Below are 144,179 nucleotides of genomic sequence, written 5' to 3'. Positions count from 1 at the left end.
TCGACATCCTACTGGTTTCTTTCCTGGTGAAGGATCAATGAATTCCCAAGTTTTATTTTTTTGTAAGGATTTCATCTCCTTTTTCATAGCTGCTTTCCACCTAGGGTCAACTAAGGCTTCTTGCACATTATTAGAAATAGATACAGTAGATAATTGATTTATAAATGACAAATTTGATTTTGACAAACGATGGTTCGACACATAATGACTTATGGGATACTTAACTTTACTAGAAAGTTTGGGTTCATATGTGGGTTTAGGAATACCTCTAGTGTGACACTGTGGTAATTGTTTTCTGAGTGGCTCAGGCACTGAATCAGGAACATCCTTAGTAGGCGATTGGTTGGATATATCAGTTGTGAGAGACTCAAACTCGGACAACGGTGGAGTTGGTGCCATACTTTCCATTTCTGGGCGTTCGTCACCATTTTGATCCCAACTTATACCACTTGAATCCAATTCACCCGACTCTTGATTGGCTGGTCCAACTTGTGAGTCATCACCACTAGAATCGTCGTCCTCAAAAATGTGATAATCATAATCTAGAGTCTGAATTTCTTTTTGGTACTCCCCATAAAGTTCAGACGCAGAGAAAAAATACAGCGAGTCTTCATGAAAGACAACATCCATGGTGATAAACATTCGTCGAGTTGGAGGGTGATAACAGCGATACCCCTTTTGATGAGTAGCATATCCGAGAAAAACACATCGTAATGCTCGAAGAGTTAGCTTGTTGCGTTGGTGCTTATAGAGGTGTACAAATGCTACACGAGTAAAAACATGTAGAGGTAGATTTAGGACGGTTGGGGCAACAATTGCGTCAGTGAGAGCCTGCAATGGTGTCTGGAAGTCAATAGAGCCGGAAGGTACTCGATTGATTAGATATGCTGTAGAGGCAAGTGTTTTTCCCCATTACGATAACGACATATGAGCATCTATCAAGCAAACACGAACAACTTCTAACAAATGGCGATTTTTTCGCTCTGCAACCTGGTTTTGCTAGGGGTGTATTGGAACAAGTGGTTTGATGAACAGGTCCATATGCTTCCAAATATTGTTGAAGGTCAAAACTCTGATATTCTCCACCATTGTCACGACGGAGAACCTGAACATGTGCATTGTAGTGAGTTGCAACCATTTTATGAAACTTTTAAAACAATAAGTTCACTCACTTTTTGATTTCATAAAGCACAACCAGGTCATCCTGGTACAGTCATCAATAAAAGTAACAAACCAACGTGATCCACCTAAAGTAGTGACTTTGGACGGACCCAAACATTAGAATGTATAACCATAAAAGGAAATGGACTTTTATTCAAACATAATGGAAACGAAGTACGGTAGCTCTTTGCTAGTTCACAAACATCACAGCATAAACTAAAACCATCAAAATTTTCAAATAAATTAGGAAATAATTTTTTCAGACAACCAAAGGAAACATGCCCCAAACGTCGATGCCACAGCCAGATTTCAGATTTCTTTTTCTCCCCTTCAGAACCATCCACTGTCAATGCTTGTCGTAGCTTGTCGGAACTTTTTGACAACAAGTCCAAGTAATATAGCTTCCCTTGCCTCATACCACAACCAATCGTCTGCTTTGTTTAGATATCCTTAAACACACAAAAATCAGGCCAAAAAATTACAACACAAGATAAAGCTGTGTTATTGGGGAAACTGACAAAAGATTATAAGATAAAGATGTAACAACTAAAACAGAATTTAAATGCAGATTATCAGTGAGTGTCAAAGATCTTTCCCCAATAACTTGGGTTGAAGTACCATTAGCAATAGAAACAGATTAATGTGAGGAGGAATTAAGAGGGGAGACTTGTCTAGAATCAAATGTCATATGATCTGTAGCACCAGAATCAATTATCCTTGCACTATTAATAACAGGTGTAGAAATATTTAAAACCTTACCACCATTATCTCCAGTTACTACCAACCCCAAGGCCTTGTCAGCACCATCATCATCTGTCTTAACAACTGCTGTAGTGGAGGTCTTTGTTGAATTTTTCTTCCAACGATTATGATCCCACCATTTCGGATATCCCATAAGTTTCGAAACAATGACTTTTGGTATGACCAGTCTGATTGCAATGGGTGCATTTGTGGGTAGACTTGTCTGCACCGTTGGTGGCTTTAGATTGATTGGGTTTAGAATGGTCCTGCCAGTTTTGCTTAGACTTGTTTCAAGCCATCATAACTGAAGCTTCAGAGTTTTCAGAGTCCCCTTTTAGAGTTGCACGGCGTACAGCTTCTCGTCGAACCAAAGAGTAGCAGCCTTCCAAGTCTGGAACTAGATCATTGCGTAGAATTTCTCCACAAACTTGTTCAAAATCACCATCCAATCCGATAAGAAAGATGTGAACCCTTAGTCGCTCGATAGACTTCCGATATGCTTCAATGTCATCTGGATCTTTCATGACCACTTTATCTCAATGGTCCATTTCTCGGAAAACTTCAGTTAGCTCTCCATAATATTCAGATAGAGATTTTCCCTTTTGTTTAGCAGTGAAGGCCTTTTGGTTCAAGGTGAAAACTTGTAACTCATCATTCCCATCGTAAAAAGCCTTTGATAGAGCACTCCAGCCACCGCTTCACTTTCTAATTTTCTGCATACCACTTGTCAAAACCATCTTTTGATTCAGCAGGTGGCTTAGTCTTGCCACGAATATAAGAGAGTTTCTCCTTTTTAGCAATATGCATCTCCATCAGTTGGGACCAAACATCATAATTGGATTCAGTAAGACTAATCCCTGTATTAAAAACACTTTATATTGAATAAAAATAGAAACTGATTTCATTCAAGAGTATTTAATATGTTTGTCACTCATTATTGTTTTTTTTTTTAATATATATATATATATATATATATGAATACAATATCAAGCTGCGTCTTTGTTAAGAGAGACCAATATAAAATAAAAAAAACTAAATACAAGGCAGCGGTAGATACGATTATGGACCTCGTGATGAACAAAAAGTATATTGAAGATTACTTAAATCTGGAGCCTCAATTTTTATTGTTAGAGTTGAATAGACGCATGTCTCCTTAGTTTGAAAAGCTTAATAAATCTTTGATTGATTGGTGGATCAGTATAGTATAGTGAGCTTTGTGCCTCTTAACTTGAGGAAAGAGAGCAGTATACGGTATGTGTTGTCACAAATTGACAACTGTATTCAATACGGAGAAGACGACGGCCGTGGTGGATCTGATCTAAGAAGAGCCCACTGCCGACAATAGATCCGGCAGGGACAAACTAGTGTAGCGACTGGTTTAGCCTCGATAGGGACATGGTCGATTGATTAACGGCCGGTGAACAGCGCGATGCGGATGACCGGCAGTTCAAGGATGGCCTTGAGAGTAGATCCGGCAGGTGAGGTGACCGGCAGTTCTAGGATGGCCGCGAGAGTAGATCCGGTAGGCGAGGTGCAGCGGTTCGTTGCGGCAGCGTCGTCATCATTTGGAGAGTCGCCGGCAGGTAGCGGTTCACGACAGATTCAGATCCGGCGATGGCAGATCACAGGCAGTAGGGCAGCAGTTTGGCTGTGGCTTGTGATGGATCCGACGTGTGTATGTGTATGTGTATGTGTATGTGTATGGTTCAAGGAATTTAAAATAAAATTGAAAATAAATTCGAAGAGAGTTCAGAGAAAGAATATGAGAATTAAACACTATTCAATTCAATATTATTGACAATGGTGATTCATTCAATATTACCATTCAATTTATAGAGTAATATCTAGTTAAAAACAGGTAACTAAATATACAATAATTGGAAAACTAATTATCTACCAATTAACCCTAAATTAAGGAGAAAATAATTCAATCATACAACAGTACAATAGGTAAAATCTCAACAAGTACATAATACACAAACTTGTACCAACCATACTTGGAAAAAAAAGGAGTTAAACCATCATCTCTTCACCCACAGTATGCCATGTTCTTTTGAAGAAAAATGAGTTAAAACCATCAGGTCTAGGAGATTTTATGCTGATGGTTCCTTCAGCAACTAGGATAGTGCATTAACATGCATGTTGATGTTCTCCCTCCTATAAAATGTTGGAACCGGAACACAAAATGATAATATATTCGATGTTTAAGAGAAAATAATCACATAAATATAATATGTGATAAATAATAATATTATGATATAATATAATTAAGAAATTAAGCAAAATTTCAAATCAAAGGCTTAGAGACGCGTAATTGTTTCTTGAAGATAGTTGAAGTCTATCCTAAGTGCAATCGGAATTTCAATTGGCAGCACTATCTCCGGGATTCAACTAAGCCATATTTAATAATCTATATGTCCATAGAGTGGTACCCTCTATTAAACTATGTATCCATCTCCGTCCAATCATTCGTCCAAAATAAAATATAATTTAAGAAATTATATTTAAACGCATATATCAAGATATATATAGATATTGAATGTACCCACGTGGAATGTTTAGAATTTCATAATTTGTTACTGGAAAGTTGGCAAGAATTTCAATTCCGATCGCCAGAATAGTCGACTGAATCCTAAATGAAAGGTTAGAACCTTCACTGGAGTCTCACCGGAATCTTGGTTAGTAGATGGAAACTTTATCGAAACCTCACCAGAATATGCCATCATCGGCTGGAAACTTCATCGAACCTTTGTCAAAATCCAGGCTTGTCTCTAGAATCTTCACTGGTATTTCACTGGATTTCTCTCTATGACTTAGACTTGTTCTCCAGTCTGGTGCTATAAATGTTGCATTAATCCAAAAGCTCACTAACTTTATATGTTCAGTTGGGTATTAGTAGATTGAAAAGGTGTGAGCCTAAGTTAATGTTTTGTGTACTTTGCTTCATACATAGTGGATCGTTTATATTCGGGATAACGCAAAAAATGTTAAGGTTTTCCAATTTGTTTCCTCGCTAAAATCCAGTGTCACTTTAACTTTACTTGTTTATTATTTTGCTGTGTGATTGTTAATTAACCGGTAAATCAACTTGAGTAAATTTGGGTAAAAAAGAACGTGGTTAAATCCTTCTAAAATCAATTTTTTAACCAACTTTCCATATCTTATTCCACTGCACCACGCACAGGGAACTCATCAGTATTAAAATAGCCAACTGATAGTTCAATATTTTAGGGCTAAACAACTTAATTTCTATAAAGATTTAAAATGCAGGCTATGAAAAATACAAAAAGGAAAAGATATATATATATATATATATATATATATATATAATATTTAAATTAGAAAGGAAAAGATTTAGTAGTGCCATAATAGTAGACATACATTTTAAATCAAGTAGTTTTTTCACAAAAAAAAAAAAAAAAAAAAAAAACCTGAGTGAGTATTGAAGATATTTCAAAATATCCTTGTGTTCATTGACCTAAAACACTTTCGACTTAAACCTTGTGAGATAAATATTTTAGAATTGGTTAATTTTGTTGTCAAAACAAATCCGATCGAGTTGTAATTTTTCAATTCAAAATTTCAAGATTGAAGATCGGATGCGGTTTTAAAGATGTTCAAGTGATTCATGGTTTACTACATTCTGGGATGATGTGAACAATGCTTTAGGAAGGTATGTGAGTACGTGAGTGAGAACACTTAGGAAGTTTTAGAAGATTGAAGGAACAACAGATTGACTTCTGTTTATTGGGAACCGGTAGGGTCTTCATGGTACCCGTAGCCAAATGCTGTGAAAAAGGAATTCATCACTGGAGTCTTGGAACCGGTAGTAGGTTGAACCGGTAACCAAAGTGCGTCGAAATTCAGACTGCCTTTCTTGAACCGTTAGCCAGATCTTGTTCTGGTTCAAGAGCTTGAGTCAGTTTTGGAAACTTGAATTCCTCTTTCGTTTTGATTTCTTTTTGGTCCTGACTTTCTTCTAAATCCTATGCATGAATTCTACTTGTTTTAGAAGTATTCTTAGGTCTTCCAAGCTTCTATATAATACTTTTTTTCATTCATTATTGAGGTATGGCTTTAAGGAATATCAATTAAATATTTTGAGAAATCCTTTAGAGAGATATTCTTTAGAAAAATCTTTTGAGAAATTCTTTAGAGAGATATTCTTCAGAAAATCAAACTTTATTATTTTGATTATTTTTTTGAGAGCACACACGTATATTCATGAGTGATTTAGTAGTGTTGTTCTCTATCTCATCAAAATTGGAGCTTGATTGAAAATTCAGAGATTCTGAAAGAGTAGATCTATTCTTCTACAATGATTTCAGATATTGAAGAATAGAAGTAAAAACAATCACACTTTGAAATGGTCAAAGCATTCGAAGAGTGTTGTTTGATCTACCTGTAACCCTTCTACAAAGGTCAAGTATAAGCCTGATGTTAAGTGCTTTTGGACAGGACGTTGCAAAGCCAAAGGTTGTCATCTATTGGTGTTTGGTAGAACGATAGGGTTTGAGCCAGAATCAAAGTTCAGTGTACTTTGTTTCACACATAGTAGATCGGTTTATTTTGGATTTCATAATCCACAAGGCTTTTCCCACGCAAATAGTTGATCTATTTTATCAACTGGGATTTCCTCGCTAAAAATCTTGCTGTAATCTCTCTAACTCTACTTACTTTACTTTTCATTTTTAAAATTTATGATTGTGGATGTTTAATTAATCAGATAATTTAATCAAACATAAATTGGGCAAGTTGACTTAATAATCATATCTAGGTTTTTAAAGGAGTTAATCACAATTAAAATCAACTAAAAGCTTCCGCATTTCGCGTTTAAACTGTTTTCACAAACCTGTCACAAATCACTAGCCACTACTCCCTATGAACATCGTCAAAAGGGTGCAGATGAGGGTTACCATGCCTTTTCTTCACGCTAGCATAATTTACCTTCATCCGGTGTCAAAAGTCCCTCAACATACCCAATAATTGCTCGTAAATCGGTTCCTTCATGTCTGGGTTCACAAATTTGTTCTCAAATTTGTAATGGTGAAAAGAAATTAGTAAAATTGATGCAAAAAATAAAAATAAAAAAGAAAGAAAGGAAAAAGATTGAATTTCAGCGTTTTCTTAATTACAGTAATCAGATTATATAGCTAGCTTTTCTTTGTCAACCCAAGATAGTCCTTCCATTTAGCAATGGTGGTAGAAAGTTGTTTGTATTTAAAACTGCTGTTCTACCTAGGTTAGGGCTAGTTTGAATGTTATTATAGTTGTATTATTTTTCTTTTGCTGTATAGCCTGATTTCTCTGTTTGATACATGATAGTTTGTAATTATTGGTTACTATTATTATTATTATTATTATTATTATTATTATCTTGTCTGGGTTTGAGACTCAGTTAATTCTGCACTGTTAATGTAAAAAAATTCTATGGAGATGGTTGGCAATTAAACACTAAGGTGACCTGATCTATATCTAGATAGATAATTTCAACAATTCACCACATAAGTCTCACAGTGGTATAAACTGGTCTGGTTCAAGCACCTAATTCCAAAGCAATCTTTTGGCCTTTGGATCGTAATTCAGGGAAAATGACATTCTGTTTTGTTTTTTGATTTTTTTGATTTATAAATTATTTTCCATTGCCATAATAATCCGTCACCTATTATAAATTAAATTGGGAAAGCTGAGAAAGAATTCAAATCCAATTACATAATATGGTTATATAATTATCTAACCATAATACAGCAAATGTTATTAGACAAATGACGTTAACATATGTAGCAACTTCAACCATACTAGTGTCATTAACAATATTATATATTGGCGAACGTACATTAATTTAGCAGCATTTTCTTTATTTAGGCTTTGTTGCCAGATCACCTTATTGGAAGTATAAATAGAGATAAAAGAGGGAGGAGAAAAAAACAGTGTGGTTTTGACAAGAGCCTACAATAAAAGATTAATCAAGCCTCCAATAAAAGATTAATCTTTATGGCGGTCTTGTTCAGAGTCACCATTCTTGTCTTTGTTCTGTCTCTCTTATTTCTTCATGGGTATGCACACAAAACTGCTCCTAATTCAGGCAAGGCGGTAAAACAAGGCCCTGTGGGTAAAGTTAAAAAAGCAGTTCCTCGTGTTGGAGGTAAAAAAGCAGTTCCTTCTGTTGGAGCTAAAAAACAAGATCCATTAAACCCCCGTGGAAGTTTTCCAGTTCCTGTTGCAGCTAAAAAAGCAGGTGCTCCTGTTGCAGTTAAAAAACCAAATCAAAAAGTTGGAGGTAAAAAACAGAAGAATTAAACCCTAATGGAGATCCTCCTGTTGCAGTTAATTCCAATCAATTATGGAATTCTATGTGCTTAAATCTATAATAAAATGTATTGAATAAAGTGTGTTTCCTCTTACGTTATGATTTTCGAAGATAAGTGTATTTAATAACGTAATTAAGCTGTCTGTTGAATTTTGTGTCAAGAATTAATTATTTTGGATATAATGAATTGAAAAGAGGAATTGTCATTCCCTTAATTTTGGGATGTGATAAAAGAAAATAAAATAAAATAATCGCAAAAAAATACACATGAACTTACTTTGATGAAATAATTAAACTCTAATAATATTAAAGGTAAACCATCTTGGCAATATTACAACATTTAAAAATTAAAACAAATAAACAATTGACATCATTTTTATCCTTTAACAATAAACTTTCTCTTAAATCATAAATTTAAAATTAAAGGCACATCTTAACGGAAAGACTCCTTGTGAAACAAGAACACCTTCGGGTGAGTTCCACGAATTCTTCATTATCTATTTTTTTGGGACCTACAAAATATTGGGGTGAGCACGACCACCCAGTAAGAAAAATGCTCTAAATTCATAAATAAATGCATTAAGATAGAATATTTAAGTACATTTTTAGAATTTTAAGGGCATTTCAAGCATATTTATTTTATCCACGCACAAAGAAGTAAGAATAATTTAAATTTGAACTATGTAGCAATAAATACCAATTATCAAATAACAACATCAATTCTTAACATCCAAATTTAATAAAAAATATTCTCGACATGTATACGGCACACACCAGCGGATCCCGACTAAAATTTTAGAATAAATTCTTTAAACTGAAGGACTTCCACTCCTTCCTATTTTTATCCTGTATACATGTACGAGCACAAAAAAAAAAAAAAAAAATACAATTCTTATACAAATACTTGACATACAAACTTTGTCAAATTTTCACAAAATGAAATTCTTCATAGTACCCATACACATGAATAATAGTACTAATCATGCCTTTCAAGTACTAAGTACATAATACACAAACTTGTACCAACCATACTTGGAAGAAAAAGGAGTTAAACCATCATCTCTTTACCCACAATATGCCATGTTCTTTTGAAGAAAAATGAGTTAAAACCGTCAAGTCCAGGAGATTTTATGCTGATGGTTCTTTCAGCAACCAGGATAGTGCATTAACATGTATATTGATGTTATCCCTCGTGTAAAGTGTTGGAACTGGTACACAAAATGATAATATATATATATATATATATATATATATATATATATATATATATATTCGATGTTAAGAGAAAGTAATCACATAAATATAATTTGTCATAAATAATAATGTTATGATATAACATAATTATTAAGCATAATTTCAAATCAAAGGCTTAGAGACACGTAATCGTTTCTTGAAGATAGTTGAAACCTATTCTAAGTGCAATCGGAATTTCAATTGGCAGCACTATCTCCAGGATTCAACTAATTAAGCCATGTTTAATAATCTGTATGTCCACAGAGTGGTACCCTCTATTAACCTATGTCTCCATCTCCGTCCAATCATTCATCTAAAATAAAATATAATTTAAGAAATTATATTTAAACGCATATATCAATATATATAGATATTGAATGTACCCACGTGGAATGTTTAGAATTTCAGAATTTGTTATTGGAAAGTTGACAAGAATTTCTATTCCGATCGCCAAAATAGTCGATTGAATCCTAAATGAAAGGTTAGAACCTTCGTCGGAGTCTCACCGGAATCCGGTTCGTAGATGGAAACTTTATCGGAACCTCACCAGAATTTGCCATCGTCGGCTGGAAACTTTATCGAACCTTTGTCAGAATCCGGGATTGTCTATGGAATCTTCATCAGTATTTCACCGGAATTCTCTCTAAGACTTAGACTTGTTCTCATGTCTGGTGCTATAAATGTTGCATTAATCTAGAAGCTCATTAACTTCACATGTTCAGTTGGGTCTTGGTAGATTGAAAAGGCGTGAGCTTGAGTCAATATTCGGTATACTTTGCTTGTGGCATAATGGATCATTTATGTTCGGGATAGCGCAAAAAACCTTGAGGTTTTCTAATTGGTTTCCTCGCTAAAATCCGATGTCACTCTAGCTTTACTTGTTTATTGTTTTGTTATGTGATTTTTAATTAACCGGTAAATCAACTTGAGTAAATTTGGGTAAAGAAGAACGTGATTAAATCCTTCTAAAATCGATTTTTTAACCAACTTTCCACATCCTATTCCACTACACTACGCACAGGGAACTCATCACTATTAAAATAGCCAACTGTAGTTCAATATTTTATGGCTAAACAACTTAATTTGTATAAAGATTTAAAATGCAGGCTATGAAAGATACATAAAGGAAAAGATATATATATATATATATATATATATATATATATATATAATATTTAAATTTGAAAGGAAAAGATTTACTATTGCCATAATAGTAGACATGCATTTTAAATCAAGTAGTTTTTTCACCAAAAAAAAAAAAAAACCTGAGTGAGCATTGTAGATATTTCAAAATATTCTTGTGTTCATTGACCTGAAACACTTTCGACTTACACCTTAGTGACGCGAATACATTACCAAAATTCTCTCTTTCATTCTCATCACTTTAGCGCCTTCTCTATCAAACACAAGCATAACATATATATATATATAGACACACACAATGCACAAAACCAAAATTAAATAAAATAAATCACATGCAACAAAACCTATTTCAAACTCCTTCATCTCTCATCCCTTTCCCATTAAATCAAGTGGGTAAATCTTCAATTAATTAAATACTCAATCTTAACAATTAAAAAATCATGAAATAAATATAAATTAAAATCCTAAAAATCTGGATTATCAAATTCTCCACCACTTAAAAAGAATTTCATCCCGAAATTCAGATCCAACAATTTCCGCATACCGGAGAACATCCAATCCCAACTTATCCCTTAAAGGATACACAAAACCCCAAATAAGGAATCCCGTCCGTTGGACAATCAAGCTCAAACTCAAATCTGCACATCCCTGTCAAACCAAGCACTGACTATCTACCGCATAACTACACTATTGCATAACCGCACCAACGACTACCAACCATACTATAATACAATCATTATACTAAACAACTTCAAGATGCTAGACCACAAATCTCCCAACAACTACATAATCATGAGTCACCAGAATAATAAAACGTACCATCCTGTACTTAGGACACAAATCCTCAAAACAAGATCTTCAATAATCAATGGTTGTACCACAACCTTTTATTGGACACTTAGTCCTACCTAACACACCCCGTCACCCGAGACAAATCACTTAAATCTATAAAACACCATTATCTCAAACGAAGGTCTTTCCCAGACTAGTTCTACACTGTCATACTGACACAACATGCAATACTGTGCTCTTACTGTCTCTGATAAATCGAAAAAATTATTAACCTTTGACCCGACATCATGCTGAAGAGGGACTGTTTCAGGAGAAATGGTTAGCTAGGCCATTCTCATCATCAATCCGGTCTCAACACAGACGGCGTTCCAGCCCTCAAGTTTAAACTTCAAACACAATCTCATATAGTCCACAAATAATTATGAGATCCACTCACTATCAATCCATCGCTCTACGTAATCTCAACAATTATACAATCATATACCTGCTCTAAAATTTCCAATCATACCTCAATCACACAACCATAACAAGCTAAAAGCAACACGGCACCAAATATCACAATCATTGACCCGCATAAACCAATCTCTCACAACACCCATACCAGGTAGATAATTCCCTAACATCATTTGATTCAATTCTTACCTCATCAAACACACAATGTGATTATCTCATGTCTGAGATCTCAAAATTAAAGTCAATTACTACGATTACTCCTCAAAGGAATCATACATTCACATTTCAAATCATAAAATCCTGAGACGATACCGACACTAGTCCTCAAAACACTGCTTAAATCAAATGTCTATAAAAACACCCAAGTACATGACTCACATCACATCACCTAATCATCCTCGAACGTACAGTTCACAACACATCCCTTATCCCTCATCGCTAGTACCAAACACCTGAAACACACAATCCCTATTTGGCAACTCTTGCCTCACACCACCGATCAAAATCACTCTCAAAACAAGCACCACCGAAACCAAAGACCTTACCTCCCTCTATGGGAGTGAGTCGACCCAAACAAGCAAACCTTTACCGGTGTACTCTAACAGCGTAACAAACCACACATAGGTCCGTCCATCCGCAGACGCGCACAACTTCAAAATAGATGACAAGACATATGACAAACGACGTCCTAGTTAGGACCAGAACAAATGGAAGGGTAAAGAACCCCGTCCTCACAAGAGACTAACATCATACCTGAATGCATCTAGTACCCTGTCACACGCTGTTCACCAATCGTCCAACCGTAAACACCCAATCTCACCCGAGATGAACTGAACTCTATACACACAAGGAGAAGAATCAACCGGATACCCGTACAGAACTACGAACTCAAATCTAGGCGATCTCGCCACTAATGTACCGTCATACACTATCAACACCAGAACCTCACATACGCTACACTGGGATACCCATGCTAGCCAAAACAAGTCAAATCCTTACCACCTATTCGTCGAGTACTAGGATACAACTCACAACACAACCATCAAACAAGAGTATCAATGCTCATAACATACCAACACTAGAAATGATCATAACCCATCAGACACCGCATCCCGTCACTCCCAAATGACAACCCCTATGCCATAAAATGACATTTTACCACCCGTTCCATCACTACCTTCCTAGACGATACTGCCTTGATCACCGTGCACACCCGACTCATGACCTCAGTCACAACAACCCACTAACTCATCAAAAGAAAGAGGTGCATATTTGGCAATATCGTCGTCACTGGCTCTAAAGACTAAGCTACTCACCATCACCTCGACTGATGCACAACCTCCATCACCTACCTAATAACATATAACAACAACTCATACTCTCCAATCCACCATCTGATCATACCCCAAACCATTCAGCTCATCAATACTAAACATCACACTATAACACCTCTATTACCATCATCCTTGAATGACAACTCAAACCTCTCATCTCGCCAGATCACCAAGTCACTACCAAGCAATTCTTTCCATGACACCATCATAACAATAGAATAAGCATTACTCTCGCTACCTTCCACAATAGCCACTACTTGCCACTAGAAAAGAATCTCTATACGGCAATGCCATGCCGACAGATCCTCACAAAAATGAGCATAAAACCCAGAATGCTCAATACCCAACCGTCTCCTTAAAACCATCAACGATACCATTAATCATTAACACTTAACTGACAACTTAAATCACTCTTCCTAAGACAATTTACATGCCTAAACAATAAAACTTCACGCCCTAGGTTCAACATCATTACCTTCCCTCTTCACCATTCTTCAGAACTCCTTTGACCCCGACAAAAGTCAAATGGGGCTACCAGCTACACCTACGGGATCACCCCCGTCCCAATCATCATTTTATCTCTTCGAATCCTCAAACAACAAGCACTTTAATGACCCCATACTACATGCCTTATCGTGCAACCCTGCACTATACAACTAAAACTGACCACTATATCTTACCTCAAGACTCTCTCGACAACCGTGACAACCTATAACCCCGCTCATCCACCACACCATACAATCAACTCACCGAGAGTCAATTACCCGCAACAAGCTCCTATAGCTATCCAAAATGAGGATCACTCCTTAACAAACCAGTCTCTAAAACAGATTCTTACAATACCACGAAATGATCCACATCTTGCAATCGGTCATCCGGCACTGGCATGACTCCAGTCAATACCTACGTCACCCTAGACCTACAGAGTCTAACAAATCCCCTTAACAGTCATAATCAAAACGCTTCCTCGGACCATAACAGAATAACCAAAATACACGTTTACAACCCATAGACTACACTTGTGACTAAAACAACCTCCATCACACTCACTACAAATCGATTCGAAAAGAACCTCGGTAACAAACCATGACCTAAGTCACAAACACTAGGTCACACCTTTCTCCCACGAAACCCTCACTCCATAAACCTGACCTTTCAGGTCACAAAACCCCTACACCGATGCATAAAACTCATATACAACATAAACAACGTACCAAGAAATACGAACCCACTCTAAAGTCGTGCTCTAAGCACTGCATAAAATGCAACAAGAAGATCAGAATGATTACACACCAAATAGCTCAATCCACGAGCTAGAAGTCCACGCTGTTCGTTCAATAAGAACTGACACCCCAAACAACCCTGGAGCCATCCATGCTCAACTGCATACTCCTATACATGTATACGTATATATATAATAACCGTATCTTATACCATGATATAATCGTGTCCCATCATTTATAATTTTATTTTATTTTATTTATTTATTTTAAACACCCTGTCTTTCATTTTAAAAGAAAAAACTTGTATAACCATACCTAATAACCGTCACAATACCATACGAGACATGCTTGCACCTACCATGCTCACTACTTACCACATTATTATTTAAATTAAAACTGCAAACACTGTGCCTACCACTTACCGTTACCACCTAAATCACATTTGTCATCATATCACAATTAACATGGCTTCAATCATTTATTCATTTCATCGACATGGCCACGTAACACACATTTTAGCAATTAAACACGTAAGCATTTAGACACTTAGCAAATAAACATGCCCTTTTAAAATCATAAATATATAAACAAGTAACAAGTAGATATACTTCTCAAAACAGTAAACACGTAAACACAACTACACAATCAATGCAAGTCAACCTTCTACCCCATCTAGGTAAGCCACTACCCGTCATCCTAAAGGTTTTCTAACCATTGCTCTGATACCAAATTTGTAACGTCCCCAAACCTGAGGGTCCGAATCACTAACCGGATCCTTATCCGAACCCGAGGTCAACTAAGGACACTACCGTCTTTTCCTACGTCAATACATAATGTGCGTGTCATCACAGGGTTTTAAAAAAACAAATAGTAGCAGCAATAATAATAAAATGAAATTATATCTACAAAATATGTCAAAACAGTCCACTAACCCGTTGAACCCTGTGGAGGAGCGTCGTCCGCCACTTCCCTTCTATATCCTGAAAAATGTTAATAATAAAGGGGTGAGCATAAGCTCAGTAGGAGGTGTCTAAGACACACCTCTTATAACCCCATGAATCCACGCATAGAATAGAAATCAAGAGAATGAGATCATACTATACTAAGGATACAATCCATAACCACAATGTCAAATATAACCACAATTGACATCAAAGTCACAAGTATACCATGTATGACAATGAAGTGCAATGCCATGCCCATGTCGCTTCCTTTATTCGAAACATCTCCGTTTCAACTTCCAAACCGTTAGTGTAATCCGACCCAAGGTACCTCCAAGGCGTCATGAAAGAAGGATTGACTAACTATCCACGACCACAAGGCACTTCCAAGGCATCCCATCCAGCCTAGTTAACTCAACCACACTCCCTTATAGACTACACTAACACCACAGACCATTAGGTGCCTCCTAAGCATCCGGTTTTCGCAAACACATTTCAAAATTTTTTCTCCAAAAACAATTTCATTTGTTTTCTAAAACACTCTTCCCTTTCTCTTTTATTCCCAATGGATGCATGAATGATTCATACTTCTAAGCACAATTCAACAATAAAATTCTACATACTCTTCTACATCATCATCATTTTATTATTATTATTATTATTATTTTATTTTTTTTGATAGGAAATTTCAAACAATTATTTCACAACCATAACATCAATTTCCATAGCAATTGAGAATTCACAAGTCACACAATATACCAAAATTAAGCATGCTTCTTCACAATAATATAAATAGCCATGTATATAACCCAATTAGTATGTAAAACACATTTGTCATTTTAAGCACATACAACCACAATAGCAATGGACAAGATAATTAAGCATGTTTATGGTCAAATTAAAGAGGAAAATTCACAAAAATCCAATAAGTCATGAATTAGAACACCCCTATCTTGAAAAAGATTTTTTTTTTTTTCTTCACTAGATCATCAAAGCCTCTCAAGCATTGGCCTCCTCTCTGTCTTTCCTCAAACTCTCAGCCCTCTATCTACAAACTCTCTTTACATTTCCTATCTTCTTTGTATATTTACTCAAGTCACAAAGCACACAATTTAAAGACAATTGCACCGAAACAATCACTGCTCACAAAAATATCAAATATCAAATATCAATATAATCATCACCCCATCACCTACTCTTCATTTCCCATCTCGACTGACAGTAATCAAAAACCATTTCTCTTTTCATTTTTTTTTTCCTTATCTTTATCAACACAGTCACCTTTTCTCCAACAAACCCATGTGCAACAATAGCCAAAGTCAAAAGTTGCCAAAAAGCCTTCCAAGTGGGTCCCGCCCACCACCTTTCCAATCTTTTCTTTCTTTTCTTGGCTGCAACACCTTTGCTTCTCTCTTCATCAAACAAAACATATTTATATATGATATATGATATATATATATATATATATATATATATATATATAATTGAAACAAAAACAAAATCCAACCCCATTATCTCCTCGTGGGTCCCGCGAATACATTACCAAAATTCTCTCTTTCATTCTCATCACTTCGGCGCCTTCTCCATCAGACACAAGCATAACATATATATATATATATATATATATATATATATATATATATATATATATATATACAATACACAAAACCAAAATTAAATAAAATAAATCACATGCAACAAAACCTATTTCAAACTCCTCCATCTCTTATCCCTTTCCTATTAAATCAAGTGGGTAAATCTCCAATTAATTAAATACTCAATCTTAACAATTAAAAAATCATGAAATAAATATAAATTAAAATCTTAAAAATCCGGATTATCACACTATCCTTGCCCTTGGTTCGATCGATCATGATCATGATCATGGTCATGGGTCACAGATTCATATGGTTGTCAGTTGTCACAGACTCGCATGTTTGTTCTGTCTTAGTTCAAGACCTTGGGCCTTCTGGTTGTCTGTAATCTGGGCTGCTTGGGCCAAATAATGGCTCTGTAATTATCCATACATATATACATATATATATATACACATACATACACACACACATATAATTGTTTAAACATTTAAAAATAAATAAATAAATACTTGTACAAGAAGTAATCATACAAATTATCATTTAGCAAGTGACAATTAAAAGCATTAGTTTTAAGTAAGGACTGCAATAAGAATGAATTTAAATTTTGCTTTAAAAGATTTGTTCTTTCAAGAATATGGTTAATATGGTACAAATTAAATTATTATTATTTATTTTATAATTTTCAGATGATACAAGTTAAAATTTATTTTGTAATGACCGGCCATTTTCCTTCCTTTCCTTTTCTCAGATTTTCACGGATATTTTTTTTCCGTTGATCTTTTCCTTTCTGAGTTTAGTTTCTCGTCACTTAGTGTCATCTTGAGTGCTCGGGGATAGTTTCTGAGACTCTTTTCCTTAGATTGATGACTTCCTTTGAGGACCGAGTCATGTTCATATTTTCACTTTTGTAACACTATTCACTTTCGTCTTTTTCTCGGTTGTTACTTTGTTGGCATAACTTCACTTTTTGTGTTCGGATTCGATTCCGGCTTTGCACGCATCCACGATATTTAAATTCCATACTATGTGTATTTTCACTTTTGTAGAAAAGCATGCTAAGTGCTTACTTTCTTGTAAAGGGTATAGATGCATGACTTTTTTGTAATTTTTTAAACTTTAGGGGTTTTGTGTAATTACTGTAAAGTAATTATTTTTCGTCTTATGGACCATTTTGTAATTTAATTTGGAAGATATTTTCAAAAAGGATTTTTTTGCAATTTCCGGAAAGTGTGACAAGTGTCATACTCTCATTGGTCCACTTGTTGTGATGTGTGTGGAAACACTTTGAGGCCTTGGATGAGGACATGTGGAGGGTGGAGATTTAACCACTTGTTGGCCTAGGATTGGTGCACTTGTTGGCTTGGATGGTTGACAAGTGTAGGTTTGAGATTTAGCCTAGGATGGAGCCTTGGATTTGTGACAAGTGTAGGCTCACAATTTGATCTTGCATTAGTGTGTGTGTGTGAGGTAGTGTAAGAGCATATAATGAGTGGAGGATCTCTATCCCCTCCATTCACATTTCATTTTCATCATTTTTCATTTCCTCCCTCTTTTGTAAAGAAAACCCTAGCCTCTATGGATGGAGCCTAAAGCCTTAAGCTTTGACCTTGATTTTTGAGAGCCTTCCATTGATTTCCAAGCTTGAATTTGGGAATACATTTTGTTCCCCTCATCTTCCTCTTCATAACCCTAGAAGGGTTTGCCATTTTGTGTTGATTTTGCCTTGGATTCTAGAAAGACACTTCTCTAGTGAGGTAGGGAATGTTATAGGGTTATATGTTTATTTTCTTGCACGTTTGTGATACTTATACAACTTGTATGCATGTAGTGTATTAATTTGAGAAATTATAATTAATGGTAGTTTGCTTATAAATCATTTTAGACTTGGTAAATAGCATGGCCATGAGTTGATCTTTGACATATGTTAATTTGAGATGATTTAGATGAGTTTTCAAATCTAGAGATTAAATAGATTTAATTTGGTTTAAATTCTAGTAAATTGTGTTTTGCTTGTAATCCATCTTAGACTTGATATATGGTATGACCATGACTTAGTGCTTGATATAAATTAATTTGAGATCATTTGGACAACTTTTGAAATCTAGAGATTTAATTGATTTAAATTAATTAAATTCTATTTGATGATATCTTGCTTATCTTGCACTTTTTATTTGATTTATGTAAAGACCATGATATGTTGCTTAACATATATTAATTTGAGGTTATTTGAAATCTAGAGAATTTAATCACCTTGTTTAATTAAAGTCTATCTAATGGCTCCATAGATCTATTGGTATTTTAGAAGTTGTTTCTATATTCAAATCATGGACTTGAACTTATTATGTATTCACTTGATTGTGTTTTGAGCATTGGACAACTTTGTTGTTATATTTATATTCATGAGAACATGTTTTCTTTATAGAATATATTGATGCCATGTGTAGTGAATTGCACACTTTGTAATTGACATTATGTATGTCATTTTAGAATTGAAACTCTAAGGCATGGATTGTGTGGTTTCAACCTACTTGTGTATGGAAAGTGTTTTCATGCATTATATAAGTTATGTATAAGTTGTAAACTTACTTGGTTTAATTTTGGAATCTTGGAACATTGTTGAGTTGAGATGGCTAAGGTTTAGCTCTAGTATGGGGACGTGAGTCCTCTAAGTCATTGAGATAGTGCGCACTTAGGGTGGTCTTCCCTGCGGGTTAGTGCCCGGAATAACCATTGAGGTCCCGGCAGAATTCCGAGCTTAGATGTCCAAGTCTTCCATTATTTGTTTTTGCATTCAATTCCAAGTTAACAATCATGTTTATATTATAACTTGTGATTTTAGTTATTGGCGATTTTGATGTTGTTAAGTACATCCATACTAAATTGATATATTTAGTTGATTTCACACTTTTAGATTTCTAGTTGATAACCTAGAGAACTTATGTCTTGATGTGTGGTATTAGATATTCTAATTATGCTAAATTGTTATATTTAGTTGATGTTGCATTTTAGACTTTAAGTTGATTACCTTGAGAATCTATATGTTGTTGCTTTGTGTAAGCATGCTCCTATGTTGTTGCTTTGTGTAAGCATGACCCTATGTTGCTAAAATTGCATGAATGAGGTGATTGATGCTAGAAATGATCCTAGGTAGCTAGGATGCTCATTGAGTCTCATCTTTGACATAGACGTTAGGTGGAATGAACCACAATAATTAAATCATGCAAACTTGTAAAACGTAGGTCGATGCATGCTCATTTCCTATGAGTAGCTTTATGTTACTCACCCCTACGATACTGGGACATATTTCAGGTTCAAGAATCAAGGTTGCGATTCTCGTCATGCTTGGATGATTAGTGGACTTGAAGATTTTCATTTCTTGTAAAGGTTGGCTTGAAAAGCCATTTGTAGCCTTACATGTCAAAATATGTATATTTGAATTTAAACATATAATGTGTACATGAGTGCACTCCTTACAATGTATTTGACATGTATAAGATGAGGCCGGAGGCCAATGACATGTATTTGTATTCTATGTAGTTTTGACTTCATGAAATATCATGAGAATATTGAAAAAATGTTAAGTTTTGTCTCACTATGTTTGCATCGGGTGTGGAAGTTCCATTTTGATTCTTCCGTAGGATCTCATTAATCATGCATGAAGTGCGGCCAATGGCCAAACGGTAATTTCCAACCATTTGCTAATTTTGGTTTACAAAATTTCCATTTCAAATTCATTTTCCCCTTTTTGGCCATCAGGGAGTCGGATTTTGCATCGATCGTTTCCGGGAGCCGCGGACCATTCCCGCGTGCTCAAAATCACTTATTACATTTGCGTGCATATTCATTTCAGCCTAGAAGTGCATTTGGGATCAAAAGTATGTTTGGTGCAAACGTAAATTTTTTTGCCGTTTTGAGTCTAAACTGAGCATAAGGGCATTTTGGGGTTTTTATTTGAAAAATAAAGTTTTCTTTTGGTATGGTTGACTAGAAAACATGATTTTGAGGGTAGTTCCTTCTTTGTGTTTTTCTCAAAAAGGCCCAGAAAGTCCTCAAAATTGCATTTCAAGTCGGCATTTCAAGAGTAGCCTACAGGAGTTCGAGTGCTCTAAATGGGGAGTTCGAGCGCTCGAACTTTGGGCAGATTTCTTAGGGCAATTTTCAAGCACTCGAAGTCCTTGTTCAAGCGCTCAAAGTACTGTTCACGGGTGTGTGTGTCTTGGTTCAGCACTGTACCTCCGACTTCAAATCATCATAACTTCTTCATTTTAACTCCGAATTGGTCCGTTCTTGAGTCTAAATTGATCGCGTCGAAATAAGCTTTCTAATGGTACTAATTAGAGATTCAGATTATTCTTATGGCTCAAGTTATTCAAGTTTTAGTAAGGTAGTGTCTGTTTTTGGTTCGAACCGGGATAGGGTTTCCCTTCCTTCGACTTCAGAACTTGATATCTTTGCCGTCCGGACTCCGAATCAAGTGATTCTTGAGTCTATCCTTATTAATTTTTTGTTGTCTTTCCAATGGTATGCACGGTGGCACCCATTTTAGTGTGGAATGACCATTTTGCCCCTAGGTTCATTCTTATCTGTTTTTGAAATGTTGCTTCTGTATTTTCTTCCTTTGGGTTTCGTGACCTCGTTGAGGGTCACATTGGTGTCTTAGAGGAGTGTTTTTATCTCTAAAGACCATTGTTCTATCTTTTGCTTCCGCATTTTAGATCCGTTTTGGGTTATCACAGGACACACTAGGTTGAAAAATCTAGGGTCGTCATATATTTTCAAACTATTTATTTTGAAGCCAGTATATGTGTTTTGAAATAAATTTGGGAGGGCATTTTAGGACCACAAGTTTAGTTATATTTGTAAATAAACTATATTTTGAGGTATTATAAAAATTTTGAAATTTTTTGGGGGACAATGGCACTCCCTAGCGCCCTTGACTAAAGGATTGAGAGTTTTTAGAACAACACTCCTGTTTAGCTCAAATCAATACTTCTTATATGGCTTTGTTTGGTATTAGATGTCCCTTTTGGAAAATAAATTTTTTTAAAGGTACATGTAATTATTGTATTATCTTCTTTTAAATTTATTAAATCACCATTTTAAGTTTGAATGTATATTCAAGTTTGAAAATTTTAAAAATTTAAAGGTATTTATGGAAAGATGGAAAAAATGTGTTGTTTGAACTTTTAAATAGACAAGTATTTGGAGACAATCCAAAAAAGAAAAATTAAATTGAGACGAAGGGAGTATGGAGTCGAATTAAAATGTCTGTGGTCAAATTAAATATAATTTTATGATATGTATATCATAATGAGATAAATAATTAGCCAAGAATGATTTTGAAATACAAATTTCAGCCTCGTTTCGAAGGATGAGAAATTTCAGCAGCAAAAATGGAGTTCTCAAAATTTATATGTCAAAATTAATGCAAATGACAAATATGGCCATATGCATTAAAATGATTAAAAATAATTAATTGTCATATGTGCTTGTTTATGGATTGTTGAATTTTCAATTAATTTATTTAGAGTTTATTGCAGAAAAATCCCTTCCAACTATTACCTAAGTTGCATCAAACCTCTCTCAACCTCTATTTTAGTGGGAAACTCCCGGAACTATCTCTATTCTTACAAATTACCCCCTTCCGTCAATAAACGGTTTAAAACTAACGGTTATTTAGTTCTGGTCAATGTCAGTCCTTTTTCTACATGCGAGGAGCCCATTTGCAAACCCTAGGTGGGCTTTCAAGCGAGTAAGTATGATGAGCTAATTTTTTATCTAATTTATATGAATCAATTTTCTATTGTGGTTTGATGTTAAATTCACGTCTCATTTTTAAATATGCGCATCTTATCGTTGATGAAATGTCCCAACGGGTGAAATGATCTATTTTGTATATAAGGCGTTCTGGTTGTTTTAGATACTCTGCCAATTGGGCTTTAAGTTAGTGAAATGAACTATTTGTATGTGATTTTTCTGGGAAAAGCAACAGCTAGTGAATGTGGTTGTTCCCTTTTTCCCTCGGGAAATCTATGTAGAATTTATAAAAAAATATTATTTTTTCGCTCTCCCCTCCTCATTTTTGGATGTTAATATTCACTATGCTGTGACATTTGTTTTGTCACTGGGAGATCCCATTCCTTTCCTCACAATATATATATATATATATATATATATATATATTGATTAAGTTTATTGTTTACAGATGCACTCAAATATATCAGCGATTCAGGATGTACTCAGGTAATTTAAGACTTTACAAATGTGATAATTTTTTTTTTTTTTTTTTTTTGGGTGAAATTTCTAATTTTGTATAATTTTTTACAAGATATGCAGTGAATTATTTCTTGTCAACAGTGAATCCACGCTAGGTTATGCTGATTATTAGAATTTAGTAACTCTTGTCGCTGAATTATGTTAAAGGAAAAATGATCTAGTTCAATATCTTCTCTGGAATTTCAACCGACCCCAAGTAGTTGGGAAAAAAGTTTGTTGGTGTTTTTAGTTTACTGAAACATAATTCTAAATTATTATAATTTTAAAAACCGTTTTCACCTTTTTTTTAATAATAAAAAATAAAAAAAATAAAACCTTAAACCTTACGTTCCAAGAAGAATCTTCTTAAATTAAATTACAGGAGACGTTCCAAGAAGAATCTTCTTAAATTAAATTACAGGAAACATTCCATCAACTCTCCTATGCTAACCCAAATTTATCCTATATCCTTTTTATTATTAATGAGGTATTGTCAAATGTTTAAAATTACATTTGTAAATTTTTAGAAATCTTGGAATAACAATGCAACACCACGCATTACTTTCTGATTACAAGTTCACTCTTTAAATTTTCTTTACCCTACCCTTCCATTTTCCCCAATAACCCAACAGTCTAATAAAGAACTCTACAAAATTTTGCCACTTCCCGAAAATAGTTGCAAACTATTATTCAGAATTTTTGGATGGATGTTCACTATATAAAAAATGGAGATAAAGAAAATGCAGCAAGTACAAAATACTATTAAACTTGATACATCTTAATTCATAGGATCTTTTTGCCAGCCATTCCAATATTATCTGAAAAGGAGATTTTAATTTTCTCAAGCCTAACCAAGGCGTCTTTGATGTTGATCCTTTCCTCAGGTTTATCATTTGAACAATCCAGGGCCAAACCCAAGATATATGATACACATTCCTCCTTAACAGAGAAGTGTTCATCATCTGTTCCTATCAAATTGGTATCCACAACTTCAATTATTGAACCATCTAATGCTTCCTTCACACAATGCTTCAAGCTCATCTCTCCGGAAAACATTTCATCTGTCGGCCTCTTCCTTGTGAATATTTCCATCAACATGACACCATAACTATATACATCGCATCTTGTCGATACTCTTCCTTCCATTCCATACTCTATGCACCAAATCAACATTAATTAGAAAATCAACAATGAAAATAAATTCTAAAAAGGAAAAGGACAATACAAGTGCAAAAAATAAAAAGGGAAGCCTAAAAATTAATTGATATAATGAGCATGGGCCATCACCTGGTGCCATATAACCAATTTTTGCCAAGGTAGTTGTTTGTGCCATATGATCCCCTTCACCAAAGAGTTTGGCAATACCAAAATCAGAAACATGTGCAATCATCTCTTCATCAAGCAAGACATCGGGCTTCAAATCACAGTGAATAATGGGTTTGCATGACCACGATGTAGATATTCCAAGGCTGATGCAACATCTATCATTATGTTTAACCTTCGTAAGATGTCCAAACAATAGTTGTGCGAATACAACCACTTCTCAGGTTTCCCATTAGGCATGTACTCTAGTACCAAGGCTCTAAAATCCATGTTATAAGTGCAACTGCTGATGATTGTTGTCAAATTTCGATGGCGAGTATTGCATATCACTTCACATTCGACATCAAAACTTTTGAATGCTCTTTCTAGTTGCAAATTGAAAACCTTTACGGCAATATTCATCCCCTCTAAAAGCGTTCCTTTATATACTGAACCAAAACTTCCAATGCCAAGAAGGCTGGCTTCACTGAATCCATCTGTTGCTTATAAAAGCTCTTGGTAAGAAAATCTTCTCCATGTTAGAGGCAACAACTCTGCATTTGTTGATAATGTGACCATTTGTTTTCGACGTATCAACACAATTATGAGAAACACCACAACAGTTATCAATGCAATAGGAGGTAAAATATATTTCAACAACGGTACAATGTTTGACCTCGATCTTTGGTTCTTGTTGGTTTTGCAAAGCGGGACTTGTAGTTAGGCTAGGCCACAAAGTGCATCATTATGTATAAATGATTGAGCTGTAAAGTTCACAAAATGTCCTCCAGTAGGAATTTCTCCTTGGAGTCTATTGAAAGATACATTCAAATATTGGATATACCTGAGCATCTCTAGGGACTTGGGAATCTCTCCGGAAAAATTGTTGTTGGATAGATCTAAGAATTCCAAGCTTATCAAGTTGCCTAGTGATTGAGGAATATGTCCTTGCAGTTCATTTTCCGCCAAGGAGAGATTAACTAATGATTGCGCGCTTCCAATTGTGCTAGGGACATCACCCGATAACTGGTTCCATGACAAGTCTAATTGAGTTATGACCTTCAAATTCCTGATATCTAATGGTAGATTACCTCTTAGAGAGTTTGCGGACAAATTTAGACCCACTAGATCATTAAGGCTCAACAAGTTTAAAGGTATCATGGAAGTCAAGTGGTTGGAGTCTAGGTAGAGTCTTCTACGAGTCTTGAGTTCTCCCAAGCACGTTGGTATCGGTCCATAAAGCTTATTGTTACTTGCATACAAGTCTCCTAAGTTGGTTAAATGGCAGAGATCATTAGGGATAGGTCCCTGTAGACTATTGTATTCAAGATACAAATGATCAAGATTCTATAACCCTCCGATTGTTGTTGGGATAGGTCCGCTTAACTCGTTGCTATCCATGCTTATGACTTCCATGCTGCTCAAATTTCCAATTCCACTGGGGATACGGCCCTTGTTTCGCATCCAAATGCTTGAAAAATTTGTAGGGCAGTGGACAAGTTCCCCATTGAATTTGGAAGTATGCCATTAAATTGATTTTCTGCTATGCTCACTACTTCCAAATGTATACAATTGGTCAAAGCAGTGAAAAATCTTTATTCTGGAATAGAAGATTCCACTGTCAAGTTATTTTCACCAAGGTAGAGCCGTTATAAGAGTGTTAAACTACCAAGCGTATTTGGTATAGAGCCAGTGAAGGAGTTGCCTGACATATCTAGCATGGTAAGCTTAGAACAATTGGATATAGTGCTTGGGATTATTCCGCTGAATTTATTCCTTCCTAGATAAAGCTTTTCAAGATTGGGAAGCCAAAGCCCCATCGTTGAAGGAAGATGTCCTGAGAATTGGTTGTCATTCAAATCAAAGATTTTTATTGTTGTCACATTGAAGAATTTGGATGGAATAAGGCCAGTTAGGTTGTTTAGACTTTAGATGGATACTAAATCCTTCAAGATCAAGGTTACCAATCTCATTAGGTAATGTACCTGTAGCAATGTGAACACTTGCATTACTCAATCAAGAATAATTATGTAAATGAGATACATTTACTAAAACCAAATTTATAAAGGCAGTGAAATCTGGAAGGTACATGTGAACTTTAGACTTTTCCATTGTTCTTTTTTTTTTTTTTTTTCCCCTTCCAACAAGACATTCATAGACCAAAATAAAGGCAGTATGAAAGAGGGGTTACCTATAAAACTGTTACCACTCATATATAGATTTTTGAGCAAAGTAAGGTTTCCAATATTCTTAGATATGCTGCCTGTTAATTTATTATACGACAATTGTAATACTCGGAGCCCTTTGCATTCCCACAAGTTGGATGGAATTTGACCAGTGAGCTGATTTTCAGAAAGATACTTCAAGAACAGGGAATTCATTATTGATGGTTACTGGGAGGTTTCCTGACAGGCTATTGTTTGCGAAATCAACACGTCTCATAGAAGAAATGTTGAAGACTGAAGATGGAATGGACCCTATTAGAGAGCCACTTTGGAAGCTCAATATTTCTAGATGTGGAAGATTACCTATCTCGGATGGAATTACACCTGCAAAATTATCAGAAGCAAGACATAAATTCCTCCCTTGTTATAACTAGTTTGCTTGTGATGAATAAAAAATGTGATGGGTGCCATTAGGTGATGAAACCGACTAGATATATGTGAATCTGAGTTCCAATTTAAACTTTCTACTTTAAATGTCAAGATATCCGAATCTGTCTAGGTGAAACACACACACACACAAACATAAAATAAAATAAAAAAGAAAAGAAAAAGCACTCAAGAAATCTACTTGGCTAGAATTTTTTTATAATATGATTGAAAAGTTAGAGAAGAGAAACAAATAGACAAGTTTATCAATTTTCATCCTCACATGTCCTAGTCTGCAAACTTTTAATTACCTCAATGTCACACTGTAAGCCATTTTGCAATTGCCTAATAATTGTATATCATAATTATCATTATTAGGGGTGTGCAAGTGAAGTGATTTGGATTAGGTAATACACCACAAGTTTATAAAATCTAGCCAAATAACAAATTCTTATCAAAGTCATAAAATTACAAAAATGATCACTTTACCTTGGAGTTCATTGGAAATCCAAGCACAATTTATCAAAATTTCTCTCTCGACTTATACTTGATATTAAAATCATACCTTTCAAGATGTTTTTCCCAAGATACATCTCCTTGAGCATAGTCAGATTTCCAATTTCTCTCGGTATGCTGCCATTGAATTCATTGAACGACAATGATAGAACTTGAAGTTTCCTGCATCTGTATAAATTGGATGGAATTTGGCCGTTAAGCTGATTCAGAGAAAGAGAGAGTAATTCAAGTTCAGGAAGATGGCTACACGTCTACCGGCAGGCTTCCAGATAGGCTATTATTTGTAAGAGCAATTATTTCCAAAGAAGAAATGTTGAATATGGTAGATGGTACGAATCCTGTGAGCTTGTTAAAACCCCGGTCTAATACTTTCAATCTAGAAAGTTTGCCAATCTCTTTGGGTATATAGGCATTGAAATTGTTGTGACTGATGTCTAGTGAGTAGTGATGTGAGGAAGGAGAGATTTCCAAGATGTGGAGTGATGGTGCCTTTGAGTCCCATATCATAAAGATTCAAAGCTGTGACCCTTTGGTGGGTGAGACCATAAGACACACCAATCCAATTGCAAACTGAGAAAGCGGTGGACCAATTACTTGTCAACACATCGTCAGGGTCAGAAGTGATATGGGCTTTGAAGGCAAGAAGAGCATATTGATCTATAGTCAAGTTTGTGTTGAAACTAGCTAAGCAAACCATAGGACACTGTATCAACAATGCAATGGAACAAAGGATGCAAACCTTTACCATGAGTTTGAGCTGTAAATCACTTGACCTTACTTTTGGGTTGAATGACTCATAGTTCTTTGTGATTATGAAGATGCATAACTGATTATCCATAATCACAGTCACTTAACAAAGTTCTTAATTTATTCTTGTGTTATTAACACCAACTTATTTGCGAAGAGTTGCTTGTTTGTCACTCTCACCCGTTAGGCCACCCAATATTAAAAATATTATTAATGATTATTAACACTTGCCTATAAACAACTACTTAAAAGCACATAAAAAGGCTAATATATATTTACTATGTTGAGGCCCACTAATACTTAATTAAATTCTGAACATTGTAGGTGTTTATTATCTTTCGCAAGTCTCATCAGTCATTTAAATATACTCACACTTAACTTTCATAAAATAAAATAAAATAAACTAAAAGTCAATTATTGATGTATTAGTATTTTAACAACAACAATAATAATAAAAGTTATTTTAAAGGAATAATTTCACTGACACCCCCTCAGGTTTTGCTAAATATTACCTTCAAACATTTTTCGAAAATAACTATCACTTACATTACAAACGTTTGATCCGTTTTTTACTCACACCCCAAAAGTTAGTTGACAGGTGTGTCAGACCACTTTTTATATGTAAAAAGACATTCTTACCCTTTGACTTTGGTTTGACCCACTAAATTGTTTCTTTAATGATTCAAATGACATGTTTACCCTCATTTGACTAATTAAAATATTTCTTTAAGTATTCAAATGACATGTTTACCCTTACTTTTCTATTGAAATCAACTAACCTTCTTTAATTATAATTTTTTTAGGAGTAATTCCTTTGTAATTACTTCCTGATTTGAACCTTATAAATGTGAAAAAATGTAGGTAAATTTGAGGGTGATATTTTGAAAAATATTTTTAACATGTGATTACAAATTTTATTTCTGAATATGTAATTGCCAATTTTTTTTTTTTTAATCTATAACACATATGTTTTCAAGGGCAATATAAAACAAGGAAATTACGCTGTGTTTGTAACAATTGGATATCATGGGAATTGGATTTCAAAAAGGATTCCGGTTGTTTGGAATAGATGGTATTTTAAACTAAATAGGATTTCATGAGATATCAATGGAAATTTCATAATGTTGAGAAATCCAAGAAAAATCGACAGAATTTGAGGGGATTTGGAGTGTAAACAGATTAAAATATTGAACTTGCCAAACCTCTTTTCATTTATCTCATTTCTAGTTTAAAGTTGTCTTCACTTTATAAAATACTATTCTATCATCATATTTACTGGAAACAAATAAATAAATAAATATATATATATATTATCCTATCATCATGAAACTGTCTCATCTAAGTATCTAATAATGCACTATTCTTTCCTTAGATTTTAATTGAACTCCCTCATTGACTACTCTACTATATATATATATATATATATATTTCATATGTTTGATCTGAATTGATAAATATTACATATATATATTTATAGGGTAAAATGGTATAAAATTATATTTTATTTCCAATTATTTTTTTAAATTCTAGTTTATTCCAAACACAAATATGAAATCCTTGACTCCAATGCAATTTCTTTTCTAATTCTAAATCCAAATCCCAAAGAATTTGGTTCCAAACAGAGAGAACTGGATAAGATAAGAATATAGTAATTTTTTTTTTTTCGCACAATAATATATTGTCTACGTTGTAAATTAAATTTTCATATACTTCAATGGAGCTCTGGAAGAGCTTCACAATCATCAAAACACCTCCAAAGCACCACCTTATGCTCAATCACCGATCCATCAAAACACCTATTTCTCTGTCTGCCACTCTCGAGTCGACGCACCGAGTCAGTCTCTTAGAGACTCTCCACAATGAGACCTTGAAAACCCTAGAATGGCCCTCCGTTTGCAAACAAGTCTGCGCCAAACTTGAGGGGGCGTCAGTGAAATTAACCCTAATTTAAAATGTTGCCTTAGACCCTTACCTTATATTGAGCCAGCATTGATTCTAAAATCTTTGGCTTTCCCTGCTGTTGGTTTATTTTTTCTGTTGGCCTTTTTCCCCCTTGGCCTTATGGGTAGACTTGCATAAGTCTTTTACCAAACCAAAAAAAAAGAAGAAAAAAAAAAGAAGACTTGCACAAGTCTCCCCAGTCAATCGAGGCCCCACTTGCCATTGAAGTGTTTTGGAAATTAGAATATTAATAAGTTTTTCATTACCTTTTGATCCTAGTGAGAGTTGAACTCTCAACCTTTTACTTGAAAAGGTGAGGAGGTACCACTAGGCAACACAACCCTTAATAAGTTTCACATTACACCGGACATGACAATATACACATTTTTGGTTCTTCTATACATATTGTTGATAAAGATAAAAAAATGTGTGTATAAATATAAATATATATACACACACACACACACACTCATGCTATAATTAGAAAACAAAATTGTGAAAGTTTTACTTGTGAGACAATTTTCATTATAGATTGTCTTTTGAGTTGAAAATTTTGTCAGAGAAAGGCCTTATGTGTGAGGTTGAAAAAAAATTCACACTTGTGATAACTGATTTTATTACGGGTGCAAACTTAATTGTGTTATATTATCTCCGTGTCCACGTCTATGGATGCTCTTAAGGCCACAATAATATAAGTTTCTTCTAATCCCATATATAATTTAGTACACATATACTCATAGTTTGCCCGCATGATTATACCTCAATTATATACATTTTATAGAATTAATCTAATGTAAAATAAATAAAAAACAAAACCTACCGTATAAATATTAAATTCTATAATTTAACATCATTTAATTTTTTTATATATAAAAAGTTTAGAATGTATTGGAATTTTATTTTTTTTAATCTGTCTTGACAAAGAAAAAAAAAGAAGATATTGACAAAAGTAAAGAATTCAATCAGGTACAACAACATTACTGGCCATCTTGGTATACAAACTTACAAATGAAATACTGTAGAACATTTGTGGGGGCAGATCAAACTGTCCCAAGAAGTGAGCTACCAAGTTGTATTCTCTCTTGTATAATGCATCTACTGCTACATTAACATACATACATACAGGAAGCATATTCAAGCAAATCCTTCATAGAAAATGATTGATTTTATGTTTTTATTTTCACTTTTACAGAACATATAAAGTTCAAGATCAATTGGATTTCTCTCTTTGTTTTCAGGTAAAACCGTTGATATCTCTCTCTGTTTTTACAGAACACCATCGATCTCTCATTGTTTCACTCTCTTTCACGCGAAGCTCACTCATGATCGACTGAATCACTATTTTATTTATAAACTTTACAAATTAATATAAAATGTGTAGAATTAAGCAACACAGTCTCATAATTGATCTTCAAGGTAGGATCATCATTTTTATTTTATACTAGTTGTAGTATAGTATAGATACATGCATATACCGATATACAAATATACATATCACAAAAACAGGTTTATACATATATACACTTTAATTTTTCCTCTCTCTCTCTCTTTTTTTTTTTTTTTTTTTTTTCTAGTTTTCACCATTCCTTTAAATTTTGTGTTAATAGTGACAATTTTCACACACATGATCGACGAAATTTATTCAAATTCCTACCAAGAACAATTGAGGTAAGGCTCATAACATGTTCGCTATAATGTCTGAATGGTCTGGATGGTAAAACATGTATGAGTTATTTTTTGGATGGTTTGAATGCCTCATCTTTCAATTCAAGCAATATTGCAGCTTATGCACCATAAGTTTTACTTAATTTACAATCATGATTGTGACGATTCTCTGCTTTTCTTTCATCCTGATAGTAACTATGACTATGACATAATTTACTGGTTTATGATTAAAGATGCAGACTTGCAGTGGCTAAATTTTAATTACTAGACAGCTAGATAAATATGACAACCCAAGGGTTACATTTTTAATCATACAAGTCTCTGAATTCTAGGTGATTCAAGCAGAAGATAAACATGGCAAGATAAAGCCACGAATTCTACGTGATTCAGTTTAAGGCAACTTCAAAATCTCATATGGCTCTGCTAATTCTTTACCTTTTTGTTCTTTTATCTATTTACTTTCCCTATTTTTCTGGATTTTAAGTTTATAGGAAGAATTTGAATATAGAAGGATGTAAATTTTAACAACTTTTTTTTTTTGTTTTGTTTTTTTTTTTTTTTTGTAAAGTCTCAAGATATATATGTATATATATTTATGTTTAACTCCATAAAAGCTTGAACCCTTTGTAGCAGTGTCAAGGTTTTTCAGATTTAAGTTTGAGTTAACCATTTTCTATTAGAAGAGTTAATTGGGCGTTGAAGGGGCAAAAAGTGGATTGGACCATCTTCTGGCTGGTCCACTTAGCCCAGAAGATTATTGGGCTGCCGACCTACTTTTCAGAAAGACCAACCAGGCCTAATCTCCTCAGCATCCCGGGACAGACTCCCATTCACTACGGCCCAAAGATGAGGTCCACAGAAGACTGCCCAAGATTGAGAATTTTGGGAGAGGAATTAGGGCAAGTGTATAATTCTATAAATAGAAGGACAGAGAGAATGTAAGAAAATATTGATTGAAGTGTAATAAATTACTTTCCAAATAGAGAGAGCAGTTTCTTGCACCTTCATTTAGCGCCGTCTGTGGGAAGTCGACGAGTGATTTTCTAATAGTTTTCTGATCTAATTGATGACACAACTACGTTCCGGACAATGATCGGCGAAAAGGGCATGCAGCATCAAGAGTTTGGCCGAAACGATCGACAAGAGGATCTTTGGCAGCTGATCCAGACCCTCTGTAAGGAGAATGCAGAGGTCGTGGAGATTTTGTGCAGAGAGAAAGCAGAGGTCGTGGAGATTGTGTAGAGAGAACGTAGAGCTCTGATCGCGATTGGAGCGTGGGTTGGAGCCTCATCTTCCACCACCGCCGACGAATCAAATGGTAGTGAACGAGGTCGACCCTCAAAACGACAACGTTGGGTTTATCCACCAAGACCGCGTTGGGTCCGTCCACCATGACCCTCATCAAAGGGAGTTTGATGGCAGACCAATAGACCAACTGGTCGATCAGGAGAGCATTAGAAAAACGATCGCTCAGAGGTCAGGCACACACCAAACGTTCGAAGAAATATCAAAGACAGATATCCGAACATAGGTTCAACAAGAGGTGGACGTACAACTTAAGGATCTGAAGGCACCAACACCAGCAGACATGGCCGCCAAGGCGTCCGCTGATATGGTCAATTCGCCTTTCACTGAGGAAGTGTTAAAGGCACCCCCAAGTCGAGGAAGTTTGTTATCCCACCATTTGCATTGTTCGACGGCTTAACAGACCCAATGGATCATGTTTACCATATCCAGCTGAAGATGGCCTTGCACAATGATGATGATGCCCAAATGTGCCGAGTATTTCCAACAAGTTTTACCGGACCAGCTCTTAAGTGGTTCAAGCACTTGCTGAGGGGGTCCACTAGAGGTTTTCGCTGATTATGTGAGGTGTTCATGATGCAATATTTCGGCAATCAGCAGATCCAAAAGAGTGTGTCCATCCTATTCACTATGAGGCAGCACAAGGGGGAAAGGCTATAGGCTTTTCTCACCAAATTTAACCTCGAAGAATGTGATCAGCAAACAGTAGTTGAAGCTTTCAAGCTGGCTCTCATTCCCAGCACTTTATTCCACGGTGCATTGGTGCACAAGATGCCTAAGAATATAAGAGACATGGGGCAAAAAGCACAAGGCTACATACAATTGAAAGATGAGGCCGCCATATGGGTGCATTAGGCCATTATGGTCATCGTTGAGAGCTGTTCGCGTGATAAGATCAAAGGGCAAAAGTTACCGAGCCAAGCGCCACCACAGGCCCCATGGAGGCCACCAAAACGCTAGAGGGAAGACAAAGCCGTCACACCACTTAGATCCTCCTTGGCCAAGCTTTATCAAGACAACAAGACCAAGTTCACACTACCATAGCCTATAAGACAACCAATCGAGCAGAGAGACCAGTCCAAACGCTGTTCCTTTCATTATGGACATCAGACCAATGAGTGTAGGAATCTCAGAAGGCAAGCAGAGATGATGATAACTAAGGGAGAACTCTCCAACTATGTGTTGCCCAAGGGATAGTTCAATCCCACTCAAACTCTAAGACCGAACGCACAAGGCAGAGTGCATGACAAGACGAACCCTCAAGAGGTCCAACCAGTAAGAGTTATCAACACAATCTACAAGCGTCCCAAGGGAGATGAGGAAACTGAAGAAATACTCCGAATACGCCTGAGGTAGGTAGAGAAGCTGAGAAGAGTGAAACACGTCTGCACCGCAAGGCGAATGGATTTGGGCACCCAGATTAAGTTTAATGGATCCGATCTGCAGAGAGTACAGAGTCCACATAAGGATCCCCTCATTATTAGCTTCATGGTAGCAAGCTGTCTAATGAAGCAAGTCTTGATTGACCCAGGGAGCAGTGTAAACATAATCACCAAGTCTACATTTGAGTAGTTACAGATTGACCCAATGCAGGTTAAACCTACTGGAAACCCGTTGATGGGGTTTGATGGGAAGAGAGTGGAACCAATCGAGGTAATAGAGTTACTCCTTTGTGCAGCCCCGGAGGAATCTGAAAGAGAAGTTCGTCATAGTGGATGTCCACCCCACGTACAACCTTCTGATGAGAAGGGGATGGATCCACCGTATGCAAGGAATACCATCTACCCTACACGAAATAATGCGATGCCTTAGCCCAGAGGGAAGTAATGTGGTTGACATCTGAGTAGACCAAGTGGCAGCAAAGGAATGTTATGCGGTAACTATCAGGTCTAAGCACAAGGGGAAGGGCATAACCCAAACCCAAGGTGACAAATAGCAGTTACAGTCCCTTTCGTCCGATCATGGTTAGTTGAGTGAGGAGGCGTAGGAGTAGTTGGACGAGGTTCAGATCAACCTAGCCCACCCAGATAGAGTGGTCAGGATCAGTTCCCTGCAGTCTAATGAAGAAAAGGTCAAACTAACAAGCTTTACTCAATGCCAACTCAGATATATTTGCCCGGAGCCATTTGGACATGCCTGGAGTGCATTATAAGGTTGCATGTCACAACCTTAGTGTTGACCTAAGTTTTCACCCATTTTGCCAGAAGCAAAGGAGATTTTCCCCAGAAAGAAATCGAATCATAACCGAGGAGGTTGACTGCTTACTAGAGGCAGGGTTCATAAGAGAAGTGTAATACCCACAATGGCTATCCAACATGGTGGTAGTTCAGAAAAAGACTGGAAAATGGAGAGTGTGCATTGACTTCACCAATCTGAACAAGGCTTGTCCCAAAGATAGCTACCCCCTCCCAAAGATAGACCAAATGGTAGATGCCACTACTGGGTTCGAACGATTGGCATTTTTAGATGCATATTCCGGCTACAACCAGATCCCAATGGACCCAGATAATGAAGAGAAAACCTCATCCATCACAGAATGAGGAATGTACTACTACAGAGTTATGCCGTTCGGATTAAAAAATGCCGAGGCAACCTACCAACTTCTCATTAATAAAATATTTAAAAGCCAGATGGGCTGAACAGTGGAGGTCTACATTAATGGGATGATGGTAAAGAGCAAGTTGAAGCGAGATCACCTTCGTGAAGATGTGTTCGAAACTCTGAGGAGGCATAATATGAGACTGAATCCTTCAAAATGTTCATTTGGGGTTTCCTCAGCCAGTTCTTAGGCCACATAGTCAATAACAGAGGTATTGAGGCCAGCCCAATCCAGGCTACAACACTGGTACAGAATGAAGAACCATGGTCTCTCAAAGATGTACAAGTCCTGACAGGAAGAATTGTTGCTTTGAGTAGATTCATATTGCATCTCTCAGATAGGTGCAAGCCTTTCTTTGACACGATCAGAGCTAAAGGGAAACAGACTTGGGAGGCAGAGCAACAAGAGACCTTAACCAACCTGAAAGAGTATATGCAGAAACTACCGATCCTCTCTGCCCCCGTACAGGGTGAGACATTGTACCTGTATCTCACCGTGTCTAACGTGGCAACCAGCGTAGCATTGATAAGGGAAGAGAACGGGAAGCAAAAACCAGTGTTCTACACAAGTAAAACAATAGGGGATGCCGAACGGATGTACCCGAGAATGGAAAAGATTGTTCTCGCCTTAGTTAATGAGAAAATAAAGTTGCGACACTACTTTGAGTCTCATCCAATAGCGGTGCTAACCAGCTATCCCTTGAGGGCAGTTCTGCACAAACCGAGCCTCTTCGGGAGGATCACCAAGTGGGCGATCAAGCTGAGCCCTTTCGAGATACGCTACGAGCCTCGTACTGTGATTAAAGGACAAGTGGTGACAAATTTTCTACTAGACCAGGAGCCTAATGATGAATTCGACGCACTCGCAGAGCCCTAATGGCATCTCTACATTTATGGCTCCTGGAATTAAGCAGGTCAAGGGTTGGCAAAGTAATTAAAACTCCAGACGGACCACTCCTAACCCAAGCGATCAAACTTGAATTCCCAACCACAAACAATGAGGCGGAGTATGAAGCTCTATTAACTGGCCTCCAGTTGGAGAAGGAGTTGCAAATACAAAACCTACACATATTCAGTGATTCTCAGTTGGTTATGAAACAGGTAGTGGGAGATAACATCGCCAAGAACAAGCACATGAATGCTTACCGATCTGTAGTAGAAAAAGAGGAACAGGTTTCGTCCAAATTAAATTTGACCAAAACCCTAGGGAGGAGAATCGAAGGGCCGATCAAGTGGTAAATGTAGCATCCGATTCGGGTGATAGTTTAGCTAGAGTAGTCCCAATGGACATCTTGGTTCGTCTTTCCATAGTATAGCCCGAACGGGTTTATGTTATCCCATATGAGCCAAACTGGATTGATCCGATCATGACTTAATTCAAGACCGATACATTGCCCGAGAGCAAAAATGAGGCCAGAGCGATCAGGATAAAGGCTACAAAGTACGCGATCGCCCAAGGCCAACTGTACTGAAGGTCATACTCAGGCCCCTATTTGCGATGCCTAACCCTCTCTAAAACCCAAGAGGTTCTCAGAACGATTCACAGTGGCATGTGTGGAAATCATACTGGAAGTCAATCGCTAGCTCACAAGGCCTAACACAAGGCTACTTTTGGCCACATATGTCGAGGGATGCAGAGGAGTTCTCTAGATGATGCAACAAGTGTCAAAGGTACGAACCACTCATCCATCAACCCCTGAAGTTCTTACACTTTAGGCAAGTCCATGGCCATTCGCTCAGTTGGGCATGGATGTGGTAGGATCACTCTAACTTGTCTGATCACAGAACAAGTATGTCTTGTTGGCTACAGACTACTTCACCAAGTGGGTAGAGGTCGAGCCTTACCCCTCTGTGACCTACACTCAGGTGAAATGCTTCATTTGGAACAACCTCATCTACAAATTTGGAGTTCCTCGATCGATCGTGATGGATAATGGGACAAATTTGGACAATCAACATGTCAGAGAGCTCCTCGATGAGTATGGAATTAACCAGAAGTTGGCATCAATGTGCCACCCATAAGGAAATGGCCAAGCTAAGATCATAAATTGAACAATCTTTGATTGTATCAAAAAGAGATTAGAGGAAGAAAAAGGGAATTGGTTAGACGAGCTCCCAAAGGTATTATGGGCCTACCGAACCACCCCAAGGAGACTAGTCGGAGAGAGCCCATTTGCCATGGCTTACGGATTTGAGGCAGTGATCCTGACTGAGCAGGTCATGCCCACACTTAGGAGCACTGATTGGAACCCCTCAGGAATCGATTACTTGCTCAAACGAAGCCTTGATTTGATAAATGAGAAAATAGAGGACGTAGCGATTTGACTGGCCTCATACCAACATATCCTGGTGCGAGGGCACAATCGGAAGGTGAAACACCGAGCCTTCACCCCAGGGGAAATGGTTTTAAAGTGAAAGGTGGGACTAGTGTCAAAAATGCAACCCCACTGGGAGGGCCCCTATCGAATAGCTGAAGTTGTTGGGAAATGACCCTATAGGCTCGAAACACTGCGAGGGAAATAGGTGAACAAACTGTGGAATGCCACCTACCTAAAAAGGTACAATCATTAAAGTTGTATCTAGATTACAATCTGTTGTTTATGGTAAGCACTTCACCGAGTGCCTGGGTGTAGCGCTCGGAGATGAGTGGTCAATAAAAACCTCTTTCTAAAAGCACTACCGTGATGAATGCATGTACACAAAAATTCCAAGTGAAAGAGGCAAGTGACATTATTAGTCGATCGCCTAACACTTAGGAAATTCAAAGAAAAATTCCAATTGAGGGAGGCAAATGGCACTATTAGCAGATTGCCTAACACTTAGGAAATTTAACAAAAAATTCTAAGTGAGAAAGGCAAGTGGCACTATTAGCGGACCACCAAACACTTAAGAAACTCAAAGAAAAATTCCAAGTGAGAGAGGTAAGTGGCATTATTAGCTGACCGCCTAACACTTAGGAAACTCAAAGAAGAATTCCAAGTGAGAGAGGCAAGTGGCACTATTAGCTAATCGCCTAACACTTAGGAAATTCAAAGAAAAATTCTAAGTAAGAGAGGCAAATGGCACTATTAGCCGACCGCCTAACACTTTGGAATTCAACGAAAAAGTTATAACTAAGTCACAAGTGGCAATTTTACCCGAGCGTCAAGAACTTAACTAAGTAGCATTTTAGCTGAGCGCCAAGAACTTAACTAAGTCAGTGGCAAGTGGCATTTTAGCTTAGCGCCAAGAACTTAACCATGTCAATGGCAAGTGGAGCTATAAGCCGAACGCCAAACACTTGTACAAATGCATACAAAATAGTGGCAAGTGGCACTACAAGCCGAACGCCATATGCTTGTGAAAATTAGTAGATGAAAATTTGCAAGTAATATTTGTAAACCGAATGCCAAACACTTATGAATTTCGCAAGTAAAAGGGAAAGCAAAATGGAATCCAAAAGATATTCATATATTTTTGTTAAGGGGTACAGTAAAAAGCATTTTTAGCCTAGGAAGAGTCAGATTCAAAAAGAACAAAAACAAGAAATGACTGGTCCCTAAGCAACCCTCTCATTCTCCCGGCTAATTCTGCATCCTCCCGAGTGTCTTCCACCACCTCATCCCCTTGGGATGGAGAGTCAATATGAACAACCTCCTCAGGCGTTTGAGCCTGATTGTCAGATACACGAGCCGGTGGAGTCTTATTCCTTGGATGTGTGGCAAAGGGAGTGGGAGTATAGAGGTTGAATGGCAGGAATAGGAGGGATGACCCCCGTGGTCACTATCTCCTTGTATTCCCTGAAGACCAGTTTGGCCTGATCAGGAGTTGGATCAGTATATTCGCCAAGTGGGTCAATATGAAAATCCCAGTCACAGTCATTCGGGTCAGCATAAGACCTCCTTTATCCTTAGGGGGGGAATAGTCAATGAACCCATCCATATACCCTTGGGCATACCGAAGGGCTCTAGCCCGAGAGAAATGGCCATGCAAAGCCTTCACCCCACCTTCCACTCTGCTCATAACGCCCAGGAGAGTAGTGCGGTCATCCGAGGGTTTCTTCTCCAAGGCAGTTCAAACAGTCTGCTCGATCTCCAGAGCGCCATGAAGATCATCCCTCTTCTTCTACAGGGCAGCCAACTGGAGCTCTAGCTGTTCTTGCTGGGCGTTAGCTTTCTTCAAGTCAAGGGGTCACAGCTCTGTACCCGTTGGAGAGATTATGCACCCTCTTTTCTACAACCTTGAGATGCCTCTGCATGGTGACCATCCCAAACACGGTTTGTATGCAAACACAAGAAAACTATTATACTTAAGGTAAGCCAAACAGAATTAGAGTGGTTCGAAAAGAGAAGAAGAAATAAATACAAGTCAAATGACAGGATACCTCCATGGCAGAAATGGGGAACTAGGAGAACATGTCTTTTGTGGATATCTTCCTCTGAATCCTCACATCCTCTAGAGTCCACATATGCGAGTAGTAAGACAGAGCGGTTGGACCATGCTTGAACATGTTGTCGCTGGGGCAACCACTGATCCATCCGCTCAGACGAATATAGGGGATGTAGGATCACTGCTGAGAGGTTGGATGAGGTCCCCTTTGCTCCGCCAATAACGCCAGCTGAGGCGGGCACCTCCTTCTGTGCATTGGGCCTATCATTTCAGAACTCTGAATCTTTTAGGCTAAGAGAACTTCATCCAGATCAGAATCAGCACCCCTCTCGGATTGGGTCCCTTCCTTTTCCCCTTCCCCTAGTCGGATTCCTGAGCGCGGGGAGGGTTTGTAGACCTAGAAGCTGGGGCAAGGGCAAGAGTAGCATTGGGAGCACTAGGATTATCCCTCTTCCTCCCGAACGATGGGATCTGTAGTTCATCCATACAGAATCCTCGGAGGGAGATGTTGTCAAAAGCGTCTGAGGTAAGTACTTCGAAAGACGAAGGGCTGTTGGTCCACACTTTTTCTTCCAAAATACGAAGCCTAGCCCTGCAAACGCTGTAACTCAAGTCATCATAAGGGATGCCATGGCAAACGAAAGAACAATAGCGTGGGAGGCAAATTTCACACTTGTACTTGCTCTTATGTTTTTTATATTTAACATATAAGAGGATAAAACACTCGCTGAAGGCGATCAGAATGGGGAAGATTCTAGATGCTGGTGCTTGCCAGGCCCCTCTAACCCCTATAAGGCCCTTCTTCCAACCCTTCTCAAAGTCAGGTTTGTCCGTACAGATTGATCGTTTGGCTAGAGGGAAAAGATGATAGTACATGTCCTCCTGCCTAATTTTACAGATCCTATAACAAAGGAGAAGGTCCAGAAGATCAAGCTCTGGGTTTCTGTCATTGTTCATGACCAGAAGGACTAACAGGATCTTAAAGAAGTTAGGATTTACTTGAAGGGGGCAGAGGTTTAATTTATTAAAGACAAGGAAGAAGAAAGGATGCAGGGGGAATCTAATTAAATTCAGATGAAGAGAAGAAAAGAGGATCTCCCCTTGGAGGAGACCCTCACCAGTCCTCATGTTCAGATTCCTAGGACAATGTTTGATGAGAACGTCGTTGGGGATCTCATATTTTGCACGAATGGACTCTAAGTCATTCACAATGACAACGACAAAAGGAACACTCGAATGTAAAACGAAGAAGAAGAGGACATAATTTTCTAAGAAACAAGAAGAGATCGGAACTAACCTTAGGAAATGGAGTCAACAAAGTCACTGCAGAAAGTTAAAGATGAGTAACTTCTAAGAAAGGTTTGCCGGAGATAATTTCCTCGCTAACGGAGATTGAGAGGACAAAAGAGAGGCTTGGAGGCACAGACTATTGATTTTATAGAAGACCATCACGTTGACCGAAGTGTCACAGGGCAATGATAAAGCTTCAGTTTTCAAAGTTTAGATCTCCGTTCAAGTCGCCCACCTCCCCACATCATTACTTCGAGCCGTCACATCAATCATGATGTCCCCTCGTTAATCTCGCTCTCATAAATGAGAGAGAGATTAAAGGGGCAGGTGAAGGGGCAGAAAGTGGACCGGACCATATTCTAGCCGGTCCACTCAGCCTAGAAGATTATTGGGCTGCTGACCCACTTTTCAGAAAGACCAACCAGGCCCAATCTCCTCAGCATCATGGGACGGACTCCCATTCACTATGGCCCAAAGATGAGGTCCACGAAAGGCTGCCCAAGATTGAGAATTTTGGGAGAGGAATTAGGGCAAGTGTACACTTATATAAATAGAAGGAGAGAGAGAATGTAAGAAAAGATTGATTGAAGTGTTATAAATTACTTTCCAAATAGAGAGAGCAGTTTCTTGCACCTTCTGGCATAGTTCGTGATAGCTACCAGGGTATTTATAAGTAATTTCTGGACAGAAAGGCTTAAATATCATAACCCTTCTGGAAATCATGAGCATGGGGCTAGCAATATTTTTCTTTCCTTCTTGTAAAATAATGATCACTAGATTTTGCGGGCATATTGATTTATTTCGTTAGGAGAATTGGAGTTGCCAACAGTAGTTTTAAAACTGTCTAAAGATTATAGATTAAATTAAATTCTAGAAGTTGAGTTATTGGGATATATTTTTTTCATTTTGGAAGTAGCTAATGAAAGATATTTGACCCAGAAATGAGTTTAAATTAAGAATGCAAATTTTGACAACAAAAATTTGTTTCCAAGTGGATATAAATTATTAAAGAGACAAATATGAGAAGTATAAATTACTACTAAAAATGATACATGTTAATCTTGATTGCTTCCATCTTTCAAGCCGCTACCAATATTTGCTACAAAAGAGGTTTTGATTTTCTTAAGTCTAGCCAAAGCATCAATCATATTGATCCTTCCTTCAGCTGAATCATTTGAACAATCTGTGGCCAAACCAAAGATAGATGATACACATTCCACCTTAACAAAGAAATTTTCGTCATCTCTTCCTATCAGATTGGTGTCAACAATTTCAATTATGGAACCCTCTAACGCTTTGTTCACCCAACGCTTCAAGCTCAGCTCTCCGGCAAACATTTCATCAGTTGACTTCTTCCTTGTAAACGTTTCCATAAAAAAGACACCATAACTATAGGCATCGTATCTTGTTGATACTCTTCCTTCAATAACTATAGGCATCGTATCTTGTTGATACTCTTCCTTCAATTCCGTATTCTACGCACCACATCAACATTAATTAGAAAATCAACAATGAAACTAGATTGACTTTACCTTATTGGAAAAAAATTGGAAAAAAATAAAAATAAATAAATATTAGATTCTAAACAAGAAAAAGGACAATGCAAGTTCATAAAATAAATAGGAAAAGCTGAAAAATGAATTAAGATGGAACATAGAACATCACCTGGTGCCATATACCCGATGGTTGCCAAAGTCATGGTTTAAACCATAAGATCCCCGTCACTTAAGAGTTTGGCAATCCCAAAATCAGCAACATGTGCAGTCATGTCTTCATCAAGAAGGACATTACTTGGTTTTAAATCACAGTGAATAATAGGTGTTGTATGACCATGATGTAAATGTTTCAATGCTGATGCAACATCTATCATTATGTTTAACTGTTGTAGGATGTCCAAATAATAGTTGTGAGAATACAACCAGCTCTCGAGGCTCCCATTAGGCATATAGTCTAGTACCAATGCTTTGAAATCCATGTTGCAGCAACTGCTCATGATTTTAATTAGATTGCGATGCTGAATGTCGCGCAACACTTCGCACTTGACATCAAAACTCTTGAAAGCTCCTTCTAACTGCAAATTGAAAACCTTTATTGCAATATTCATCCCATCAGAAAGTATTCCTTTATATACTGAACCATAACTTCCCTTGCTAACTAGGTTGGTTTCACTTAATGCTTCTGTTGCTCGTAAAAGTTCTTGATACGAAAACTTTCTCCATGCCAGAGGTGACAAATCTGCTTTGGTCTGCAATTTAATCTTTTGTTTTCGATATCCTATCAACAAAACTATGAGGACCGTAACAAGAATTGATAATGCAACAGAGGGTAAAATATATTTCAGCAGGGATACAATTTTTGGTATCAATCGCCCATATTTGTTGGTTTTGCACGGGGAAACTTGCAGTCGGGGTTCACCACAAAGTGCATCATTATGCATAAACGACCGAGCTGTAAAGTTTGCGAAATGTCCTCCACTAGGAATTTCTCCTTGCAGTCTATTGAAAGACACATTCAAATATTGGAGATACCTGAGTTCTTCTAAGGACTCGGGAATTTTTCCAGACAAACTGTTACGGGATAGATCCAATAATTCCAAGCGTGTGAGGTTGCCGAATGATTGAAGAATGGGTCCTTGCATTTCATTGTTGGACAATGAAAGAGAAACTAATGACTGAGCTCCTCCGATGGTGCTTGGGACGATACCTGATAACTGATTCCTTGACAAGTCAATTAGTGTTATGACCTTCAAGTTTCCGATATATAAAGGTAGGTCGTTAGTTAGAAAGTTTGAGGATAGGTTGAGACCCAATAGGTCTTCAAGGCTCCACAAGTTTGACAGTACCATGGAAGTCAATCTGTTGGAATCAAGGTAGAGCCATCTTAAAGATTTAAGGTCACCCAAGCATGTTAGAATCTGTCCATCTAGCTTTTTATCACTTACAAAAAAATCTCCCAATTTTCCTAACCGGCAGAGTTCATTTGGGATATGTCCATCCAATCTATTATTTTGAAGATGCAAACGTATGAGATCTTGTAATCTATCTATATTGTTTTTGGAATAGGTCCACTCAAATGGTTCCTTACTAAGCGCAAGATTACCAAGTTCCTCAAATTGCCATTCCACTAGGAATTTTGTCCTTAATTTTGCATCCAAATGCGTCAAACACTTGTAGTTTAGTAGACAAATTCCCAAATGAAGAAATTGGAAGAATGCCATTGAGTGGATTTAATGATATGCGTAATTCCTCCAATTGTCTACAATTTGTTAAAGAAGAGAAAATTCTCAACTCTGGAGTAGAAGATTCCTTGGTCAAACTATTTGAATGAAGGAAGAGCTACAGCAAGGGTCTTAAACTACCAAGCGTATTGGGTATAGATCCAGTGAAAGAGTTCATGCTCATGCTAATGATAGTTAGCTTAGAAGCATTAGAGATAGAGCTCGGGATTGTTCCACTGAGTTTCTTCATGATTAGATAAAGCTCTTCAAGATTCGGAAGCCAATACCCCATGTCAGAAGGAAGATTTCCAGTAAAATGATTAGATCATTGGTTAAGTATTTTCATTGTTGACACATTGAACATTTTGAATGGAATGGTTCCAATTAAGCTGTTTCCAAAGACATCTCAAGACTAAGGTTACCAATCTCATCTAGTAAAGTACCTGCCATTCATAACATAACACCCTGGCATTATTCATCAAGCTTTATGAGTTTTACAAATTATTCATTAAGCTATAAGAGTTGAAAAGGTATTCATTTATGAGTTATCCACAATTCCCACACATGGTGTGACTATTGCTGTGTAGAAAAATTATCCTTGATTGAATTGGTTATTTGGACCTAAGAGATTGTAATATAGAGTATGACAAAACAAGAAAAAGTTATATGATGTTCATTTTTAGTTAATATAAATAATTAGTAATAGTATAAATTTAGGTAGAATTTAATACAAGAGATCAATTGAATATGATTGAATTGGGAAGGAGTACAAACCACAAATATTGGAAAAAATCAAATTTGTATAACTACTTTTATATATTTATTGAAAACATTTTATTATACTTGTATCAACCTATTCTCAAATATGATGTTTACGAGTCAATATATTTAAATTCCTAACTTAATTTATTTTTCTTGCATTATTTTTATTGCTTTGTGTGTTGGTTTAGTTTAAATCCAGTAAAATTAAAATAATCTAATTACAAATCAATCAAAAGAGAAAGCTAAACCTATTCACCTCCTCTAGTTTTCTCATCTAGGATCAAACTTTTCACACCACTTTTGCAAAGCACGCAACTCACAGTTTTGATACTTACAAGTAAATATGGAACATATTTTATATATAACAAGAAAATATATATCAAAACTAGCTTCTAAGTTAGATGGGAACTTAAAATTATACCTTCCAAGTTGTTTTCATCAAGATATAATTCATTGAGGATAGTCAAGTTGCCAATTTCTCTAGGTTTACAGCCATTAAAGCTATTGATTGACAATGATAAACTTTGGAGCTCCCTGCTTTTGTATAAATTAGATGGAATTTGCCTGTTAAGCTGATTCCGAGAAAGATAAAGTCCACCAAGTTTAGGGAGATGGTTGCACATATGTACAGGAAAACTTCCAGACAGGCTATTGTTTGAGAAATTAATTATTTTCAGAGAAGAAATATTGAAGATTGAAGATGGGATGAACCCTGTTAGAGAGCTATCGATTAAGTTCATTACTTCCAAACTTTGAAGATTACCTATCTCTGATGGAATAACACCTGCGAAGTTGTCAGAAGCAACACATATATAAATTTTTCCTTGTTATACAAGTATGCTTGTAACGAATATATAATTATGTAATAACAATAACTAGTCACGCAAGTGCTAAGAAGCATAAACACTTCACCTAGGGGTGTTATGGTGGTATAAGACACACACACAGAGCTAAAAGTTTGTTAAAATTTGAATATTTTTGAGGTTGGATACAGCTGGGACACAACATGGACAAGGCAATGACATGTTTTGTACACTTTCAAAACACGGTGGGATGATTTTGTAATTATTTTTTGTAAAAGATGAAAATAAGTGCAACTTAAAATATATTATGGGTTAGTTACAAAATAATATAAAATTCAATAAAATAACAAGGATCTAGCTCTAAGCTCCAAATTTATGATGATTTCATTAATGATTATGTGGATAAAATGAGTAAAAACAATTTTTATTTTATTTTTATTATTATATTCAATAATATATATATATATATATATATATATATATATATATATTTCTTTTGACGTATCAATGCCTTATCTATGGCTTACTTTTTAAAGATTTGTCATATAGCCATGTTCGTACTGTATTGTACCCGTGTCCGTGTCCGTATCCGTGTTTCCAAGCACAAGAGTACCGAGCGGGTTATGATGATCATATGAATACCTTGTTTTGAGGCTCAGGTATATTTAGAACATCCGACATTGACATTTATAAGTAAATAATAAAACAACATCCTCACATATGCGCTCATTGAAAATAAAAACGAAAATAAAAGACTTACAAGACATATTTAGCTAGTGTTATGAATGATATGGTTGAACAATTAGCTAGTATGGAAGAATAGCTCCTACACAAGTTTATCAATTTTCACTTCCGCTTAAGGAATTTCTTCTCCACAAAAAGGTATATGTTGAAACTACTAACGCGTGAGTTAGATGTGAACTTAAAAGCATACCTTTCAAGTTGTTTCTACCAAGATATAGCTCCTTGAGCATATGTAGGTTGCCAATTTCTCTAGGTATGCTGCCATTAAAGCCATTCAATGACAATGATAAAATTTGGAGCTCCCTGCATTTGCATTAATTGGATGGAATTTGCCCATTAAGCTGATTCGAAGAAAGATGAAGTCCTCTAAGTTTAGGAAGGTGGCTGCACATGTCTATAGGCAAACTTCAGACAGGCTATTGTCTGTTAAATCAATTATTCTCAAAGAAGAAATATTGAAGATTGAAGATGGTATGGACCCTGTTAGAGAGCTATTGATTAAACTCATTACTTCCAGACGTTGAAGATTACCTATTTTTTTTTATAGAAACACACCTGCAAATTCGTCAAAAGCAACACATATATAATTTTCTCTCTTATTATATCAGTATATGCTTGTAATGAATACATAATTACATGATATGATGTATGAGTTGGATGTGAGGTTAAAATCATACCTTTCAAGTTGTTTATACCAAGATATAACCCCTTGAGCATAGTCAAGTTGCCAATTTTTCTTGGTATGCTGCCACTGAAGTTGTTGAATGATAATGATAGATATTGGAGCTCCGTGCATTTATATAAATTGGAGGGAATCTGGCCATGAAGGTTATTCAGAGAAAGATAAAGTCCTTCAAGTTTAGGAAGATGGCTGCATATATCTATTGGCAAACTTCTAGAGATGCTATTGTTTGTGAAATCAATCGACTTCAAAGAAGAAACATTGAAGATTGAAGATGGGATGGACCCTGTGAGCTTGTTAAAACTCTTAAGTGCAGCATTTCTAGTTTAGAGAGATGACCAATCTCTTTTGGAATGTTTCCATGCAAAGAATTGTTTCTTATATCCAATAATTCTAGCTTGGAGATGTTACCTAGTGATTTTGGGATAGTACCTGTGAAACTTTTTTTATTCAGATGCAACTGATGCAGTTCTGGTAAGATCCCAAACCATGATGGCACCTCTCCACTGAAGTAGTTGTATTGCACACGGATTTCCTTTGATGCAAACGAGCCAACTCTTGAGGTTCATAGCCATAGAAATTGTTGTGACTGATGTCGAGTGACACGAGGAATGCGAGATTTCCAAGATGTGGAGCGATGGTGCCTTGGAGACCTATACGAGAGAGATTCAAGGCTGTGACTCTGTGGTGCCTAAGACCACATGAGACACCAACCCAATTGCAAACTAAGCTAGTGGTGGACCAATTACTAGCCAATACATCTTCAAGGTTGCGAGTGATATGGTCTCTGATAGCAAGAAGAGCAAATTGATCGGTGGTCAAGTTTGTGATGGAGCTAGACAAGCAAACGATGAAAAAACTTACTAGCAATGAGATGGAAAAAAGGAAGCAACTGGTGTTGTCCATGGCATTCATATGTGTAAATTACTATTAACAGACTTGTATAAAGATGGATTAGTTTAGCGGGACTTATATAAGATAGGGAAATCAAGCATTGTATGGAATCACGAGACAACGTTCGAAACTTGACTAATCTTTGCTTTCGAAGACTTGAATGGCATGCATTTCACGAGTACGTACTCGGTTACACACCCACTTTCTTGTACACGATGTTTCTCCTAAACAAAGAGATTAATTTTCATACTACTTTTTTGCACCACCGATATTATTTGCGATATATAATTTAAATCTAAACTTTTCATATTTGAAAAGAAGAAATATTAATAATTTCTAGTTTTGCTTTATGCTAGTAAAAATCTCCCATTTAGTGAAAAAAATAATACAAGTTTCGTGGGACACAAATCAGGAATTTTCATTGGTTAAACAAAATTTTTTTTTTTTTGATATAATAATAATAATAATAATAATAATAATAATAATAAATATATGCTTTTGCATGGCTATGTGAAAGAGGTTATAGGTGCCACTGAAGAGTTAAGTCAAAAAGAAGAGACTACTATCTTCCTTGTAATTACTTTCAGCAACTTTTTATGTGTCTCCACCTGTCGAAGAATATAGTACATTCCTTCAGCAACAATGTGATTGATTATGTGTGGTTAGGGTTTTAGATCAACCCAGCATTCGCTGGACAGTTGGACTTCGACTCGAGAATCAATTTCAAATAGACTTTTTTTTTTTTTTTTTTTTTTTTTTTTTTTTTTTTTTCAATTGACTTTGAATTTAAATATTCAAATTCAATTTGCATAGTTTGCTCAAATTGAAGTAGTTTTTTCAGTTTTGATTATATATAGAGAGAGACATTTTTTCTTGATTAAATTGTGAAATAAAAAGAAGATATTAGCCTCACTATAACAGCAATAATGTGGGAAGTACATAATATTACTAAACCTGATACATAATAATCTTGATTGCTTTTAAATTCTAGTCCTAGCAATATTTGCTAAAAATGAGACCTTAACTTTTTTGAGTCTCACCAAGACTTCTTCCATGTTGATCCTTTTCTCAAGTGAATCATTTGAACATTCCATGGCCAAACCCAAGATTGATGATACACATTGCTCCTTCACAGAGAAATCTTCTTCTTCTCTTCCCATCAAATTACAGTCCACAACTCCAATGATTGAGCCATCCATTAATGCTTCATTCACCCAACACTTCAAGCTCATCTCCCCAGCAAACATTTCTTCCATCGGCTTCTTCCTTGTGAATGTTTCCAGCAACATAACACCGTAACTGTAGACGTCACCTCTTGTAGATACTATTCCTCCCGTTCCATTTTCTATGCATGACATTAACATTAATTACAAAATCAAAACTGGAACCGAACTTTTAGCATGGAATGAAAAATTTAATGTCTTAAAAATAATAATAATAATAATAATAATAAAATAGGAATACTTTAGCATGAACTAAATTAAATAACAAAAATGGAACATCACCTGGTACAATATATCCAATTGTTGCCAAGGTTATGGTTTGTACTATAAGATCCCCTTCACTTAAGAGTTTTGCAATTCCAAAATCAGCAACATGTGCAACCATGTCTTCATCGAGGAGGACATTGCTAGGCTTCAAATCGCAGTGAACAATGGGTGTTGTATGACTATGATGTAGATATTTTAAGGCTGATGCAACATCTATCATGATATTTAATCGTTGGAGGATATCCAAGCAACAGTTGTGCGAATACAACCACTTCTCGAGGCTTCCATTAGGCATGTACTCTAGTATCAAGGCTTTGAAATCCAAGTTAGTGCAAATGCTAATAATTTTAATTAGATTTCAATGACGAATGTTATGCATTAGTTCACACTCGACCTCAAAACTCTTGAAAGCTCTTTCTAGTTACAAATTGAAAACCTTTACCGCAATACTCATCCCATCCAAGAGCACTCCTTTATATACTGAACCATAACTCTCCACACTGATTAGGTTTGTATCACTAAATGCTTCTGTTGCTTATAGAAGTTCCTCATACGAAACCCTCCTCCATGCAAGAGAAGGCAAATCTTCTTGGGTCTTTAATTTGATCTTCTGGTTTCGGCGTCCCATCAACAAAAATACAAGGGCCACAACAAGAATTGCTAATGCAACATGGGGTAAAACATATTTCAGAACAGCAAATTGCGGATTCTTGTTAGTTTTGCACGGGGGAACTTGTAATCGTGGTACACCACACAGTGCATCATTATGCCAAAATGACTTGGCTGTAAAGTTGGCAAAATGTCCTCCCGTAAGAATTTCTCCTTTTAGTCTATTGAAAAACACATTGAAATATTGGAGATACCTGAGTGCCTCCAAAGATTTGGGAATAACTCCAGAAAAGTTGTTACTAGATAGATCTAACAACTCCAAGCTTATCAAGTTGCCAAGCGATTGAGGAACAGGTCCTTGCATTTTATTGTGGGCCAAGGAGAGAGAAACTAATGACTGAGCTCCTCCGATGGTGTTCGGGATCGTACCTGATAAGTGATTCCTTGACAAGTCTATAGATCCTATAACTTCCAAATTTCCAATTTTTAATGGTAGATGACCTCTTAGAAAGTTTGAGGATAAGTTAACACCCAATAGATCTTCAAGGCTCCACAAGTTTGACGGTATTATGGAAGATAATTTGTTGGAGTCAAGATCGAGCCATCTTAGAGACTTAAGCTCACCCAAGCACGTAGGGATCTGTCCATATAGCTTATTATCACTTAAGTACAAGCTCCCCAATCTCCTTAAACGACAAAAATCATCTGGAATGTATCCATGCAATCTATTATTTTGAAGATATAAAACTTCGAGATTTTGTAATGCCCGTATTGTTTTTGGGATAGGTCCAATCAGTTGGTTGCTTCCTAAGTCTATGATATACAAGTTGCTAAAATTCCCGATTCTAGTTAGGATGTTGCCCTTGAGTTGGCATTCAGATGCATGAAAGGTTTGAAGAGAGGAAGACAAATTTTCCAATGAATTTGGAAGTAAGCCGTTTAGGGGATTTAATGATATGCTCAATATCTTCAATTATCTGCAATTTGTTAAAGAAGAGAAAAGTCTCAACTCCGGGGTAGAGGATTCTCCGGTCAAACTATTTGATTCAAGGCTGAGAAACTTCAAGAATCTTAAACTACCAAGTGTATTGGGTATACATCCTGTCACTACAAGAAATGTGGGTTTCTACGACATAGTATTTACGGGGCTTCTTTATTTTGCCTCGTGATTACCATCATTTACGGAGTTTTTAAAAGAATCCTCGTAATTGTTACATGCTTTCACGAGGATTTAGTAGAATCTTCGTAGAAAAATATGTTTACGGCATTTTAAAGAGGTCGTGAATATTTAGATATATTTACGACATATTTGTACACCTTTAACGGGATAAATGTTACTCGTTGATAAATTAGTGGAATTTCACATTTTAAGGCCTTTTTTTTCCCGTAAATAAGCCTTACTAAAATTACTTAAAAACATATATACAGAAAAGAATAAAAAAATTAAACTTGAGTTCTTTTACGGCGTATTATAGAGTCCGTGAATAGATTTCACATTTAATGTGCCTTTTTTGCCCCGTAGATAAGCTTTCCAAATAAAATTTTCCCTCTCCGTGCCGCTAGCGGGAAACTTAGCGCCAAAAAGCCGAATAAATGATTTTTTTTAATAGAAAGCATAATTAAAAATTTGACAAAAACGACATAGTTTTTGTCAATAGGTTATCAAGCCCTAGCTTTCTCTCTCTGCTCTTTCTCTTGCGTTGAAGCCGCAACTCTCTCTGCTCTCTCTCTTTAGACGAAAAAGATGTAGATGATGTTGTAGATTCCGTATTCGAGTTATCTCTCTGGTTCGCCTCTCCATTGAGTTCTCTCTTTGGTTTAGTGGTTTAGACACGACAAATAACCACTTGGAGCCACAATTTCTTTGAATTTCAGACGGCTATACACATCAATTTGGAGTAAAAAATCAAGGTTCGTCAATCTCTTTCTATATATGTGTAAGAATTAGTAGAGTAGAGGTTATTTCACAATCACAAAAAACTGCTTTCCGATTTCTTAAAGAAGTCTGCGGATATACATTGGAAGCTCTAAATAGGGATTTGTGTCGAAATTGGAGCATCAAATCTGGGATATTGGGATGCTCTGCTACCTTCACTTATAGTTCGTACACAAAGACTATAGGCCCCTAGGTTTTAATGTCATAGGTCAATTCCATCTTCTCAGCAAGGCTATCGCCTCTTATTCCTTGCTCTTACGCAGTGTCTTACGCGATAGCGGTGTCTTCAGCATGTTGGTCTTCTGCTGCTGCGGCGAGAGCAACACATATCGGGGATGTCGTTGGTGCCACTGTATCTATTAGTTTTGATTTTTTGATTAAGAGTGTTTTATTTAATTTTAATTTAAAGTCTCCTCCAACATCAAATCAATCTTCTGCCCTTTCCATCTTTATCTCTCTGTCATGCTCTTCTTCTTCGCTTAAGGACTAGCAACTGCAGTACTGGCTTAGAGCCTACACCGAGAGAGAGTAGGAGGATATGGTTGTTGAATTTGATTGCTCCAATTTTTCTTAGTTCTTGATTATTTCTGAGAACCAGACTCTGGACCAGGTTGAAAAGTCTGCCCCTTGGCAACGTACCTCCACAATCCCTATTGTGAGACAAATCCATTCTATATTATTGAATTAGTGGTTTCTTCTTTTTATTCTTCTTCCTATTCCTCTGTGTGCACGTTTGTGTTTTTGAGGTTGTTGAGACCTGCAGGGGCACACAACAAACAAATGGTATTATGGAAATAACAAATTTTCCTCTAAGCATATATATTTTTTTCCCTTGAATTTCCTTTAAACAGAAAATTCTCCCATCTATTTTACATTTCTTTTTCAAATGATTGTGTATTGCATTTCCTATCATCTGTGTTGGAATTTTTCTATGCTATATGGACTTCGGTCTGTGTCTAAGTGCTTGGATTTGTCAAATTTAATAATTTGAGGATATAGGAGTGCAACTAATTTTCATATTTTTAATGTTCCTTTATTTACCATGGTAGAATGGTGTTTTTTGTGTAAGATGGAGGGTTTATTTCAAATTCCACTCATTTTGAAGCAAATATGTAATGAAAGGGACATAATAAGAGTTTTTTTACATTTTATTTTTTATGCATAATTATGTAGCCAACTTATATCAAAACGTGTTGGAGACACTTCCCATATCCATACTCATAATATGTGTTTTGTGTATGCATTTAGTAGACTCAATGCAACATAGTTTCTTAGATTCTATGAAGGACAGTGTTTGGATGATAAGATCAGATTTTGGAGTAAATATTAAAGTTTCTTTAGTTTGCATAATGTCTTTAACATCAATTAGTTCATGTGGATTGATATATTTTCAGTTACTTTGTTAGGAAGTTCTTGAAATTCTCAATACTTTAAAGAAACTAGAATATTTATTTCCTCTTAACCAATTTGACGAAGCTTGTTGTACTATATAATATCCAATATACATTTCCGTGTGTTCTCCCATTATAGCACAAAAGAAAAAAGCTAATTCCTTTTTTTCCCTCATTAGTTGGAGTCTGGTGGCCAAGCCAAATTCGTGCTGGAATGTGGATTATTTACTTGTAGGAGTATGCATTTTTTTTATTGAGTACTGATTTCTTTTGATCTAGGGAAATGGGGAAAGAAGGTTGAAGATGCCGCTAAGAAGGTTGAGGATCTTGCTGAAAACACTGGAAAGCATTGTAAGTGTTCTCATATTTTCGTGTTTCTTTCCTTTGTCTTCATTTAGCTGTAATTTATTCTACATTAAGACTCCTGTTACTTTTAGATTTGGTAGAATTTAACATAGCAATTTATTTGAAATTTCGTCAATTTAATTTTGGTGAAGATATAGAAAACGTGGTGCATTTAGTATATCAGATGTTTAGATTTTGTTTTTTGGATTATTAATATCATATCATGGGATATAATTAATTGAAATCCGATAGTTTGAATGAATCTAAACAAAGTGCTGAGAACATGATTCAAGTATTTGGATGTATCACAATTTGTTTGTTAGTTGCACTTCATTTCTTAAATTTGCAAGTGAAACAAAGCAATTTCGTCTTCAATTTCACTACTTGAGCTATCACTGGCCTCTTCGTTAATAGCTTTTCGTGCTAAACTTTTATTCCCCTCAAGAGTAGGTAAGCTTAAGTTATGAGCATGCAATGATCCTACATGATCTTCTAAGGATAATGTATTTGTTATTATAATTATAGGTGTACATACACTTTCATGTGAGAGCAAGTATACTTATGTTTCTAAATCTGAAAAAAAAAAAATCTTAATATGATTTATCAATGAGAGTCTAAATCCATATATATATATATAACTTTTATGTATGTATTGTTTTGAAAATTTACAAAATGCCCCCTTTTTTCAAATCTATCTAATTCTTCATTCCTTTCTCTTTCAATCTTCTTCTTCTTCTGCATTTAGAGATGGGCTTTATCATCCTTTTTTCATAGAATTTGATGTTACAGTTAATTATTGAAAAAAATAAAAAATAAAAAAGTGATGTTACAGTTGTTTTTTCCCTTCTGATACTAACAATTTATAGCTAAATAATCTCTACACAGAGTACCCAAAAAAAAAATACAGATTAAAGGATGACCTAAATCTAATAGAAATTTATGAAAAGAAGAAAACACATAAATCAAATAAAAGAGACTTACCTGATATCGAAGATTCAAAATAGGAACCCTAGTTTCTTCATAGAACGAACAAAGCTTCTTTTATGATTGCACAATTTTAATGCTTTTTATACTCATACGATCTGATTTTTTATGTATTTGTTGGCATTACATTTTTGAAATATTTTTTTCTGACAGGATTGATTATCACCAGTTCATTAGGAGCAGAAGAATCATAATTTCTATGATTCCAATCTACAACAAAGGTCAAATACTAAGCTTCTTTTATGATTGCACAATTTTAATGCTTTTTATACTCATACTTAGGGGGGTCACGTGCCTTTAAGTGACCAATTTTCCGGTGTATCTTGAACTTTATTACCTTATTGGTACATCGGCCCATGTGGAGGCCATTAAATTTTATTTCTTGTTTTAAAATGTTGAAAGCATGGGAGTATGGGATCATTGTATGTGGAGGTTTTGATTGATTGTTGTGGAGGAGAAGTTGTTGATATGTTGTTTATACCTTTACTTAAAGGAAAAAAGACATAAAAATGACATACTAGTAAAAAATGAGCCATTCTATTATCTTCTCTCTTGACCCACTCTATCTTCCACTGATCATGCATTTGTTAATTAACACAAATATCCTCATAAATGGATGCAATGCTCACTGCAACATTCTTCGGCTGGATCACTAATTCGCAGTCTCCCTCAATCACCACCTCAGTTAACTACCATGCTACTGCCCACTTCAAGGCCAATCTAGTAGACATAGCTTCAGCTACTAAGGCTGTTGCCGCCATAGGGAAGAAGTGAATGACCACTTTCAAAAACTTTCCATTCGAATTCCTGAGGACTAAACCAATTGCAGCCTCCTTTGTTTGTTTGTTTGAGCTCTAAAAGCTGCATCAAAATTCAATTTGAGCTTACCATCTGATGGTGCAATCCATCTTACTGGCTGCTTGTTCAAACCATCTCCATTTCCAATACAACCTACAGTGTCGCGACTATTACCCAAGGCATCCTTAACCTCATGCCACTGTTGTGTAGCAAGCTGAACCAGAACTCTTTCCTCAATGACTTGCTGATCAAAATAAAATTTATTTCGACTTCTCCAAATATGCCAACAAATATACACCACCAGACTTAAATTGTGAATCTTGTCAGCGGATTTCACCCATAGTTTCAATAGGCTGCAAAACCATTGATCCCCTAGAAGAAGCAGTAAAAAGTACTTGGTCCAGTCTAATTGGGCGCAGCTTCCAGACTTTGACTGCATATGGGCACCTCAGAATAACATGGTCGATGGATTCCACCTCCAAACCACATCTCAAACATGCATCATCTTCTACTATTATACCTCATTTCTTTAGATTTAATGATACGGAAATAGTCCCATGATAAAATGGATCAATTTTTTCTTCACCTTCAGATTCCATAGCTGACTCCAAAAACCATGAGCATTTGCACAATCCCCAATCCTCCTGGCATATCCGGAAGGACCGGAACTGTGATGTGGACCTTGTGGCCATTCAAATGCAACTCTATAAGCAGATTTAACCATAAAGTTTCCATCATTAGTGAAGTGCCACACTAGTCTATCTTTAGCATATGTCATTAACACCATCACCTGTACCCACCCTCCACCGCAAACCTCTCTTGAGAACCTCTCTGCAACTACACATGCTTTTCCAAGCCCAGATGGAGCTCTTTCTTACTCTAGCCTCCAAAAAAGAAGTCTCTGAAAAATATTTACCTTTGTAAATTCTTGACAACAAGCCACCATCTTCAACTGCAAGTCTCCATCCTTGCTTGGATAATAAAGCAAGGTTGAATACCTATAGTTCTCCAAACCCCAGACCACCATGTTTCTTATTTCTACACAACTGATCCCATTTCAGCCAACATATCTTATTTTCCTCCTTAGGCCCTGCCCACCAAAAGTGCATTATATTTTTACTTAATTTTCGGCATATCCCAGTAAGAATCTTAAAGCAACTCATTGTGTACGTGGGAATGGCTTGAAGAACAGATTTTATTAGTCTCTCCTTCCCAGAGGCAGAAAAGAAACAATCCTTCCACTCCTTTATTTTTGCCACCATTCTGTCCTCAAGATACTGAAAGATTTGCCTTTTTGACCTTCCAATCTCAGCAGGTAAACCCAAGTATCTATAAAAACTTCCTCAAGCTTGAACACCCAACCTTCTAGTCAATTCAATTCCATCATCAATAGTTACATTTCAGCTAAAAATAATAGATGACTTTATATAATTTACTTGCTGTCCAGTTAATCGTTCATATCTGAGCAATATCTGTCTCAACACATTCAATTCACATAAGTCAGCTTTACAAAATACTAAAGAGTCGTCAGCAAAAAGCATATGTGACACAATAGGACAACTCCTATGCATCTTGATACCAGGAAAAACTCCATCTCGGATTGCTTAGTTGAATTAATCTAGTTAAACCCTCTGCACACAAGAGAAAGAGATAAGGTGAAAGTGGATTGCCTTGCCGAAGTCCTTTAGAGGGCACAAAAAAGATTCCCTGCACAACCATTCACCAAAACATAATGGGATACAGTACCAACAGTAGCCATAACGACCCGAATACATCTATCATCAAATCCCAGGATGTGCAAAACCTTCTGGACATAACCCCATGCCACCCTATCATATGCCTTTGCCATGTAAAGCTCAACTGCCATAAACTTATTTTTCCTCCCCCTTCTAGTTTTAAAAATGCACCACATCACGTGCAATAAGTTTATTATCAGTGATCAACCTATCTGGAACTAAAGCACTCTGCTCCTCACTAATGAAGAGTCTAACAACTACATTGCACAATGAAATGGAGTTCTACAGTTTCTTGAAGAGAGCTCGAAATTAAAATCTAGTTTGGCATCAGTTGCAGAGATAAAGAAACCAATCTCAATCTCAATTTGGGGATCATTAGTTTTTCAAGCCAAGCCTAACAACCAACTAGCCAAATCATTATAATATGAATATAATGATGTGTATAATGACAAAAATGCCCTTATAAAGGCTGTAGGCCAATTAAGTGTGTTGTCACAAAATTCTTTAACTTATAAGGGCTGCAATGACTTCCTTGAAACTCCAGTGAGTAATGAGCTTATATCAGTTTGCATTTAGCCTATGCCAATAAACCATGATCAAATTGCATTTAGCCATTTAAACATGCATTTTGTCATTAAAAGAGCAAACCTCAAGAGAGGCATTTTAGGGACCAACAGAGTAGAACGATCACCCTAGATTCCCATAACCATCACACTTAAGGTTTGTTGGAAAATTCCTGTAAAAGATGTTCTTTACTTAATTGAAGCACTCATAGATATAAGATTTGGAGTCTTATTTAGAAACTTGAGAACTTTGCTTAGGGAAAAGAAATAAATAAAAACATATAAACTTTGACTAATTAAACTATGAACAAAGGTTCATTACAATAATTTGGACCAAAATATGACCCATAAATCCTACTGCAGCCCAAAAACGAAAAATCTGAAAAATTATTAAACTAGAACATAAAAAGAAAACATATATAAATTAAACTAGCAACAAACTGAGATAGTATATATATAAGACTTGACTTGTATTCAAAGTTTCAGATTTGCTCATAATTGTTGCACCAAAAACCTACAATGTTTCAGATTTGTTTCAGTATGTTTTAGATTTGTTCATAATCATGAGATAAAGAGCCTACATATTATGATATTGTATTGTTCATGAATATAAAGAGATTATGATATTGTCTGTTCTCATACATCCTTGTAAAAATTTATTAGCATTCTGAATTTGAGACTTGTGTGATGCAGCTACTTTCTTGGATTTTGTACCGTGGATTTTGCAGCTACTTCCTTGGATTTTGTATAGTGAGGTGGTTTTTTGACAAGTGCAGACTGAAACTCAAGTGCTAGAAGATTTATCAATTTTTCAACAGAAGTGTTGAGAAATTGATGATTTTCTTCATAAATGGATGTACTTCCTATTTTGGAACATTGATAAATGATGAATTGTAAAAATGTTCTAACTCTTTTGATATATTTAATGGGATATGCATGTTTTTTGAATTAAATTATATCTAAAAGTGATGTGAATTATAGTGGATGATTAATTGAAATTAATTAAGGGTGTTCTATATATATATATATATATATATATATATATATATATATATATATATATATATATATATATTTTATTTACGGGAGCTTGAAACCCCGTAAATAAGTGAAAATTCTCCTTAAATAACTTTTCTACAGTAGATGGGAAGTGGCGAGAATGGTTTATATTATATCTTTCAGTACCTCGTGAGATTATTTACGAGTAGTTCCACTTCGCCGTAGAAAAGTTTTCTATTGCAGGAAATGGTGTCTCGTGAGTTTTCTACAGGTAGTTACAATTCGCCGTAGAAAAGTTTTCTACGGCATGCCTCGGCACCGTAGAAAACTTTTCTACGGTAGGAAATGGTGCCTCGTGAGTGTTCTACGGGTAGTTACAATTCGCCGTAGAAAAGTTTTCTACGGCATGCCTCGGCACTTCGTAGGTTAATTATTAATGTATAAATAAATTTAATATATATAAACAAAATTATTTCTACGGCGAATCTATTATTTTTCCACGAGATAAATTTTTTGTCGTAAAAAAAATTGAGTATTTACGGAACCCTCATACACAAGGGCCTAAAATGCACTGTGAATAGGTTTCCACGGCGTTTTTGGCTCCTAGTAGAAGCCCTCATACATGAGGGCCTATACCCTAACTATAGGCATCGCATCTTGTTGATACTCTTCCTTTAATTCTGTATTCTACGCACCACATCAACATTAATTAGAAAATCAACAATGAAACTAGATTGACTTTACCTTATTGGAAAAAAATTGGAAAAAAATAAAAATAAATAAATAATAGATTCTAAACAAGAAAAAGGACAATGCAAGTTCATAAAATAAATAGGAAAAGCTGAAAAAATGAATTAAAGATGGAACATAGAACATCACTTGGTGCCAGATACCCGATGGTTGCCAAAGTCATGGTTTGAACCATAAGATCCCCGTCACTTAAGAGTTTGGCAATCCCAAAATCAGCAACATATGCAGTCATGTCTTCATCAAGAAGGACATTACTTGGTTTTAAATCACAGTGAATAATAGGTGTTGTATGACCATGATGTAAATGTTTCAATGCTGATGCAACATCTATCATTATGTTTAACCGTTGTACTATGTCCAAATAATAGTTGTGAGAATGCAACCAGTTCTCGAGGCTCCCATTAGGCATGTACTCTAGTACCAATGCTTTGAAATCCATGTTGCAGCAACTGCTAATGATTTTAACTAGATTGCGATGCTGAATGTCGCGCAACACTTCGCACTCGACATCAAAACTCTTGAAAGCTCCTTCTAACTGCAAATTGAAAACCTTTACTACAATATTCATCCCATCAGAAAGCATTCCTTTATATACTGAACCATAACTTCCCTTGGCAACTAGGTTGGTTTCACTTAATGCTTCTGTTGCTCGTAAAAGTTCTTGATACAAAAACTTTCTCCATGCCAGAGGTGACAAATCTGCTTTGGTCTACAATTTAATCTTTTGTTTTCGATATCCTATCAACAAAACTATGAGGACCATAACAAGAATTGATAATGCAACAGAGGGTAAAATATATTTCAGCAGGGATACAATTTTTGGTGTCAATCGCCCATTTTTGTTGGTTTTGCACGAGGAAACTTGCAGTCGGGGTTCACCACAAAGTGCATCATTATGCATAAACGACCAAGCTGTAAAGTTTGCGAAATGTCCTCCACTAGGAATTTCTCCTTGCAGTCTATTGAAAGACACATTCAAATATTGGAGATACCTGAGTTCTTCTAAGGACTCGGGAATTTTTCCAGACAAATTGTTACGGGATAGATCTAATAATTCCAAGCTTGTGAGGTTGCCCAATGATTGAAGAATGGGTCCTTGCATTTCATTGTCAAACAATGAAAGAGAAACTAATGACTGAGCTCCTTCGATGGTGCTTGGGACGATACCTTGACAAGTCAATTAGTGTTATGACCTTCAAGTTTCCGATATATAAAGGTAGGTCACTAGTTAGAAAGTTTTGAGGATAGGTTAAGACCCAATAGGTCTTCAAGGCTCCACAAGTTTGACGGTACCATGGAAGTCAATCTGTTGGAATCAAGGTAAAGGCATCTTAAAGATTTAAGGTCACCCAAGCATGTTGGAATCTGTCCATCTAGCTTTTTATCACTTACAGAAAAATCTCCCAATTTTCCTAACCGACAGAGTTCATTTGGGATATGTCCATCCAATCTATTATTTTGAAGATGCAAACGTACGAGATCTTATAATCTATCTATTGTTTTTGGAATAGGTCCACTCAATTGGTTCCTTCCTAAGCGCAAGATTACCAAGTTCCTCAAATTGCCTATTCCACTAGGAATTTTGCCCTTAATTTTGCATCCAAATGCGTCAAACACTTGTAGTTTAGTAGACAAATTCCCAAATGAAGAAATTGGAAGAATGCTGTTGAGTGGATTTAATGATATGCGCAATACCTCCAATTGTCTGCAATTTGTTAAAGAAGAGAAAATTCTCAACTCTGGAGTAGAAGATTCCCTGGTCAAACTATTTGTATGAAGGAAGAGCTTCCGCAAGGGTCTTAAACTACCAAGCGTATTGGGTATAGATCGAGTGAAAGAGTTCATGCTCATGTTAATGATAGTTAGCTTAGAAGCATTAGAGATAGAGCTCGGGATTGTTCCACTGAGTTTATTCTTGATTAGATAAAGCTCTTCAAGATTCGGAAGCCAATACCCCATGTCAGAAGGAAGATTTCCAGTAAAATGATTAGATCCTAGGTTAAGTATTTTCATTGTTGACACATTGAACATGTTGAATGGAATGGTTCCAATTAAGCTATTTCCAAAGACATCTCAAGACTAAGGTTACCAATCTCATCTGGTAAAGTACCTGCCATTCATAACATAACACCCTGGCATTATTCATCAAGCTTTATGAGTTTTACAAATTATTCATTAAGCTATAAGAGTTGAAAAGGTATTCATTTATGAGTTATCCACAATTCCCACACATGGTGTGACTATTGCTGTGTAGAAAAATTATCCTTGATTGAATTGGTTATTTGGACCTAAGAGATTGTAATATAGAGTATGACAAAACAAGAAAAAGTTATATGATGTTCATTTTTAGTTAATATAAATAATTAGTAATAGTATAAATTTAGGTAGAATTTAATACAAGAGATCAATTGAATATGATTGAATTGGGAAGGAGTACAAACCACAAATATTGGAAAAAATCAAATTTGTATAACTACTTTTATATATTTTTTGAAAACATTTTATTATACTTGTATCAACCTATTCTCAAATATGATGTTTACGAGTCGGTATATTTGAATTCCTAAGTTAATTTATTTTTCTTACATTATTTTTATTGCTTTGTGTGTTGGTTTAGTTTAAATCCAGTAAAATTAAAATAATCTAATTACAAATCAATCAAAAGAGAAAGCTAAACCTATTCACCTCCTCTAGTTTTCTCATCTAGGATCAAACTTTTCACACCACTTTTGCAAAGCACGCAACTCACAGTTTTGATACTTACAAGTCAATATGGAACACATTTTATATATAACAAGAAAATATATATCAAAACTAGCTTCTAAGTTAGATGGGAACTTAAAATTATACCTTCCAAGTTGTTTTCATCAAGATATAATTCATTGAGGATAGTCAAGTTGCCAATTTCTCTAGGTTTACAGCCATTAAAGCTATTGATTGACAATGATAAACTTTGGAGCTCCCTGCTTTTGTATAAATTAGATGGAATTTGCATGTTAAGTTGATTCCGAGAAAGATAAAGTCCACCAAGTTTAGGGAGATGGTTGCACATATGTACAGGAAAACTTCCAGACAGGCTATTGTTTGAGAAATTAATTATTTTCAGAGAAGAAATATTGAAGATTGAAGATGGGATGAACCCTGTTAGAGAGCTATCGATTAAGTTCATTACTTCCAAACTTTGAAGATTACCTATCTCTGATGGAATAACACCTGCGAAGTTGTCAGAAGCAACACATATATAAATTTTTCCTTGTTATACAAGTATGCTTGTAACGAATATATAATTATGTAATAACAATAATTAGTCACGCAAGTGCTAAGAAGCATAAACACTTCACCTAGGGGTGTTATAGCGGTATAAGACACACACACAGAGCTAAAAGTTTGTTGAAATTTGAATATTTTTGAGGTTGGATACAGCTGGGACACAACATGGACAAGGCAATGACATGTTTTGTACACTTTCAAAACACGGTGGGATGATTTTGTAATTATTTTTTGTAAAAGATGAAAATAAGTGCAACTTAAAATATATTATGGGTTAGTTACAAAATAATATAAAATTCACTAAAATAACAAGGACCTAGCTCTAAGCTCCAAATTTATGATGATTTCATTAATGATTATGTGGATAAAATGAGTAAAAACAATTTTTATTTTTATTTTTATTATTATATTCAATAATATATATATATATATTTCTTTTGACGTATCAATGCCTTATCTATGGCTTACTTTTTAAAGATTTGTCATATAGCCATGTTCGTACTGTATTGTACCCGTGTCCATGTCCGTATCCGTGTTTCCAAGAGTACCGGGCGGGTTATGATGATCATATGAATACCTTGTTTTGATGCTCAGGTATATTTAGAACATCCGACATTGACATATATAAGTAAATAATAAAACAACATCCTCATATATGTGCTCATTGAAAATAAAAATGAAAATAAAAGACTTATAAGACATATTTAGCTAGTGTTATGAATGATATGGTTGAACAATTAGCTAGTATGGAAGAATAGCTCCAACACAAGTTTATCAATTTTCACTTCTGCTTAAGGAATTTCTTCTCCACAAAAAGGTATATATTGAAACTACTAACTCGTGAGTTAGATGTGAACTTAAAAGCATACCTTTCAAGTTGTTTCTACCAAGATATAACTCCTTGAGCATATGTAGGCTGCCAATTTCTCTAGGTATGCCGCCATTAAAGCCATTCAATGACAATGATAAAATTTGGAGCTCCCTGCATTTGCATAAATTGGATGGACTTTACACATTAAGCTGATTCGAAGAAAGACGAAGTCCTCCAAGTTTAGGAAGGTGGCTGCACATGTCTATAGGTTAACTTCCAGACAGGCTATTGTCTGTTAAATCAATTATTCTCAAAGAAGAAATGTTGAAGATTGAAGATGGTATGGACCCTGTTAGAGAGTTATTGATTAAACTCAGTACTTCCAGACGTTGAAGATTACCTATTTTTTTTAGGGAAATACACCTGCAAATTCGTCAAAAGCAACACATATATAATTTTCTCTCTTATTATATCAGTACATGCTTGTAATGAATATATAATTACATGATATGATGTATGAGTTGGATGTGAGGTTAAAATCATACCTTTCAAGTTGTTTATACCAAGATATAACCCCTTGAGCATAGTCAAGTTGCCAATTTCTCTTGGTATGCTGCCACTGAAGTTGTTGAATGATAATTATAGATATTGGAGCTCCGTGCATTTATATAAATTGGAGGGAATCTGGCCATGAAGTTTATTCAGAGAAAGATAAAGTCCTTCAAGTTTAGGAAGATGGCTGCATATATCTATTGGCAAACTTCTAGAGATGTTATTGTTTGTGAAATCAATCGACCTCAAAAAAGAAACGTTGAAGATTGAAGATGGGATGGACCCTGTGAGCTTGTTAAAACTCTTAAGTGCAGCATTTCTAGTTTAGAGAGATGACCAATCTCTTTTGGAATGTTTCCATGCAAAGAATTGTTTCTTATATCCAATAATTATAGCTTGGAGATGTTACCTAGTGATTTTGGGATAGTACCTGTGAAACTTTTTTTATTCAGATGCAACTGATGTAGTTCTGGTAAGATCCCAAACCATGATGGCACCTCTCCACTGAAGTAGTTGTATTGCACACGGATTTCCTTTGATGCAAACGAGCCAACTCTTGAGGTACATAGCCATAGAAATTGTTGTGACTGATGTCGAGTGACACGAGGAATGCGAGATTTCCAAGATGTGGAGCGATGGTGCCTTGGAGACCCATACGAGAGAGATTCAAGGCTGTGACTCTGTGGTGCCTAAGACCACATGAGACACCAACCCAATTGCAAACTAAGCTAGTGGTGGACCAATTACTAGCCAATACATCTTCAGGGTTGCGAGTGATAGGGTCTCTGACTGCAAGAAGAGCAAATTGATCAGTGGTCAAGTTTGTGATGGAGGTAGACAAGCAAACGATGAAAAAACTTACTAGCAATGAGATGGAAAAAAGGAAGCAACTGGTGTTGTCCATGGCATTCATATGTGTAAATTACTATTAACGGACTTGTATAAAGATGGATTAGTTTAGCGGGACTTATATAAGATAGGGAAATCAAGCATTGTATGGAATCATGAAACAACGTTCGAAACTTGACTAATCATTGCTTTCGAAGACTTGAATGGCATGCATTTCACGAGTACGTACTCGGTTACACACTCACTTTCTTGTACACGGTGTTTCTCCTAAACAAAGAGATTAATTTTCATACTACTTTTTTGCACCACCGATATTATTTGCGATATATAATATAAATCTAAACTTTTCATATTCGAAAGGAAGAAATATTAATAATTTCTAGTTCTGCTTTATGCTAGTAAAAATTTCCCATTTAGTGAAAAAAACAATACAAGTTTCCCGGGACACAAATCAAGAATTTTCATTGGTTAAACAAATTTTTTTTTTTTTTTGATATATAATAATAATAATAATAATATGCTTTTGCATGGCTATGTGAAAGAGGTTATAGTTGCCACTGAAGAGTCAAGTCAAAAAGAAGAGACTACTATCTTCCTTGTAATTACTTTCAGCAACTTTTTATGTGTCTCCACTTGTCGAAGAATATAGTACATACCTTCAGCAACAATGTGATTGATTATGTGTGGTTAGGGTTTTAGATCAACCCAGCATTCGCTGGACAGTTGGACTTCGACTTGCGAATCAATTTCACCAAGACTTCTTCCATGTTGATCCTTTTCTCAAGTGAATCATTTGAACATTCCATGGCCAAACCCCAGATTGATGATACACATTGCTCCTTCACAGAGAAATCTTCTTCTTCTCTTCCCATCAAATTACAATCCACAACTCCAATGATTGAGCCATCCATTAATCCTTCATTCACCCAACGCTTCAAGCTCATCTCCCCAGCAAACATTTCTTCCGTCGGCTTCTTCCTTGTGAATGTTTCCAGCAACATAACATCATAACTGTAGATGTCACCTCTTGTAGATACTATTCGTCCCGTTCCATATTCTATGCATGACATTAACATTAATTACAAAATCAAAACTGGAACCGAACTTTTAGCATGGAATGGAAAATTTAATGTCTTAAAAATAATAATAATAATAATAATAATAATAATAATAAAATAGGAATACTTCAGCATGAACTAAATTAAATAACAAAAATGGAACATCACCTGGTGCCATATATCCAATTGTTGCCAAGGTCATGGTTTGTACTATAAGATCCCCTTCACTTAAGAGTTTTGCAATTCTAAAATCAGCAATATGTGCAACCATGTCTTCATCGAGGAGGACATTGCTGGGCTTCAAATCGCAGTGAACAATGGGTGTTGTATGACCATGATGTAGATATTTTAAGGCTGATGCAACATCTATCATGATATTTAATCGTTGGAGGATATCCAAGCAACAGTTGTGCGAATACAACCACTTCTCGAGGCTCCCATTAGGCATGTACTCTAGTATCAAGGCTTTGAAATAGTGCAACTGCTGATAATTTTAATTAGATTTCGATGATGAATGTTGCGCATTAGTTCACACTCGACCTCAAAACTCTTGAAAGCTCTTTCTAGTTGCAAGTTGAAAACCTTTATCGCAATACTCATCCCATCCAAGAGCACTCCTTTATATACTGAACCATAACTCCCCATGCCGATTAGGTTTGTATCACTAAATGCTTTTGTTGCTTGTAGAAGTTCCTCATACGAAACCCTCCTCCATGCCAGAGAAGGCAAATCTGCTTAGGTCTTTAATTTGATCTTCTGGTTTCGGCATCCCATCAACAAAAATACAAGGGCCACAACAAGAATTGCTAATGCAACAGGGGGTAAAACATATTTCAAAACAGCAAATTGCGGATTCTTGTTGGTTTCGCACGGGGGAACTTGCAATCGTGGTACACCACACAGTGCATCATTATGCCAAAATGACTTGGCTGTAAAGTTGGCAAAATGTCCTCCCGTAGGAATTTCTCCTTTTAGTCTATTGAAATACACATTGAAATATTGGAGATACCTGAGTGCCTCCAAAGATTTGGGAATAACTCCAGAAAAGTTGTTACTAGATAGATCTAACAACTCCAAGCTTATCAAGTTGCCAAGCGATTGAGGAATAGGTCCTTGCATTTTATTGTGGGCCAAGGAGAGAGAAACTAATGACTGAGCTCCTCCGATGGTGTTCGGGATTGTGCCTGATAAGTGATTCCTTGACAAGTCTATAGATCCTATAACTTCCAAATTTCCAATTTCTAATGGTAGATGACCTCTTAGAAAGTTTGAGGATAAGTTAACACCCAATAGATCTTCAAGGCTCCACAAGTTTGACGGTATTATGGAAGACAATTTGTTGGAGTCAAGATCAAGCCATCTTAGAGACTTAAGCTCACCCAAGCACGTAGGGATCTGTCCATATAGCTTATTATCACTTAAGTACAAGCTCCCCAATCTCCTTAACCGACAAAAATCATCCGGAATGTATCCATGCAATCTATTATTTTGAAGAAATAAAACTTCGAGATTTTGTAATGCCCCTATTGTTTTTGGGATAGGTCCAGTCAGTTGGTTGCTTCCTAAGTCTATGATATACAAGTTGCTAAAATTCCCGATTCTAGTTGGGATGTTGCCCTTGAGTTGGCATCCAGATGCATGAAAGGTTTGAAGAGAGGAAGACAAATTTCCCAATGAATTTGGAAGTATGCCATTTAGGGGATTTAATGATATGCTCAATATCTTCAATTGTCTGCAATTTGTTAAAGAAGAGAAAAGTCTCAACTCCGGGGTAGAGGATTCTCCGGTCACACTATTTGATTCAAGGATGAGAAACTTCAAGAATCTTAAACTACCAAGTGTATTGGGTATACATCCAGTGAATGAATTTATAGACATGTCAATGAGGACCAGCCTAGAAGCATCCGAGATAGAGCTTGGGATTTTTCCACCGAGTTTATTGGTATTCAGAGGTATTCAAGATTAGAAAGCCCAACCCCTATGTCCAAAGGAAGATGGCCTGAGAAGTAATTGCCTGCCAGGTTAAGGGCTTTCATTGTCGACACATTAAATATTTTGAACGGAATGGTGCCTGTCAAAGTGTTCCAATTGACAGTAAGAACCTCGAGATTAAGGTTACCAATCTCATCTGGTAAAGAACCTGCCATTCACAACATGAACACACCAGCATTATTCTTGAAGCTTTTTAAGAGTCTTACAAATTACCATGACTTTGTAATTAAGTTGAGAAGGATTGCATTCATGAATTATCCACACAGTGATTGGTTTATTGGACCTAAGAGTTTGTGATATACAGAATGGAGGAAGCAAGAAAAACTTAATTTGCACTCCTCTTTTTACTACTGCACTCTCACGTACCATTCCTACCTTTTATAATATAGGAAGCAAGAAAAAAGTTTATATTGTAAAAAAAATGATAAGAATGTCCTTAAAATTATTAATGCATATCTCTTATTTTATAATACCATTCCTACCTTTTATAAAATAAACTTTTTTTTTTTTTTTTACTTCCTTTACTCCTGGTACTTTTTTTTCTGTCAAAAGGAGCGAATTATTCAATAGAAAAATAGGTTAACTTTCTAATGTAATTGTTTGAAAAATAGGAAATTTTTTTTGCTTATAAGAGCGAAAGTAGTTTGTTTAAGATAATTTTAGATTGCAAACTAATGCCAAAATATTTATTAAAATTAGACTTTAATCATAAAAAAAAAAAAAAAAAAAAAAAAAAAAAAAAATTAAACTGCTAGACAATTGTGTGTGCATTGCATTAGCCAACAATTTTTAGTGAATCTAAGTGTCATCTGTCATAGTTATATCATGAAATATTTTCATATAACTAAGCAAACTTTCAAAAATAATTTAAAAAATAATAGATTCATAATCAACAACAAAGTGCCTGTCAAAATGCCAAGCCTATATCCAATTGAGTAGTTGCATTATAGATTATCATATATGCATGCATGCCAGCCTTGATGTATAAATTAAATTTCAAAGTATGATTGAGTTTTAAAGCCAAACATAAATCTTGAAGGTAAATATATATTTTTTAATGTGGTTCCAGAGAGGAAAATTTACCCATGTCATTTTCAGCATTTCTACCAAATTCTTTGCTTCACGGCGAATGGTTCCTTGTTTTGTTTTTAAGTTTCCTCATCTATTCTTTTATTTCTTTTTCTTGTTTAAGTTGGACTGCATTACCTGCTGTGAGATTTATATGTACCACTTGCAAGTGCACGAATCTTTGTAGATAGTGTTTACTTGTAAGGGTGTCGTACCCAAGGGACTTGTGTAAAATAAGTTTATCAACAGATTTCTTAAATTCCAAAATTAACTTGAAAGTAGGATAATCGAATTGTGATGATTAATTCTAAATTAACTAAATAGAAAAATAAAATAAACTAAAGACCGATGATCAAATATGATGTAGAAAATAGAGAGACAGAACTAGGAGTATGATTTCACCACTAACGTCGCACCACCAGTTAATTGTATCAATTTATTGGAGATATTTCATATAACATGCGCGGGGAATTAATCATGGCTACAAGCACATATTAATTCAGCTAGAAAATAATATAATTTAAAACTAAGCATGGACTATCTTCGATTGGCATAAACCATCTACCTATCTACTTTACTTTAGGGTGTAGCATGGTCTATTTTTTCTAGGCATAATCTATCAAATCTCTAATATTATATTCAGATAAGAACCATTGTGTAATCATCTCATTCACAACTACAAGAAGCGAATGAGTTGTGTTCAATCACAAGATTAAAATATCTAAGACAAGATAGAAAAATATTTGTAATTGAATTAAAACTCTAAAACTGATTCTTATTGAAAATTCAATAAAAAAAACCCTATAGATTACACAATCATGCATGATAAAAATTATTCTCTAATAATTAAATACAATCAAACCAGGTTGCTAAGCTAGGGCTACATCACAACCCTAGCAAAGCGTTTAGCGAAGCATGATTGGGGTGGAATTCTTCATGGTTGAGGAAGACATCTTCATCGCCATGGATCGATCTCTTCTTTCTTCTGACTACTCCTTTCTGATCTAAGCCTCAAGCTCCTCTGTATGATCCCTCAATGTTGCAGAGGACTCCCTTTAAATAATAAGAGATCAGCCCTAAAGCTCCCATTTTCATATAGGAGACATACATAGAAATTCTGTCGAATAAGGACTCCCAAAATTCGTGCAGACTTTTAGGCCAATTTTGACAAGGTAAACAACTGTTTTAAGGAAAGCTCGTGAAACACAAAATTGCAGCTCTTCGAATTTCCTATCAATCCAAGCAAGAATTTAGCCATTTTGACACTCGAGGAGAGAGATACAGCCAGATTACCAAAACGGGTTCAAGCTACCAACTTTGGCGAAAGTTTCCTTTTTGGAGAAGGATTTTTCCTTTTGTTCTTCTTTCCATTCTCATCAACTTGTAGCTTCTTTTGGACTATTTTCTAAGTATAATTAGATTTGGATCTTCAACATTGCTCGTTCCCACGAAAAGTCATCTTGTAAAGTTCAGAATTACTAGTATTGACTGATTTTACAATTAAAGTCCTGAAATAAATAAAAACAATAAAACAATGTAAAATCACAAATAAACTATTATTAAGAAAATAAAACATACGAATAGAGAGGCTAAAATGTATAACATTCAGCGCCTAACATTACCTTTCAGATTCAAGTATTCAACACACTCGCACACAAAAAAAAAAAAAAGCCTGAGAAATGTAGACTGCGCCAATAAAAAAAGTAGAGTAACATACTAACATCCCAAGTTCCCAACCCCATGGTCAACATACTCACACAAAATATATATATATATATTAAAACAAAATTCTTAAGCTTTAAACTTTTAGATTGACAGATTCCAAAAAAGGGAAAAAAAAAAAAAAAAAAAAAAAATGGGAACCGAGTGTAAAGAAAAATTTCGAAGTCCAAAACTTCAAAGTTCAAACAATCAAACATAGTTAAGTACCACACCTTGTTTAGACTTCAAAAAAGCTGTAAGGAGGATGCATGGAGCTATCCAAGGCTTTCGCGATGTCCAGTGGTCAAAGAATTGAAACTTTGGACCCAAAGTGTGTGTTGGGCACTCTTTATTTTGTAGCCCACCCTCAAAAGAAGGAACCAACCCCCAAAAAAATGCCCAAACAATCCAATTCAGTAGAATCGGTGGAATCACATAGAAAATTCTATGTGATTCTATTACCGAATCCATCAATTTCACTCACGATTCTATCAACTGAATGATTTTGGTGCGATTTGGATTGATTTTGGGGGGCTCGAGTTGTAGAATCGTGCAATTCTACGACTCAAAATCTCGATTTTGACAACCATTCTTTTTTAATTAAAAGAAAAAAGAAGTAGCTAAACTCAAATGACGACCAACCCACTATACAAGCATATACAAGCACAGTTTTAATTTAAATCTATTCTCTCCATGGTTGAAATGGAATGAAATTTGTCATGCCACTTTTGATCTTTAAATGGAATAAAACAATTGAAGGTTGCATATTTAAAGATGTTCTGACATAGATTTTGTGACATATAATATTGTAATATATTTATTTATCTAAAATACAAAAATCAAGTAAAGATGAATAATGTTTCTTTAATGTACTGACTAAATTTGATGACATGTATGAAATTACAAGCTTCTCTAACGTAAGGAGCACTCTTAAATTTGGAACTTCATACAGATTCATTATGCACAAGGAAAACATTTACTAAAGTGAAATAAAGAAGGTACCTGTCAAGTAGTTGTTGTCAAGAAACAGGACTTTGATTGAAGTAAGGTTCCCAATTTTCTTGGATATGCTACCGGTGAATTTGTTACCCATGAGTGATAACCCTTGAAGCCCTTTGCATTTCCATAAGCCAGATGGAATTTGACCTATGAGTTGATTTGAAGTAAGATCTAGCACTCTTAAGAAAGGGAACGTGGTAATGAATGGTCACTGGGAGGCTTCCAGATAGTGTATTGTTATTGAAGAATATAAATTGCAATGATGAAATGTTGAGGATAGAAGATGGGATGGTTCCTATTAGAGAGCTACTCCTCATGTCGATTAGTTCCAAATGTTGAAGATTAGCTATCTCCGATGGAATTACACATGCAAAGTTGTCAAAAGCAACACATGATATTCTCCCTTGTTAAGCTTATAATGAATAGTTAGATGTGAAATTAAAATCATACCCTCCAAGTTGTTTCTACCAAGATATAACTCCTTGAGCATGGTTAGGTTGCCAATTTCTTTAGGTATCCTGCCATTGAAGTCATTGAACGACAATGATAAAACTTGGAGCTCCCGGCATTTGTATAAATTGGATGGAATTTGCCCGCTAAGCTGATTCCAAGAAATAGAAAATTCTCCAAGCTTAGGAAGATTGTTGCACATATCTACTGATAAACTTCCTGATAGACTATTGCCTGCCAAACTAATCAATCTCAAAGAAGAAATGTTGAAGATGGTAGATGGTATGGCACCTGTGAGCTTGTTAAATTTCAAGCGTAATACTTTCAGTTTAGAAAGATTACCAATCTCTTCCGGAATATTTCCATGTAAAGAATTGTTTGAAATATCCAATATCTGTAGCTTCGAAATGTTGCATAGTGATTTTGGGACAGTACCTGTGAAACTATTGTTATACAGTATCAACTTGTGGAGTTTTTGTAAAATCCCAAACCATGATGGTATCCCTCCACTGAAATTGTTGAACCCCAAATTGATTTCTTTTAATCGACACAAATGAGCCAACTCTTCGGGTATATACTCGTTGAGATTGTTGTAACTGATATCAAGTGATGCGAGGAATGAGAGATTTCCAAGATGTGGAGCGATGGTGCCTCGGAGACCCACACGAGAGAGATTCAAGGTTGTGACTCTCTGGTCAAGATCACAGGAGACACCAATCCAATTGCAAACTGAGGTAGTGGTAGACTAATTATTAGCTAATACATCTTCAGGTTCATAAGTGATATGGGATCTGAAGGCAAGAAGAGCATATTGATCGGTAGTCGAGTTTGGAAAAATGGACGTAGCCAAGCAAACCATAGAACAACAAGAGTGTATCAACAATGCGATAGAAAAGAAGAAGCTAGTCCTCTCCATGAGTTTGAGTTTCATGGGAAAGAGTTATGGACGACATAGCAAACACGTAAGGCTTAGCAAGATGTTATATAAGTCGGTGAAATCATGGTCATAATCTGGTGATTATGAGGATGCATAGTTGATAATCTATGCTCATTGATCACAACCACCCATTTTGTTATCCAATCAAGATTACTACAACAACAAATATTGGAATTATAATTGTCAAGACTTGGCACAAGTCTAGCCACTCAGATAGCCCATCCAGTGTGACCACAGAATACAAATTAATGTGTGGAGGTCCATTGAATTTATTACTAATTTAATTGCCACCGCCAATATACAATAGTACTATTACATTATTTGAAATTTGGGTCCACTAATTTATTACTAATTTAATTGCCAACGCCAAATAGTACTATTACATTATTTGAAATTTGGGTCCACTAACTTTATTACTAATTTAATTGCTAAGACCTCGCAAGTCCAACAATCCGGTCACCTAGTGTGAACGAGATTTTATGGAAATATAATATAATTAATATATACTAGTAATATATATATACATAGGAAAAGGCACGTGGGATGCACGTGTTGAATGTTTTGTAAATAATGTGATAGAATTTTATAGAAAATAAAACAGGCAATTTGTGATAGATTTTATAAAAATTATTTTATTTTCTTAAAATATATTCTTGTTTAATTATATTTTCTTTTATTAAAAAAACTCATAATAAATAAATAAATAGGTAATATGTGTTAAAATTTTATAGAAACTCTTTTAAAAACTCTTTATATATCAATTAATAAATATTTTTTTATATTAATAATTCTTGTCGAATTAGATTTCAATAAATAAATAAATAGGTAATTTGTGTTAAAGTTTTATAGAAACTCTTTTAAAACATCTTTTTATATCAATTAATAAATAATTTTTTATATTAACAATATTTGTCTAATTAGATTTCCTTTTATTAAAAAACTCAAAATAAATAGATAATTTGTATTAGAGTTTTTATAGAAAATCTTAAAATATATCTTTGTCTAATGTATTATAATTTTATTGAAAATAAAATAGGTAATTTGTGGTAGAGTTTTTCTAGTCTAATTAGATTTTCTTTTATTAAAAAACTTATAATAATAAATAAATAGGTAATTTGTGTTAGAGTTTAATATAAACTCTTTTAAAAACTCTTTTTATATCAATTAATAAATATTTTTAAATTTTAATAATTCTTGTCAAATTAGATTAGCTTTTATTAAAAAAAAAAAAAAAAAAACTCATAATAAAAGGTAGTTTGTGATAGAGTTTTAGAAAAATTATTTTATTTTTTATATCAATTAAAAATATTTTTTATATTAATAATTATTTTCTAATTAGAATTTCTTTTATTAAAAATTTATAATAAATAAATAAATAGGTAATTTGTGTTAGAGTGTAATATAAACTCTTTTAAAAATTCTTTTTATATCAATTAATAAATATTTTTATTTTAATAATTCTTATCTAATTAGATTTACTTTTGTTAAAAAAATTTAAAATAAATAGATAAATTGATAATTTGTGTTAGAGTTTTTTATAGAAACTCTTTTGAACCACTTTTTATATCAATTAATAAATAATTTTTTATATTAGATACTTGTCTAATTAAATTTCCTTTTATTAAAAAAAAAACTCACAATAAATAGATAAATAGGTAATTTATGTTAGAGTTTTATAGAAACTCTTTATTATGTAGATTTTAGTGTTTATTTTTTTTATATATATAAATAAATAAATACTGAAACTCTTTACATATCTAATAAGAGTATAGATAAAAAATTCTTTTTAATAAATACTGAAACTCTTTAGCAGAGCTTCTCTATTTTACTCCGTAATTCTAAATTTCTAGAATTCTCAATTTCGATATCCTTTCCTCCTTTCTTCATGCCTCTATTTATAGACTTCTTGGATTAATAGGATTATGACATGTGTCCTTTTCTGATAATGACATAATCATAATTGGGCGGGGTAGGTTATATTGTGATAATTATCCATCAAAAATAGCTATTCTTTTTATATTGAACTAAAATTAAAGCTTTATATAGAATGCGACTGATATTATTAGGTAATTTTGTACTTAATAAATATTTTTTATTTTAATAATTCTTCTATAATTAGATTTACTTTTATTAAAAAAATTCATAATAAATAGACAAATAGGTAATTTGTGTTAGAGTTTTATAGAAACTCTTTAAATACATCTTTGTCTAGTGTGATAGAGTTTTATTGAAAATAAAATAGGTAATTTGTGATAGAGTTTTATAGAAATTATTTTATTTTCTTTAAATATATCATTGTCTAATTAGATTTAATTTCTTTAAATATATCATTGTCTAATTAGATTTAATTTTATTAAGAAACTCATGATAAAAGCTAATTTGTGGTAGAGTTTTAAAAAAATTATTTTGTTTTATATATCAATTAATAAATATTTTTTTATATTAATAATTATTGTCTAATTAGATTTTCTTTTATTAAAAAAATTCATAATAATAAATAGATAAATAAGTTAATTTAAATTTTATTATTTAGATTTTAGTTTTTTTAATATTTTTTTTATATAAATAAATAAATACTTAAATACTGAAACTCTTTGCACATCTAATAATAGTACAGATAAAAACTCTTTTTATATCAATTAATAAATATTTTTTATATAAATAAATAAATACCAAAATATTGAAATTCTTTGGCAGAGTTTCTATATTTTACTCTAGAATTCTGGATTTCTAGAATTTTTAATTTCTGTACCACTTCCTCCTTCCTCTATGCCTCTCTTTATAGGCTTTTTGGATTAGTAAGATGATGACATGGGTTCTTTTCTGATAATTACATAATCATAACTGGCCGACCGGTTATATTGTGATAATTATCCATAAAAAATAACCATTCTTTTTATATTAAACTAAAAATAAGAGTTTTATATAATAAATAGATAAATAAGTAATTTGTGTTAGAGTTTTAAAGAAATTCTTTTAATAAATATTTTTAATTAATAAATAATTTTTTATATTAATAAATAATTTGTACTTAAATACTGAAACTCTTTGCACATCTAATAATAGTATAGATAAAAACTCTTTTTATATCAATTAATAAATATTTTTTTATATAAATAAATAATTACTGAAATACTTAAACTTTTTGGCAGAGTTTTTGTATTTTACTCTGTAATTCTAGATTTTTAGAATTCTCAATTTCGGTACCCATTCCTTTTTCTCCATGCTTTTATTTATAGGCTTCTTGGATTAATAGGATGATGACATGTGTCCTTTTTCTGATAATTACATAATCATAACTGGGCCGGGCCGGTTATATTGTGATAATTATTTATAAAAAATAACTATTCTTTTTATATTGAACTAAAAATTAGAGTTTTATATAGAATATGATTGATTTTATTAGATAATTTTTAGAGTTTTATAGAAACTATTTTTACAAAAACTATTTTTATATCAATTAATAAATATTAATAGATAAATAGGTAATTTGTGTTAGAGTTTTATAGAAACTCTTTAAATATATCTTTGTTTAGTTTGATACAGTTTTATTGAAAATAAAATAGGTAATTTGTAATAGAGTTTTATAGAAATTATTTTATTTTCTTTAAATCTATCCTTGTCTAATTTGATTTAATTTTACTAAGAAACTCATAATAATAGCTAATTTATGGTAGAGTTTTAGAAAAATTATTTTGTTTTATATATCAATTAATAAATATTTTTATATTAATAATTATTGTCTAATTAGATTTTTTTAATTAAAAAATTCATAATAATAAATAGATAAATAGGTTAATTTAAATTTTATTATGTTGATTTTAGTGTTTTAAATATTTTTTTATATAAATAAATAAATAATTAAATACTCAAACTCTTTGCACATCTAATAATAGTATAGATAAAAACTCTTTTTATATCCATTAATAAATATTTTTTTATATAAATAAATTTCCAAGATATCATTTTTAGTGTGGCTTACAGCAATAAACTCACGACTCATTTACATCATGGATTTTATTAAATTAAAAATATAAAAATTGACAAATAATGTAATATATGGACCATTTGGTCAAGCACAATTGATTATAGATTAAATTTTAATTTTATTAGCTAATTTTGAGTTTTATAGAATTTATATCGTGGGATATAATAATTAATGAAAGCTCTTTATTGTGAATTAAACTCTTTTTATATTTTGTTAATTTGAATTAGTTTGAATTTTATTAGGTAATTTTGAGTTTTATAGAATTTATATCAATTAATAAATAAATACTGAAACTCTTTGCATAAAGGCCGAGAAAGTACTTATAACCTCATATTACCACAAATTAAACAAGATTTTCAAACTAGCTTTTGCAAACCTAAAAGTACCGTAGTTCGGCAGCCGATAAACTTGAGAAGAAGAATAAAGAAAAATAATAATTATGTTTTGATATTTTTCTCAAGTGATAACTTGAAAAAGCACATATTGATGGAATTTGCACTTATACTCGATGAGAGTGGACCATCATAGGTGGGTCCTACATAATGGTTCAATTTCTACCCTTTATAAAGTATGAGATCCTCTTCAACACCACGTAGGATCCTTGGTAATAACTTATTAACTTGCATGCATATCTTTTATTTATGTGTAAATTTTAAAGCTCATACCGGGTTAGATCGATCTTTGACTCTTTCCTTATTTTATTTATTTATTTATTATTATTAGTACTTTTATTTTACTAGTGCACCTATATATCCTTATTTAATTTATTTATTAATATTATTAGTACTTTTATTTTACTAGTGCGCACCTACATATCCTTCATTGCATTTGTATGCACATTGTTTCATATGATCTCATTAGGTGTCACTTCTAAATTATTATTTTTTTAAACATTTTTATTTCAGTTACAAGAATGCATTATTGTTTTTAATGATAATTCTGATTCTTTTTTGTATAAAAGTTTTCTGTCACACTAATGTATATGAAATTTTCATTTGTTGGATAACTTCGAAAAGATGTTGCATAACTAAAAATGTAACTTAAAATATGAAAGTTATTGCATAGAGTCTTGCAAAGTCATATTGTTGAAAGTTAAAAGTGCAATTACTACTTTTAATTTTTTTAAGTTATTTTCTTGGATAGCTTTATCTATACATAACTTTAAAAAATTCATTATTTATGCTGGAGATAAAGAAGTAAAAGGTCTAATTTTTTTTTTTTTTTTTAATTTTTATTTTGAATACATTAATCAATTAAAACATTCGGTCAAGAAATTCTCTACAACTCCATTGACTTTAAAATTATTTTCCTTAATCAGGCATCAGCTTCTATGTCGACCCAAATCTATCCCATATCATTTAAAAAAAATTTATTTATGAGGTATTGACGAATGTTAAAAATAAAATCTGTAAATTTTTAGAAATCTTGGGATAACAATGCAACAACAGACATTGATTTTTATTTTTCAAAGGTAAGCAATTTCATTGAAAAGACTAAAAGCCAGGAAATACACAGAGAGGGGCCTTTCACTTTTTTCCCCACAAGTAACCCAACAGTCCAATAAAAAGAAGTATAGAAATTTCTGTCACTTCCTAAAAAATAATTCCAAACTAATGTTCAGAATTTTTGGATGGATGTTCACTGTATAAAAAATGGAGGGAAAGAAAATGCAACAAGTACAAAATACTACAGTATTAAACTTGATACCTGTTAATTCATAGCTTTTTTCTTGCCAACCATTCCAATATTTTCTGAAAAGGAGATTTTAATTTTCTCAAGCCTAACCAAGACCTCTTTCATGTCGATCCTTTCCGCGGGTTTATCACTTGAACAATCCAGGGCCAAACCCAAGATATATGATACACATTCCTCCTTAACAGAGGAATTTTCATCCTCTGTTCCTATCAGATTGCTGTCCACAACTTCAATTATTGAACCATCTAATGCTTCTTTCACCCAATGCTTCAAGCTCATCTCTCCGGCAAACATTTCATTTGTCAGCCTCTTCCTTGTGAATGTTTCCATCAACAAGACACCATAACTATAGACATCGTATCTTGTTGAAACTCTTCCTTCCATTCCGTACTCTATGCACCAAATCAACAATGAAAAGAAATTCTAACAAGGAAAAGGACAATACAAGTGCAAAAGGTAAATATGAAAGCTTGAAACTCAATTGATATAATGAGCATAGAACATCATCACCTGGTGCCATATACCCAATTGTTGCCAAGGTCGTGGTTTGTGCCATAAGATCCCCTTCACCAAAGAGTTTGGCAATGCCAAAATCAGCAACATGTGCAATCATATCTTCGTCTAGTAGGACATTCTTAGGCATCAAATCACAGTGAACACATGACCATGATGGAGATTTTCCAAGGCTGATGTGACATCTATCATTATGTTTAACCTTTGTAGAATGTCCAAACAATAGTTGTGCGAATACAACCATTTCTCAAGGCTCTCATTAGGCACGGACTCTAGTACCAAGGCTCTGAAATCCATGTTATTAGTGCATCAGATTTTGATGGCGAGTATTGCATATCACTTCACATTCAACATCAAAACTCTTGATTGCTCTTTCTAATTGCAAATTGAAAACCTTTACGGCAATAATCATCCCATCTGAAAGCGTTCCTTTACATACTGAACCAAAACTTCCAACGCCAAGAAGGTTGGCTTCGCTGAATGCATTTGTTGCTTGTAAAAGCTCTTGGTATGAAATTCTTCTCCATGTCAGAGGTGACAAATCTTCATTTGTCAGAGGCAACGAATCTGCATTTGTCAGAGGTAAAGAATCTATATTTGTTGATAATTTGACCATTTGTTTTCGACATTGTATCAACACAAATATGACAGCCACCACAAGAGTTATCGATGCAATAGGAGGTAAAATATATTTCAACAACGGTATAATTTTTGACCTCGATCTTTCGTTCTTCTTTGTTTTACAAAGTGGGAATTGCAGTTGGGCTAGGCCACAAAGTGCATTAATTATGTATAAATGATTGAGCAGTAAAATTCACAAAATGTCCTCCAGTAGGAATTTCTCCTTGGATTCTATAGAAAGAGACATTCAAATATTGAAGATACCTGAGAGTCTCTAAGGACTTGGGAATCTCTCCAGAGAAATTGTTGTTGGATAGATCTAAGAATTCCAAGCTTATCAAGTTGCCTAGTGATTGTGGAATATGTCCTTGCAGTTCATTATGCGCCAAGGAGAGATTAACTAATGATTGAGTGCTTCCAATGGTGCTGGGGATATCACTTGATAACTGGTTCCACGACAAGTCTAGTTGTGTTATGACCATCAAATTCCCGATATCTAATGGTAGATTACCACTAAGAGAGCTTGTGGACAAATTCAAACCCAATAGATCCTTAAGGCTCCACAAGTTTGGAGGTATCAAGGAAGTCAAGTAGTAATAATTTAATATATATATATATATATACACACACACACACACACACACACTTCAATTTAATTCAACCAAATATTTATTGTCTCAACCAATCTAAGAAAATCCACACAAGCCTTTCATTACATAATTGGTAATATATTTCAACAATTATATAGAAATAATTATTAGATGAATATCCTAAGTCACACAGAGCGGGAGCGAGTGCAGGAGCGGGAGTGGGAGCGAGAGCGCGAAAGCGTCAAAGTTTAAAATTTTTTAGAGCGGGAGCATCTTGAGAGCGTTGTTATATTTTGTTTAAATAAAATTATATTACATATATATTTTTATTTATTTAAATCCATATGCAAATATTTTCATGATTATTTATTCCATTAACGATATATGTAATAAATAAGCTAACTTTTTTCACTAAAAGATGTGTAATTTATTTGTAATATTCTCTAATTGAAAAGTTTTTTAGTAGGATATTTTCAAACATGTATAATTAATATATATATATATATATATATATATATATATATGTGGTAGTATAGCAACGCCATATACTAAGGGCACACTGAAATTTAAGTAATAAATGCATATATGGTAATATAGGTGTTCCATATCACTGGGACTCTAACAAATTTAGTTATATAAAGTAAATTCGTATGGAAATCGCGAATTAGGAAAACAAATTCGCGAATTACAAAAATTGAATTCGCGAATTTTGAGTGAATTCGCTCCCAAATCGCAAATTTGCGTATGGAGCTTGAGAGCGAGGCCTCTTTGAATGAATTGTGTGACTAAGTGAATATCAACCTGAATATCATCAATTTTTATGATATTGGCAGTAAAGTTACTCAAATTAAGAAGAATTGTAGTGGCATTCATGAAGGATTACGTGAAAGGTGAGAGTTCTACCCTTAAAGCCATTGTCGATGATCCTACTATTGCTACCATAAAGCTTGGTCCAGTTATCTTCATTGAGATTGAACTCATGTCATAAGCATCAATTTGATACTGAAAATTGTCTAATTTTCAAATTCTGAATAAATAAAATGTAGTGTTGTATAATGTAATCAGTGTTATCTTGTTTATCAATGATGTTGGGATTTGAATTATATATGTAATAATTATGTTGAAAAATGCTTAAGTTTTTATTCATGAGAACACCGTTGATGTGGACGAATAATAAATGAATACCTCATTTTTTAATTACCAAATCTTCTCTAAATTAGTAATAAAAAAAGACTTATTCATTTGTTATTGGTTCAAGTGAGGACGATGTACTGTGTAAGATTATTTATTTAATTGTGGCCCACATGATTTGGATATGTGACATATTATTTGGTGATTAAATAAAATAGATATCAGATTAATATTATATTATTTGGTCAACTTATAAATTACCTTTTTGGTAATTACTTATTGGAGAAGTGTTTTTCTTTCTTATTCCTTACTTTGATGGGAAGTGAAATTAGGTTACTAAAAGGAAAATTGGTCCACTCTCTGATTTTATAAAAGTGCATATACTCCATCAATTATGTACAATTAATGATACAACATGTAAAAGTTTTATGTGTGCAAAAGGCCAAGAGAGATAAACCAGTTTCCACCTTTGCCTGTTGATTAGAGTTGCAGATTAGTTTGTGGTTAAAGCATCTAGACATTGGATTTAATCTCAACAAGGTTTGATATCATGAATCGAGGTATTTATATTTAACCATTTATTTATGCCTTATAGATACGTGAAAATCATGAAGTTCTTAGATATGGGATTCATGTAAATTTGTGATTAATGGTTTCACAAATTATTAAAGTTTACATGTGGTATCAGAGCTTATAGTTTAGGAACTCGTTATTTTCCTTTAAAATTGCATAAATATAAAGTAATGATAGTAATATTATATAAATATATAATTTATTTCCTTCTGGAATCATTGTATATATAGACGCAATATGTGTATGGATAAACATATTATACAATAATGATAGTAAACTGCCATGGACCTATTTTCTAATCATTGGCTGTGGGAAAATCTTTCCATACAAATAAATAATGTTTTACAACTTTCAATTGCTTATGGAAAAGCAATGCAATGGAGATGCTGCTAATTGAGACAACATATATCCACTAGATTTTTTATTTTCGTGCATGATCTCTATATAGAATTGAAAGGTGGATTTTTGTTACTGGTCAGTTCTCGTACTGAGGATCGGAAAGTGCTGTTACGAAACTCAATGTATATATAATAAATTATTAAATAAATAAAGAATGTGTATTTATTTATTTTAATGAAAATTTAATTTTTTAGAATAATGTGTGAGTCTAAAAATTTAATTTAATGTTATTGAACATGCAAATAATTATTGTTTTGTACTCATACATACATACATGATGCTGAACCAATTTTAGATTGATTCAATTATGATCTTTAAGTCCAAAAATAAAAAGTAATAATAATATGTTTTATTATGTATATATAAAGTAAAAATAATATTTTTATTAAATTTTTGGACTATTAAGTTTCTGGGATCGAATCTATATATCTAAACTTTGATCGATTAGCATGAGTATGTGTGTATAATATTAAATGGGTAACTTAATGATTAATATGTCACTAGATAATTTAATATTCATATTATGTGAGGGTTATTAACTACCAAAGTGGCCTAACCATGATGATTGATGAATATTAATTATAATAGTAAACATAATTAATGATGAATTAATCACTGTCTAATTTAATATTCATATTATGTGAAGATTGGTAACTACCAAAGTGGCCCAATCATAATGATTGATAAATATTAAATTTTGTAATAGACATAATTAATCATAAATTAATTACTAACTAATTTAATATTCATATTATGTAAAAGTAGATAGTTACCAAAGTGGCCTAACCATAATGGTTAATGAATATTAATTTTAGTAGTAAACATAATTGCAATATTTCATGAATTATGATGCTAATTATTTTTTGTGATATTCATGAATATTGAGTTTATTTAATTATGAGAAATAATTCTTCAAAGGAAATTGATTTTCAAGTGATTAAATAAAAATGAAGGGATTGCATGTATTTTTTAATTAGGTAGATATAGGATATCCAAAGGTAACTTATCTGTTTAATTAAATAATACATCACGAATGAAGGTATACATATAAACAGAAATAAGCATCATTATTAGTATTTTATAGTTGCCACCCAAAGGGGTATTATAGTTATACATTGTATTTATATTTTTAAGTTATATAAACGTGTTATTAACTCAAAGCATTATTGTTGTGAGCATTTTATCTTATTATATTTGTTTTATTATATTTCTTAATGCGCATGCTATATCTATTCTGATTCTCAATAGAACTAACTTTTCATAATGGAATGAGTAAGTTGAGTTCAAAATTTAGATGTGTTAAATCTTGATTTAGCATTTTAAATTGAGAAACCTACTGTTATTACTGATAAAAACAGCGAGGGAGAAAAGATTCTTCATAAAGTTTGGGAGAGATCGAACAGATTAAGCATTATAGTTATGTGAATAATTGTTTTCCATAGTGATAGTGCTAATAAATATTTTGACTAGAAGAATGTTTTCGTATTGTAGATAAATATCTAAAACGAAAATTATTAATTTATATCACTACTATGCAATTTTGTTGGTACTCTTACCATGTGTGGGTATGTTTTTTTTTTTAGATGACTAATGTTGCTGCAAAATTGAGAACCTTATGGATGATTGTGAATGCGAATTTTCTTATTCAATTTATTTTCAATTTCTTGTCTATTCAGTATGGGTCAATTAGAGAATTAACATTATTAAGACAAGTGGAAAGTGATTTAATTGACCATTATGTTAATCTAGGAGAAGACAAGACTTAAGTAGCAAGGTAATCATTATGTTTATCTCTGACTTAAGAAGTTATAAATAAATTTTGGGAATAAGCCTGAAAAAGGCATTAAGTGAGCAACACCCAAAATTAAAAGATTTAGGTTAATCTACTAAAAGAAAGGAATGTAATAATGAAAAAATGTCATTAATGTATTGAACATTTTTAGAAAGATTACATGAAATATAAAGAATGATTCGAAAAAGAATGGTAAGCTTTTGATTTTTGTATATTTCGAATTACTTATTAAAATTCTTTCTAATACTTGATAGGTTGACTTGAGCACTAATGTTTATGTTTCTAATAGATGTAAGAATTTCTTATGACCTAAACCACAAATTCAAATAAGAATTTCTTATTTGTGATAATTGGGTAAAAGTTTTGTTGAAACCATTGTGACATTATGTTTAATGTTAGACAATGGATTTTATTTAAATTATTTTAAACTTTTTATGTTTATTTAATTTTTCATAATTTGATTTTATTTCAAAACTTTATGTTAATGATTTTTCATTTAAATTTGATAATGATGTTTATTCAAGAAATTCTAATATGTGAGTTATGGTATTATTGTTGATGATTTCTGTAAATTCAAACTTGATAGTTTATTTATTAAAAACCTTTTGATCTTGCATCATAATGTTAGAATTAAGCGGAGCTCAATTAATAAAAAAATTTATTTTTCTTGTGGTATAAAAGACTAGGTCAATATCTAGTAAAATGTTAGAAAAATTAGTAAAGGATGTGATTCTTCTGAATCTAAACTTTACTGATTTTGGTGTGTGTGTGGATTGTATTAAGGGTAAACAAACCAAACACACAAAAAAATGAGCCACAATAACTATAGGGCCTCTTAAAATTATTCATACAGACATTTGTATACCTTCTGATGTTCCATCTTTTGGAGGAGAAAAGTATTTTATCGCTTTTATAGTTAATTTTTCACATTATGGATGTATCTATTTGTTATATGAAAAATCTTAAGCAATGGGTATTCTTGAAGTATACATAAATGAGATTGAAAAACAACTAGATAGAAAAGTGGAAATTATAAGGTCATATAGAGGTGGTGAATACTATGGAAAGTATGATGAAACGGATTAATACTCTAACTGTTTGCTAAACTCCTTGAAATGTATGGCATTTGTGCTCAATACACTTTGCTATATATGCCACAGCAAAAACATGTAGCTGAAAGACGTAATTGTACTATTATGGATATGGTTATGAGTATCTAAGAAGGAATCTTTTAAAATATCATGGCATTAGTAACTTATTATGATTTAGAGTTACATTAAATGAATATAAATACTACTTTTATGAATGAGAATTTATAAGAGAAAGTCCATATGGAACAACTTGAATACTTCACATTAAAGGGTAAAGAATTCATGGTCTGTAAACTTAAGATGTCAATATATAGATTTAAACAAGCTTTCTAACAATGGTATATTAAGTTTAATGATACCATTATTTCTTTTGGTTTTAAGGAAAACACTGTTAATCAGTGTATACACTAGAAGGTTAGTGGGAGTAAGTTTATATTCATGATTCTATATATTGATGATATTTTATTTACTAGTAGTGATATTAGTTTATTATATAAAACTAAAAGTTTTCTCTAAGAACTTTAAAATAAAAGATATGGATGAGGCATCCTACGTGATAGGAATAAAAATATTTCATGATAGATCACGTGGATTTTTTTAGGATTGTCTCAGAAAGCATATATTGAAAGAGTTCTAGAAAGATTTGATATGGACCATTATTCAACCAGTACTGTTCCATACATAAAAGAGGATAAATTCAGCCTAATGCAATCCCAAGGAATGAGTTAGTTAGAAGGTAAAGAAACGAAAAAAATATTCCTTATGCATATATTGTGAAGTTTGATGCATTTACAAGTTGGTATGTGATAAAAGATTATATGCTCATACTTAGAAAGACATTTTTAATTGGTTATTTATTTCTTTTGGTTGGAAGAACAATATTATAAAAAAGTACAAAGTAATTTTTTATTACTTTATCTATTATAAAATTTTAATTTGTATCATGCTTTGAGGCTATAATTTTTTATTGCAGAATTTATTTCAGGATTTGGAGTTATGGGTACCATTTTCAGATTGCTGAAAATTTATGCTGCAATTGTTGATCTTCTTGTATGAAAAATGATAGGTATTCTAAAGTTGAAATACTTTATCATTAAAGAAGATATTTAGAAACAACAAATGTCTATTTAACATATAAGTACACAACTTATGAGTGCAATCCATTAGCGAATGAACTACCACCCAAGACATTTATGAAACTTGTTAAAAGAATGGGTCTTGAATATAGTCAATAATGATTATTTTTTAATTGTGGATTGCTTAACAATGCTTATATATATTTGATATTTTTGTACTAATTAAATGTGTTTCTGATATTTCCTATTAATTAATGTACATGTACATATTGCTTTAATAAATTGTAATAGGAATAGTCTTGGAAAAGACATTATTGTTAGATCATTATTGATATTCCTCATTTATAGACTATGTTGAATAGGTTACTAGTGTTGTGGTACATGGAAGGGACTGTATCATTTAGGGATATATAATCGCCATGACACGCATTGGTAGTTTATTTACTATGGTATTTATGATAACCAACTTAATGAGTCAATCTGATTTATGGTGCACACTAATGACTATTTTACTAAACCACTACAGAAGTTATCATATGTGCCAAGTGGGAGAATGTAAAATTATTTATTTAATTGTGGCCCACATGATTTGGACATGTGACATATTATTTGGTGGTTAAATAAAATAGATATCAGATTAATATTATATTATTTGGTCAACTTATAAATTGCCTTTTTGGTAATTACTTATTGGAGACGTGTTTTCCTTTCTTATTCCTTACTTTGATGGGAAGTGGAATTAGGTTACTAAAAGGAAAACTGATCCTCTCTCTGCCTTTATAAAAGTGCATATACTTCATCAATTATGTACAATTAATGATACTACACGTAAAAGTTTTATGTGTGCAAAAGGCCAAGAGAGAAACCATTTTCCACCTTTGCCTGTTGATTAGAGTTGCAGATTAGTTCGTAGTTAAATGATCTAGACATTGGATTTAATCTCAACAAGGTTTGATATCATGAATCGAGGTATTTATATCTAACCATTTATTTATGTCTTATAAATATATGAAAATCATGAAGTTTTAAGATATGGGATTCATGTAAATTTGTGATTAATGGTTTCACGAATTATTAAAGTTTACATACCGTTCCAAAATAAATGTCTTAAATGTCTAACTTTTCATTTTTTGTTATCCCAAAATAAATGTCCTACTTAAAAATTCAAAGTATTATTATTACTATTATTATTATTATTTTTTATAAAATTACCAATTTAACTTTCTTACATTTAATTTATAAAAAATAAATCATCACATCGGTCCCATTATAAATAGATTTAGTAATTCATTCAATATCAATACAATAAAAATAATAATAAAACTCTTAACAAGTTTTAAAAAAAAAAATTAGACATTTATTTATTTAACTTTAATCTTTTTCTCAACATCTTTCAATCTTTTCTTAATACATTTTAATCTTATTCTTACCACCTTTAATCTTGTTCTCAACACTTTTTAATCTTTTTCTCAATACCTTTTAATCTTGTTCTCAATACATTTAATCTTATTCTCAACACCTTTTAATCTTATTCTCAACACCTTTTAATCTTTTTCTCAGCACTTTTAATCTTGTTTTCAACACCTTTATTCTTTTTTTCAACACCATTTAATCTTGTTCTTAGCACCTTTAATATTACCTCTGTGATGACCAAGTCTTATTTTATTTTATTTTTTTCCTTTTATCTTTATTTTTAATTGCATTTTGTTATGTAATGGGGCTTAGGTTGACTAGTGGGTGAGATGTGTGTGACATGTATATGTGTGTGTATAGAGAGAGAAAGTGTAAAATAGGCCAAAATCCTCTCTTTTCTCTCCTATTCTTTTATTTCTCTACCATTTCACCTCCAACCTTTATGATTTTGAGCTTGCATAGAAGAGAAATTGACGGGGACTACGAGAGTGAGGAACAAAACCCCTCAAGCAATTTCGGATTTTGAGCGCATTTTTCTTTTGGAGTACCTAGGGTTTGCTCCTAGCTTGAGGTAGGGGTATATTGTGCTTATAACCTAAGAGTTCTTGGAATTTTATGACCATTGTGTGAGTTATGCATACACTTGTGTGTGTGAGAGTTGGATTAGAGAGCTTATATAATGATTTAATTGCATGTTCATAATATTTTATTGAGTTCTTATGTTAATTTTCATGTGTAACATATTATTTGTTTCATTTTTGATATTATTGATATTTATTAAAGTCTTAGATTTTAGTGTGTATAATTATTTGTAATTAAAGTGTCTTATATGTTATGGTTGTTCATGAATTTTTATGTATTTGTTATCTTGTAAGGGTTAACTTTGAAGATGTACATTTCTATAATGACATTAAATTTTTACATACTTGAAATTTGATATAATAATAATATATAATCACATGACTTTAAAATACCCAATTTGTTGACATTGAATCAAAGAGTATGCCATTATAGTGATTTGGACCATAAGACATAGATTGTGTGATTAGTATAATTTATGTGTGCATGTAAAGTGCAATTTGGGCATATCATGGTATATGGATTATTTTGTGGACTTGTTTGTTGATTTTGGGAGATACTCGGGAGTTGTTACTTTGAGAATGCGAGGGTTTGGCACTCGCGGGTGAAACATGAGTTTCTCCACCTTATATTGGCCAATCGGTTAGTTTCCGGCGGACTAGTAATCCGAAAATGACTATTTTTATTTAGGCGCATAACATGGCTATGTGACTGGGAGTGTGAGTGTGTTCTGAGTTAATTATCCCATTACTTGATTTCAACTTTTATTTCCAAGTTGGCATTTATGTGCTATTATAACTTGTGGATTTATGTACATTTCACTATATTGTTTATGTTTATCTTGATGAATGAATTAATATTATTTATGCTAGACTAAGATGATCCTATTTAGGTTTCCTTGAGACTAGACGTTAGGGAGCATGTTCCTTGTATTGTATGGCCATGTAATGTTTGTAAAATTTTGAGAAACCTAGTTTATATTCATGAGGCATTCCTACGGAGCAATTCGTTGCTCACTCCGTTGATTCTTATATTTTTCAGGAAATGGCATTGCCTAAGAGGAGGTTCCTCATCCCTAGTTTGATTGAGATCTTGCCAACATTTTTGAGCTACTTGTGATAATTGAGACATCCATTGCGTAACTTACTTTTGGACTTGTATTTTGATACATGGTGTATTTTGGATATTATAATTGATGAAATGCTTGTAATATTCTTTTGGAGGAAGGAAATGACTTAAGAACTCACCCATCTATCTTTTGGAGTTCTTATGGAATTTCCTCCCTTATCTTTACTCATGTAATTTCATAACATTATTTCTCATTTTGTGGATTGTAATGAAGCCATGGAGGTTATAACTTTTATTTGGATCAAATATATTGTTTAAAAAATATGTTGATGAAACTATAATGAGTGTATGTATTGGAACCCAATTACGTACTAATAGTATGATTTAATTTAGAGATTTAATTGTAAATTAATTTCTTCCTATGTTCACATTTTTATTGAAATCACTATCTAATTTAAGAGTTGTGGTTCACCCAATACACGTATTTATATAAGCCACTAACTGGGACCACCATTCTTGCTTTGCCATGTCATTATTTATAATCACATGATGGTTGTCTATATGCATGTAACGACTTATATTAGGTGGCAGTTTGATACTTGTTATCATATTTATCTATGTACACTGATATTAGGATCATTATTATCATCATATGTTAGCCCATGCATATAGATTATTTGTTACTCAAAGATTGACAATTGCATTATGGCATCTACACTGTGTCGCCCCAAGTTGCTGAAATTGTTGACCATGTGTTTCCATTTACTATTTTTTTTTTTTTTTTTTTTCTCTTGCAAAATTAATCCCCACTGTTTTGCCAACCTTCAAATATTATTTTCTTTTAAAAAAATATTATTATTATTATTGTTGTTTATGTGGTGAATGATACCAGTTTTCTCTAATTAATTATCTTTTTACTCAAGTGAATCTACTTATTCATTTATTTACTTTACTTCTTTTTTTCACGACCCGAGTCATGGGATTCGGGGCGTGACAATGTGGTATCAGAGCGTCCGGGTTCGAAAACCTAAGGACGACGGGTTGGGTTTGTTTCGTGTTCCATGTTTACATGATAATTATTTGTTACGTGTTTATGTGCTTAATTGTTTAAGACATTTTGTTTTATGACTTAGCATGATTTACATGTTTGTTCCCATTATCATGCATTGCGTTTCATGCTTCCATTGAGTGAGTTGCATGGCTCACACTTCCATTTAATTATTATCTTACATTTATATTCATCTGTTTCCATTGTACTTATATCCACAGCACTCCTCCAAAATGGGTAAGAAATGGAGTTATAATTCTCGGATGGCATCAAATCTACATTCATTCTAATCCAACAGAAGTCCGGACCTGACAAGACATATCAATTTTGTAAATAACTTTCGAAACGATATTGATCCAGCTACCTTTAACCATTTGATGTATTATAAAGCTTATCAACAGATTAACTTAAGCTACAACCCTGGTTTTAGGCTCTTCAACCATAATATAAATATGAAAATTTTCATCAAAGCCAGAATTCCCTATGTCATCCGATCTCCCCCAGAGATCGAGATATCTCCAGAGGTTAAAAAAATAATAAATGAAGAAAAAATGTTAATTGAACAGTATGAACTTGTCGACAGAGATGAAGAAACCAGCTCATTAGACATCTCACTAGACAACGATACTGACAGAAATTTGTTTAATATGGTAGAAGTCTAAAGAGCATCCAAAGAAAAAGTAGATTCTCCATCAGTGTACAGTCTTCAATAGTATCAAGATAAAAACATGTCTAAAAGTAGATTCACAACAGTATCCAAAAGCAGCCAAGATCCACCGAAAGTAGATTCTAAAGATAAAAGCAAACAGTTCAAAGATAAGGGTGCCCTACAATAATTCAATGAACCTTATCTTCAAAGCATCTTATATCTCAGCCATCTATGCCGCATCTACAATCTCAAGCGTTGATCTATATCTTAGATTTCTCTATAAAAGGAACCCTTCAGCTTAGAAGAAGATTATCGAGTTTAGAGCAATCAAGTTTACAACTATCAAGCACTCTAGCCTTTGGCCATAATTTTCGTAAGTGTGTTTTCTTTTATGATTTCTTTCAATACGTTTCCATTTGTAAAATATTGTGTGAGAGTGTATCCATGTATAAACAGTGTGTATCCATGTATATATTTTCCATGAAATAAATCATCCAGTTTGCTTTTATTCAAAAATTTCTTATCTCCATTTAGGATTTTTCGTACTTTCAGGCAAAAGACTTCAGTCAGCAAAAGATCAAATATAAAGATTTTATTTAGCTAAACAGTGTAGATCTTATAATTTTCTTGAATCCAACCAGTACAAACAGCCTTAGTTTTAATTTAGCAATTTCTTCTGTGAGTTGACTTGAACTGTTGGCTTGTTGGCCCGTTCTTGCCGGTGTTCAGGTATTTTTACAGGGCATTATCAAAGCGTTATCAGGTTCGGCAGTCATTTCTGTGATTTAATTGTTAAATTTATCTCTATGTTATTGCATGTTTCTATCTTGGTGGTATTCGATTTAATTTTGGGATCAGAGTCTGTACTGTTTCGTTAAATTTAATTTATATAAAAAATCTTTTATCTAAAGAAGTCTATAAGTTCATATTAATTTATAGTGATATTTTAATTTATTGTGTAAAACTTAAAAAATATTTAAAAATATTAAATAACCTGTTCAAGGTTCTTTTCAAAAGTTTATTTCATGTTCTAAGGTTTTTTAGTAGTAGTTTTTGGGTTATTATAGTAATATAGTTTGTTGTGAGGTATAAAGCAAAAAGTAGAGTTCATTTTATAGAAATATTTTAGTGGTCCATCCAATTATTAAAACTTCATTACTTTAACCTCATGAACATGTAATATACACCCACTAAGTCCATATATTAATAGTTTATCCTTAATTATAAGTTATTTCATTTATTATATCATGATGTAATGTGTTATCCCTCAGAAATTATTATGTGGTATAAAATTGACTTAAAATTTACTTGTGTGTCCATCAATGAATAACCCAGAGCAATAAGTATGGATGTACATCAAAATAATGCAAAATGATAAAGTCTGATTCAAAATGAAATTCATATAAACAGTTAACTTAAAATTTATTATTAATATATTACTGGTCAAATACTTCCCTTAAGATTTCATAAAAAAGGTACCAAATGAAATGAGATCATAGCTATGGTGTTTTAGCAAGACATAATTTTCTTCTATTGAGGTCAATAATTATGATCGATCATATCTATATACACTTTATGTGTGTAAGTAATTATAATTGACAATTATCTTGATAGTACAATAAATTAGTGTCTCGTCATAAGTCATACAATTTTTCTCAATGAGTATCGGTCTCACGTTCCTAGCACGTTATTGTTCTTACGTTACGCACGCGCTCAGGCTTAAATTCTCACTATTTATGACTTAATTCTGTAACTTTAATTCTCCCACTCTCAAATTCGTTCTCGCTCCCACTTTATATGACTTAAGTCTCGTCTAAATCGTTAGGCTTTAATTCTACACATCAACTAATATAACATTTTTTTGACTTGGAAAAAAAAAAACTACAACCTTTTTATTAACCCTATTTTATTTTATTTAATATATATATATATATATATATAGATATATATATATATAGATTGAATGAAAACAAGATTATACAGCCCTAATTAATATGCCAATAAGCTGTCCACTTTGGGTATCCTCAATGTTGATTGGGCTAACAATTATTTGGGTGTTCCATCCTTTTTGGGCAGATCTAAGGTGGCTTCTCTTAACTTTATTTCCGAGCGAGTGTCTTCAAAAACCAAGTTGCTTAAAGGCCAGTTGTTATCAAAGGCAGGTAGAGAGGTTATGGTGAAAGCAGTGCTCTCTGTTCTTCCTACTTTCTCTATGCAATGTCTTAAGCTTCCAAAAAAGAATTGCATGGATTTAACTAGTACGTTTCTCAACTTTTGGTGGAGTGGTGAAGAAAAATCCAGGAAAATTAAATGGATTAAATGGGATACGCTATGTCAGTCTAAGGTGGATGGGGGTCTGGGTTTTCGGAATGTGGAAGCTTTCAACTTGGCTTTATTAGCGAAATTAGCTTGGCGTATGGAAGTGGGGGGTGATTCCCTGTTATTTAAGTCTCTAAAAAGAAATACTTCAAAAATTGCTCCTTTGTGGAGGCCCCAAATCAACCGATAGCATCTTGGGCTTGGAAGAGTATTTTGTCCGCCAGGGAGGTTATTATTCGTGGGATGTCATGGCGTATTGGTGATGGCTCGCAAGTTAACTGTTGGAAGGATAACTGGCTTCCCGACTCTTTTAAATTCTTTGTTTCTTCACAGAATTTTGGGGCTCCCTTCTCATCAATTTTTGATTTGATAAATCATTTTACTCATTCATGGAACACAAGTTTGGTGGGTCAACATTTTAATCAGCGAGATAAAGAATTGATTTTTCAAATTCCTTTGAGCTCTATGGGTGGTGTGGATTGCAAAATTTGGGATGAATCTCCAGATGGCTATTTTTCCGTTAAGAGTGCCTATTATGTTGCACTTTATTTTCTTTATAAACCCTCGCTTTTGGCCCCTCTGGCAAGTTGTAGTTTTGAGGCGGATAAGGCCAGTATGTGGAAAAAGTTGTGGACTGTTAAAGCCCATCGTAAAATTCTCCTTTTTTTTGTGGCAGAGTTTGCACAACAAAATTTCGGTTAACAAGCTGCTTTTCCTGCGTGGTTCCTCAGAATTTTCTTGTTGCCCGGTGTGTGAAGTTTCTGTTAAGACGGTGGATCATGTTCTTTGTACCTGTCCATTTGCTATTTTGGTATGGAAGCTCAGCCCTTTTCGCCTTAATTTTGAGGGTCAAAGCCCTTTCTTTTGGCCAAAGCGGTGGCGGGATCTTTGTGACAGTTAGCGTTCCTCTGAGAATCCTGATGATTGTATAAGTCTGGCTGCTTTTACGTGTTGGACTTTATGGAAGTGTCGGAATGATTTTATTTTTACATAAAAAAGATGGGATCCATTTGATGCTGCTCAAACAGCGTTTGTTGCGTTTCAAGGGTTTCTTGAGGTTTCTCGTCAACGGCGGTTGCTATCTCTGCCCCTCATTCCATCTGTTATCCCGTCGTTGCTTTGGATGGCGCCGGCAATGGGTTGCCATAAACTTAACTTTGATGCGGCTTTTGATTCTTCCAGACTGTCTTTGTGGGGGCGGTATGATTCTCCGAAATCATTTTGGCCATCCCGTTAAGGTTGCTTCAATCTTTTTGCTTAATGTCAGTGGTCCTTCTCTAGCTGAAGGTTTGATTTTGCGAGAATGTCTTCGGCTTCTCAAGGTCTGGGGTTACCACGATGTTATTATAGAGGGGGATTGTCAACTTGTGATGAGATTACAGGCTTCTGTTGACACTTTGAGGGTGATTTTCCATGATGTTCACGCCCTTTTTAAGGTCTGTTTACGATCTTCCCTTGCTTGGGTTCCTCAAGCAAGAAATAAGGCTGCTCATTTGTTGTTGAGTAAAAAGAATCTCGTAGCCGAGTGTGGCGATCTTGAGTGGAACATCTAGACAGTGGTTGTTCGATGTTCTTCTCCCTGATTGTATCTTTTCTTCTTCTTGAATGATATGGTTTGTTCTGGTTAAAAAAAAAATAAAAAATAAAAAATATGCCAATATAGCTGGCACCTAACTCTCCTCCGTATAATTTTATTGTATTTAATAATAAAATAAAATTATACGGAGGAGAGTTGGGTGCCAGCTGTATTGGCATATTAATTAGGGCCGTACAATTCCCAGTTTTCCACACTAGTCAGAAAGACCACCCCACTGTGACCACAGAAGATTGAATGATTAAATGATTTGACGGATTGTTCACTTGACTTCTTGGATACGTTTCATCCATCAAGCAACACAAATTTTTCCTAAAACTCCTTGCACCACTATTTGGTTTGGTTTTGAATATTTATAACGACCCATTCTACCACATGGTATGATATTGTCCGCTTTGGGCCTGAGCCCACACGGTTTTGCTCTTGGGCTTCACCCCGAAAGGCCTCATACCAATTGGAGATGACACACTTACATATAAGTACTTCACATTTCCTCTACCTAGGCGATGTGTGACTGTGCACCCGTAGCTCGCCAATGCGGTAGCCTGTTAGTATCTCTCGCACCCGCCCACAAGGTTATCACAATCCACCCCCTTTGGAGGCCCGACGTCCTCGTCGGCACACTTCCGACTGGGTCAGGCTCTGATACTATTTGTAACGACCCACTCCACCACATGGTATGATATTGTCCGCTTTGACCTGAGCCTGCACGGGTTTTGCTCTTGAGCTTCACCCCAAAAGGCCTCATACCAATTAGAGGTGACATACTTACATATAAGCACTTCTCCTTTCCTCTACCTAGGCAATGTGGGACTGTGCACCCGTAGCTCGCCAGTGTGGTAGCCTGTCAGTGTCTCTTGCACCCGCCCACGGCACACCCGCCCACAAGGTCATCACAATCCACCCCCTTTGGAGGCCCGACGTCCTCGTCGGCACACTTCCGGCTGGGTCAGGCTCTGATACCATTGTAACGACCCATTCCACCACATGGTATGATATTGTCCGTTTTGGGCCTGAGCCCGCACGGTTTTGCTTTTGGGCTTCACCCCAAAAGGCCTCATACCAATTGGAGGTGACACACTTACATATAAGCACTTCATCTTTCCTCTACCCAGGTGATGTGGGACTGTGCACCCGTAACTCGCCAGTGTGGTAGCCTGTCAGTGTCTCTCGCACCCGCCCACGGCACACCCGCCCACAAGGTCATCACAATCCACCCCCCTTGAAGGCCCGACGTCCCTGTCGGCACACTTCTGGCTGGGTCAGGCTCTGATACCATTTGTAACGACCCACTCTACCATATGGTATGATATTGTCCGCTTTGGGCTTGAACCCGCACGGTTTTGCTCTTGGGCTTCACCTCAAAAGGCCTCATATCAATTGAAGATGACGCACTTACATATAAGCACTTCACCTTTCCTCTACCCAGGCAATGTGGGACTATGCACCTGTAGCTCGCCAATGTGGTAGCCTGTTAGTGTCTCTCGCACCCGCCCACGACACACCCGCCCATAAGGTCATCACAATCCACCCCCTTTGGAGGCCCGACGTCCTCGTCGGCACACTTCCGGCTGGGTCAGGCTCTGATACCATTGTAACGACCCACTCCACCACATGGTATGATATTGTCCGCTTTAGGCCTGAGCCCGCACGGTTTTGCTCTTGGGCTTAACCCCAAAAGGCCTATTGTGATGACCTTGTGGGCGGGTGCGAGAGACACTGACAGGCTACCACATTGGCGAGTTACGGGTGCATAGTCCCACATTGCCTGGGTAGAGGAAAGGTGAAGTGTTTATATGTAAGTGTGTCACCTCCAATTGGTATGAGGCCTTTTGGGGTGAAGTTCAAGAGCAAAACCGTGCAGGCTCAGGTCCAAAGCGGACAATATCATACTATGTGGTGGAGTGGGTTGTTACAAATAGTATCAAAGCCTGACCCAGCCGGAAGTGTGCCGACGAGGACGTCGGGCCTCCAAAGGGGGTGGATTGTGATGACCTTGTGGGCGGGTGTGTCGTGGGCAGGTGCGAGAGACACTGATAGGTTACCACATTGGCGAGCTACGGGTGCACAGTCACACATCGCCTGGGTAGAGGAAAGGCGAAGTATTTATATGTAAGTGTGTCATCTCCAATTGGTATGAGGCCTTTCGGGGTGAAGCCCAAAAGTAAAACCGTGCGGGTTCAAGCCCAAAGCGGACAATATCATACCATGTGGTGGAGTGGGTGTACCTGTAGCTCGCCAATGTGGTAGCCTGTCAGTGTCTCTTGCACCCGCCAACGACACACCCGCCCACAAGGTCATCACAATCCACCCCCTTTGGAGGCCCGACGTCCTCGTCGGCACACTTCTGGCTGGGTCAGGCTCTGATACCATTTGTAACGACCCACTCCACCACATGGTATGATATTGTCCGCTTTGGGCCTGAGCCCGCACGGTTTTGCTCTTGGGCTTTATCCCAAAAGGCCTCATACCAATTGAAGGTGACACACTTACATATAAGCACTTCACCTTTCCTCTACCCAGGCGATGTGGGACTGTGTACCCGTAGCTCGCCAGTGTGGTAGCCTAACAGTGTCTATCGCTCCTGCCCACGGCACACCCGCTCACAAGGTAATCACAATCCACCCCTCTTGGAGGCCCGACGTCTCCGTCGGCACACTTCCGGCTGGGTCAGGCTCTGATACCATTTGTAACGACCCACTCCACCACATGGTATGATATTGTTCGCTTTGGGCCTGAGACCGCAAGGTTTTGCTCTTGAGCTTCACCCCAAAAGGCCTCATACCAATGTGGTAGCCTGACCCAGCCGGAAGTATGCTGACGGGGACGTCGGGCCTCCAAAGGGGGTGGATTGTGATGACCTTGTGGGCGGGTGTGCCGTGAGCGGGTGCGAGAGACACTGTCAGGCTACCACACTGGCGAGCTACGGGTGCACAAGTCCCACATCGCCTGGGTAGAGGAAAGGTGAAGTGCTTATATGTAAGTGCATCATCTGCAATTGGTATGAGGCCTTTTGGGGTGAAGCCCAAAAGTAAAATCGTGCGGGCTCAAGCTCAAAGCAGACAATATCATACCATGTGGTGGAGTGGGTCGTTACAATATTTCTAATAATAATAATAATAATAATGATAGGTAATTTTGATAATTCTACTAATATAGTCTTTGTGTATGATTGACTTTTGATTAATTTGTGAAAAAAAAAAAGATTCAATGATTAGTAATTTCTTGTGTTAGTCGATTAAAAGCTAAATAACTTTATCATCTGTCTAAGCCCGCCGAGGTCTATTTTAAGAAAAAATATTAAATGAGTGGAACATACACGTCATTCATACATTCATCCAATCAAAATACACTGTAATGAAATAGGTTCAGTTAAATATAATTTTTTCTCTTAACTAACTGAAATAGGTATGCCCAAGTATATTTGTACAGTTTTTTTCAAATCTACGAAGCTTTATGATTTCAACCAATCACAAAAGCCTTTGAATTTTTTTTTTTGCTTTCCTTTAAATGAGGTGTTGAAATTTTGTGTCAAACAATTCACTCTATAAATACAAAATTTTGCTTGTTTGGCTCAACACCATCTTTTAATTCCGGATAACAAGCACAAATATTTAAGTTTTAGACCGTAGCCGGTCTTAAACAGGGTATGTATATGAGTGTAGAGAATACGAATTACTCCCTCAATCTTATTTTAATTTCATCAGAATTCAAGGACTCGGTTTCATGTGAATCAGTGAAGATGAGTAAACATTCTTATTTCTCAGAGATGTTCAATCTCTCCTTTTATCTGATTGATTTATACAAATTCAATTACTGAACTATGCAATGCAGGCTAGTCATTTATCAAAAATGATAAAGGTGAAAACAGTTGAATGATAAGGGTGAAAACTTGCAGTGGCTAAACTGCTAAATAATACTAATTACTCAACAGCTAGATAAATATGACAGCCCAAGGGCTAGCTTTAGGAGAAAATATTGTTTGAAAGGTAAATATGTATATTTTGACATATAATGTTGTTTTCTAGAGAGAGAAATAGATATGGAAACATTTTCTAGAGAGAGAAAGTAATGTGTGGGAGCTGGTGCGCACGATAGATAACGGACTATCTCCACTAAGGCCTCCGTGAAAAAAAGTTAAAAAAACATCGAAATGGACATGGTGGACCCCTGATTCCTTACCTGCGACTTATCTTGGGCACGTGACACCTACAATATACGTGACACCTATACATATGTGTATATATATTGAAAGGGGTACCTTTGTTCCGAGCATTTTATATTGTACTACTGCCCCTTCTTTCCATTTTTTTTTTTTTTTTTTCCTTCCTCCTTTCTAAGCTAGTGCAACCAGTAAATACAGACACTTCTAGATAGGGCTGCAACTCGGGCCAGTTAGGCGGATTTGAGGTCTAACTTGAGCCTAACCCACCATATGAAATATTAAACCCAAATCCAAATCCAAATCCAACCTTAATCCCATCTTCAACCCTAACTACTCAATCCGAGCCCAACTCATCCTTCTACTTTTAAATTCGGGCTTACAACTCGAGTTTAGATTTCGTGTAAAAACTTTGGGTTACTCATATGCCTAATCTTCACACCGAAAATTTAATATGATCTTAAATTAATTTTAGATTAAATTACTCTTAAACAAGAAAAGGTTCAAAGACTTTTGTAGATTTTGAATAAATTACAAACAATAAGTTAAAATTCAACAAAAGAAGTTGAAAAGGAAAAAGGTAATCATAGTTTAAATAATATATATAATGTATTTTAAAGTAAAAATATATATGAAAATAATATTATAATTCGGATTCGGGTTGGCTTAGGTTGCTAGCACTTCAACCCAAGCCCAACCCTAATTCAATTCGGGTTGAGATTTTTCAACCCAAATCCAACCTTAATTATAAAAATGATTATCCAAGTCCACGAAAAATCAAGCTGGGCACGGGTTGAGTTCGGGTTTCCGAACCCAAGTTACACCCCTACTTCTAGATAGTGATCGTTAGGATGATATGATATTTTTTAGATATTCGTGAATATGTGTTTGATAATTTCTAAATATTTTTTAAAGTTTTAGTAAGTATTCAATATTTTTAAAATATTTCACAATACATTTTTAACAAGATTTGAATATTTAAATGTAACTTTTATAATCGATAATAACAATAAGCTTAATGAATAGCTTTATAACAGGATTCATCCCACCTTCAATCTTCTAACATTTCTTCTGTGAGAATAATTAATTTCTTAAACAATAGCTGTAATACCCCGTAATTTTAAAGAATGTATTTAAATTAATTTTGTGTTAGGTTAATTAATTTTATTTATTTGTGCATACTACATTATTATATTAGGTTCATTTAATTGTGCATGTAAATTAATTGTGTATGTTAAAATAGTAAATTTGTTCATGTAAATATGCATGTATTATTATTAATAATTTTATTTGTTGGTTATACTTATATTAATCATTATTAGTTAAGTAAAGTATTATATTTGTGTTATATAGTATTATGATGATATAATATATTATTTTGTAATAATAATAATTATATTAGTTTAATAATAATAATAATAATAATAATGTTAATAATAATATAATAATAATAATTATAAAAGTTTTATTAATAATAATATTAGTATTAATAATATTAGTATTAAATCAAGGTAATGATGAAAAATTAAATACTAGGATAGAATTTCATTTACTATGGTAGAATGGTGGATCAAATATCTTGATTAAAGATAGCATTGTCTTAAAGCCATATAGGTAGGAGTATGAGAAATGGGTGAGAAGTTATTATAAATAAGATATTTGTAATATTTATATTATATATTTTGTATATAAATTAACTAGCTTGCCTTAGAAGAAAATAAAGGGAGTTAGAAGCAAAGTATAAATTCTAGAGAGCTATTTTATAAGAGTGAAAGGAAAAGAGAAAGAGAAAGAAGCTTGGACCGGTGTAGGCAATTTTACCCGACTACGCGCAGACCGGCGGATTTATTTTAAATCCAAAAAGGCAAGTTATTATCTACTTTTCCCCTTTGAATTAATAAATTAATTGTTTAGCTTATTTTTGTGCATAGAGCCAAGGTTTGGAGGTTAATAAATTATTAATTTTATTTTATTAAATTAATGGAATTTTAATTATATAGGATGGTATATATTTATTTAATGTCCTATGAAATTAATAATGGCTAAAAATAATTAAATAAGACTTTAGGGATTTTTCTAGAATTTTCTAGATTTTTCCGGGCATTTTCTGCAATTTCCGGCGACCTTCCGGCGAGTTTTCCGGTCGCCGGCAGTGGGGGAGACGACCGGAGTGATCCGGTGTGACGCGGCGCACCATAGGAGGGTGTGTGCGCGCATCCTGGGCCTTAGATGAAGCTGATTGATCCGGTGCATCGCGGTCCATGTTACCGCGGTACACCCGGATCTGTGGGCGTTGGATGGAGGAGATGCAGGTGAGATGATCCGGTGTGACGCGCATGTAGGAAAGGTGATGCAGCCAACCAACCGGAGGACGCCACGTCAGCGGGAAGCCATCAACGCGCGCGTGGCAGCGCGTGCGCGCGCGTGGGACTCTCCAGACGCGCGTGGGAGCGCGTGGCTGACGCCAGACGCGCGTGGAGGAGCGTGGGAGAGTGGGGAAGGTTGGGCTGCGCGTGGGGAGGCTCTGGGAGGCGCGTGAGGGCGCGTGTGGGGTCCCTACAGCTGCTGGAAATTACCAGAATACCCCTAGGGCCTGTTTTGTAAATTCCAGAACCTTAAACTTGGATTTTTAGGTACTGTGTTGGTAATTACGGGTTTAACGGGCCACGAAATTATTATTTTAACACCCGTTACTTATTCTTATGGCCGATTAATCTTTTCTAAGCATTTATTGGCTCGTTCGCAGTACGGATACTAATGTGATTTATTTAACGACATTGTTAAATATAAATAGTGTTATTATCGTATTTAATGGTATCAAACATTACTGTTAAATTAAATAAGGCCATGGTTTTAGTCAGATAAATTATCCATGATATCTTATAGGATGTTTATACTGTTAATTGATATATAAACCATGATTATTATGCTGTGTGCATTTCAGGAAATAAATGGACTGTTTAATTATATCGCATTTATATTATATGGATGTGTTGCCATATAGAACCATATGAGCTGGCTAATAAGTTTAGACTCATTTATACCTTATGCATTCGTTGCGATAGACAGATGTGTGGCTGTCGGGGTATGTGGTTTAATATTATTGGCATGTGTTGCCTAATTGACATACTCGGTATATTTATTAATATTGTTGGCATGTGTTGCCTAATTGATATGCTCAGTATATTCATCAGTACTTTGCGAGGTGTTATCACTGTGTAGTTCGTTATAGTCTGTGTTGTCAGTACCGTGCACCATGTATAATAGCTGATTTCCCGGGTAGGGAAAGGCGACACTTGACCACCTAGTGTGAGTCTAAGTGATCACCGTCTATTCTGGTTGAGGTCATGTTATACATTGGATAGTTCCCATAGGATGTATACAGATATAGTACTCATCCGATTCATAATGATTAATTTATTTGATTCTCTGATTTGGGTCATAGTAGAGAGGACTTGCTCGTGGGGTTGACCCACCATTGTTGTTATTTCAGGATACGGTCAGTATCCGTTTCAAGGCTGAGGTTAGCAGTGTGGGACCATCATCCAAACTCATCTACTCTTACGATCCAGTGCAGGGTAGAAGTTTTATGTAATACTTCAGTTTCAGTTTTTATTTACTTTTGACGTTGAACTCTCAGGGTTATATTTAGGGATCCCTGACGTAGGATTTCCAAGTTGTAATGAAGTACTGTATTAAATAAAGGATGGATGGATGTTGTATCATTTAATGTTTCTTTCCTGTCTAAATTCTTTTATTTCCATCATTTGTATTCCATGCTTGTATATTGCCAATTGTTTTTGATATCCCTCGTTTTTCGTGTATAAGCCTGATCAACTTATGCGTGGAAAATGTGGGGGTGTTACAATAGCCCATCCGAAAGTTTGCCTAGATAAATGTGCAACCATCTTCCTAAACTTGGAGTGTTTTATCTTAGCCGGAATAAGCTTAACGGGCAAATTTAATAAAAAAAAAAATACAAGTGCAATCTCAGAAAAATAATACTAATAATTATATATTTGCATATACAAAAAATAATAATAATAATATTATTTTCTTTATCAATTTTCTTTAACATTATGAATATAAATACAATCATTTATATAACATAAGTTCATTTTACAACACATAAAACAAGCATTCTTAGTCATTATTTAATACTATCTTCTAAAAGTTTCATTATTTAATACTATCTTCCAAAAGTTGGAGATTACCCATCTCTGATGGAATCACACCTGCAAAGTTGTCGAAACAACACATATATAATTTTCGACCTTGTTATACTAATAAGCTTGTAATGAATATATAATTACGTAATAACAATAATAAGTCACACAAGAGCCACCAAGTATAAAAACTTCACCTAGGGGTGCCATTGTGGTATCAAATATACAGACACGATTTTGACACGTGTCGGACATGACTAGTCATGTTAGAAATTTGAATATTTTATTTTTCATTGGACATGCCATAAACACGTCAAGGCACGTTTTGAACACTTTCAAGATATATCGAGGTGATTTTTCAATTACATTTTTTAGAAATTTGAGATTAAATGCAATTTAAAATATATTATGGGTTAATTATAAATATATTATAACATTCACCAAAATAATAAACATCCAACTCTGAGCTCCAAAATAGTGATTTCATTTGTGATTATATAGATAAAATGAGTAAAATTTATTATTATTATTATACATAATAATATATTATATTATCAATTTTTATGTATCCATTTGTATCCCTGTTTGAATTTTTTGTAAATTTGTCATATTGTTGTGTCCTTATCATGTCCTAACCATGTTTTCATTCGTGCTTCCTAGCACAAGAGTAACAGGTGATGATGATATAAATACATTGTGACCTTGAGGTCTTGGGTTCGAATCACAGAAACATCTTATGTGCATGCGGGATAAGGCTACATACAATTAACCCTCCCCAATCCCTACATTGGCCAGAGCTAACCTCATAAACTGGGCATGCCCATGTAATTTAAAACACCCTTTATATATAACCAACAAAAATAGAAACAAAATCCTCACATATAAACTTCTAGAAAGTAGTAATAATAAATAATAATAAATAAATAAAAAAAGAAACTTACAAGACCTTTAGTAAGTGTTATGCATGATATGGTTGAACAATTGGCTACTGGAGAATACTCCTATTTAAGGTTATCAAATTTCCATTATGCTTATGTCATTTTATCTCCACATAAGGAACATTTCAAAACTAATAACTTGTGGAGTTAGATGTGAACTTAAAAATAATACCTTCCAAGTTGGTTCCTCCAAGATATAACACCTTGAGCATAGTCGCAATTCCAATTTCTCTTGGTATGTTGCCATTAAGGCCATTATATGACAATGATAAATCTTGGAGCTTTCTGCATTTGAATAAATTGGATGGAATTTGTCCGTTGAGCTGATTCCGAGAATGATGAAGTCTTCTAAGTTTAGGAAGATGGTTGCACATATCTACTGGCAAATTTCCAGACAGACTATTGTTTCTGAAGTCAACTATCCTCAAAGAAGAAACGTTGAAGATTGAAGATGGGATGGACCCTATTGGAGAGCTACTGCTTAAGCTCATTACTTCCAAACATTTGAAGGTTACCTATCTCTGATGGAATTTCACCTGCAAAATTGTTAGAACCAATGTATCCCTTGTTATACTAGTTTGTTTGTAATGAATATATTAGGTGATAACAATAATTGGTTACGTAAGAATACCGAGGTATGATGATATGAATACCTTGTCTTGATGCTTACAAGTAAATTCAGAGCACCCTTATAAAAAATAAAAATAAATTAAAAAAATCCCCTTGCGTACATATACATGTATATATACACATTAAAAATAAAAATAAAAATGAAAGAAACTTACAAGACCTAGCTATTTAGCTACAGTGGTTGCAAAATTGGACAAAACCCATCAACATGACATGAAATTAGTCGGCTTAGGTTAAACTTAAACCATGTTCATGTCAACTTGTTTAATTAATCATGTTATGTTTGTGCTTAGGAGCTCAAGTTGTTTAACTCTATTAGACCCATTAAATTAATTGTGTAATAATCATGTCAGTTCAATAGGATTAACGGTAACTTGTTTTAATCCAATTATTATGCAAAAAAAATTCAATATAAACCCAATATGTACATTGTATTATTATTTGAATTTTTTTTTTTTTTTTTTTTTTTTTTTTTTTTTGTAATTGTATTTGTGTTGTCCTAGGTACCCTCATTTTCATAAATTGTCATCCATAATATTATTTTTTTTATTATATTTGCATTTAACAATTTACACTTATAAACATTTCGCATGACCTATTTAATTTAAAGGTTTAAATAAATAGTTTAACATCATATCGTGTTATGAGTTACGCATCCCCTTTCTTTAAGGGTTATACGAGTCATGTTACCTGTTTAATAAACGGGTCATGTTCATGTCAAGGTTTCCCATCACGATTATTAAATGAATCGTATTCATATTGACATGTATAACATAATACTATTAGATCTAAAGCAACATCAATATGATCAGTCAACATGAATTGCCACCACTGCTATATTTACAAGATAATCAATTTTCCATTCTGCTTATGGAATTTCTTCAGAGATATATCAAAACTGCTAACTCGGAAATTAGATGTGAACTAATTAAAATCATACCTTTCAAGTTGTTTCCACCAAAATATAACTCCTTGAGCATAGTCAGGTTGCCGATTTCTCTTGGTATGCTGCCTTTAAAGCCATTGAATGACAATGATAAACCTTGGAGCACTTTGCATTTGGATAAATTGGATGGAATTTGCCTGCGACGTTGATTCTGACTAAGATAAAGTACTCCTACTTTAGGAAGATTGTTGCACATATCAGCAGGCAAACTTCCAGACATGCTATTGTTTCTTAAGTCAACTATTCTCAAAGAAGAAATCTTGAAGATTGAAGAAGGGATGGACCCTGCTAGAGAGTTACTCCTTAAGCTCATTACTTCCAGACGTCGAAGATTACCTATCTCCAATGGCATTTCTCCTGTAAAGTTGTCAAAAGTAACACATAACTTTCTCCTTTGTTATGCTTTTAACTCGGGAATTAGATGTGAACTAATTAAAATCATACCTTTCAAGTTGTTTCCACCAAAATATAACTCCTTGAGCATAGTCAGGTTGCCGATTTCTCTTGGTATGCTGCCTTTAAAGCCATTGAATGACAATGATAAACCTTGGAGCACTCTGCATTTGGATAAATTGGATGGAATTTGCCCGCTACGTTGATTCCGACAAAGATAAAGTACTCCACGTTTAGGAAGATTGTTGCACATATCAGCAGGCAAACTTCCAGACATGCTATTGTTTCTTAAATAAACTATACTCAAAGAAGAAATCTTGAAGATTGAAGAAGGATGGACCCCATTAGAGAGCTATTCTTAAGCTCATTACTTCCAGACGTCGAAGATTACCCATCTCCAATGGCATTTCTCCTGCAAAGTTGTCAAAAGTAACACATAATTTTCTCCCTTGTTATGCTTCAAACTCGGGAATTAGATGTGAACTAATTAAAATCATACCTTTTAAGTTGTTTCTACCAAAATATAACTACTTGAGCATAGTCAGTTGTCGATTTCTCTTGGTATGCTGCCTTTAAAGCCATTGAATGACAATGATAAACTTTGGAGCACTCTGCATTTGGATAAATTGGATGGAATTTGCCCGCTACGTGGATTCTGACTAAGATAAAGTACTCCAAGTTTAAGAAGATTGTTGCACATATCAGTAGGCAAATTTCCAGACATGCTATTGTTTCTTAAATCAACTATTCTCAAAGAAGAATTCTTGAAGATTGAAGAAGGGATGGACCCTGTTATAGAGCTACTCCTTAAGCTCATTACTTCTAGACGTCGAAGATTACCCATCTCCAATGGCATTTCTCCTACAAAGTTGTCAAAAGTAACACATAATTTTTACCCTTGTTATGCTTCTAACTCAGGAATTAGATGTGAACTAATTAAAATCATACCTTTCAAGTTGTTTCCACCAAATTATAACTCCTTGAGCATAGTCAGGTTGCATTTCTCTTGGTATGCTGCCTTTAAAGCCATTGAATGACAATGATAAACCTTGGAGCACTCTGCATTTGGATAAATTGGATGGAATTTGCCCGCTACGTTGATTCTGACTAAGATAAAGTACTCCTAGTTTAGGAAGATTGTTGCACATATCAGCAGGCAAATTTCTAGATCGACATGTTATTGTTTCTTAAATCAACTATTCTCAAAGAAGAAATCTTGAAGATTGAAAAAGGGTTGGACCCAGTTAGAGAGCTACTCCTTAAGCTCATTACTTCCAGACGTCAAAGATTACCTATCTCCAATGACTTTTCTCTTGCAAAGTTGTCAAAAGTAACACATAATTTTCTCCCTTGTTATGCTTCTAACTCGGGAATTAGATGTGAACTAATTAAAATCATACCTTTCAAGTTGTTTCCACCAAAATATAAATCCTTGAGCATAGTCAGGTTGCTGATTTCTCTTGGTATGCTGCCTTTAAAGCCATTGAATGAAAATGATAAACCTTGGAGCACTCTGCATTTGGATAAATTGGAAGGAATTTGCCTGCTACGTTGATTCTGACTAAGATAAAGTACTCCAAGTTTAGGAAGATTGTTGCACATATCAGTAGGCAAACTTCCAGACATGCTATTGTTACTCAAATCAACTATTCTCAAAGAAGAAATCTTGAAGATTGAAGAAGGGATGGACCCTGTTAGAGACCTACTCCTTAAGCTCATTCCTTCCAGACGTCGAAGATACACATAATTTTCTCCCTTGTTATGCTTCTAATGAATATATTATTGTGGTAACAATTGGCCACGCAAGAATACCTATTATGATGATATAGATAACTTGTTCTAATGCCTACAGGTAAAATTAGAACAACCTTTATATATATATATATATATATATATATAAAGTAAAAACAAAATCCTCACATATATATTCAATGAAATTATAAGTAAAATTTATAAATAATGACCCATTTAGCTGTTGTACATGATATGGTCAAACAATTAACTAGCAAGGGAAACACTAGTACAAATTTAGCAAGTTTCGATTCTACTTCTGGAATTTTTTTTCCACAATAGGTATCTATCAAAACTACTAACTCACATATGTGAACTTATAATCATAAAAAGTTGGTTATACCAAAATTTAACTCCTTGAACATAATCTGAAAAAAATAAAAAAAAAACAGGTTGTTAAATTACTCACAAAAAATAGTCAGATTGTTGCCCATATCTGCTCACAAACTTTCAGAAAGACTATTGTTTGAGAAATGAATTATCTGAATTATTTTGCTAGTGTCATGCATGACATATATATTAAGATTAAACCTAACTCTTAAGTAAGCTGAGAAGGGGTGAAATCATACATCTCCAGCTATTTTTGTTTTGGATAAGTAATACATCTCCAGCTATTGACACCAATATATAACTCCTTGAACATAATTAGGTTTCCAATTTCCTTGGGCATGCTGCCATTGAAGTCATTGAATGATAATGATAGATATTGGAGCTTTCTGCATTTGTCTAAATTGGATGTGGAATTTGCCCATGAAGCTTATTCCGAGAAAGATTAAGTATTCCATAGTTTGGGAAGACGGGTGCATATATCTGCAGGCAAACTTCCAGACAGGCTATAGTTCGCCAAATTAAGTATTCTCAAAGAAGAAATGTTGAAGATGATATATGGTATGACACCTGTGAGCTTGTTAGAATGCAAGCTTAATACTTGCAGTAGAAGTATTACCAGTCTCTTTTGGAATATTTCCATGCAAATAATTGTCTCCTATAACCAATAATTCTAGCTTCGAGATGTTACCGAGTGGTTTTGGGATAGTACCTGTGAAACTATTTTTATTCAGATGCAACTAATGTAGTTCAGATGCAACTGATGTATTTCTGGTAAGATCCCAAACCACGATGGCACCTCTCCACTGAACTTGTTGTATTGCAAACGGATTTCTTTCAATCGATGCAAATGAGCTAAATCCTTGGGTAAATACCCGATGAAATTGTTGTGACAGATGTCAAGTGACATGAGGAATGAGAGATTTCCAAGATGTGGAGCCATAATTATCAAAAAAAGAAAAAAAGAAAAGATGTGTAGCCATGGTGCCTTGGAGATCCATACGAGAGAGATTCAATACGGTGACTCTGTGGTGCCTAAGACCACAAGAGACACCTACCCAATTGCAAATTGATATGAGTAATTGGTAAAACTATTTTTACCAATTACTTGCCAATACATCTTCAGGGTTATAAGTGATATGAGTTCTGAAGGCAAGAAGAGCAAATTGATCGGTGGTCAACTTTGTGATGGACATAAACAAGCAAACCATGAAAAAGTTTACTAGTAGTAATGTGATGGAAAAAAAGGAAGCAATGAGTGTTCTCCATGACATTCATATGTGTATATTACTAAAATTAATGGTCTTGTATGCATATAGCAAATTACAAAGATGGATAGTTTAGCTGGACTTATATAAGATAGGGAAATCAAGCGTTGCATGCAATCACGAAACAACGTTCGAAAGTTGACTAACTATTGCCTGCAAAGACTCCCCAAAACAAATATTTTCATATTACTTTTTGCACCATCAATGCTCTTTTCTGAATTATAATTAAATCTAATATTTCATATATATATATATATATATATATATATATATATATATTTTAAAATAATAATAAATATATGCTTTTGCATGGATATGTGAAAGAGGTTAGTTGCCACTGAAAAGTCTAAGTCAAATAGAAGAGACCTACTATAAATTTATGATTTTGCATGGCTATGTGAAAGAGGTTAGGTCTTCCTTGTAATTTATTTCAGCAACTATGTTTATAGCTCAATTGTTGGAATATGTTTTAAAATATATGGTTCCTTTTTTAATAAGTCTTCAAATTTTTAAAAATATATGATTACTGGCTTCAGTTAGGGCTTATTGAGAAGAGGATTAATCATAATCTGATCTGCCACTGACCATGGGGAGAGCCTTCCAAGGTGACAGATTCCTAGACGGCTTACCCAACTGATTCCTTCAATTGGCCATGCCGAACCATTACCTCCTATCAGACCAAATGACTGTGATTGCCCTATTTGGACCTACATTACCTGGCCACTGGTCATTTGGTTTGAGAACCACATCCCTCGCCATTCTTTTATCTCATGGCTTGCAAGCTGAGAACGAGGGACAGCAAGAGTATGGCATCATCAAGCACATCATTAGCGTTCCACTGGAGTACTGGAATCCCATGGACACATCTTCTTTTCATGCCCATTCGGCGAAGGTTTGGGGCTTCTTCCAACACTTGTGTAGTATTTACCACGGGAATCTGGATTGCAGCGTGGATTACCTCAATATGGAACACCAAATCGACACCAATGAATGCCTGCATTTACAAGCTTTGTTTCAATAGATGTGTTTATTTTCTTTGGAAAGAAATAAATAATCGTACCTTCACCGGAAAGCAAGCTTCGATCGAAGTGGTTCAAAGAAGGGTTTTTGACGGTGTGCGAAACCGATTGTTGTCCGTGAAATTCGACAATTACAGGAAATCCAGAGAAATTGCCGCCACATGGAGTCTTCCGACATCTCTGAAACGACGAATTCCCTCTCCTCTTCCACTCATCCGTGACCGTCGTGCTTTGCAGATTGCTGCCTTAGCTTCCTCGTCGCCGATCTGGCTGCTGGTGCAGGGATCTTTACGATAGGTTCGGGTTGGATGTGGCCCTAATAGGGCTTGTTGTCTTTTGATTGTTTCGGCTTTTGGGCCTTTTGGGCTTTGGCCTGCTTCTTTTGTTCTTTTTCTTTCTTGTTTAATATAGGTGATTTACCGAGTAAAAAAAATTCAAAAATTTTAAAATTATATTAGTTTCCTTTTTTATAACATAAACAAATTTTCAAGTTAGTATATAGAAGTCAGGGGTTTTCATTTTGCACTAGAGGTTTTGAGTTCAAAACACACATGCGAGTAGCCCCTTGATCAAATGATAAAGGTTTGACGATATTCCCCTGACAATTTCGATAATCGGATTTGAAATTTCGGACAACTTTAGTAAATTTTTTTAAAATTTTATTTTATTTTAGACGGAGATGAATACAATGAGTTCATAGAGGGTGTCCACTTTATGAACATACAGATTATTAAATTTGGTTTAATTAAATTCTAAAGATAGTGTTGTTATTTAATATTCTTATTACACATAGATTTCATCTATCTTCAAAAAGGGATTAGGCTTCTCTAAGTTTTGATTTGAATTTATATTAAATTTATTTATTTTATTTTCATAATATTATTATGCATTACATATTTATATTTAGGAAAATGATACTTGCGCATCAAAGAGATAAACGGATTTCTCTGACCTAATCTATGTGACTGTCTATTTGAATATGCCATGTCACAATAGATAAAGTGATAATTATTAAGTTTCTCTCTTCCCTTTTTTAACTATCCTTTCTTATCTTCACCCCAAGAGTCCAATATTTCTCTTTTATCTTTTTCTTTTTTTGCTCTCTATCTCATTCAGTTTTTATATTCATCTCATTCATCTTCCTCGCACAATCGAATACCTTCATGTAATTGTACAGAAATTTGATTAATTATTAGTGATGATGCCCTACTTATAAAATTTCAATAAAATCAAATTGTATTGCAGAGAATGAATATTAATGGAGTCCAAAGTGATTGTTGAGACTCTTGTATAATTTTTTTATGATAAAATTATCTTAATAAAATTAAATTGTATTATAGAGTCCTCAATGTTAATAAAATCATCTCCATATTTTTTTCAGTTAGTGCATAGATATTTATATAAAAGAAAATGGATATACTTAAAGAAGGAACTAAATTCCTAATAGAAGATGAACTATTAGTGCAGAGTTATTTATAGAAAAGAAAAATAGAGATAATTAAAGAAGGAATTAAATTTTTAATAAATGACTTACAACTAGGGGATTGGAAATAAAATTAGAAGTTCAATACTTTGTAATGAGTCAACATGATCCATTGCTGAATATTATTTTTCTTTTTGTGCCACATAGATTTGCCTAGTAAATCGGTCTAAGTTTTCTGCCCAAGTATCACGACTCTTATATTTATGTGAGTATTATTATTATTTTTACATTGAATATACTATCATTTATATGATCTGATTATAACATCAATTATATACATTTTATAAAATTAATCTACTGTAGACAAAGAAAAGATACATTGATAAAATTAAAGTATAAGGTACAACGACATTACTAGCCATTTGAATGTTCAGTTTTTGCTCCGTTTCTAAATTGTGAGAAAAAAATATGCACTAGACCGGAATGGCATTTATAAAATATCCATATGTTTTGGACCACGATCAATCAGAATACTCCATTTATTTTGATAATATGAAGTGGAGTGTTTCGATTGGTTTTGTACGTAACAGCAAATTTCGAATTATTCAAAGATACTAGCCTCACTGTAACGGGAAAAATGTGGGAAGTACAAAATACTACCAAATCTGATACATGATAGTGTTGATCGCTTTTAAATTTCAAGTCCTACCAATATTTGCTAGAAAAGAGGACCTTAATTTTTTTGAGTCTAACCAAGGCTTCTTCCATGTTGATCCTTTTCTCAGGTGAATCAGTTGAACATTTCATGGCCAAACCAAAGACAGATGGTACACATTGCTCCTTCACAGAGAAATATTGTTCTTCTTCTCTTCCCATCAAATTAGAGTCCACAACAGAAATTATTGAACCATCCAATGCTTCATTTACCCAATGTATCAAACTCATCTCCCCAACAAACATTTCTTCAGTCAGCTTCTTCCTTGTGAATGTTTCCATCAACATCACACCAAAACTATAGACATCGCCTCTTGTAGATACAATTCCTCCGATTCCATACTCCATGCATATATGACATAAACATTGATTATGAAATCAAGCACTGGAACTGAACTTAATTTAGCATGGAAACAAAAAATTTCATGTTTGAAAATAAATAGGAATACTTGAACTTGAACTAAATTAAATAACAAATATGGAACATCACCTGGTGCCATATACCCAATTGTTGCCAAGGTCATAGTTTGCACCACAAGGTCCCGATCACTTAAAAGTTTCGCTATCCCGAAATCAGCGACATGTGCGACCATGTCTTCATCAAGGAGGACATTGCTGGGCTTCAAATCACAATAAACATTGGATGTTGTATGACCATGATGTAGATACTCCAAGGCTGATGCAACATCTATCATGACATTTAACCGTTGCAGGATATCCAAACAATAGTTGTGAGAATACAACGACTTCTCGAGGCTCCCATTAGGCATGTACTCGAGTACTAAAGCTTTGAAATCCAGGTTAGTGCAACTGCTGATGATTTTAACTAGATTCCGATGGTGAATGTTGTGCATTACTTCGCATTCAACATCAAAACTCTTGAAAGCTCCTTCTAGTTGCAAATTAAATACCTTTACCGCAATTCTCATCCCATCCAAGAGTGTTCCTTTATATACTGAACCAAAACTCTCCATGCCAATTAGCTTGGTTTCACTAAATGCTTCTGTTGCTTGTAGAAGTTCAGCAAATGAAACCATTCTCCATGCAAGAGGTGACGAATCTTGTTGGCTCTACAATTTAATCTTTTGGTTCCTTCTTATCAACACAAATACGATGGCCACAACAAGAATTGCTAATGCAATAGGGGATAAAATATACTTCAACATCAGTGAAATTTTTGACCTCGATCTTTGGTTGGTTTTGCACGGGGAAACTTGTAGTCGGGGTATACCACAAAGTGCATGGTTATGCAAAAATGATGTAATACACCTCGGATCCGAGACATGAGTTGATCAGGCCTAAGCCCAAACCCGAGGGAAATATCAAACAATTAATATTTAAATGAACACAGATTACAAAAATGAATTAAGAAATAAATATTTAAAAGTTGAAAGAATTCTAAATTATAATCCTCAAAAATTAAATACTTAAAATCCAATAATCCAATAGTTTAACAACTCGGGAATCCCTCCGGTGGACCCCTAATAACAAAATCCAAACTGAAATGTAAATATCTAAAAGAACATCCAAAATTAAACCACGGAGAGAAGTCCTACGTCATCGGAAGAGTGAGTAATAGTCTCTGCTCAGCACGATCAGGTCTAGGACTGGAACTGGCGAATACCTAAAAAATAGAAGGGGTCAGGCCCACGAACAAGTTCTATCCTACTATAATCTAAGCAGAGACTCGATACACATGTACATCCTAACCAACTCAACAATAGCTATATAATCCGTACATATATATATCCACACTACGGGACTCTAACTGGACTATGCAGTGGGTCTTAACCTGAATAAAAGGCAACATACAAAACGCACCTGAGTGGGCATGAGTTTCCAAGCCTAACAGGATATACCTCAACCTATCATATCCAGCTACGCATCTTACTGCATATACGCTCCCTAACCGTCGACTCTGAGACTCAAGCTCAGATCACGGTACCATTAATATATACTTAAAGTCCATCATATCCATCCATAATAAATCCAGTTAGCCATTTAGCTTGTTCAGCCGCACAGACTTACATATAAGTAAGATTTTATTTTTATAATCCGTTCCTTTATTCCGATATAGGTAGGACTTAGCGTTTCGAGCTAATCTAAACCTAGTATGCCATCGTCCCATACCGGTGCATACAATCCAAACACCCAGCAGTTGATAAAACAAATAATAAATGTAGTTATCAACTAATTCATATATCCAACAATCGATACTAAAATATTAAATATAAACATCAATTGTTCTATATTAAGCATGATAAAATTTTGTAGATTAACAGGCTTATTCAATACTACTCCACAAAGTCCAATAATTGATACTACAAGTCATACCTGTAAACCAATTAATTATAAGTAAGCATAATAGAATATACAATTTCACATGTGTATTTTTATAACACTGGAGCATAACCAGCTAAAAAACCATCAATGAGAATTGCTATCTTAAGATTAAGCAATTTAAAATCCTTTCCTTCCAGAAACAGTAATCTAATTTATTAAAATTATCTACTGTTCAAGTATAAACATCAAGACAAATAGTAGTCTGTAAATGTGCATGCTTATTTGAGATTACTAAAGCATATTAACTGTAATATATCACTGAGGATTGCTATTCCAAAATTAAGCAATTTAAAATCCTTTACAACCAAGAATAGTAAACTAGCTTATTTTAAAAATTGTTTACGGTTCAAGAATAAACACTAGTTGGTTTATTTTTGCATTAACCTACTCTTTGAAGTTTTAATAGAGTTTAGGAAATATCTGAATACCCCAACACAGCTTCTACCTGAATCTGAAAACCTCAAAATCCAAACCCCGTAGCCCAAACAGGTTACTGAAAAGCCGAAAAAAAAAAAAAAAAAATTCGAGGGAGCCGTCTCCCTAGTGCATGGAGCCGGCTCCCCACAATGGGGAGCCGCCTCCAAGGCCCCTAGAGCCGGCTCCCTCTTTGAGGGAGCCTGCTCTTTGCTTAGGGGAGCCTGCTCCCTTCCAATGGGAGCCGGCTCTCCTTCTGTTCCTTCGTCTCTTTTAAATCAGGCGATTTTTCGACGAACTATCCTCTATTCCTAAGGCACCTAGGTGTTTAAATTAGGTCCTAGCATGTTCTAGAAACAATTAAATTCTTTATTCAATTACCGACATCAGTTAAAACGTGAATTATGCAAAGAGGATTTAACCCGGCTAATTAACCCTTCAAGAACACGTACTGTTTCAAGTAAATCAACCATGCGAACCAAATTAATTTTAATGCTTCCCAATGTGTTTCAAAACTAATAAAATTCTTTATGCATCAACTGACATCAATTAAATCATGAATTTTGTAAAAAGAATGTGAAACAAGCAATTGACAGTTCACGAACACAAATTGATTAAAACAATGCAAACACGTGAACCAGATTGATTTTAATCTTTATCTATTCCTGGAATTGGGTTAGACATATAAAGAATACGAGCCAAAGGGAGAGAGTTAGGAATAGAACTTGCCTTTAGGTCTCAGTCTAAAACCTTGTACCGTCATCTTCCTAAATTTTCCGGTAAAATCCGACTACTGTAAACCCTCCTTTGTTCTCTCTCTGCCTCCACTGTCGTGAATAGGGTTCTAAAACCCTAGGCAGAACTTAATACTTATATTTATAGGTTTAAGGAAAACACCAACCCTAAATCTAATATAGTTTAGAGATGGGAACCGACCAATTCACTCTATATCTAAGGCGGCTAAATAAAACGTGACTATAAATAACAAAACCCTAATTAAATAAGTAAAATAACTTTCCAGTTAAAGAAAATAAAAACCTCACAAATAACCAATTATCAACCAATTCAAATTAATAAAACAATTAATCAATAATGCAATTTAAATACACAATTAAATCAAAACAAATAATAAAATAATTAAATAGTTAAGCAAATATGCAAATAATCACACAAAAATAAAATAAAACAATAATTAAAACACCGAGACTATCCTTTTAAATTTAGGGGTATTACAAATGATGTAGCTGTAAAGTTAGCAAAATGTCCACCAGTAGGAATTTGTCCTTGTAGTGTATTGAAAGACACTGTTATGAAATAAGGATCGAATAGGAGTTTATGAGAACAAGAGAAAAATAATCACAAGAAAATAAATAGGCACACACAAACAAGACCAGGATTTATACGCGGTTCACCCTCACAAATAGGGTTACGTCCACGGGCGATGATGATTCGTATCACTATAAAGAAGAAGATTACAAACTAAAGAACATTTTGGTTCTTCCTCACAATAATCTCTCTTCTCACACCACTCACTCACTAACAAAGAAGACTTTTTCTAACACTCAAGAAATATCCCAAATAGTATATGGTTTACACAAAGAGAAAAACCCACCCAAAGACAAGCTTCAAGTGTCACTTGAAGATTGCACACACAAAAGGATTTTCTCACACACACAAAACCAATATACTCTTTTGATTTAAATATTGTCTTACTCTTGGATGCCTCTCGGATGCTTTTCATCGAATGAGTGCAAGGCTATTTATAGCCAAAAATATACTTGGTATCCAAGTATATTATAAAGCTTCCTTTGGAAGCCAAAATAACACTTGTTACCCAAGAATAATTATTACTGCCCAAGAATTTCAAAGCTTCCTTCGGAAGCTAATTTGGAAGCTTCACCATCACATTTCTTTAGCCAAAAGATTTTTGCCATGTCATAAATGAATTTTAGACAAATTTTTAACAAATCTCCACCTTGACTAAAATTTTCCACCTTAGCAAAAATTTCGAATGAGCCACAAAACTCCATCCTTGGCAAAATTTCTCCGCCTTAGCAAAAATGATAAGACAACATCATAAAGAGTCTTTCTTCAACACAATGTGAGTAATAAAAATAACGCCATCATCATCTCCAACACAAACAAATTAATAAAGAATTTTAGTTAAGTTTGAGTCATCCTCAAACTTAACCCTCGGGCTCTTATTCTTCAACCCATGTATGTCTTGCGCAGCCATAAGCATACCTCCAGTATTTGTGTCAAACTCTAAATGTTTTCTAAAAGTAACCTCAGAAATTCCAAGTTTGACATCTCCTTCAGCAACCTTTTTCAACCGCCTACAAACCATCGGCTGGTAATGAAAAGTTATCTTCTCACCCTTGTGGAGAATAGGACGTCCTTGACTTTTCCTCGCATCTCTATTGTAACTAACTACTTGCCTCCCACACATCTTAATGGCACTCGAATGGACTATCTCATTGCCACCAAGATTATTGCAAGTCAATATCACACCTGTCATCATAGGTCTACCTCCCTGTAAGGACTGCTGCAATTTCGGTTGCCATTTAAAAATGGATTTCATTCTCACACCACGTTGTGTAGTCTCCACATAACCCTTTTTGAGAACGAGGATTGTAACTCTTCTTTCTAACTATTCATTTGCCAAAACCTTGTTGAGTGAGTGAAGTCTGCATCTTAATGTGCCAAAGACTGAAACTAATTTTGCCATCAAATATCTCAATCTCGTATTTTGTAGACATCTCAAAAAACTCCCCAAAAAAATTTCTCGGTGAATAGTACCGTATCTGTACACAATACACGAACCCGAGCTCTGATACCAGCTTGTTATAAATAAATAAATAAAAGGATCGAATAGGAGTTTATGAGAACAAGAGAAAAATAATAACAAGAAAATAAATAGGCACTCACAAATAGGGTTACGTCCATGGGCAATGATGATTCGTATCACTATAAAGAAGAAGATTACAAACTGAAGAACGTTTTGGTTCTTTCTCACAATAATCTCTCTTCTCACACCACTCACTCACCAACAAAGAAGACTCACTCAACACTCAAGAAATAACCCAAATAGTATATGGTTTACACAAAGAGAAAAACCCACCCAAAGACAAGCTTTAAGTGTCACTTGAAAATTACACACACAAAAGGATTTTCTCACACACACAAAACCAATTTACTCTCTTGATCCGAATATTGTCTTACTCTTGGATGCCTCTTGGATGCTTTTCATCGAATGAGTGCAAGGCTATTAGTGATACCCCCAGATTTCCGGATGCGGGTTGGCCAGGCCCACACTCGATTACCCAAGGATATCAAACCAATTAGTAATAAACGAACACATAATACAATTAACAAAACAGGAATAAATAAATTGCTGAAAAGAAACTAGAATAATAATCCAAATACCAAAACCTTATAATAAAATTTTATTAATAAAGAATTATTCTGATACATCCAAATTCTCCAATTCTAATACAACTCGGGAATCCATCTGGTGGACCCCTAATAAACTCCAACACTGAAATCAACAACCGAAAAGAAGTCCAATGCTAAACCATAAAGAAACCTCCTGCATTGTCGGTAGAATAAGTACTCGTCTCTACTCAGCACAATCAAGCTCTAAGATTGGAACCATCCGATACCTAAAAAATAATAGTAGGCCAGGCCCACGAACAAGTTCTATCCAAACTACAATCCAAACAGAGACCCGATACGCTGATACATCCTAGATGTCTCAACCATATTTATATAGTCCGTAAAATATATATATCCACACTAAAGGACATTCACTGAGTTACAGTAGGGGTCTTAACCTGAATAGAAGACAACATGCGAAAACGCACCCAAAGGTGGGCATGAGTACCTAGACCTAACAGGGTACACCTCAACCTACTATAGCCAGTTACGCATCTACTGCATATACGCACCCTAACCAACGATCCTGAGACTCAAGCTTATATCGCAGTACCATAACTTATATATATAAATTCCCATCCCAACCAATGTAGTGCCACTCAACTGTTCGTTGCCATGACACGACATAAAATTAGGATTTAAATGTTTTAATTAAATCCCTATCCTTCCTATTAATAGAAAATATAAACAACCATTCATTATGTCGTTCAACTGTTTTAGTTGACAGGACATGAAACCATGTAGGATTTAACTATTTTAGTTAATCCATTCTGTATGTATGATTGGGTTGGAATTAGCATTTTGATCTAATCCGTCCCGCCGTATACTACCGTCCCATACCGGTGCATACCATGCATATGATCCGTAAATGATGCAACAACTCAATTATTACATCACATAAATCCACATAATTCAAATAGTTGATAAAACAGAATTGAAACAGTACATCAATTATAATCCCAAAATACCATCCCTGTAATTGCTAAAACAGTTTAATAGTCCAACAATACAAATCCAAATCCATAACCCAAGTAATTGCATAAACAATTTAATAATCCAGTAATTAAAATCCAAGCATTTAATCCAAGTAATTGCATAAATAGTTTGATAGTCTAGCAATTAAAATCCAAATCCATAGTCCAAGTAACTGCAGAAAATGTTACATTATTCTAGCAATTGCAATCCAACCGTAATCCAAGTAATTGCAGAAAAGGTTTAATATTTTGACAATTAGCATCCCAAAGCATGTATAGATAAAAAAAAAATACATAGATGACCCTATCATGCATTTAAAATAAGTTTTATAAACCTCCTAAATCCCATTAAATTGCTAAAATTTAGTTAAGCAATTAATCCGTCTTTTATCCGTTAACAGTATAGAAAGTTTACTAATTTAATACTATTTGTCCCACTAACTCAGAGGCCAACTTTGATCAATCTAAGGTCTTAATAACACCCAAAATAAACCATTCAATCTCTCTGTAAAGTCCCAAAAGTTTCAGAATAGTTCCTATGCCCCAACAGTAACCATAACTCGTAAAAAAAATATCAAAGAGTTTACTATTGAAGAGAGCCTGCTCCAAGACTTTGGAAGCAGGCTCCAATCAGCCTGGATCCGGCTCCAAGGACATTGGAGCCGGCTCTACAGGTGTGGGAGCCGGCCCTCACCTCCTCTGGGAGCCGTTTTCAACAGCTGCAACTTCTGCGACCTTTTGCTTCGTCTCCGGTCGCTCCCAACCTGTCTATTTGGTTTTAAACTGTTCCTAAGGGTTCTAACTATGTCCAGTATAATCCCCATGATGTGTTTACAGCAGTTGAAATCAATTACAGTGATTAAAGTCGTTACCGATTTAACATGCTTTTAACGCAGACTAGAACACAGAGATACAAGAACTATAACAAAACAATTCGATGCATACAGATATCTGATTTAGCATATAAAAAGTATGTAAACTTTAATTAATGATCAATTAAAACCCCAGAGATAGTCTAAGGACGCACAAAACACAGGCAATGGGAGAGAGAAAGGAAAGAACTTGCCTCTATGGTTTTTAAATAAAAACCTTGTCGCCGTGTTCCTAGATTTTCCAACGATGTCCAATTCACTGTCAATCTCTTATTGCTCCACCTTCCCTTCTCCCAGGTCCATCCTTTAATCTGCAGCCGAACCCTGATGGCAAATCCCTCTGTTTTCCTTACCATCTCTCTCTCTGTTTTCTCTCTATAACTCTCTGTTTGTAAACGAGTGTTTGTGAATGAAGTTTTATTGATTCCTAACCCTAAGCCGACGTCTAATGATATATTTATAGGTTTAGAAAACTAAAACCCTAATTCTAATTCTAATCCTAGAAAGAAAAGAACAACCACAAAAGTACAATCCAACTCGGCTAAATACGTGAGAATATACACGTAACCCTAAAATTATAACATATATTAAATTATGATAAATAATACCAGTTTAATTATTAATAAATACCAATAATTAAAACTACCCTATATACATATATACCCATATATACATGCATATACTTCCATGGGTAAAAACTGTACCCATTAATATTATTCAAACAGTCCGTTAATCCTATCCAAGCCCAACCTCGTTTTAAAGATAAATAAATAAAATAACACATTTAATTATACATTCAAATGCCAACTAAGCATATAATTCAATTAAAACAAACAATTCAATTAACCAATTAAACATTTAGACAATCAAACAAATAGTTAAAAATTGTAATTTAAAAACCTTTAAACAATTAATTAAAAACACTTAAACACACATAAACAACTAAAATACAGTAAAATAAAATAATTAATTGCCAATTATATCCTTTTGAAACTAAGGGTATTACATTCTTCCCCCATAACAAAAGGAATTCCGTCCTATTCACAAAACTCTGAAGTATTTTCATTAAAATTCATTTCCATTCCATTGTGGACGCTGCCTTTATGTAGGAGCTCCACTGAATTCCAAATCCTCCACAAAAATTTATGGGTCCAATATAAAGGAAACCCAAATAGTATTCAACTTTTCATAAAAACCTAGGATATCTATCCCAAGTATCTCCTCCATGATCAAATGTATATTCTCGATCCAATCCTCCGTCTAGAGATATGAAGCACAACTATACCTCCGTTATCAGTGCAATGGAGAACTGATGCGAAGTCTAAAAGTGAACATTACGAGAATTAATGTCCATCAGCATACGTGCTCAATCCACCACTCTTAATCCGTATGGAATTAAAATTCCAATAAATGTCAATATTCTCGACTAACCATCCACTCCTGATAAGTTCTACACCCCTTGTCTAATAGGTGTCACTCGTATAGATAGTTATATACATGTCTCTTTCCAAACCTGTTCACTAGAACTGACATTTAATGTCTTGATATTCCTAATAATCGTCTGAGTGCATTGAGAAAATCATTAAATTTTACATCTCAGTCACTCCGACATTATTCACAGAATCAACAAATCCTCCTCCAATACCTTAAACTCTATCTGAGTAAGGTAACCTCTCCACTAAGGTTAGCTCCCATATTTGGAGTTAACCTTCTTTAACACCTTGGTAATAGCAAGTGTCTGTATTATACAAGCTATAACTTCAACTACGAACTCAACAAAGAATCGTAAGACATGAATATCCTATCAGTAATTGAGAACGTCCACCTCCCTATTCCATTCCACCAGACCGAATTCAATGCAAAGCATGAATTACCATTTCGATGCATCCAAGTCATCTCGTAATCCCCCTCATTCATATGAACTGATATCCTACCAGTTCAAAATAAACAAGAGTTGAGCTGATTATTTTATCAGGTGGCTAATAGCTCAACCGGAATCCTAACCCTTGTGACAACACAACAATCCGTCCACCAAATCCGAGAAAATGCTCTACCATTCCACTTTAATATAGAAAATTGTCTATAATGATCCATTGATCTCTAACGGTTTCTCTTGATTATTAAATACCTTGTAGAGTTAAAGGCCAAACCACCTTGTTCTTCCTCTTACCTATCCTCCAAAATGTCTGCTCCATATCATGAAGCAACCTGTTTTCCACCAGGATGAATAAAAACTAAGGGTTGTGAACCTCAGTCCCGTGTATCCTCCATCCTATTTGTTTACAGAAAGTACCGTTAGTCCGGTACTGATGAGCATTGAAAAGTGCGTATTTAAACCCCTTAAGCTTAGACATTCTAGTACCTTTATCTATCTTACTTTACCGTTTTAGATTGATTTCGTATTATTTCCATTTTCAGGCACTTATCCCGAAAATAAGCTAACTCAGCCAAATAAGAGCTTAATTGAAGCAATTCTGGGATTAAACAAAGAAAGGGGGAAAATGGAGAAAGAGGGAAGCAAATGAAGCCAAAGGTGACAAGCAGCAAAGTTCGATCGATCCAAGTTCAAGGTTCGATCGATCGATCGAACAATAATCAATCTCAGCACTTCAAGATAGATCCAAGCCTTGACCCAAAAGTATAAAGTTCCAAAAGTTCGATCGATCCAACACCATCCTTCGATCGATCGAACACTTTTGTCCTTATTCAAATGATTGATCCTATCCACAGCTGTACCACCTACTAACCACTTTTGTCCTTTTCCCATAAATATCTCGAATTTGTCTTTTTCCAAAAAGCTCAGCCAGTTGGTTCGATCCAGCCTAAGTTCGATCGATCTCACTTACCTTCAATCGATCCAAGTTCAAGGTTCGATCGACCGAACTTCCTCCAATGCGAAAAAGTTAAAATTCCACCTCATTGAAAGTTGTCCTTTATCCAATCATTAGGGAATATTGTGTGCACGACCCCAGCTCATTTTGTGTGTCATTTTGACCTACCTATATAAGGATAAGGATTGCTTTTTACAAGGGAGCCAACATTATTTTCGTATCATCTCTTGGAGAGGAAGCTTAGAGGAAGAGGAGGCTAGAGACACCATTGGAGACTCTTCATCAACAAGGAGCAGATTTCAACCATGGAATTAGCCCTTGAGGGTTGGAGTATCATTACCATGAGTGGCTAGACATCCTCTTAGGGCTAGAGTTAGCCCCAAGCATGCTTTTTATATCTTAATCTTGTGTATTATTGAGGGATTAGTGTTATAATTAATGTTTTGACACTTTTATACATATAGATCTTGTTTATTCAATGATTTATGTGGTTTAATGCTTCCAATTAATCATTTCATTCTATCCATATGTCTATGTATGCTAGAATAGATGTTCATGTGTTTACTCTATTTCTTGTGTAATTGATGTATGTCTATGTGTATTAGTGCTATGGATTTATGGATTGTCAAAACATTGTGCTTAAAAGAATGCTCTTGTGATTTTCTAGATGGTCCATGCTCACTTCTTGATGGATTATGCCTCTCCCTTAGCTTAGTTAGTTTAATTTCATGCCATTAGTTTAATTGTAGTGTAGTGATAGCATAATTGTTAAATGAGAGGACAATCCATGCTAGTTGTTTGATGTTCCAAACCTTTGAATGCAAGTAGCATATTTCTCTAACCTTGTGGTGTATTTGGCTTGTGAGCTTAATGAAATGATTAATGACTTGCTAGATATGTTGTGCTTTTCACATGCTACTTAGACAATATATACTTAATTGCTTGATATATTGTGCTTTTCACATGTTAATTAGACAATGTATGCTTAAATTGGCCACCCTTGCTAATTGAATCAACCAAGCACACACACACAAATATTGCAACACACTTTACCCTCATTAGTCACTAGTTGGAAGTGTAGAAAAACATTACTTGGTGGTGACCTCTAGACCCCAAGATCTCTCTCTCTCTTGCTTACTCTTTGTTACATTCAATTACTTAGTTTAATTTAGTTGCTCTTTAGTTTACTTAACCAACCAACCATTTGTTTGATCACTCGACCTACTAACCCTAGTTGCATTTTCACATTCAAGTATGACTCCAATCCCTTGGGACGACCCCTTCTTACTCATACTACATAGTATAGGTGTTAAGCGGTTTATAAATTTAAGTGTGATGCCCACTTAACACTAATCTCCAAACTCAAAGCATTGTTCATTATTTTGTGCACACGTTCGGGTCGCATCAGGTACCATCAGCTTCTGTCTGCCTCCATTGTTTACATCGAAACATTGTTAAAAGCTAACCCTGCAACTATATCTATGCATCACCAGTTAGTGATAAACTTACCGATAATAAAATTAACCGGTAATTCCATTCATTGAAGGTCAACTCGTTATGACTTTTTCACACCCCTCCGTGCACCGCTTCCTTATAGAGGTGTTCAGTCTCACCTTCCTATCCTTAATATACCCTACTTCTCTATTATAGGTAAGTGTCAAGTTAACTCTTTGTCTTGTTCCAATTGATATGAAACTTTCCCCATCCTCCATATAGTGATCAGTGTAGTAGTAACAGCTAATTGTTGTGACTTATGACTCAAAAAAAAAAAAAAAATTTCCACATTTTATACAGTGTAGAAACTTTGGTTCCTCCTCCGAGTGCAACACCAGCAACTCCTACAAATGACACCCTCGTAAAAAAAATAATATCTAGATCACGAATAGACTGATAAATCTTTCATCAATCCACTATCCTCCCTCAGTGTCATGCTAATAAGTACCTACCAGCACGAAATCTTCCATCCGAACCATAATGGCATTACAGTGATCTTTACCTACCACATCCTCAAGAATCCCCAAAGCATTAACAAACACCATTATTATAGCATTGTAAAAACGAATCCCTACCTAGCATATAACATATCAAACTTATCCTTTTAGATTATTTGACTCGAGTTGATAGTTTAACTATCCCATCCTAAATAGCATACCATATTGATGCATATCTAGGTCCAATAGATTAACTAGAAGTTTGTATTTCTACCCAATCTTATGACCATACTTTCACAAATCCTAGCGTACATAGTGCTATTACCCATGTCATCAAAATAATAGTTGGTTGATCACATACTTGTGTCCCCAACCAATCCATACTCCCAATCCGGACTAATTAACAAAAATGAAACATGTAATAACAAAATGAAACACTTAATAACAAAATGAAACACATAAATACACACATTATAATTCAAAATATAATTCTACTTAAGATATCCTCCATTTCAAAGAAGAAAACCTCATTTGAACTCAAGTTCACAAAAGTTCATTCCATAGTTTCGTTGGTAGTCGTCCAACCTTGAAACCTTTCCGCTAAACATAGCTTAACTGCACAATCGTTTGCTTAAGTGAATATCCAAAGGCTTAACCCTCATCCTCCTTATACGCGGAATACAAACCATCTAACGTGGCTTTACCAAGCAACTTAGAACGTTGCAACCCTATCCCCACATCCTCCGAAGCGTGACATAATAATCTTGTCTTAGTTCCGATAAGAACTCCATCAAATTCCGACCCTCCAAAAGAGTACTTCTCAAATAACTCCCAGAGACATTATGAAACTTTAACTATATGTAGATTGGTTCACCCTAACCCTACCCGTATCATTCACTATACCACTAGTGAACAAAATTACCCTCGTGCGATCCTTCATCTTCAGAATTTAGTATCCTCTTTCTTGGACACGCTGAAATCGCTTCCCTTCGGATCTTCTTCGGATTCCTATTCTTCGCTTGTCTCCTTTTCGAGAACAACTAAAGTTATGTTGGTCTCGATATGCGGTGACCCAACACCTACACCTTGATCCGTTCTTGGCGTATACTTTCTAAGTAATGCCAATCTTGGAACTAAACCTTCAATCCCAAGTTCTGCTTCTGGCAAAGAACTCGACAACCTACTCCGTTACTCCTTTGGGTCCGCAACACTTTCTCCTTGAACCCTATCCTCCTTTTAGTGTCAACCACTCTATATCTACAGAATATAATTGACATCAACTCCACCTAACGAACCGTAAATAGAGTACAACGAATCCTAATATGGCTCTAAGTTTTAAGAGACACAACGCGGAAGTTTTATAACGAAAACACTCCTAAGGACACTAGAACCTGGAGTGCTCTGATACCAACCGTGATGCCCCCAGATTTTCGGATGTGGGTTGGCCAGGCCCACGCTCGATTACCCGAGGATATTAAACCAATTAGCAATAAACAAATATAGAATATAATTAAGAAAACAGGAATAAATAAATTATTGAAAAAAAAACTAGAATAATAATCCAAATACCAAAACCTCAGAATAAAATTTTATTAATAAAGAATGATTCTGATACATCCAAATTCTCCATTTTTAATACAACTCAGGAATTCATCTGGTGGACCCCTAATAAACTCTAACACTGAAATCAATAACCGAAAAGAAGTCCAATGCTAAACCATAAAGAAACCTCCTATATCGTCGGTAGAATGAGTAGTCATCTCTGCTCAGCACAATTAAGCTCCAAGACCTGGAACCGTCCGATACCTGAAAAATAATAGTGGGTCAGGCCCACGAACAAGTTCTATCCTAACTACAATCCAAATAGAGACCCGATACGCAGATACATCCTAGATGTCTCAACCATATCTATATAGTCCGTAAAATATATATATCCACACTAAGGGACATTCACTGAGCTACAGTAGGGGTCTCAACCTGAATAGAAGGCAACATGTGAAAACGCACCCAAAGGTGGGCATGAGTACCTATACCTAACAGGGTACACCACAACCTACTATAGCCAGCTACGCATCCACTGCATATACGTACCCTAACCAACGATCCTGAGACTCAAGCTCATATCACTGTACCATAACTTATATATATAAATTCCCATCCAAACCAATGTAGTGCCGCTCAACTGTTCATTGTCATGACACGACATAAAATTAGGATTTAAATATTTTAATTAAATCCCTATCCTTCCTATTAACAGAAAATATAAACAACCACCCATTATGTCGTTCAACTATTTTAGTTGACAGGATATAAAACCATGTAGGATTTAACTATTTTAGTTAATCCATTCCGTATGTATGAATGGGTTGGAATTAGCGTTTTGATCTAATCCGTCCCTCCGTATACCACCGTCCCATACCGGTGTATACCATGCATATGATCCGTACATGATGCAACAACTCAATCAGTACATCACATAAATCGACATAATTCAAATAGTTAATAAAACAGAATTGAAACAGTACATCAACTATAATCCCAAAATACCATCCCTGTAATTGCTAAAATAGTTTAATAGTCCAGCAGTACATATCCAAATCCATAACCCAAGTAATTGCATAAACAATTTAATAATCCAGCAATTAAAATCCAAGCATTTAATCCAAGTAATTACATAAACAGTTTGATAGTCTAGCAATTAAAATCCAAATCCATAGTCCAAGTAATTGTAAAAAATGTTACATTATTCTAGCAATTGCAATCCAACCATAATCCAAGTAATTGCATAAAACATTACATTATTCTAGTAGTTGCAATCCAACCGTAATCCAAGTAATTGTAGAAAAGGTTTAATATTTTGACAATTAGCATTCCAAAGCATGTATAGATCAAAACAAATACATAGATGACCCTATCATGCATTTAAAATAAGTTTTATAAACCTCCTGAATCCCATTAAATTGCTAAAATTTAGTTAAGCAATTAATCCGTCTTTTATCCGTTAACAGTATAGAAAGTTTACTAATTTAATACTGTTTGTCCCACTGACTCAGAGGCCAAATTTGATCAATCTAAGGTCTTAATAACACCCAAAATAAACCATTCAATCCCTCTGTAAAGTCCCAAAAGTTTCATAACAGTTCCCATGCCCCAACAGTAACCACAACTCGTAAAAAAAATATCAGAGAGTTTACTATTGGAGAGCCTGCTCCAAGACTTTGGGAGCAGGCTCCAATCATCCTGGAGCCGGCTCCAAGGACATTGGAGCCAGCTTTACCGGCTCCCACTTCTATGGAGCCGGCTCTCACCTCATTTGAGAGCCGTCTTTAACCGCTGCAACTTTTGCGACCTTCTGCTTCGTCTCCGGTCGCTCCCAACCTGTCTATTTGGCTTTAAACTGTTCCTAAGGGTTCTAACTATGTCCAGTATAATTCTCATAATGTGTTTACAGCAGTTGAAATCAATTACAGTGATTAAAGTCGTTACCGATTTAACATGCTTTTAAGGTAGACTAGAACACAAAGATACAAGAACTATAACAAAACAATTCCATGCATACAGATATCTGATTTAGCATATAACAAGCATTTAAACTTTAATTAATGATCAATTAAAACCCTAGAGACAGTCTAAGGATGCACAGAACACAGGCAATGGAAGAGAGAAAGGAAAGAACTTGCCTCTATGGTTTTTGAATAAAAACCTTGTTGCCATCTTCCTAGATTTTTCAACGACGTCCAATTCACTATCAATCTCCTATTGCTCCACCTTCCCTTCTCCCAGGTCCATCCATTAATCCGCAGTCGAACCCTGATGGCAAATCCCTTTGTTTTCCTTACCATCTCTCTCTCTGTTTTCTCTCTATAACTCTCTGTTTGTAAACGAGTGTTTGTGAATGAAGTTTTATTGATTCCTAACCCTAAGCTGACGTCTAATGATATATAACCCTAAGCTGACGTCTAATGATATATTTATAGGTTTAGAAAACTAAAACCCTAATTCTAATTCTAATCCTAGAAAGAAAAGAACAACCACAAAAGTTACAATCCAAGTCGGCTAAATACTTGAGAATATACACGTAACCCTAAAATTATAACATATATTAAATTATGATAAACAATACCAGTTTAATTAGTAATAAATACCAATAATTAAAACTACCCTATATACATATATACCCATATATACATGTATATACTTCCATGGGTAAAAACTATACCCATTAACAATTTTTAAACAGTCCATTAATCCTATCCAAGCCCAACCTCATTTTAAAGATAAATAAATAAAATAACACATTTAATTACACATTCAAATGCCAACTAAGCATATAATTCAATTAAAACAAACAATTCAATTAACCAATTAAACATTTAGACAATCAAGCAAATAGTCAAAAATTATAATTTAAAAACCTTTAAACAATTAATTAAAAACACTTAAACACACACAAACAACTTAAATACAATAAAATAAAATAATTAATTGCCAATTATATCCTTTTGAAACTAGGGGTATTACACTATTTATAGCCAAAAATATACTTGGTGTCCATTGTCCAAGTATATTACAAAGCTTCCTTTGGAAGCCAAATAACACTTGTTGCCCAAGAATAATTCTTGCTGCCCAAGAATCTCAAGAAGTTTCACCATCACACTTCTTTAGCCAAAAGATTTTTGTCATGTCATAAATGAATTTTAGACAAATTTCTAACACCTTATATTGTACAAGCGATTAACTACAATGGTAAATGCCTTGTGATATGTATAACCAACGAAAGAAAAGGTATAAAAGGCACATTATTCAGTATTCAGCTAATATTTTGTATAAGTATTGTTTAAAAAATGGCAAATTGCAAAAAATCTCCCTTTACTCTTACTCAGTTGCGAAAAACTCCCCTTATGAATAATTTTGGCAAAAAATCCCCCTCAACCATTCCAAGGGGGTGTTTTTAACTAATGTCCATTTAAGTGACTGTCTGAAAGAATTTTTTAGATGAAATTACCCCTTAACAGATTATTCTTCAGACAATTTATTTATTTTTTCTCTTTTCTCTTCTGCGTCAAACAAGCCTTTTCATTCCTTCAAACACAAAGCTAAGGATGGCAATTTGCTCCGCTCTGCCCTGTTTATATAAACAAATTACTTAAGTACCCTTATTTCATTAGTATATATATTTCCTAGTATATATATTAAGTACCTTATAACAATATTAAAGTAACAAAAGAATTTGATTAGAAGGAAAGTTGTAATGGTGAAAAACTGAAGCTGAGGGAAAAAAAAAAAAAAAACAAAAAAAAAAAAAGAGCAAATCTATTTCAACAAGAAATAAATTATGGTCTTAAACGAGGCGAAGCGGATACCCGTAGAGTAAAAAGGTAAACGGTTATGGGCATGGGGTGGAAAGTCCCCCCATTTTTGCGGTTTTGGGCGGGGACAGAGGCGGGGTTTTTAAAGGGTTACGGGGGCGGGAGATGGTACACCCGCCCAAACCCGCTCCTGTTGCCATTCTTACACAAAGCTAACAGCAAATCGAGAAACACAATTGTGAAATCAAAACAATTTTCGAGTAGTAGGTGGTGGAATCAAAACAATATATGATGAGATGATAAATGCATTTCTCTCAAGCTAAATTACTTAAATATCCTTTATAATTAGATTCTTGTGAATTAAATAGAGGGCAACGATGTCCTTTCACATTAAAAAACTTTCATATTTTTAGGTCTTTAACTTGAGTTTATCAACTACAACAATTTTGTCTCAAATAGTTACTTTGGGGTATTTTGTGTTCTCAAAGTAAGTAAATTTAAAAAATAAATAAATAAATAAGATTTGAAAAAGAAATTATGTTACTTTTTAATTGCCAATTTCAGTCCAACTTACCTTCCAGTAGCATAATTCAATTAAGGAAAAGAAAGGAATTGAATTAAGGAAACATGGCAAATTATTAATTAAACTAAGGAAACACGACAAATTATTAATTATTTTCCTTAAAATAATTAACTGTTATAATGGCTACTAATTATCAAATGCACTGAAGGAGTTCTTGAGTTTCTTAATTTTTTCATCTTCTATTCCAACGCCATGGTGGATCTTCTCTCTCCTGTGCGGTTGTATTCAATTTTATTTTATTAATTATACATAGCTTAAATATGATTTTATTGGCTTTTCATTTTTTATTTTTTTTTTAGGAATTTTTCTTTGTTCACATACCTTGCTTGACGAAGAGAGAGAAAATAATAAATAAATTGTCTGAAGAATAATTTGTTAAGGGGTAATTTCGTCTTCAAAAAAATTCCTCAAACAATCACTTAAATGGACATTCGTTAAAAACACCCCCTTGGGATAGTTGAGGGGAGTTTTTGCCAAAAATATTAAAATTTTTTGCAACTGGCTAATAGTAAAGGGTGATTTTTTACAATTTGCCCTTTAAAAAAAAACAGTAAGAGAGAAACAGTTGTAGAAGTTTATCAATTTTTTATCCTCAGGTGAGCTTTTCATTCTACTTCTAATTTTTGTGGCTATATAGTTAGATTTGAAAGTGAACTCGTACCTTCGAGGTTGTTCCAACCAAAGATTCAACACCTTTAACATAGTCAGGTTGCCGATTTCTCTAGGTATGCTGCCAGTAAAGTTATTGTTGGGCATTGATAGATGTTGGAATTCCCTGCACTCGTATAAACCAGATGGAATTTGGCCATGCAGCTGATTAGAAGAAAGGTGGAGTCGCTGAAGCAAAGAAAGATGAGTGCACATGTCTATTGGGAGACTATCAGAAAGGCTATTTGATGTGAGATCAATTACTTGCAGTGAAGACATGTTAAAGATAGCAGATGGTATGGAGCCCGTAAGCTTGTTAAAACTCAAGTCTAACACTTTCAGGCTGGGCAGATTACTGGTCTCTTGTGAAATTTTACCATGAAGAGAATTGTAGCTTATGTTCAACGTCTCTAGCCTTGAAATGTTGAATATTGATGGTGGAATGGTACCTGTGAAACTGTTATTAGATAGAAGCAAGTGTTGAAGTTCTGATAAGATCCCAAACCATGATGGTACCTCTCCACTGAAGTTGTTGTATTGAAAATCAATCTCTAGTAATCGATCCAAACTAGCCAGCTCTTCGGGTATATGACCATTGAAACTATTGTAGCTGATGTCAAGAGATGTGAGAAATGAGAGGTTCCCAAGATGTGGAGCGATGGTGCCACTGAGACTCGTATCAGAAAGATTCAAGGCTGTGACCCTTTCGTTGCTGAGACCACAGGAGACACCAGTCCAGTTGCAAACTGAGGTAGTGGTGGACCAGTTTTTGGCCAATACATTTTCAGGGTCGGAAGTGAGATGGGCTTTGAAGGCAAGAAGTGCAGATTGATCTGTAGTCAAGTTGGTAGTTATGGTTGTAGCGAGGCAAACAATGAAACAGTTTAACAACACTGCAATGGAAAAAAAGAAGCAATTCTTTGCCATGAAGTTAAGTAGATTTAGCTTATGACTTCTAAATGAGGATTGATTGGTGAGGCATTATATAAGATAGTGAAATCATAATGCATTTGAAAGTGGATAAACCAAGCACATGGTCTCGAAAGCCAAGCACGTCCAAGGTATGGTCTTTTTTTCTTTACTACTTTTTAATTTTTTAACCTGGAAATCAGTAGGTGCATTGTTTTATGGAATTTGCAGCTACCAGTACTGTCAACTTGTTGAAATTCAGATTCGGCTGCCAAAGCATGGGCGCGTTCACACACTCACACACACACACACCCCCATGGGCACGTTCACACCATGGGCGCGTTCACACACACCTTTTAATAAATGAGCATATAGAAATTGACTTGGACGTTTGTGTTTTGGTGTACCTGTTAAAGTTGAGATTGGGGTTCCTGAGAAACTACCAACTTGTTTCGACCAATGTATATTTATATGTCAACTTGTGCTTTCATATGTTTTTTTAATATGTCTATTTGTTAAGATAGAGATTTGGGTGTCGATCTACATGGGATGTCCTTGAAGGCCAAGCACATGGCATATTTGATTTTTGTTTTCTTTTTCTTAGTTTATTTATTTACTTAATAGGATAAATGATAGCTGCATTATTTGAGTGACTGAGTTAGCCTCCACTTCATTTTTTTTTTTTTTTTTCAAAGTGATACTTTTGAACTTTAGGTGCAGAATTTAAAAAATATAGCGCTCATTTTGTACGTTAAACCTTTAAATAGTACAATATTTCATGTTAGATGTTACACATTGTGAAGAGAAATGTTCATCCTCTCCAGGTCAGTGACAATATATATTTAGTCGACACACTTTTTAAGTTCTCAACAATTGTACAGATTGTGCGGCAAATTATCATTTTTAGTGGTGAATTCTGTGCCAAGACAGTGAACAGGTAGTTTACTTTTGTTTAAGTCATATCTTATTCCCCCATTTATACATGAAAACTGATTAAAACTTTTACAATGGAAGATAAATAGAAGACTGATTTTGGCTGTTTTCTCAAAGTTTAGTCTGATATGTAGACTCTTCTTCTAAAATTTATTAATTTATTTCAGTAATTAGCATATAATATCAGATTAAACAATCATTATGATGATATCATTTACTACAAGGTTGAGTGATTTGGAAGTAGAGTCCCAAACGATCATCCAGAACAAAAAATTGTTGAGAAAAATTTGCATATTTTTTACTTGATCTTCAACATGAATGGAAATACAATGAATACGAAACTGGTGGTTTGAATGAGATGCTTAATTTTTTTTATTATTATTTTTTTACTCTTTATTTTAAAAGTGATTTGAATGTGATGCTTTGGTAGTTGCAAATTCTATTGCAGGGTTTGGTTTCTCACTTGCTCATGAAGTTGCTAAATTTTCTAAAGGCCTTTCTTGAAAATATTGCAGCTACAGATTGTTATCGTTTGGCCTTTGTAATTTTTTTTCCTCGCCACTTTTATATTTTTTTTAAATAAACACAGAACTATTGGATTGGAATTTTAGAACGACCCTTTATAATAATAATAATTATTTTCGTGGATAAGTTTATTTACACACATGTTCCTTTTGGGTAGAACCCACGACTTCCCTTTTTAAAGGTTAAGGACATAACATTAAGGTTAAGACTTTAGTGGTATGATCGATCTGTTTTATGTAGGTTTCATATGTGATAATTTTTCATTTTTTTAGCCAGTTTTTTTTTTTCAGAAACATTTTCTTTCATGTAGTTGGATTGATTAAATTTTCATGGTTGTTTTTCTATCAACCATGTAACTCCTTCACCACTCCCATGTTTAATCAATCACTTTTGGTCATGATTAATTTTATAAATTTGTAAAAAATTAGGAAAAATAGGCGGCTAGAGAGCCTTAATTCAATAATCATTTCTGTAGTGGTTAAAAGAAGTATGAAACTAAGATATTGACTTCTTTTTTATTTATTTATTTTTTTTAATTGATAAGAAATTCTTTTGCCTCTTAAAGACTTCAACCCTCACTGTCCATCCCAGAAGATAAAAGAGACATAATTTGAGTTCAGGCTGACTTGCAAAAACCCGTCCTTGACTTATAATACCCTAAACTAATAGGAGTGGTGAGAGACTATTTTTTGAGACAAAAATGCCCCTTTCATGTTTTTGCACTATGTATAGGGATGTCAATTTTTACTGTCCCGTTAGGATTCCGCCCGGTTAATAACGGATATGGGAACATTTTTTATACTGTTGGGGCGGGCATAGATACAAATTTTGTACCCGTCGCGGGTCACGGGGCGGGTAAAGGTTCAGTATACATATCCTAGGGGCCTCGTCCTGTCCCGTCCCGCCCCGCCCAGCCCCGCCCCGCTAAGTATATAACTATATTTAATATATATATATATATATATATATATATATATATATATTATTAATAACTTATTTTACCGGCTTACTCAATTACTCATCTCTTACAATCCTAATTTGGGATATAAACTTGGTATTAAATTTGCTTTTGTTTTGGTTATGGTGAAAGTTAGAACTTAGAACTTCTTGTGATTTGGTTGTATTAAACTTTTATTTTTATTTATTATGTTCACTGAATTATGATATGTGCATGTTATTTTTTTATTTTTGTTGGGATACATAATTTCATTTATGTTGTGCCATTCCCAGGCTTTCCACATTTAAATAGCAGGAGCTTAAGTTCCAAAAAGTGGGAGAAAAAAATTTGTTAGCGAGGCGGGCACGGGGGCACAGTATTTCCCAACGAGGCGGGGCTAGATATGAAAATCCAACACGTCACAGGTCTCAGGGCGGACATGGACTTGACAAAAATTAAAAGGGGCGGGACGGGATTTAGGGAAACCCGCTCCAAAACCGCCCCGTTGCCATCCTTAACTATGTATGATATACTCAAATTATCCATTTCACTGGGGATGGTGAAAGTGCAAAGAATTTTCTCCAATTGTAGAGAGAGAAACTTTACACTCCCAATAATCTTTCAACCTCTTTTCTCTCTCAATTCCCTATATTTATAGATGGTTACAACCACTTGGACGGTTATAACCACTCCTGGGCTGGACCTAACTTTTTCTCTTTTGTTTAGGCTCAACTTCTTTCATCATAACATGGGCTTCTGTAATGACCTCTTGGATCTGGGCCATTCAGCGCGGACTTGCTCCATCCTAGCTATCCATACCCGACCCGTTCTTAGCAATACGAATCATACCAAGGCTGGATCATTTTTGGTGCCTTCATCTGCCCCCAATAATTTCTCCCTTCATTAATTAGGGTGAGATTATTGAAAAGACACAATCTTGGTCTGACGGCTCGGAGCGATGACACGAGGAATAGAACAACTGGCATAAAGACCTAGACTTCGAGATCTGCTGCGCCACTTTTGCCTTGACCTTTTGAATTCTGTGTCGCCTCTATTTCTTCTCTTTAAAAACCCTGATCCTCTCAACCTTTATCTTCCTTTAACATATCCTACTTTTATTCTTCGTTGTCGTCTTCCTGAGTTTCGTCTATCACCTTCCTGCACTTTCCGGCGATCTTTCTTTAGTTTCTCCAGCGAGTTTTTCCTTCGCGATTTTGGCTACTATGTTGTTGCTGGGTACTTCACAAACTCTCATGGTCAGGTTTTTTTTTACTACCCTTTTTGAGAAGAGAAACCTTCACTATCATAGATTCCTCCCCTTCTCCATGGCTCCCTCAAATCTGAACACCATTCATTTCAAGAATAACATTCCCAATGATGTCTCTCTCAGGATCTACCCTACAGACTTAGATGGGAGCTCTGGTAAGGGTCTCCTTCCTGGGGAGGTTTTATTCTCTGCCTTCCATTTAAACGTCATTAGGTTCCCCTTACACCCATTCTTTTGCTATGTTTTCAGCAAATTGGGGATCTGCCCTCTGCAGGTTAACCCTAACTTCCTTAGGGTAATTTCAGTCCTTCTGCTCTTGAACCGTGACAGGGGTCTCAACCTTAATATCATCGACCTTCTCCTCTGCTACCGAATTAACAAAATCAAACAAAGTGATCTGTACAATCACTTCTTTCCTATTGACAAACGGTCGATCTGCACGGATAAGAACTTGTTTGAAAAAGATTGGACATAAAACTTGATTGGGGTTAGTGGGAATTGGCGGACTCCGTTCGGCCAACTTTCTCTATCCCTTCCTCCTTTGGAGTATGCTCTGTCTCTGGTTACAAAAAACTGAAAACACATCCCACTGAATGCCATTGTGAAAGTTACCTTCCCTATTTTTGTACTTTTCTTTATAGATGCCTTCAAATTCCTCATGATGAACTAGTTTATAGCGTTTGCAGGGCCAAGCAAGACATCTTACAAGAGAGTGTGCTGAACAACGTCCTTTCAGCTACAGACTTGCTTACTCCTGACAATCTCTCTGACATCTCTCTCCTAGGGTCTACAATGGAGAGCATTCAGATTCCATCTTTCAGCAGGAGGGGGCGTTCTGCTCCCATCCCTTCTGCTGCTCCTGTTACCATATCTTCCTCTACGCCTGCTATAATACCCCTATTTTCCAAAAGGATAAAATTGAAATTTAAAGTTTGTTTACTTTGGTGCATTTTTTTTAATTGATTTTGTGTCTATTTGCTTAATTGATTTTGTGTTTAATTGTTTTATTTCTATTTTTTTTAATTGTTAATTTTGTATTTGCATTTGCCTTATTTGATTAATTATTCTATTTAATTGAAATTTATTATTTATTTGCATTATTTGCTTTATTTGTATTACTGGATTTAATTAAACTATCTGAATTGTTGTTATTATTTATGTGTTCATAATTTGTTAATATAAAGGTTTAATTATTTAATTACGTTAAATGAGTATGTAAATTACGTTAATAAAGTCTTTAGGGATTTTATAACTGAAACTGTTAGAAGTTCTGTAGGTGGAAGCAGACAAAGTTTCTAACGAGGGTTTTATCCTATGGGCCGACTAAGGTTAATTTAGATTAGGGTTTCTATCTCGGATTACCATTAGAATTAGGTTTTCTTTGTGCCTATATATATATGGTTATAGTCTGAAGGAAGGGTTGGAAAACCCTATTCGCGTATCAAAACACAGAGAGATACAGAGTGAGGGTTTGAGAGAAACAGAGCAAGTTTGTGAGGTTTCCGACTGAGGCTTCAAGGTCAGACCTAGGAGAAGGGAAGAGCAAAAGTAGGAGGAGGCTAGACAGTAACTCAGTGTTGCCGGAGCAGTGGACATGACGCCGGGATTTCAACTGGAATCATAGGCAAGTTCTTTTCTTCCTCTTTCCCTTTAGCTCATGTTCTGTGTACCTAGGTATGCTCTAGGGTTTTAATGGATCAATAACTGAATTGTGTATGTTTTTATATGTCAAATTAATCATATCTTTGTCTTGAATTAGTTCTGTGATGATTTCTGAAGGTTTGGTTACAGTAGTAGTTTTCATAAGCATGTTATAATCTGTAAGTGTTAAAGGATTTTAGTAATGCAATTTGATATGAATAACGAATCTGGATGATACTGGACATACTTGGGACATCTAGGTTCAGGTTTAAAATAAACAAAAAGGGTTGGAAGCAGCCGGAGTCGAGGAAGAAGGTCGTAGAATTCATAGACGCGGCACACGGCTTTTCCCTCTTAGAGATGGCTCCAGGAATTCTTGGAGCCTTCTCTTTTATTTTTTAGAGCCTTCTCCTTTTGCTTTAGAGCCTTCTCCTTCTATTTTAGAGCCTGCTCTTTTGTTTTAGAGCCTTCTCCATTTGTTTTTGGAGCCTTAGAGAAGTCTCTCACGAGGATTGATTTTCTGAAGTTTTAGGTGATGTTGGATGTTTTTAATTTGGTCTGGACTGTGTGGTGAGCATACTGGGGTTCTTAATACTAATTTCAAGTGTGGTTAAAGCCTCTTGTTGCAAAATTTATGTCTCTACACTAAAGGATGGACAGCATAAAACTATACAATTTAACATACTGTTAAAGGACGAGTGGAACTGAACTATTCTAGAAAAATTCTAGGACTACACAGAATGATTAAAAAGCTAATTTTAGGTGTTAATAGGACTTTAATTGATCAAGGTTTACCCCTAAATTAACGGAACAAACCGTATAAAAATTTATGCATTTTTTTTTTTATACGGCTAATGGATGGAAGAAAACTTAAATTGCCTAAGTTTAATTTTGGCAATCCAGTGGGATCTAGTATGTTTATAAATCTTATTTTTGGTTACATGTTAGGGTTAGTTAGTTATCAAGTTTGCTCTAGGCATACCTTGGATGTTAACTGCTGAAATGCTAATTCTGTTTTGCAATACATGGATTTAAGCTGGGATTGTAACTGCAGTAATGTTAAGCACTATTATGCAAATACTTGGGTTATTGAATTAGACCTAAATTGTTAAACTGATTCTTGGGCTTTGTCAATCTAATTGGGTGATGGCCTGGAATTAATTGAAGAATTAATTATGTATTCTCTGTCAATTAATTGGATAGATGCTGGACTTTAATTTGATGAACTATTAAACTTAGTTTCGTTAAGTTACGTGAATGGATTCTGGATTGGATGTTGATGAACGGTTTAAATTCTGCATTTATCAACTACTTGGATTATGTGGATACTGTTTTATGTACTGCTTCAAATGTTGCATTTTTTATAGATCATATGCATGGTATGTACCGGTATAGGACGGTAACATACGGAGGGACGGATTAAATCAAAACGCTAATTCCAACCCATTCATACATACGGAATGGATTAACTAAAACAGTTAAATCGTACATGGTTTCATGTCATGTCAACTAAAACAGTTGAACGACATATTGGATGGTTGTTTACATTTTCTGTTAATAAGAAGGATAGGGATTTAATTAAAAGATTCAAACCCTAATTTTATGTCGTGTCATGGCAACGAACAGTTGAGCGGCACTACATTAGTTTGGATGGTAATTTATATATATAAGTTATGGTACCGCGATATGAGCTTGAGTCTCAGGATCGTTGGTTAGGGTGCGTATATGCAGTGGATGCGTAGCTGGCTATAGTAGGTTGAGGTGTACCTTGTTAGGTCTAGGTACTCATGCCCACCTTTGGGTGCGTTTTCGCATGATGCCTTCTATTCAGGTTAAGACCCCTATTGTAGTCCAGTGAATGTCCTTAGTGTGGATATATATATACTTATGGACTAAATAGGTATTGTGAGGTATCTAGGGTGTATCTGCGTATCGGGTCTCTGTATGAATTGCAGTTAGATAAGAACTTGTTCGTGGGCCTGACCCACTATTATTTTTCAGGTAATAGACGGTTCCAGGTTTTAGAGTTTGTTCGTGCTGAGCAAAGACGGTTACTCATTCTTCCGACGATATAGAAGTTTTCTTCATGGTTTAGCATTGGAGTTCTTCAGTTGTTATTTTTCCAGTGTTGGAGTTTATTAGGGGTCCATCAGATGGATTCCCGAGTTGTATTAAAAATGGAGAAGTTGGATGTATCAGAATAATTCTTTATTTATAAAATTTATTCTGAGGTTTCAGTGTTTGGATTATCGTTCTAGTTTCTTTTCAACAAATTTTATTAATTCCTGTTTATCCTAATTGTATTCTGTGTTCATTTATTACTAATTGGTTTGATATCCTCGGGTAGTCGGGCGTGGGCCTGGCCAACCCGTATTCAGAAATTCGAGGGTATCACACCTGCTACCACATCATCCACCTCTGCTGTCTAAGCCCCAGAACAGGTTGTGACTGCTCCAGTTATGACTCAAGTCACAGATCGTTCTATTGTTGGGCCTTCTGAGCCCACCCATGCTGAGAACCTTGCTGTGGATCATTCTGCTGAAGCCCATCCTGCTGCTCCCATCAATGTGCATTCAAACATTCTGTCTGACACTTCTTCAGAGAGCACTCAGGATACTGGGGGTTCTCTGAACAATGGAGGGCCAGTTAGTGCTGGTATGCCAGAGAAAAGTTTAGGAAAGAGGCCAATGCCTGAGGGCGGTCATGACCAGAGTGACGTCCCACCAGCCCAGAGGACCAGGGTGGCTTCTTTCAGGATTACTGAACCCATGCCCCCAGCTCGGTTTTTCATTCCAGAGGGTGAATCTGCCAGAACCTCTAGTCCAACATTGTCCGTTCTTCCATGGCGACCTTTGCTCAGCCGTGAAGATGGCTCGACCATTGGCCCTACAGATTCTATGTACCAGGACCCCTTCACTTCCTTTGCTTTCTATAAGGGTTTCTAAACTCCTAAGGATCTTGAAATTCAGAACAAGTTGTCCATTGGTGAGATGTTTCGGTGGTTCCCAGCAGCTGCCATGGAGGTAACTTTTCTTCTTATTGAGATATGTCTCTTCTCTACTTTAACCTTTTAGTGGTTAAACTGACCAGAACCTCCCTACCTCTATGTAGACTCTATTCGGGATGTTTACCTTTTAGAAGACCATTGAGATTCTGAACAAGAAGCTCAAATCTCTCTCTGCAGGCCTTAAAGATCTGTTGAAGTGGAAAACCATCTTGAGGCCAAAGTTGCTGAGCTTGAGTCTAAGCTGAGTGAATCAGAGAAAGAGGCTGCCGCCTTAAAAATAGAGAAAAATGATCTCGCAAATGAGAGGGACACCCTGAGAGCTGAACGGGAGACCCTTAAGGCTGAACGGGACTCTCTTTAGGATGAAGTTGATGTTCTGAAGACTGAGAAGAACGTTGCACTGATTGAAAGATATTCACTGGAGGCTGAGAAGGGATACCTTCAGCGTTTACTTATTGCTGACCGGTTGTCTCATGCTAACTCAAAAGAAAAGCTCTTGAGTGAACATTCTTCTTTGCTGAATATGATTGGCAAAGTTGGGGGAGGGGGGTATGAGAGATCTCCTTGCCCGCTTCACTAGAACCAGTGCCCTCCAGTATGCTGAAGGGTATAGAGACGGCTTTATTGACCGTTCTCCCCCTGAAGGCAAATCCAGTTCTTGTGCTGGTTCGGATGAGTTGGACGCCTCTTTGGATATCCACCTACCAAGTAACTACCAGAATCCACCCTGTGACCCCGCTGAGAATATCTTTATCTAGTGCAGAGAGGTTGCAGCCTCAGGATTGTTGTTCCATCCTTCCATCCTCTAAACATTCCTCTAATTACTACTATCATGCCCTCCACTTTAGTTGCCTCTGACAAACTCATGCTGGCTGAGGGGGTGATTCACCTTGATTCTTCCTCTAAGGATGATGGTGCAGCTGAGAATGAAAAAGACCACAATGGGCCAGAGGGTAATGATGGAGAGAACAATGAGTCACAGCCTGGAGAAGACTGTGAGAACTAGCATTCTGTAATCTTTTGCATTAGTTTTTTTTTTTTTTTTTTTAGAATGTATCTTCATGTATCCTCAGAACATCAAGCCATGTACCTCAGGATTATTTTGCAATGAAAGAATAGGAAATGATAACACTTATTTTCAGCAAAACTTCCATTCTTCAAGTTTTTAATTTTCAATCCTTTAAACTTCATTTTTCATAAGTGTTTGGCATTCGGCTTGTAGCGCCAACTGCCACTGACATTTGTTAAGTGTCTAGTGTTCAGCTTGAATGCCACCTGCCACTCAGCATTGATTCATTTTTGAGCAAGTGTTTGGCATTCTACTTGTAATGCCAGCTGCCACTAACTTTGTTAAGTGCCTGGCGTTCTGCTTGAATGCCACTTGCCACTGGGCTTTGTTTTATGCAAGTGTTTGGCGTTCGGCTCGTAGTGCCAGTTACCACTGACTTTGCTAAGTGCCTGGCACATAGCTAGAATGCCACTTGCCACTTGGCTTTGTTTTGTGCAAGAGTTTGGCGTTCGGCCGGTAGTGCCAGTTGCCACTGACTTTGCTAAGTGCCTAGCGCTCGGCTAGAATACCACTTGCCACTTGGCCTTATTTTGTGCAAGTGTTTGGCGTTCGACTCATAGTGCCAATTGCCACTGATAGTGTTTGGCGTTCGGCTCGTAGTGCCGTTGCCACTAACTTTGCTAAGTGTCTGGCACTCGGCTAGAATGCCACTTGTCACTTGGCCTTGTTTTGTGCAAGTGTTTGGCGTGCGGCTCGCAGTGCCAGTTGCCACTAACTTTGCTAAGTGCCTGGCGCTCG

At 35.0% G+C, this 144,179-nt stretch overlaps 9 protein-coding genes across 9 annotated transcripts; all 9 read right to left on the bottom strand.

Moving 5' to 3' along the window:
* Nucleotides 1–60,090: 60,090 nt before the first annotated feature.
* On the bottom strand, nucleotides 60,091–62,169 carry LOC132277880 (probable LRR receptor-like serine/threonine-protein kinase At3g47570). The gene is made up of 4 exons (XM_059779722.1): nucleotides 61,776–62,169; nucleotides 61,025–61,377; nucleotides 60,335–60,919; nucleotides 60,091–60,147 (listed from the first exon to the last, which is right to left on the bottom strand). The coding sequence occupies exons 1-4, from the start codon at nucleotides 62,167–62,169 to the stop codon at nucleotides 60,091–60,093; spliced, it is 1,389 nt and encodes a 462-aa protein (XP_059635705.1).
* A 92-nt stretch (nucleotides 62,170–62,261) lies between these two features.
* Nucleotides 62,262–65,756, bottom strand: LOC132277879 (receptor kinase-like protein Xa21). The gene is made up of 4 exons (XM_059779721.1): nucleotides 65,341–65,756; nucleotides 64,350–64,462; nucleotides 63,061–63,423; nucleotides 62,262–62,320 (listed from the first exon to the last, which is right to left on the bottom strand). The coding sequence occupies exons 1-4, from the start codon at nucleotides 65,754–65,756 to the stop codon at nucleotides 62,262–62,264; spliced, it is 951 nt and encodes a 316-aa protein (XP_059635704.1).
* Nucleotides 65,757–66,387: 631 nt separating this feature from the next.
* On the bottom strand, nucleotides 66,388–67,395 carry LOC132277877 (receptor kinase-like protein Xa21). Its single transcript, XM_059779720.1, has 3 exons — nucleotides 67,333–67,395; nucleotides 66,919–67,234; nucleotides 66,388–66,749 (listed from the first exon to the last, which is right to left on the bottom strand). Exons 1-3 carry the CDS (start codon nucleotides 67,393–67,395, stop codon nucleotides 66,388–66,390), a joined length of 741 nt encoding a protein of 246 aa, XP_059635703.1.
* A 90-nt stretch (nucleotides 67,396–67,485) lies between these two features.
* On the bottom strand, nucleotides 67,486–68,628 carry LOC132277876 (LRR receptor-like serine/threonine-protein kinase EFR). The gene has a single exon (XM_059779719.1). The coding sequence runs from the start codon at nucleotides 68,626–68,628 to the stop codon at nucleotides 67,486–67,488; it is 1,143 nt and encodes a 380-aa protein (XP_059635702.1).
* A 1,911-nt stretch (nucleotides 68,629–70,539) lies between these two features.
* Nucleotides 70,540–81,196, bottom strand: LOC132277875 (LRR receptor-like serine/threonine-protein kinase EFR). Its single transcript, XM_059779718.1, has 6 exons — nucleotides 80,960–81,196; nucleotides 80,091–80,295; nucleotides 79,671–79,972; nucleotides 72,961–73,705; nucleotides 72,514–72,877; nucleotides 70,540–71,318 (listed from the first exon to the last, which is right to left on the bottom strand). Exons 1-5 carry the CDS (start codon nucleotides 81,194–81,196, stop codon nucleotides 72,597–72,599), a joined length of 1,770 nt encoding a protein of 589 aa, XP_059635701.1. The 3' UTR covers nucleotides 70,540–71,318; nucleotides 72,514–72,596.
* Nucleotides 81,197–105,776: 24,580 nt separating this feature from the next.
* LOC132277874 (leucine-rich repeat receptor-like serine/threonine-protein kinase At1g17230) lies at nucleotides 105,777–107,548 on the bottom strand. Its single transcript, XM_059779717.1, has 3 exons — nucleotides 107,323–107,548; nucleotides 106,873–107,235; nucleotides 105,777–105,838 (listed from the first exon to the last, which is right to left on the bottom strand). Exons 1-3 carry the CDS (start codon nucleotides 107,546–107,548, stop codon nucleotides 105,777–105,779), a joined length of 651 nt encoding a protein of 216 aa, XP_059635700.1.
* A 264-nt stretch (nucleotides 107,549–107,812) lies between these two features.
* LOC132277873 (receptor kinase-like protein Xa21) lies at nucleotides 107,813–111,416 on the bottom strand. The gene is made up of 3 exons (XM_059779716.1): nucleotides 111,325–111,416; nucleotides 108,672–108,898; nucleotides 107,813–108,132 (listed from the first exon to the last, which is right to left on the bottom strand). The coding sequence occupies exons 1-3, from the start codon at nucleotides 111,414–111,416 to the stop codon at nucleotides 107,813–107,815; spliced, it is 639 nt and encodes a 212-aa protein (XP_059635699.1).
* Nucleotides 111,417–111,420: 4 nt separating this feature from the next.
* LOC132277872 (probable LRR receptor-like serine/threonine-protein kinase At3g47570) lies at nucleotides 111,421–114,851 on the bottom strand. The gene is made up of 3 exons (XM_059779715.1): nucleotides 114,263–114,851; nucleotides 113,853–114,155; nucleotides 111,421–111,651 (listed from the first exon to the last, which is right to left on the bottom strand). Exons 1-3 carry the CDS (start codon nucleotides 114,848–114,850, stop codon nucleotides 111,421–111,423), a joined length of 1,122 nt encoding a protein of 373 aa, XP_059635698.1. The 5' UTR covers nucleotide 114,851.
* Nucleotides 114,852–131,689: 16,838 nt separating this feature from the next.
* LOC132277871 (LRR receptor-like serine/threonine-protein kinase EFR) lies at nucleotides 131,690–134,080 on the bottom strand. The gene is made up of 2 exons (XM_059779714.1): nucleotides 133,167–134,080; nucleotides 131,690–131,738 (listed from the first exon to the last, which is right to left on the bottom strand). Exons 1-2 carry the CDS (start codon nucleotides 134,078–134,080, stop codon nucleotides 131,690–131,692), a joined length of 963 nt encoding a protein of 320 aa, XP_059635697.1.
* Between the last annotated feature and the right edge of the window lie 10,099 nt (nucleotides 134,081–144,179).

Source organism: Cornus florida, unplaced genomic scaffold (genome assembly GCF_030987335.1).
Source record: "Cornus florida cultivar Cherokee Brave unplaced genomic scaffold, ASM3098733v1 CherokeeBrave_3.0.0_Hap2_Chr10, whole genome shotgun sequence".
Taxonomy (NCBI): Eukaryota; Viridiplantae; Streptophyta; class Magnoliopsida; order Cornales; family Cornaceae; genus Cornus; species Cornus florida.
This window is presented reverse-complemented; position numbering and strand designations above follow the sequence as displayed.

Excerpts from the sequence above, each read along its gene's own strand:
- LOC132277879 (XM_059779721.1), bottom strand. The coding sequence starts at position 65,756 with ATGAATGCCATGGACAACACCAGTTGCTTCCTTTTTTCCATCTCATTG. Across the intron at positions 63,424-64,349 it reads TGGTAGAAACAACTTGAAAG|GTGTTATTCCATCAGAGATA; the intron begins GTATGCTTTTAA and ends ACAACTTCGCAG. Across the intron at positions 62,321-63,060 it reads TGATGAAAACAACTTGGAAG|GTACTTTACCAGATGAGATT; the intron begins GTATAATTTTAA and ends TATGAATGGCAG.
- LOC132277877 (XM_059779720.1), bottom strand. The coding sequence starts at position 67,395 with ATGGGGAGTTATGGTTCAGTATATAAAGGAGTGCTCTTGGATGGGATG. Across the intron at positions 67,235-67,332 it reads GGATGAGTATTGCGATAAAG|CAGTTGCACTATTTCAAAGC; the intron begins GTTTTCAACTTG and ends TAAAATTATCAG. Across the intron at positions 66,750-66,918 it reads AATTGGATATATGGCACCAG|AATATGGAACGGGACGAATA; the intron begins GTGATGTTCCAT and ends TGTCATGCATAG.
- LOC132277880 (XM_059779722.1), bottom strand. The coding sequence starts at position 62,169 with ATGGGGTATTGGCTTCCGAATCTTGAAGAGCTTTATCTAATCAAGAAT. Across the intron at positions 60,920-61,024 it reads GGCGATTGACACCAAAAATT|ACCAAAGCAGATTTGTCACC; the intron begins GTATCCCTGCTG and ends ATTAAATTGTAG. Across the intron at positions 60,148-60,334 it reads GGTATCTGGCACCAAGTGAT|AATACAGAATTAAAGGAAGA; the intron begins GTTCTATGTTCC and ends TGTGGTGCGTAG.
- LOC132277872 (XM_059779715.1), bottom strand. The coding sequence starts at position 114,850 with ATGGTTTCATTTGCTGAACTTCTACAAGCAACAGAAGCATTTAGTGAA. Across the intron at positions 114,156-114,262 it reads TTAATTTAGTTCAAGTTCAA|TATGGAATCGGAGGAATTGT; the intron begins GTATTCCTATTT and ends ATATGCATGGAG. Across the intron at positions 111,652-113,852 it reads TCAACATGGAAGAAGCCTTG|GCATTCATTGGTGTCGATTT; the intron begins GTTAGACTCAAA and ends TTGTAAATGCAG.
- LOC132277874 (XM_059779717.1), bottom strand. The coding sequence starts at position 107,548 with ATGTCTGGAAGTTTGCCTGCTGATATGTGCAACAATCTTCCTAAACGT. Across the intron at positions 107,236-107,322 it reads TGGTGGAAACAACTTGAAAG|GAGAAATGCCATTGGAGATA; the intron begins GTATGATTTTAA and ends ACAACTTTACAG. Across the intron at positions 105,839-106,872 it reads TGGTGGAAACAACTTGAAAG|GTGAAATTCCATCAGAGATA; the intron begins GTATGATTTTAA and ends ACAATTTTGCAG.
- LOC132277875 (XM_059779718.1), bottom strand. The coding sequence starts at position 81,196 with ATGGTCATAACACAACTAGACTTGTCGTGGAACCAGTTATCAAGTGAT. Across the intron at positions 80,296-80,959 it reads GGTATCTTCAATATTTGAAT|GTTAAACATAATGATAGATG; the intron begins GTCTCTTTCTAT and ends CATTCTACAAAG. Across the intron at positions 72,878-72,960 it reads TGGTAGAAACAACTTGGAGG|GTGTAATTCCATCGGAGATA; the intron begins GTATGATTTTAA and ends ACAACTTTGCAT.
- LOC132277871 (XM_059779714.1), bottom strand. The coding sequence starts at position 134,080 with ATGGCAAAGAATTGCTTCTTTTTTTCCATTGCAGTGTTGTTAAACTGT. Across the intron at positions 131,739-133,166 it reads TGGTTGGAACAACCTCGAAG|GGCAGAGCGGAGCAAATTGC; the intron begins GTACGAGTTCAC and ends TTATATAAACAG.
- LOC132277876 (XM_059779719.1), bottom strand. The coding sequence starts at position 68,628 with ATGTCTATAAATTCATTCACTGGATGTATACCCAATACACTTGGTAGT.
- LOC132277873 (XM_059779716.1), bottom strand. The coding sequence starts at position 111,416 with ATGGCGAGGGATGTGGTTCTCAAACCAAATGACCAGTGGCCAGGTAAT. Across the intron at positions 108,899-111,324 it reads GTCATTTGGTCTGATAGGAG|CATGTCTGGAAGTTTGCCTA; the intron begins GTAATGGTTCGG and ends GAGTAACAATAG. Across the intron at positions 108,133-108,671 it reads TGGTGGAAACAACTTGAAAG|GAGAAATGCCATTGGAGATG; the intron begins GTATGATTTTAA and ends ACAACTTTGTAG.